This window comes from Gossypium raimondii, chromosome 10, assembly GCF_025698545.1.
Source record: "Gossypium raimondii isolate GPD5lz chromosome 10, ASM2569854v1, whole genome shotgun sequence".
In the NCBI taxonomy this organism is placed as follows: Eukaryota; Viridiplantae; Streptophyta; class Magnoliopsida; order Malvales; family Malvaceae; genus Gossypium; species Gossypium raimondii.
The window spans coordinates 1978300-2121734 of record NC_068574.1 but is presented as its reverse complement, the minus strand read 5'-3'; the positions used below and the strand labels follow the sequence as shown (position 1 = coordinate 2121734).

Below are 143435 nucleotides of genomic sequence, written 5' to 3'. Positions count from 1 at the left end.
GTGAAACCTTTCATTTAAGGTACTAAGCTGTTAAGGTCGTCGTTGTATAACCTTCTCTGTTCTAATTGAAAGGTTAAACTCCCTCCCCTTCTTATACGGTTTAGTTTTTTTTAAGAAACAACTTGTCACAAATCTGCGAACTAAAATCTAACCATTAGATTAGCTTGGATCTGAGATATGTTCTTCTATCGTCAATGGGCGCTGTTCCACCGTACCAACTGTCGACTCGTCGCTCGAAGCTAACAGGCTGGACTTTAAAAGGAAAACTTATCAGTTTAGCGACTTAAATAAAAACATTCGAATAGTTTAGTGACTTTTTGATAAGTTTTTGAAATTGAATAATCGAAATATAAACTTCTTAATAATTTAGTGATCTTAGTGTACTTTACTCAAATAACTATAACAATATAACAAAATAAATAATACTTTTCTATATTAAATTCACTTGAAATGCACATTGTTTATCTATTCCCATATTAAGGGGAACTTGACGATACATCAACCGAAATCACATGTCGTTAATGTGGTTCGAGAATTGTTGAGCTGTGATTAGGATACCAACTTAAAACATGTGCATCGAAAGTGCGATAGGCTAGCTGATTGCTTAGCAAAGATTGGAGAAAGAATGGGCATTGGCATTCATTGTTGGTCTCAACCCTTTGATCTTGCTCTAAATGCCTTGCATGAAGACCTTAATGGTTTTTCTACTACTAGAAGTCTATACTGCTCTTTTTTTTTTTTTATATATTGTCTGCATGTGATAATAACATATGAATAATTTACATGTATAATTTTATATTTCATCCATTTTATAAAAATTAAGAAATTAGTTCATCTAATTTAATTTATTAGAATTTGATTATTGTACTTTATGGAAATTAAAAAATGAGTCTAAATGAATAACATTTTTAGACATTTGTTAATCAATAATTCAACAATTTTATGTAAAAATGAGTAAAAATAACAGTTGGGTAATTTATATGCAATAGATCATAAAAATTAATAATTTAAGTTTATATAATTACCAATAAGTGGACTAACTTCGATTTTTATAAAATATGAAGACTAAATTTTAAGAAATTAAAACAAAAGAATTGACTTCTCAAATTTTATAAGATAAAAAAATGAAATTCATATTTAGATCTAACTCTTGCATTGAAGTTATTGCAATTTTGAGTATATTGAGGCATTGAGAATTTTGAGTGGGTGGGTTCTGCCTAAATTCACTATGGAACATATTTCAATTTATTAGTTTGATCATATTTGGTAATGATTAATCCTAGCGATGGTTATTCGGATATGTATTTTTTAATTTGTAATTGTAATTAAATTTGTACTTGTATCGTATGTCAAATCTTAAGAGAAAAAAAGAGAATCTTTTTTTTGTGATTATAATTACAAGTAATGTCGCAATTACAAATAATATACATTCAAATAAGTATAACTATCATTAGGATTACAAAACACAACGGACCAATAACTAATATCTCCGAACTTAGTCCAAAATAGATGTAATAGCCTGAATTTTTAGTGGTGTCGGAATGGTGATTCGAGATCACTAAATCTGACAAACGAGTAGAAAATATTATAAATTTAGTAAGTATAAGTTAAATGTGAAGTTAGGAAAATTTTTGAAATAGTGAATAGTGTACTAGGAATAAATATTAAAATAATTAAAATAAAAACGAGGTATCGAGACCTCGAAGATTTTAAACCGAGCCATAAATATTTTTAGAAATATTTATAGAGTGTCATTGAGTTGGTATTAAAGTTTCGTTAGAAAATTTTAACGTTTGGATAGTTAATTAACTAAAAAGGACTAAATTGGGAATAGTGTAAAATTTGTTAAATTGTGATTAAATAGCTTAAGTGACTAAAGTGGAGGGATTTAAAGGCTATTAGGCCCAAATTATATGGGCTGGACGGTTGGGTAAGAAAAATCAGCAGAATGTAAGGAGAAACAGGGCAAAATTGGAAACTTAACAAATTAAACATTTAAAACAAAGACAAAAGTGAAAATCTAGAGATCTCTTCACAATTTATCAGCAAAAACGCCATAGGAGGTCTGGAATAAGCTGGTTTTTCATATTTTTGAATCATGTAAGTTTAATTCTTGATTATTTCTTCTAATTTTGTGATTTTGATACTTTTACAATTAGGTCCAACTAATTATTTCATTAGTTTTTGATTCCATGGCTGATTTTGAAAGTTACCATTGATTAGTGTTGGATTTTTATGATGAATAAACATGAAATTGAAGCTTTAATTTTGTTATATGATGATTTTATTAAGTAATTTTGATAGAAATTGATTTTAGGGACCTAATTGTGAAAAAGTTGGGAATTAAGGTTTGGTGTTGCGGTTTTGAGTATGAAAGGCTATGTAGTAGTCTAAAATAGTTGGAAAAGGTGTTAATTGAGAAAATTAGATCAATTGAGGGTTAATTGAGTAGGGATCAAATTGTAAAAACTGTAAAGTTTGGGGTAAAAGTGTAACTTCGAAAAATTAAAGGGCATAAATTGTGAAATGAATTAGAATTGAATTAAATGCTGATGAATGAATAAATTTGCATTTTAGATCGAGAACACAAACAAGTCGAGGAAAAGAAAAAGTAGCCGATTAGTCCCTGAACTTTTACAAATTCTGCAAATCGATCCAGGTAAGTTCATATGGCTGAAATTTAATGATTAAATGTTAATTTCATGAATTATACAATGTGTGGTGAAATGTATTTATTGTTGAAATGAGAATAAAATAAAAATGTGAAAATCGAATAAATGATCAAATTAAGTGGAACGTCGGATTTGAGTACTTCTGATCAAGTGACAAAGTGATAAGTGGTAGTTTTAGCTACACTTATCTGATCAAGAAACAAAGTGATAAGTGGTTACACTTATCTGATCAAGAAACAAAGTGATAAGTGGTTACACTTATCTGATCAAGAAACAAAGTGATAAGTGGCTACACTTATCGATCAAGTGATAAAGTGATAAGTGGTAGCTTCACTACACTTATCTCGATCAAATGGTAAAGTGATAAGTGGTAGCCTAGCTACACTTATCGATCAAGGACAAGTGATAAGAGGTCATATGGCAAAGTGAAAGTGAAGTACTCAAATTTCCATAACTGTTCCTTAATTTTGATCAAGGATGGTAAGTGACAAATGGGCCCAAATGAATTATGGTAAAAGAATAAGTAGTAGTGAGTTTATACCAAGGAACTCACCAAAGATTGTGGTTGACAGTAAATTTAGTAATGGTGTATATTGTATAAGTGTACAAGTGTTTGGTAAGATTTATGTTTTATGCCTATGAACTTACTAAGCTTTTCTATAAGCTTACATGTGTGTGTTTATTGTTTTGTAGATTAACGTATTTATACATTCGGAGGATCGGATCTACATCAAGAATCACACTACCAGATATACTCCGTAGTTTATGTTAAGCAACTTTTGGATTTATATGGCATGTATAGGAATTGAAGTAAAAGTAAATTTGAATGTTATGGTTGCGTTAGATATCGAAATATATACATGTTTTTAGTTTGAAATGGTTGATTGGTTGAACTTCATTAGTATTTAAATGAAGTAGATGAAATACTGGAATTGGTTGTGATTTGAAATTTGCAGGGAAGGTTAGACAATTATAAAGGGTTATATTGAATTTTTTAAAATTGCAATGGAGCAGTTCTTGGACAGCAGCATTGATGTAACTTTTAAAAATCACCAAAATAGTGGAAATAGAATTAGAAGTTGAGTGAGATATGAAATTAAAGCTGAAAGAGTCTACTTTCATAGGAAAGAAGTGGAGTAAGCAAAAGAATTATATACTTTTAGATATTTGAATTTTAGTGAAACAGGGCAAGAATGTTTTGAAGTCCCCTGTTCTGACTTTAGAAATTCATTAAAAATTGTACAGAAGGAATTTTGAGTTATAATTTATATGTATAGACTCCTTAATGAGTATATTTTCAGTAGAAATAAGTTTAATCACCATATGAAGCCTTTAATAAGAGATAATTAAATTTTAGTGATGAGTGGTTAGGATAGTCGATTAGTGAAACAGGGGAGACTTCAACTAATAAACTGTACTAATTGGCTAAAGCAAAAATTCTGAAAAAATTATCGTGAATAGATATATGAGTCTAGTTTTATGGAAAATTTACGGATCTAAATTTTGAGTTTCGTAGCTTGAATTATAATTATTTTAGTGACTGCTGTACAGGAGGACAGCTTTATTATGAATGATGAAATTAAATTTGAAAGTAAATTTTTATGCCCCGAACTTTTAAGTTAAGTCAAGTAACGCCTCATGCTCGACTCCAGCCATGGTCTCGGGTAAGGGGTGTTACAATAGATCTACACAAGATCCATACATATTTAGATTTAAACTAAAATAAATCTAAATAGAGAACCCACACGTGATTTACATAGAGTAAGACTCAAACTTGAGATATCAAAAACTATCCGGAGTGTCATTGGAGCCAAAGGGACGTTCCTCTCCACTCCCCCCTCTAATTTTGAGAAGCTTTTATTATGCATAATTTTGAAATTTTGAATTAGTCCCTTCAAAATTTTTAAAAAGTCTAATTAAGTCATTTAAAAGTTTTAAAATTTTTAATTAGACCCTTCAATATTTTTGAAGACTCTTATTAAACCCTTAAAATTTTGGAAAAATTAAGTAGATCCTAGTTTTTAAAAAAAATAAATTTAAATAGCCCCAAAACTCAAAGGCATGTTCTACCACAACCTTGGTTTTTTTTTCTTTTGTACCCGTTTTACGTTATATGTTAAGGGTTAGTGGCTATCCCTCTTAATTATCATCTTCAAGGTTTTAATTTGCATTCTCTTCTCGAATATATAATATATCTTATCACTGTACGTAACACTTATCGATAATGATCATCAACTTATGAATATGATTCTATCTGTTCTCAAATCTCAAATCTCAAATCTCATATACTCCCCGTTATTTCCGAATTAAAATCCTTAATTAACAACTAATCTCTTCATAATAAAACTAAAAGTAAGTGCTTTTAATTAATAATTTAACAAAAGGGGGGAATCGCAACATCACTCCCTCCTTCTCTAACCAATAACCAAAAAAGAAAAAGGCATAAATTTGTAATAAAATAAAAATGTATGTAGCTGTCCCATCCCTCAACATTCCTAAGACCCCACGAAAACCCATAAATATTGTTTTTTTATATACCCTTAACCTGGCATTTCTGCAAATTTCCCATCTTAATTAGGGACCCAATTCCCAGGTTTGACTGTTAATTGAGACTTTAAGAGTAAGTGGATATTAAATAAGATGAGGTTGTTATATAAGTATTATGATTATTGGTCCATGTGTCTTTATTTTACATATCATGATTTATATCAACTTTAATTTGGCACCAACCATTCAAATTAATAAGGATAAAGTTTCAAAAAAGAAAAAAGATGATTGAGAATTTGTGTAATTTTGGATAGGCCAAAACCATCATTACAATTTGTGGTGTTGATTAAAGTTTTCATGAAATCATGGTCCATTCTGATTTTCCCTCTTTGTTTAATGGGTGTGATTATATGTCTAAAACACTAAGTCGCGGACCCTCTCAAAATTAAATTGTATATTTGTACGATAGTAAAAATATAGTTTTATCATTTTAATAATCTATATCTTTATAATTTTAAATGGTTAAATTAAAATTTTATCATTTTAGAGATAAAGTGTAATTTTATCATAAGGGCTGTAAATTAAAACTTTATCATTTTAGGGGAACATGGCCCCCTTGATCTTCACTACACTCTGCCACTGGAAACAAAAATTAGTAAGATAGAATATCATTTTTGTTATTTGAATAAACAAATAATAATAATAATAATTAACTAAAATTATACTTAATTTGTCAATAATTGTTAATTTAGTGATAACTTGTTCTTGATAGGTGAATCATAAAAATGACATTTTTAAGAGAAAATCACGAATCGGTAACATATATTATATATGATATTAAAAATATATTCTTTATTTTTATTTATTCAAAAGAACTTATTTTTATTTAAATTAAATTAAGATAAAAAGATGATTCTCGAATTATAAGGAAATAAATTATATTAGGATCATCTTAAAATATATAGTTTTGGGCATCTTTTAAAATTGTAGAATAATATTTATATATTTTTAAAATTAATGATGTGATATTATTTTATTGATAGTTAAAACTATATATTTTAATATCATCCTAATATAAATTATTCTCATACGAAAAAAATTAAACTTTTTTAATGCTAAATCTAAAAAAAAACAAAAAAAAAACCTTAACTAATTATGTCATATCATCACCATACTAATTAATGTGCATGTTTGGCTAATTAGGTATCATGAACTGAGGTATCATGCCACATAGGACAAAATTGTTGATTGTTAGTTAACTGACGAATTTTTGCCTTATTTGAACATTTTTGCAACGTTGTTGATGGGATTGAAACCCCAAAAAAATGTTAAGAGCTAAAGTGAGAAAGGTGAATCTTGCAATTATGCCTTTTTTAATTACATTTTCAACAAGGACGATGTTTGAAATTTGTGTTGGGATTGGAATAAATTTTAAAAACTTGAGGGTTAAAATTTAATTTTTTTTGTTAAAATGATTTAAATTGAATAATTAATTTTTTAAAGGAATCGAAAATGAAAAATTTGCATTTGGTGAAAGCTAAACGGATCAATTTGAACTATTAATTTTTAAGATAGATTAAAAGTGCAATTGCACTATTTAATCAAGGGAGTTAAGTTCTCTGCTGGTAAAAGTACTATGGAGGCTTTTATATACTAAAAGTCGGATTGTATTTTGCCCCCTTTACTCAAAAAAATGAGTAAATTAGTCCTTATATGCTAGATCAAAGAGCAAATAAACCATTCTATTTAAAATTTTCATACATTTTTACTATTAAAATATGGTCTTTTGTACATCAACATGTGATACACGTGGCACTGTTTGATTATTTCGTCAACCACGTCAGTTTTTTAACGTACAATGACACTTTTACCCATCTTTTGAGTATAAGAGACAAAATGCATTTTAAGTCTTAATACAGGAGCCTCCGTAATACTTTTATCGATCCCGTCAACCCTCTACCTCTATCCATGCACACTAAATAAATTATACCTGTCAAATAGTTATGATTATATACCAAATTAAGGAATCTCTAAATTTAATTAAATTATTTTCCAATTATCTTAAATGATTCTTATAATTAAATTTAATCCATCTTAATACATATAATGCAACTTGGTCCCTTAAAAAGAATAAAAGAATAATTATATATAAAAGGAAAAAAAAGTAAGCATAATTTAGAGCAGTAACATGGCTTAAACCAGATTATTAATTTAGTTTTAAGATGATCATCATCTACCCTAAACCTAAACACTCCAAATAAATAACACAGTTTCACCCATAATTAGTTGTAAATTTATGTAATTAATTATTAACCCAAACTAAAGTTTTGTTAATAGCAAAATGACCCTATATATCTTACGTAATTACCATACATGAATGCCGATTGAGTCTTTATTCAATTGACATAAGTATTGTTATCAATGCAAAAGAATATGGATTTGAGCGTGCGTTGAAGCACATTATTCTCCTATTTATAAGTCGGGGAAATGTTATGGGTAGTTCTAGGCATTGTGCTAAAAAAAATAGCATATATGATCAGAACCTATAATGAGATTGTTAAAAAAAAATTACCATACATCAAACCCTTTTTTATTGTTTAGGGTAAATTACCAAAATAGTCACTTTTATTTGCCTCAGATTACATTTTAGTCACTTATGTTTAAAATGTTACGTTTTAATCCCTTGCGTTATCGTTTTGTTACGAAATGATCACTCTGTCGTTAAGATCTAGTACCTCCCAAATGACAGTCCAACATGGTAGTTAAAATGGATTTTAAATGCCAACGTGACTGTATAAACAAGTAAATTAATTGAAAATTTTTAATTAATTAAAGTAAGATTTTAATTTTATTTCTCGAAATAATCAAAACCAATGCATTAATAGATTAATCCTTAAACTGGAAAGAACCCTTTGTCTCCTTTTTCTTTTAGTTTTCATTTTTATTTTGACTGAAAAAACCATCTATTTTCATAGTAATATTTGTTGCATCAAAACAATAGAAATTAAATTGAGTGTTCCATCAATCGGTTCAATTTTTTATTCAAAATGGAAGAACAAAGAACTAATTCTGTAACACCCCTAACCCGAATCTGTCGCCGGAACAGGGTTACGGAGCATTACCGGAGTTTATAAATCAAACAGATAGAAAACGAAAACATTTCATATCATATAGCATTCATGTCAAAAATAAAAAAAAATCATACATATTGTCCTTTATACGAGCCCTCGAAGCCCAAAATTCACATTAGAAACAAATCGGGACTAAATCAGAAACTCATAAAAAAATTTAGAAACATTTAATATTTTCAACACTGCAGGGGTTACACGGCCGTGTGACTCACACGGTCAAGGGACACGCTCATGTCTAAGGCCGTGCAACTCACTGACTTGCATTCTTTTAAAAGATACAGGGGAGACACGACCGTGTCTCCTGGCCGTGTGTCACACACGGCTAAGACACACGCCCGTGTCTCTACCCGTGTGGACGAAAATAAGCTATTTTATAAGCCATTTTTCTCACCCAACAAGGCATGTACCTTCAGTTAATATTATGCATATAAATAAGTCATATTATAGCATCCAAAACAAGTGAAATCAATCCCTAAACATGTAGTATATTCACATACAACCAATATGCCCTTATGCACCTTAAATGACAAATACAAATATGTTTAACCATATAATCCATGTAACCAAGTAATCAACCAACTTCTATGTCTAATCGCATTAATACACAACATGTGAATCATTTACTAAAACTTACCATTTGGTACCAATTGTACCACTTATTCAATAGCATCAAATACATATACACTTACTATAGCATAGCACCAAATCACACCAAGTTATAAAATGTACCTCATTTGCACTTTCAACTACTATTTTACCTTTCATCATTCAACCACAAATTATTCCACACATCAACCTTTTAAGACAAATTAAGCACATATCAAAATACCAAAACATAAGCCAAATGAGTGGCTAAACTCAACAAAACACATATAGGCCAACATTTAGCTAAAAATAATCTATACATGCCATTATAACCAAAATCAAAACATTCAAAAGTACCAATAGAACTAATTGATAGTGTGATATAACTCTGACAAGCTTCCAACCCAATCGAGCTTTTGATAATCTGAAATGTAAAGAAAAACAAATACGTAAGCAATGAATGCTTAGTAAGCTCGTATAAAATTTAATCATATCAATTCATTTCAAATATGAAATTTATACATGTCAAGAATGATCCAATATTGATACCATAATATTCATGAAGTTATATTCATTAACTCACAAGGTAAATAAATCCACAACATCACTTATACATATTATTCCTAACATAGTAGGATTTTAAACAACTTTAACTCTTCCAAATTTCTTTATTTTCATTTGCATTTCTTTACTTTCCACACTCATTCCATATGCATAACACACCAGTCATAAGCATATCATTCAACCATAGCCACAAGCTAGTGCATTTAAACATAGCATTTTTTCGAATTAATCACATGATAAGTCATTTCATAAGAAATTGCATAACTTAAACCTTACCACTCTTTCATGAGCACTATCATATTTTCATTTCAGTACTTACCCTTTCAATGCATTTTATAAATAAACATATTACCATTCAACCAAGAGCTTGACACTTGCCTAAGCATCAAACAACAACACTTATTAGTGTACTTGAACATATTTCATATAAATTCAACATTGATAAACTTATTTTCTCAACATGTCACACTTGAGTTTGTTACTCATCTCAACTTACATAATTTCCATGTATTAACATATCAAAGATATTTACATATATACATGTCATGATACATATCATTCTCTTACCGTTTCTTCATAAACATACATCATCCATTTCATTATATCCATATATCATGTACCATCATTTCCTTACATTTCATATATATACCTATATTAGTTCGTATCGAACTCATATCATATTGTACCAGAACATTTCCCGTTGAACCGTTTAGAATATCGTTGGATATTCAGGTAGATACATAGGAAGTGTATAGAATTATAATCTGTCAATTTATATGCATGTATGCTCATACGAGCATGTAAACGACAAGCTCTTTCGAGCTATATAACAGGAAGCTCATGTAAGCTGTATATCGGGAAGCTCATGAGAGCCAAGTATCGGGACAAGAGAGCTGTGGTGTGTCCGCAACACATGCAGGGTCACAACCAAATTCGAAACCCTAATGACATGACATTTGTATCCTCCGAATTTTGAAGGTTCAAACAAGACTCGGTAATCATCGTACGTCGTTTCATAACACGACAACTTGCATACTAACATATATACATTAATTTGATCATTATATAATCACCTATTAAAACTCACTTTAATCAAAATTATACAGAATACAGTTCATACGAACTTACTTGGCTAGATTGTAGAAATACCAAGATTCAAGGGTATTTTGGTAATTATCTATTTTTCTCGATTTTTCACCCAATCCTGATCTAAATTAATAATTTAATTAAAATATTAATTTAGACAATAAAACAATTGATTTCATGTAATTTGATCATTTTGACATTTTTACAAAATTTCCCTAAAGTTTTATTTTTATTCAATTTGGTCCCTAAAACCAAAACATGCAAATTAACCATTTTAATACAAATCCAAGCTAGCCAAATTTTCATGGCATTTAATACAGCCCATTTTTGCAAGAATTTCACAACAAATCCTTGTATTTTTACTATTTCAATAATTTAGTCCCTAATCGTAAAATTCATCAAAATCACTTGATAAAATACTTTTAAATAACAATTAATATCTCAAATTCATAATTTAATATCAAAATCACAAGGTTCATCAATGTCAACTTTCAAAATTTTAATAAAATCAAAATTAAGATATAATTTAGTTGGACCTAATTGTAACAATCTCAAAATATAAATTTACAAGAAACAAATAAGAATTTAACTCAAATGAAGCAAGCAAAAATATGCAAAACCAGCTCAAGGACCTCTCTCTATGTCTATTTGAACCAAAATGGGAGAAGAAATGCCTAGAAAACTTTAAAATCTAATTTGTTTATTTTAATTTCAACTTATTTACCATTTTACCATTGAATGGCCTTTTTTTAAAAATTTTTCTCCTTATGCCTCCTCATCTTTTAATTTAGGCATAATTGTTTCTTAAGTCCTCCCTCATTTACTAATTAAGCCATTTAGTCATTTAATTATTATAATTAGCAAGTTTTGCACATTTTTCAATTTTGTTTTTTTAAATAATTAACTATCGAAATGTTAAAATTTTTCAACAAAACTTTAATACTACCTTAATGACACTCTGTAAATATTTATAAAAATATTTACGGCTTGGTTTATAGAAACGAGATCTCAATATCTCATTTTCTAAAACCACTTGATCTAGGATTCTACCACTCGAACCTAATAAATCATTATAAAACATAAATTACCAATTCAAAAATCTTTTTAAAACCCTATTTGACTCGTAAATATTAAATAATAAAATTTACGAGCTTAATCACCGAATTTAGTGGCCTCAAACTATTATTTTCGACACCATTAAAAATCGAGCTATTACAAATTCAATGGAGGGTCAGGCATGGATTACAATAAGTAATGAGTTTTCTTTTTTGTTCTTTACTAGGGTTTTTGGTTCAAATATTATGAATTTTTTGCAAAAAGGTGATCCATCTTTTCATGTTTTTCTATATATGTGACAGACAAAAAGGATAACCACAATAGCAAGTAGGTATAGAGGTTGGTGCCTCCATTTCTTCTTCTTTTTCTCTGTTGTTCTATTATTCTCTTCTTTACTCTGATGGTAACAAAAAAAAAAAAAACTCAAGTGTTGCTTCTTTTTAAATCGGAGAAGATTGGGTTTTAGGGCAAAATTTGATATTCTATTTTCATAAAAGAATTCGATTTTTCTCATCCCAGTTGGACATTCACGTTGACATTTAAAACTCATTTTAACTTTCACATTAAACTACCATTTGGGAGGTAACAGATTTTAACGGTAGAGTGACTAATTCGTAACAAAACAGTAACATAAGTGACTAAAATATAACCCGAGACAAACAAAAGTGACTATTTTTGTAGTTTATCCTCTTATTTATTATATTTTTTAAAGAAAATAATAAAAGGGTGCACAATAATAATTGGATGGGGTGTGAGGGAGATGAGAAGATCCCTTGAAATACTACAAAATCCATTTGTTCCCTAAGCTGTACTTTGCTTTTTGTTTTTGGCTTTTTTTTATTCGAAATCTTTTCGTATTTGATAATTACATTTAATTTGTAAGATTTAAACTCAAAATTTTACTTATTATACTTCTTCTTTTTAAGTTTATAATTAAGCTGTGCTGCCCACCACATGGCTCTGTATCACTTTCTTGATCCTGACACCATTAACGGTTCCCTTCCTTTATTTCTCTCAAAAAGCAATAAAAAATAAGCATGGAAGCCATGGAAACACACAGCAAAGAATGAACCCTCAACACAAAAATCAACGTGGAAAGAAAAGTTTAGGGACTAAACTAAGAAAAATTACCAAGTTTAGAGACTAAATGTGTGATTTATCCCTTTCCTATATACTCGTATATACATGTGTGTTGTCGCTTTCTCTTGGAATTTTCAAATTCTCTTTAACAGCTCCCCCACCCCACCCCCCTCCCCAGCTATTGATAATCACTAAGTCATAAAATATTATTTTACACCTAAACACATTCTTACTTAGTCGATTGATCATACATTAATTAAGATGTAATGATGGCAAAAACATGCATTGATTAGCGGCATTGTATAAGGGATGCAGACTTCATGTTAATCAATGACCACACTTTACGAACACATTTCCATTAAATTTCTTGGTTAGGTGCATGTAAATATAATTAATTATTTGGGGTTACAAATAATAATAATAAAGTAAAGGGAGTGGGATTTGCTACAGCATTGGGGAATGGGAGAGGCCACACTCACTAGGGATTCCCTCTCACTATATTCAAAGGGGGGAATGTTTTTTACACCCATTGTGATGTGGAATGGAATAGTTTCATATGTTACCATATTATATGTATATTTATTATTTCTTGAAGTTCTCAAGTTTCATCATCTCTTCTGCTGCTTTTACCACTCTGTCTTGTTGTTGGATTTTGAATATTTGTCCTCCATTACATATATTCTTTTCCTATTATTTTATACTTCATTTTAAGATTTGTTTGATTAAGTCGATTGAGTTTTAGGTTGGTTGGTATGACTATTGTTGTCAATATAAGAAGACGTGAGTTTGAATGCGCTGAAGCGCATTATTCTCTTATTTATGGTTTGGGAGGAGTTATGGGTAATTTTAAGCATTGTGCTAAAAAAAACAGATATGACCAAAATCTATAATGAGATTATTCAAAATTGTGGTCCCTATGTTCAGGGGGAGAGCTAGAAAATTAGATTATATTTTTTAACGCAATGCTTAAAACTACCCATGCTGGAAATTTTAAAATAATCGCACCAGCAATAATAATTTCTAATCAATATTCAAGAAATTCAAGATTATATAAGTATAAATCAATCCTAATTTCTTGAAGGATTTCTATTAATCAACCACTAAAATTATTATCCAATCAAAATGCTGGTAATTCCATATAAAATCAATATCCCAAAATCATTCAATAAATAAAAATAATCTTGCAAAGGAATCTTAATATATCATAAGAAAAGTCGAAATCTTAATTTTTTAGAGATCAATCTATAAAACTTGAAAAGAAAAGAAGAATAGTTACGAAATTAGAGAGACCCACCTGAAAGTATTGAAAGATTGATCGTTTATTTTGTAAAAATTCTATAGAAAGTGTGAGAGAATAAGGGAAATTTGAGAAATGAGTTATAAGTGTTGGAAGAAATTAAAAGGGTAAGAAAATTTGGGGGTGGGGGGGTTTAATGAGTTTTTTTTAAAGGTGGGGTTAATACATCATTTGGTGTCTAAGTTTTTTTTTTTTGTCTTTATTTGATACTTGAGTTTGGCTTCAATATTTAATTTGATACCCAGATTAAACGACATTATGTGGCTTAATGAATATTTGATACATGTGCTCTAGTAAAAAATAAATACTTAATTGGGGTAAAACAGAAGAAGCCTAAGTATCAAATTAAATATTGAAGTTAAATTTAAGTACTTAAATGAGACAAAAAGCAACTCAAGTACCTAAAGTGAACAGTGAAGCGAAGCTCATGAATCATATAGCACACCAACTCTATAAATTAATCCAAATAATGAATACGAAAAACTATTCCAATTAAACTGCTAATGTGAGTTTTTTCTTACACCATATTTTTCGGTACAAAAAATACATGTCAACACGATGAGTTTTACAAGATGTATTTTCAAGCTAAAATTTGTGTTACTAGGATTAACTATTTAAACTAAGTAAATACGATCAAATTATGTTAAATAAAATATAAAAATTAACCTCAAATTTGAGCATGATGGAGGGACTAAAACAAAAATTTGACCTTCAATTAAATTCCTAGATAATTTCAATTATAGACCACAGACCCCATCACGTGGAAATTTGATTAACAAATCAAAAGACTAAAACAGGGGGTAAATGTAATGTTCCTTGTAATGCTAAATCACATCTTCACACATATAGAGTCGGTCGAAAAAAAAAAACCCATTAACGAAGTCTCCCGTTGCCAACTGCTCTTTGTCTCTTTACTCTTTTGTTTCAAACGATTCCTTTGAGGGAAGAAGAAGAAGAAGAAGAAGAAGAAATGTTGCGTAACTGCGAGAAGATGGTTGCTGTCATCACTTCTTCAGCTACTAATGAATGGCCACAGGTTTTTTTTTTTTTTCACTTTCTCTCTCTTTTTCAATCAATCAATTATTAGGGAGAAAAAAAAGATGACCCCACTTTTGTTGCTTTGCTTTTGGAAGAGTATCTCTATGTCTTGTGTTGTGTATTTTTACCCTAATAACACCTCTTTCAGTTCTTTCTTTCTTTCTCTTTTTATTTTGGACCCGTCTTTGGTTGCAGAAGCTTATGGAGAAACCAAGCCAAGAACAACAACAGGTGCAGCAGCAACAAGCTTTAAAGTGTCCTCGTTGTGATTCATCGAACACCAAGTTTTGTTACTACAACAACTACAGTTTATCACAGCCGAGACATTTTTGTAAAGCTTGTAAGCGTTATTGGACTAGAGGTGGTACTTTAAGGAACGTTCCCGTCGGTGGTGGATGTAGGAAGAACAAGCGTGTTAAAAGGCCAACTGTTTCAGCCTCAACACCGCCGTCTATCGGTGGAGCTTCACCAACATCTGGTGGTGGTGGTGGTGTAAATCATAATTCAACAACCTCAAGTCACCATATCAACCCTTTGTTTTATGGTTTAACTGCTAATGACCCTTATCATGATGTTATCAATCTTCCATTTTCTCGTTCTAGTACTGTCACTGGTTATGATCTCCAACCTCAAATGAGTGGTCTTGGATTAGGGTTTTCTTCTGGGGATAATACTGATCATTACCCACCATTGCTTTCAAGCTATACCAATATTTTTGGGTCTTCATCTTCTTCTTCTACTACCACTACTACACCCACCATTGCTTCTCTTTTGGCTTCTACTCTTAACCAACACAAATTCATCAATGGTGGTGTTAAAAACACTGAAGCTTTACCACCTTTTCCAGATCTTCAAACAGCAGCCATGAAAGATATCAAAGTACCATGCCAGAATCACCTTGAGCAAATTACTTCACTTGATCCATCACTTTATTGGAGCACAAATATAGGTGCTTGGCATGATCCAACAAACATTGGGTCCTCAGTCACCTCTCTGATCTAGCAAGCAACAACACTAGTACCTTATTGATCTTTCAAATCATCTCCCTCTTTCACTAGAGTCTTTTTTTCCCCCCTTAGGTCCTTAGTTTCTAATAGTCAAAAGTATGGTGTGGGAATAAATTAAAGTTTGAGAGTACTGATCAAAGCATGGGAAGCGAAGATTGGATCGGAGCGATCATGTCAGCTGCAAGAATATTTCAGCCTGTAGTTTTATTCTCAAAAAAAGGCTGAAAAAAACCCCTTAATTTGCGCTGAGAGGAACCTCGGATCCTCTTCATCACCATCTGCAATATGTTGAAGAGACAGGCTTTAACTCCCTTTTGCTGCAACTTTTTTTTGTTTTTGTTTTTTTAAATCCAGTAAGTTTGGCTTCTATTTTGTATGTATATATATAAATATATATTGCATTACAGGTTCTTAGGTTGGGTTTTTAGAAAGGGTGGTATATGTTGCAGCCCTCAGTAAAAGAGGAACTCATTTTTTTCTTCTTTTAATTTCTTTTTTTTTTCCATTTTTGTTGTGTTGGGAAGTTGGGGTATAATTAATAGTATAGAACAGAGGGAGATTTGTACCTGCAAACCGCAATTTAAGCACTTATTTACTGTGACTGGTCTGTTCTTCTTCTTCATTTTTTTTGTTGTTCTTGGTGTGACTGTTAATAACTTTTATGTGTCATCTTTAAACCTTAAAGCTGCATGAGCAATGCATATATAGATTATGTATCAATGGAAGTTCTTTTTATGTAATAAGTTGGTACAGACAATGAATGTACGCAAAGCTATGAATGTGTATGTATAGGTTTATTTTTGTTGTTTATAGGTTTGGAATTTAGTTGGCTGGATATTCTCTGCCGGTTTTACGATCCAGACATTGAGAAACAATACAGTTGAGTTATGGCAGGGATTTTGTGATGAGAAATTTTTATAAAGGTCCACACTTTGGAATTTAGCAGCTTGGCTGCTTGTAATGAAAACACCAATTCCATTACCACTTCCTTTCTTGGAGTTTGTTTTGTTTTTGAGTACTGCATGTGTTTTGTGTATGTGAATTTGTGTTAAAATGAAAGGGAAAGATGAGAATTAATGCATATGGGAGCACCTATATATATATATGTATGTATATGTCTTAAGAATCCAACTAGATGTAATATACGCAGTGAACCTTGCTATTGCATATATATATATATATACACAGGGTGAGCTAATTTGTCGAATTAATTCTTTAGTTATGCATATAAACTTCTCTTTAGAAACCCTAACATTAGCATATATATATACTTGTGTAAAGGAATTTATAATAACATTTTAAATTATATAAAATAATAATATTTAAGGTCAAATTTTACAATTAGTCTCAAGTTTGATTCATAGTGAGAAGAAAAGGCAAAAATTGGAACAAAAATCTCATTTAATTAAATCGATCCTCAAAAAAAGAAATAATCAAAGTTTCGTCGTTGAGTGAGAAATGAAAAATCTCATTTAATTAAATCGATCTTCATCGACGTTGCTTTTTGACCGGAAGACCGGGAGCTAACTATCAAGACTTTGGACTATCCGAACACATACTTCGTGAAATGGCTCACACATGTTTGTTGCCGGGGGCAACAAGATCAAGTTGGTAAGGATTAAAATATCCCTTCCTTTTATTTATTTATTTCTATGATCGATGATCATAGAGGGCCCCTTTACCATTATGTATAAATAAGCTATTCTATTTGTACATATATAGAAGAGGGGGTGTAAGGGGTGGGTTTAGTCCCTTTACTTTGACCATTCAATTTTAATTTTTGTATTTTTCAAATTTTCGAATTTAAGTTTTGACCCAAATAGTAATAGTAAATTTTTTTAGATAAGATTATGTTATTGGTCTCGTAAGTGTTAATGTAATCTTTATTATCTAATTTGATCATTTTAAGTCTCTATACTTTTCAAATTTTAAAATTCTAATCCTAACTCAAATGATAATCGTTAAATCTATTAACTAAAATAACTTGATTATTCTGTAAATATTGTATAGACATAACAAGTTGACATAATATTACATATATGATACTATGGTTACTGCATAACATTTTAAAATAACAAAATTTGTTATTGCATAAAATTTTGGTAAAGCAGAATTTGACTTTTCTAATATATATATATATATATATATATACACTAATTCATATATATTGCATTTATAGATAGGTTGAGGGTATATGTGTTACATTTATATCCCACAAGATCAAGATTTAGTCCACAATTCACTAATGCAAAATTGATTTTAAGCATAAAATCATCACTAAATTCAAAGGTGAAATCCTGGATTAATGCATGATTCAACAATAAAGATTTCGTTTCTTGTGTTTTTTTTTTGTCAAATGAGCTTTGAAAATACCACAAATTTGTTCGAGTGTCAACTTATTCATCCAACAAAATGAATTTAGACTAAATTATCATAGATTATTTTATTTAAATTTAATTATAAAATTATATAAACTTGAATATAAAACTTTTAAATTTATATTTTTTAATAAGAAAACAGGTTAATGGATTTATCCAAAGAAAAAAACAAATCATTTAATTGAATTTAAACGAGATAAGACAACATTTAGTTCCTGAACTTGATAATCTTTCTCAATTTAGTCATTAAACTTTTTTTAGTTCGCATTACTCATGCTATTTGGTAAATTTTCTCAAATTTGGATTTTGTGATGACATGGTACTCTATAACTGTGCCAAGTTTTATGACTAATGTGGACAAAAAAAATTTTATGGACTAAGTTGAGAAAAGATGTCAAGTTCATGGACTAAATATTACTTTATCCCAATTTAAATTTAAACAAAAATAATAATCTATACTATTATTTAAACCCTTGACTGAGTTATTTTCACCAACCGACCGAGCACTAGACCTAATCATGGGTCAAGCCACTCTTCCAAGCCCAAAAGCTTATCTGAAAAGTGGGAGGGTTTGGGTAAAAATATAGGCCTAAAAAATGGGTTTGGACAAAAATTAAGATTCATTTTTTAAATGAGTCGAGCATATAGTAAGATTTTTTTTGCTCAGGCCCATCCCGAATCAGCTTAAACTTTTTTTCTGTTGATATTTTGCTGCCATTTTCCTGTTGTTTTGTTACTATTTTGCTATTATATTGCTACTATTTTGTTGTTATTATTTAGGTATTGTATAACTCTTGTTTTATTGTTAATTTTGCTACTATTTATAGGCATTTGCTTGCTATGTTGCAACTATTTAATGTATTTCCAATTTGTTGGGAAACATTTATTTTGATGTTTTTAGTGTATTTGATATATTATGTTTTAAAATTTATTTTTATATAAAAATAATATAAAAAATTAATGCGGGCCGGGTCGGGCTTATCATTTTTAATATATGTCGGGCTTAAGCAAAATTTTAGGCCCATTTTACCGGGCGGGGCCTAGGCTTAAAAAAGGGCTTAAAATTTTACTCGACTTGACCCGACGCATGATTAGGTCTACCGAGCACCAGCTTGGTTAGAAAAATTACGAAAATGTCATTCCGTATTTAAAATAACTTATATTCTAGGGTACTTTAACATATTTTTAAAGAAACCAATAAATAATTTGCATATGGTTGGATTTAAACTCATGACATTTGCATCGAGTTGATAAAACTTTAACTTTACCGCTCAACCAAAGCTTTAATGTTTTATACATTTTTATTTTATTATGCACACTTTTATAACTTTCGTGAATTGTGCATATATATCGATAATGTTATTGATTGAGTTGGTATCATAAGTTAACTCGACATCAACTTAAGGTTGATAACAACATCGTGATAAATAATTGTAAAGCATTTAATATTATTAATTTGATGCATTTACGTGTTTAAATTTTGTTTTACTTAATTTAATTTAATTTATTTCATTTTAATATCGTACATATCACATGCATTATTATTAATTAAATCATGTGTTTCATTATTTATTATACGTTATGTTTAAAATACGTAATTTTACGCAATAAAATTTCTTCTCAAAAAATAAATGAAGAAATAAAAATTTTGGAACCACAACCCCTTAAGGTAGGCCTATCCAAATTGCTGTAGTGTACAAAATAGGGCGGTCTGTCGTGTAACATTGAATTAAGCCTAAGAAATTTAATCACTCTTTTATCTACTAAATATAGCACTAAATAGGTGGTGGTGCTATTTGCTGCCATTGCTGGTCGACTGAGCTTCCCCACAATTTGTCCCATTGCTTTCATTTCATAACTTGTAGCATACGTGAACTCTAAGTGGGTGTCCCTTCATTGTCTCCGGGGGGACCAATTTTATATATTACACCTTCTGCTACTCTTATATTCAGCTTAAAATTATTTATATATTTATATAAACTCGTGTTGGTCTGATGATTAAATTATTTATTATCTCAAGTATAATTTGGATTCGTGTTGCGCTAATTTACTCATTTTTTATAATTTACAAAAAATAATTATTTATTTTTTAAATTTTTTTCCTAAATTGAATTTTTTATATTTTCAGAAACATCAAACTGACATGACAAAACCAAAAAAAAAAAAAAAAAAACTGATCTTATTATTCATTAAAAGAAGGCAGCTGATTGTTTGTGGTTGAGTTCTCTGCATTAATTTCGTGTTTTCTTTGGTTCCTTATGGGCTTGTAATTGATTACTTAGAAACACGAGGTGGAAATACAGGACGGCTAATATATGGTGTAGTTAAGCTATCGGTTTGTTGGTCTGATTAATTTGAATGATTCGATTAATAAATCATTAAAAGGATTTAATTCGATTCAATTGATCGTATGTATTCGTTACTTAATTAATCTAAACTTTTCCCTGTTGACTTGGTTCAAATAACTCTAGTTAGGAGTCGAGTTTGGAGGAGATTAAATGAGAGGAGTTGGTCGAGTTTGGAATACGAAGTTTTTACAAGACAAATATACGTTTTAGGAGCGTTGGAATTTGTTTCAGGACGTGATTTGATGAAATTTTATAATAACTAATAATGTTAGCGGTTATTTTTCATCAAATAAATCTTAAAACATAAAAAAAAGCATAACCATTGATTGCATTTAATGAATTAAACATAAAATTAAAACTAAATTTATTTTAATAATTATCCGGTACATTGGCGGTGGAAAATTTTGACTCCACAAGTGAGGTTGAGATTTTGTCATGTGTTATTAAGTTGTATTTAAAAAAATAAAAGAACATGTGGCAAAATCTAAACCTTACTTGTGGAATAAAAACTTTCCACCGCTCGTGTACGAAATAATTATCTGTTTATTTTATTAAAAAGATCATGAAAATTCAACTCTAAAATTCGAATTAAACATTAAAAAGTTAACATTGTTACTTTTAAATACCAAAATAGATAACTTTTGTTAAATACAAGTACTACACTACGCTAAAAACTCACAAATATCCAACTTTAATTTGGTGCATTTGTATATATCAAATTTTAATTTTAGTTCAACATTCACATTTCATTGAACCCTGTTCACTATATGGCACAATTTTCCATTAAATCATGTGTAAATTAGTGACATGATATTTTCTTAGGTTAAAAATCAACGAATAAATTTAAATTATTTCCACCTAGATTAATAAAAGAAAATTTATGAGGGAAATAAGAAAGCGCTTTTTCAATGTATTTATTTTTTAATTTAGGTGAAAATAATTTAAATTTATTTGTTTATTTTTTAACCTAATAAACTGTCATGACAACAATTTACAATAACTTAATGAAAAATTGTGTCACATACAGAACGGGGTTAGTGAAATGTGAAAAATAAATCAAAATTAAAGTTTGATGTATATAAATGCACCAAATTAAAGTTGATGTATAATGATACAAAATTCATGTATAATTTTGGTTTTATCTAGACCTATTTATGGGTCGAGCTACCCACCTAGATTCGAAGGCCTGCCCGAAATTCGGAAGGATTTGGACAAAAATATTAGGCTCGAAAAATGAGTTTGGGAAAAAAATAGGCCCATTTAAAATATGGGTCAGGCTCAGTCTTGAACATTCAATGCCCGAAATTGGCCCATTTTAAATTTATAATACTTTATACTATATAATTTAGAACACATTAAAAAAATAAACATATACTAAATATATAATACTACTATTATATAAACATTAAAAAAATGTTAAAATGACTATAAAAATTTTCAATATGTATAAAATTATTCAATATTAAAATAAAACAATATAAATATTTTTTTAAAAAAATTTAAATATAATATGGATGGGCCTAAAATGAGTTTGAATTAATATTTTATAAATATGGACAAGTTTGGACAAAATTTTAAGTCTAGATTCCGAAACGGGCTGAACTTAGACAAATATAAAGTTTATTAATATAATACTTAAAAGCCCAGCCCGACACATAAATACCTCTATATTTATTCCTCGAACTCTGAAGCTTTAGGTTTTCATTTAATTGAAGTATAAATCTGTGTACTTGAGGCCCAGTCCTGAATATACCTTCTACTCTGATCTCAGCTGCTTACATGTTTTTTTGGCCAATCCTAACTCCATTATGTCGATACATACATACATACATTTCTGCAATATCACATTAAAACAACAAGATCTTCATCTTTTTGACCATTGAGCAATTTGGCTGAAGAAAAAGGACAAAAGCAAAGCTAGCTTTTGCTTCAATCATCTTTTCCGTGGCTCAATAGTTTGCAACAAATTAATTAATTTTCCTTTAGTGTTGCAATCACACCCTTCACTATCTATGACATAATTAGCAGAAGACAATTAGACAAAGGATCTCACTCCATTACGCTAATTTTGGCATCGACATTGACATTGAGACTTCACAAATTTTATTATTATTAAAGGAAATAAATAACCCCTCAAAATCAGTCTTAATCAAAAAGTTCTAAATTCCACCAAGTAGTAAAAATTTAATTTATCAAATATTATCTCTCAACCCTCACCATGGATTAATTCCCATTTCTTCACATACATACATACATATATCATTATCAACATCAGTTGATTCAAGCTGTGGGCGGAGAAACTCATACTGGAGAAACTTGATTCGACTCAAAATTTAATCGAATTTCTTAATATACTAGAGGGTTTGAAACCAGAAAATATATCTTTTGAAACACGTAGAAAAAAATTGCATATTTTGGTTGGTAACCCTTCATTTCCAAGCAAGCGCAAAGGATTTACGAAATTTCATTTTGTATTTCAATCTAGCCCCTTTTTTTTTTCTCATCAAAACATTTTGCTAGGAATAGAAATAGATAAGGAGGGACCTATCCAAAGAATTGGCTCATATTTGCAACTTCGTGGTGCAAATATGGTGCATTAATTTAATTTGCCAAACTTATCAAATATCTCTTACCCTCGGTTCATAAAATTAGATTCACCAATTTAACTAAAAAATTTTCATACCCAATTCGACCCACTTCTTCTTTTTTCAATTCAAACCCATATGGTGTCCCAACTTCTAAATTTGGACATGTTTTAATCGCTTCAATTAGTGTGTTTAGATGTTGCTGCTATACCTCCCCACCATATTGAATATGACTGATTAGGTTATGAGCCCCCGAATATCTCTTTCAGATGATGAAATAAAATCATTCAAACAATTTAGATCGTAAAAAAATTATAAATTCAAACGTACTTAAATGTGTACTATATTTCGATTTAAAAGTTTGAGTAATAATAAGAATTGTATCAAAAAATCATGTTGCGGGTAATGAAGATTTCAAGTTCTAACTTAAACTATATATTTAATATCTAAGGAGAAACAAAGTTCTCCCTCAACAAAATTCGAACCCGAAATTTTACTTAAAAAAACATTGAATTTCTTACCATTTAACTCGAGAGACATTTCGTAAACCCTAACTTAACTACAAAATAATGTCAGGATCTTTTTATGCAATAAAGCACAAGTAAAACTATCAAAACAAATGCTCAAACATAAAACATCCCACTTTATAATATTAAAATGTTCAAAATCAATACCAAAACCAAATCCAGCTCAAATCTATATCTATATTCTAGACAGCATTAAAAACAAAGCTCTTCTTTCAGTTACAGCAACACCCAACATTACCTAAGTTAAAACCAGATTAAAACCAGACAGAACAATAGCAGTTAAACAGACAAACAAAATGATTCAATATAAGTGTGGTTTAATGGTCTTCAGTTTATAGACGTCAACATTAAGCTGTTTACCTATGGAGCACCATAAGCTGGAAGATCAGGCCATTGATTTGGGCTCAAAGAAGAAGCAGTTTTGCTGTTACTGGTGTTAGTGACTTTAGCGGTGCTTGTGACCGCTTCATTGATGAAATTTTGATGCCAATTCTGCTGATAATAAGAGTTACCTGCAGCGGGCCATTGGAACTGGGTCTGCTGATGGTGTTGTGACCCCAAAAATGGGACACCATATCCCTGCAGAAGACCCAAATTTGAAGAACTACTGCCCAAGTCACCACCACCAATACGTAGAGCCTGATTTAGAGGTTGCTTTAAACATTGGGGTTGGTTCATTGGTTGAATTGCAGCCAAAGATGACAAGAACCCACTAGCAGGATAATAAGATCCCATAGCAGCAGATGATGAAACCAAACTATCAGACTCTTTGGCTTGTAATTGTACTGGTGGTGATATCAAGTTTCGTTGAGTAGCTTGCCTTGTTGGATTATCATCACCAGAAGAAGAAAGCTTGGGGCGCTTTCCTTTCCTACAACCACCGCCCACAGGCACGTTCCTTAGGATTCCACCTTGAGTCCAGTACCTTCTACATGCCTTGCAGAAGTAACGAGGCTGCGAGAGACTGTAATTATTGTAGTAACAAAACTTTGTATTACGAGACTCACAACGAGGACACTTTTGAGGTGTGTGCTGTTGTTGTTGTTGTTGATGATGATGATGCTCGGCCGCCATTAGTGGCTTCAATCTCCGACCTTGCTGTTGGTTTTGCTTCATGTGTTGTTCAATCCCTTCTGGTTCTGTATGGAGCTGTATCTGTATGTTAAAACTCTACGTATCTGCTTCTGGTTCTTGAGAATCTCAGCTCTACAAACAAAAAGTAAAAACCACGGCTTATATTTCCTTTTTCATCTCTTATATGAAAACCATGGCTCATCCCCAATGGTATTTTAAATGGCAATAAAGAAGCGAAATTATGAAGATATCCACTTAAAAAACCCAACAAAATCTACCCAGATTTTTTATCTTAGACAAAAGGGAGACAAATCCCATGCTATATATGTATATTTATTTCTCTGTACTTATTTAGATAGGCAGATTTTATATATAAATGTAGATGAAGAGAGGGTTGACATGAGCTGCTTTCATGAAAGGTAAAGTAAGAGAAATTGTGTACCGAGTGTTGGAACTTAGGGGAAAGGTCACAATCTTAGTGAAGAAACAGAGATCAATGAGAAAATTCTTGTTGGCTCGAAGTACAGTCACTAAATTATAAAATATTTAATCAAAATGAATTTCACCCCTCTATTTTATACTAAAATAATTTAATTTTTTAAATCTAATAAAATTTAATGAAATTTTACGAGTTAAATTAAAAACTAACTTAAACATGTCAACTCCATATTAGAATTTAAAATTGTCTTAAAACAAAATAAGAAACTTTAATATGAGAAAATTCTTTATATTTTTATAAATTTTTTAAAAATATAAATTTTAAAAAAATTATTTTAAATTTTTAAAAAAAAATTATTGAGAGAATCCAGATTTTCAAAGTTGATTAAACTCGTCCATATGGACTTTGAAAATGGGGTTACGAGCCAAAACCCATGTTTCTTTCTTTTAGGATTGTTAAGAGGATTATGCTTAACTCATTTTTTAAAAATTTATTTTCTTTAAATAAACGTAAAGATCAACCACCATTACACTAAAAACCAAACTTATTTGTAAAATACAACACGTAAACCCCCCATCAAACTCCTCCTTAATACTTGCTCTCATCGCTTTCTCTTCGAGCACGCCTCCTCAATTCCACAACATCATCATCCATCCTCTTCTCTTCCTCACTCTTCCCAACCACAGTTTCCTTTATCTTTTGCGTTGTTCCCTTTGCAGCATCCCAAGCTCCTTGTGCAGTTTGCTTTGCCTTCTCTCCAACATTTTGGATGGTCTCCGACGCCTTATCGGCAACTGAACCGGCTATCTCCTCCGACTTCTCCATCACCCCTTGTGCTCTCTCTTTAGATTTCTCTTTCAACTCGTACGCAGTTTGAGATGCCTTATCAGCCCCTTCTTTGGTCTTATCTTTAGCACTTTGGGCAGTCTCTTTGGTCCCTTGCGCGTACTCTCTAGCTTTCTGTTTTGTTTTCTCGTTGGCGCTTTGTGCGGTCTCCGCCGCTCTGTTCGTTGCATCTTTTGCCCTATCAGCCGCCGTATCAAAGGCTCCTTTCGTTTTCTCCTTAGCGTTATGCGCGTATTCTTTTGCTCTTTCCATAGCTTCTTCGGCGGTGGTGTCTTCATCGGATGAGATATCTTTTTCCCTGTAAGCAAAGCCAGCCTTGGTGTCTCTCCCCTGAAATTTATAATCATCAAGCCATGAAACCATCACTTAAAACTCCACGAAAACGCAAAGAATCGGTGGTTTTATTTACCTCAGAGCGTTTGGAAGCGGTGGTGGTGAAGCAGACTCGTGAGACATTGGCGGAGGAACGAAGAGACACGGTTCGAGGGAACGCTTTTGAGAGCTGGAACATGGCGGTCTTAGCTATTAACGAGGCAGCCATTGTTGAGGATCTTTTAGTTCTTGCTGAGCGGTGTCTTTTTCTTGAGTAATAGCTTTTATTTTCAGTACTTTTTCCTATATCTTAGCCATGAAAATGCAAACTATATGGAGGCAGAGTAGGGGAAGGTGGCAGCGTAATAGAGCGACAGGTTGCAGCATATTTATACCACGTGTTGGACATGCGTGGTTGTTTAGGGTCTTAGTGGGTTCAACAAGTCAACACATGTTGCTTTTCCCTGGCATCTCACTAATTCTAGGATCCAGTTCGGTTGGTTCAATTGGACTTGTTGAATTTTATATATTATTTTGTAAAAAAGAAAAAAAAAAATTTTACACGACACTAAACTATCATTAACTTTTTATTTTAGTCACTAAATTTCAAAAAATAAAATATAATTACTGAATTATTTATCGTCAAATTATTTAATCTTATCATTTTTATTAACAAATTATTCAATTTTATTTTTTTATCACCAAAATTCGATATGGTTAATCGAAACGCATCAAAAGTAGACTAATACACATGTATCTTTTGAGATATAGGTGGATGCAATGCGTCGTGTTGCACTCTGCAACTCACTCTTATAGCCTGCAATGAAAATAATCTAAACAGATATATGATATGAAGAAAACATTTTCCAAGAGCTGTTGCTAATGCTATCATTTTTCTGCATTTCTTTAACAGCTTAATTTAAGCCATATTGGAGTGATTGGTTGTCAGCTTCCAGGGAAGTAGGCAGCCGTTCGCACGTATCCGCATATAATATAGTAAAGTTCCTTTCCGTTTAGACTCAATAGGATGAATTATCTGTTTGTGACTGTTTATTGTTTGTTGACTCATTTTTCTTACTCTGATAAAATGTAGTGTGTTACAGAAAGAGGGAAAGACGATTCTATGTGCAAATCCATCAAGGAAGAGGTTGAAGAGGGTTATGGCATGATAGTTGATTGATGCTGCTATTTTATAGGTTTCTTTGTTTAGGTACCCTACAAACAATGTATTTACACAAGTTCTGCAGGCAGAAAAAAAGAAAAGAAAAGAAAAAAGGACTGCTGCCGTCACTTTCCTGGTCATTTATCCCCGGTATTCTTCCTTCTAAGAACACCAACTACGTACCTCAAACACAACCCATAAACTTGGTAGACTGCAAGTGTAAGGATTTGTGCTTTTGCACCACTATAGAAGGACTTCACACCCTCATTATAGAAAATGCATGTAATTGCATGCAGTGAATGCCTATACTTCACAGCTCCACTGGTCATCATCATCCTCCTGCTCACAGTATCCAGCGGGTGAACCGCCATGCTGCGACAACTAGCATACAAAGTATTTACAACAGCCCTGCCTAAAACACTTCCCTGCGAAAAAAGGAGCCATATCATTTATCAGATTGTTAGATACCAGTAGATTGGTTCTTAAATCTCAACTAATCAACTGACCTGAAAATGGTGCAACAAAAATTGTTGCCAAGGCTTTGAAACAGCAGTTACTGCTCTCAAAAGGGCAATTTTAGGAATCATTATATTAAATCCACGGTACACGCCGGCTATGCCATCTGATTTCAGCGTTTTTCTGTAGACGTCGAATATGCCATTAAACTGCCTTTTCCTCGAGTTACTGCTTGTTATGACATCGTTTGCCATGCGTGTTCCAGCATAATATAATGGATAAACAAGAAACTGGTTCACAACTGCAGAAAGGAAAACTGCCACTTTCCGCCTAGTGTGAGTCCACTCGATATCTTCACGACTGTTACCATAGTGGTGTCTGGCCTTAGCTATGACCTGTTGCACGAAAATGGCACAAAGGTTAAACCAATGTCGAGCCTATAGGGCAACTTGGTGCTAGTTACCTCAGAGGAAAGATATGCAGTGACAAATGCAATGTTGCCTCTCCAAAGGGAAACTATGCCTTCATTTCTGATTGTTGTGGCGAAGCAGTCGAATATTCCGTTATATCGTTTGGGAAGCCGGCCTGAAATGATCATCTCGTTCTGGTTTTGCATCAAGAGCTTCACTCGCTCAAATGGAGCACCTGCTGTCCTCATAACACCAAGTAGAGCCAATCCTTTTATAAAAGAAGAAGCTTTACTGTTCTCCATTGGGGCTCCGACAAAAGCCGGTGGTGAAGATTTTACAACAGATACGGCACTGCCCTGGATCACAGGGTGGACAGGACTTCGCGGGATCCGGGTCAGTGAGGCACCACTGCAGCGAATATTTTCCATTATCGTAATGTAGTTAAAATGCCTGAATGAGAGGCCAGGCTGCCAATGCATCTTTTGTGATATAGGTGGATGCAATGGCTCATGCTCCATTCTGGAACTCACTCTTGTAACCTGCAATGAAACAATCAAACAAATATGACAAAACAATAGCATTAGGCCACGGTTTAAAGCTTGACTAAAATGGACGTGAAGCTCTATATCTTACACAAGAGATGAATGTGACCAAGAACCGGTCAAGAATTTCCAAGAAAAGTTGTAATGCTTGGCCAGAATCTTAGATTAAGCTATCTAAAAAAGCAAGAAATTAATGACCAGAAAAGGATTCTGGCTTTTTTACATACATAGAAAGCGATCAATGTTTGAACAAATTCATCAGAAACAATAGAAAAAGAAGAGAGGCCAATAATTTTTTGTCAAGAATCATGGATTACATGCCACAGCATATTTCTCCTACAAAAGAAGGAAACTTTTACCTGCAAAAAAACTAATGGGCGCCCCTATGAAATTCAAAGAAAATTAAGAAACCAATACAAGAATGAGTTTTCACATGATTCCAAGTTGAAGAATGGAGTAAAGTAATTTAGCAAATACATACTCGGTTTTTTTTCTTGGGGGAAAAGAAAGCTACTAGCAGTAATTAAAGAAGAAGTTGAAGAAGAAAAAAGAAAAAAAAGGAGAGATTACCCAGTTTTTCATATCCAGCAAAAAGCTCTGTTGCAGTTACGGTTGGAAATAGAAGGAGAAAGGAAATGGTGTATATTGCATGTTGAAATGAGTAGATATAACAGTTATTAAGGCCATCCTAGTATCTTTATGTCATGGTAAATTAAAAAAATATTAAAAAAGGAGGAGCCCTATTTTTCCTGCAACAGTGTTGACAGGGCCTAGTTCTTGAACCCAAACCATATCTTGTGGCCGGCAAAGATTATTCATATAAGACCAGTTCCTAGAGTTTCTATAGGATTCTGCCTTGAACATAACATTGCAGCTGCTTGCCAAAACATAAATGCCCTTTTTCTTTTTCTTTTTCATTTGTTCTCTAATGGCAGTCTTGAAACTTACCATTTATCTTGATACTGGCTCACATTCATGGCAAGTTAAAGTCCCTTAAATATAAACTTTATTGATTATAGTCTGCAAATCCTGATTGCAATGAAGATGTGACATTAATATCTAAGCATAAAAGGACTACTGCCAAATGTTCCTTTCATTATTAATATTTTCACTTGTGTAAGTGTCAAGCAAGCTCTGTATCCCTCCAGCACTTGTGATTTTTATTGAATGGAAAGGGATTCTTTACTTAAATGAAATTTAGCAGCTTTGTATCTCTCCAGCACTTGAGATTTTTGTTGAATGGAAAGGGGTTCTTTACTTAAATGAAATTTAGCATCGTGGAAGTTTACAGCAATGCAAATTTAGCATATTGAGAGCAATGGAATCAAATGTTTATTTCAATTCAACAACTTTTGCAGCTTTTTAACCGAAAACAAAAATGAAGGAAATTGTTTCTCAGCTCTGTAAAAGAAGGGAAAATATTGACTGAAATGAAGTGACTACTGCCATCAGTGCCTTGTCATTTGCCTCAGCGATCCTTCCATTGTGGATCTGCTGCAATAGTCGTTTTTCTCCTTTGCAGCTCTAATAACATCTGCTACGTAAATGATTAACAACACAGTACCTTTGTACACAGCACATGAAAGGATCTCTGCCCCTGCACCACTATAAAACGACTTCAAACCCTCAGTTTTCATAATTTGTGCAATTGCTAGCCGCGTACTCTTATACTTAACCGCCCCCGAGGTCATCATCATTCTTTTGTTCACTGTATCCAACGGATAAATAGCCATGTTGGCACATATCCCAAAGCCAAATTTTACCATATGCCTCGAAAAAACATTGTTCTGGGAAAAACCAAACCATATCAGTTCAGCAATAAAAGAAAAAAACCTTCACTGCAGGTTATTAAGGAGGTCTCATGTAATGAACTGACCTGCAAAAGGCTCGAATAATGTTGTTTCCATGGTTTTAAACCAGCAGATACTGCTCCCATCATACCAAATTCAGCAAGTCTGATATTAAATCCACGGTACAGTCCAGCAATGCCATCAGATTTCAGGGTTTTCCTGAAGACATCTACTATACCATTAAACTGCCAATTGCCCGTGCTACCGATAGCCTTGACATCGGTTGCCATGCGTGCTCCAGCATATAAAAACGGATAAAAAAGCAATTGATTTGTGACTATGACAACAGAATCTAACACTAGCAACCGAGGGTAAGTCCACTGGATGTCTTCACGGCTCAAGACATAACGGAAGATAGCGAAACGCATTACCTGTAGTACATAAAGATTTTAAGGTTTAACCAATGTCAAGCAACCTATTGGACAACTTGGTGGAAGTTACCTTAAGGGAAACATCTGCCAAGGTCATTGCAGTATAGCCTCTCCAAAGGGAGAGCACGCCTTCATTTCTGATAGTTCTAGCAAAGCAGTCAAGTATTCCATTATATGGTTTGGGCAACTGGCTTGACTTGATTAAGTGGTTCTGGTTCTGCATCAGGAGCTTCACTCGTTCGAATGGAGCAAGTGCTGTCTTCAAAACACCAAATAGAGCCAGATCTTTTGTAATAAAAGCTTTACTGTTCTCCATTGGGGCTCCTATAAAAGCTGGAGGCACAGGTTTTACAATAGATGAGGTATTGCCATGGGATACCGGAAGGATAGAGCTTTGTGATCTCCATTTCCCTAAGGCACAATTGCCTTGAAGAATTCCCATCAATGTAGTAGTGTAGCTAAAATGCCTGAATGAGAGGTCAGGTTGCAAATGTATCTTTTGAGATATAGGTGGATGTAATGGTTCATGTTTCGTTCTGCAACTCAATCTTGTAGCCTGCAATGAAATAACATTAGGCCATGGTTTAAAGCTTGATTAGAGTGGACATGAAGATCAACTATAGAAGGAAAACAAAAAAGAAAATATTCAAGATTTGGCCGTTAAACTACCGTTCAAGATCAATGTGACTAGACTCAATCAAGAATATACCAAGAAAGCAGCAAAGTAGCAAGTTATTAAAGATTCAGAAAAAGAATTGTGGTTTTTACAAATATAACATAAACCGAGCATGTTTTTCATGCCAAAGAAGGAAACCTTAACGTCCAAAAAGACAATAATAAGTCCTTGACATGATTCCATGTTCAAGAATGGAGTAAAGTAATTTAGCAGCTACATTGTCTGTTTGGTTTCTTGGAAAAATAACACTACCAGTAACTACTACCAGTAATTACAGAATGAGTCGAGAAAAGAAAAGAAAAAATAATATAAGAAAACAAAAAGGAGAGATTAGTTTACCAAGTTTTCCATCTCCATCAAAAAGCTGAGTTGTAATCGCAGTTGGAAATTGAAGGAGAAAGCAAATGGTGTATTTTGCTTGTATTTATTTGACAAGCGGCTGTGGGGAATAAACAATGCAAGTCACTTTGAGCTTGTATTTAACCACAATTTGGATAACTAGAAATGAAATTCTTAAGGAAAATGGGCCCTTTGAACATTGTTTTATAATAGGTTCTAGATCTTGAACCTAAACCATATCCTTGAGGGCTGGCAATGATTGTTCATTAAGTTAAGCCTTCTATGGGATGCAGTGAACCAGTTTCCTAAAATTTCAAAAGAATATATCCTTGAAAAGTTAGTCATCTTCTTATGAATAACAAGTAGGTACTGTAATAGCATCCCAAGGACAAATAGGATTAGAACCTAGTTTGTGCAAACATTTGAACCTATGGTGCTCATGAAACATGAAGCTCTAGCTTCACCTCCCATGGTGGTAATGCTTCTGCTTCACCAACAGCAATAAGAGCTAACATAAAGCAAAGATTCGATTTTGCAGCTTCACATCATGTTTCAAGAAACAGGCCAAATGGTCCAAAACCTTATGCATCCAATTACTTGCTTGGAACCTGCCACTTATCCTCATATCGACTGACATTCTTTGCATTGATTACTTGAAAAATGACAATTTTGAAATTTAAGTCCCTAAAATATCAATTTATTAATTGTATTCTACAAATCCTAATATGCAAGGCAGATGTGACATTTAAAATCTCAGCATGAGCCTGCAGGCTGCCTGCCCCAAAACCTTCATAAAAGGACTGTTCTCAAAGTTCTTTTCAAATTTTATATTAATTTGTGCTGAATGGAAGGGATTCTTTACTAAATGCCCTGAAATACATATATGTGTATATATATATATATTAAAAGTTATAAGTTTTAACCATAAGGGAGAAATTCACTCAGTCAAGGTGTTGCTCAACTCAAGCATTATGAAAGTTTACAGCAACTCAAAATATTTAGCATTGTATGAGCAATGGAACCAAATACCATACAAACAATATATTTATACATGAAACTGAAGCGAAAGTACCAGCAAAATGGTTATTTCAATTCAAGAAGTTTTGCAGTTTCGTTTAACCGAAAACGAAAGGAATTGTTTCTTAGCTCCAACAAGAAGGGAAAAGATGTTATCCACCATGATTCCATGAAATGAAGCAACTACTGCCATTACTGCCTTGTCATTTACCTCAGGGATCCTTCCATCTAATGGTGAAACTGGAACTAGATCCACTGTCATTGTCGGACTTTCGCTTTGCAGCTCTAATAACACCAGCTAGGTAAATGATTAACAATACAGTATCATTATAAGCGCCACATACAAGGATCTCTGCCCTTGCACCACTATAAAATGACTTCACACCCTCAGTTTTCATAATTTGTGCAATTACAAAGCCAGACACCATTGCCTATTGTTTCTTAAGTATCTCATTTGATGTACTGACCTACGAAAGGTGTAAATAATGTTGTTTCCATGGGTTTAAACCGGCAGATACTGCTACCACCATGCCAGATTCAGCAAGTGTGATATTAAATCCATGGTACAGTCTAGCAATGCCATCTGATTTCAAGTTTTTTTCTGAAGACATATAATATAACGTTAAACTGCCTATTGCCCATGTTACTGATAGTCTTGACATCGGTTGCCATGAGTGTTCCAGCGTATAAAAATGGATGAACAAGCAATTGAGTTGCAACTAAAGCAACACTGTTTAACACTAGCACTTGCTTGTAAGTCCACTGGATGTCTTCATGACTCTCGGAATATTTGAAGATATTGAACCGTATTACCTTTAGTTCGTAAACGTAAAGGTTTAATGGCTTGACTCTCGAGCAGATTAAGAAATTTCAGCTTGGTGGAAGTTACCTTAGCGGAAACAAGTCCATTCGTAAATCCAGTGTAGCCTCTCCAAAGTTTAAAGAAGCCTTCATTTCTGATGTAGCAAAGCAGTTAAATATTCCATTATATGGTTTGAGCAGCTGGCCTGACTTGATTATGGCATTCTGATTTTGCATCAAGAGCTTCACTTACTCGAATGGAGCAACTGCTGCCTTCAAAACACTGAGTGTAACCAATTTTTTTTGTAATAGAAGCTTTGTTCTCCATTGGGGCTCCTATAAAAGCTGGTCGCAGAGGTTTTACAACAGATGAGGCACTGCCCTGAGATTTCCAGTTCACCAAGGCACCATTGCCGCAAATATTTTCCATTATCGGAATAGTGTAGTTAAAATGCCTGAATGAGAGTTCAGGTATCAAATGTATCTTTTAAGATATAGGTAGATGCAATGGCTCATGTTCCATTCAACAAGCCACTATTGTACCCTGCAACAAAATAACCCAATCGATATTATAAAAATATCATTATGTTTGAGAAGCATTAGGCCATGATTTAAAGCTTGATCAAAAAGAACGTGAAGCAAGAAACTAAAGATCAGAAAAGGTTGCAGGTTTTACATAAGCGATTGATGCAAATAAATTCATCAGAAAGTATAGAAAAGGAAGGGAAGCCAATAAATTTATGTCAAGAATCATGAATAGCATAAACATAGCATAGTTTTCCTACCAATGAAGGAAACTTTTGCAGTCCAATACACAATGGTGCCCTCCATGAAATCAAGAAACCAAACCAACAATAAGATTTTAACATGATGATTCCAAATTCAAGAATGCAGTAAAGTAATTAAAGAAGAAGTTGAACAAAGAAAAGAGAAGGAATTAAAAGAAAGAAAAAGAGATTACAAGTTTTCTATCTCCAGCTGTAGGAAAATGGAAATAGGAGAAAGCAGATGGTGTGTATTTTTCATGTATTTATTTGATAAGCAGCTGTAGGAAATACCCTTATTAAGCCCATCCCAATATTGGGAGGAATTAATAGTTGGCTATATAGTAAAAAAAAAAAACGAAAAGAAGAACTGAAAAGTGAAAAACATTATGCATGGATAAGTTCACCATTGAAGATATGACACGAATATCTAAGCATAAAAGGACTATTGTCAATGTTCTTTTCATTAGTATATTTTTCACTAGTGTCAGTGTCAAGCAAGCTCTTTATCTCTCTAGCACTTGCAATTTATGCTGAATGGAAAGGGATTCTTTAGTTACTTCCATGAAAAGAAATCTCAAAAGTTATAAGTTTTAACAACAAGGGAGACCAGTCCTCAACTCAAGCATTGTGGAACCAAATGGTTACTTCAATTCAACAAGTTTTGCAGCTTCCTTTTTGCCGAAAACAACAGTGAAAGAAATTGTTTCTCAGCACCGAAAAGATTGAATGAATGGAGGGTTAAGATGTTATCCACCACTGCCGTCACTGCCGGGGACCCTACCATGTAATGGTAAGACTGGAGCCTTCCTTTAACACTTCAGTATACGCTGCGACAACACATCCAAGGATATGTGCCCCTGAACCACTATAAAATGACTTCTCACCCTCGGTTGTCAAATTATGTGCAATTGCATGCAGTGTACCCTTATACTTAACAGCTCCCAACGACATCATCATCCTTCTGCTTACTGTATCCAACGGGTAACCAGCCATTTCGCCACAAATGGAATACCCAGATCCTAGCATTGGCCTTGACAAAATAAGAAAGAAAATAGGCAGTTTAATGGTGTAATCGATGTCTTCAGAAAAACCTTGAAATCAGATGGCCTTGCTGGACTGTAATGTTAATGATTTATGTAGCTGATGTTATTAGAGATGCAACGGAAGATGGCAACGGAGGTAGATCTGCTCTCGGTTATACCATTAGATAGAAGGATCCTCGAGGAAAATGACAATGCAGTGATAGAAGTAGTCATTTCATTCACGGAACCATAGTGGATATATAAACTCTAGGAAACTGGTTCACTTCACCCCAAACACAGGCTTAACTTAATCAACAATTTTCTCATGATAAATTTAACATCTTTTATTAATTTTATCCTTGAGTTAAACTTGATCATCATCTTTTTAAAAAGAATTGAATTGAATTACTGATTTTTTAACGAAAATACTAATTAAATTAATTTTAAACATGCCAAATATACTTTATGTTAATTTTTTTGAATATTTTGATCATTTTAATTCTTTTGATAATTTTAAAATTTTTGTTAATATGGCATATAAGATAAATAATGACATGTCAACCTGAAATATACATGGATTGTTATAATCAACGTCAATAATAGCAGTTTGTCGCAAATCAATAAGAAAATAAAATAAGAACAAACAAATTTTACTTGAAAACCCATATCGGAAAAAATCACAAACAAAGGAAAAGTAATTCACTATGTTGATAAACACACACTACAAGAAGAGTTCGACTATAAGGTTGTTATAATCAATGTCTAATATAAGAAGTATAGTTCTATCCGGATTAAACTTGTGCGGCATGATCCTCACATATCCCCTATTTTGCCTCTCTAAATTTTTTTTTAACAAGTGACGGAATTCGGGTCACCTATCTCTAATATGAACTATCATGTTTTATTTAATATTTTTATTAAAAAATATTTGAATCTTTTTAAAATATTAATAGTCAAATTTAGTAAAAAAAATAAAAGTCAAAAGTAAATGCCAAAATGGTTATTTTCAACTCAACAAGTTTTGCAGGTATTATCCACATTATTCCATGGAATGAAGCCACTAATGGAGGATCCTACCATCTAGTATTGCTTCTCCTTTGCAGCTCTAGTAACATCAGCTACGTAAATCATTAACAATAGAGTAGCCCTGTTAGCTGCACATGCAAGTATCTCAGCTCCTGCACCATTATAAAACGTCTTCACACCCTCAGTTTTCGTAATTTGACCTATTGCATGTACCGTACTCTTATACTTCACAGTCCCCGAGCCCGACGTCATCATCATCCTTCTGCTCACTGTATCCAATGGGTAAGTAGCCATGTTCCCGCTAATCCAGAACCCGAAATCTACCATATGGCTCGACAAAAAATTGTTCTGCAACAAACCAAACCATATCAGTTCAGCCATATGTGCTGCAATAAAAGAAGAATTATAAACCTTAATGTGATAAACTGACCCGCAAAATGTAGGAATAATGTTGTTTCCATGGGTTTAAACCTTTAGATAGTGCTCCCATCATAACAAGTTCACCAAGTGTGATATTAAATCCACGGTACAGTCCAACAATGCCATCTGATTTCAGGGTTTTTCTAAAGACATCGATCATACCGTTAAACTGTCGATCGCCGGTGTTACTACCGATAGTCTTGACATCGGTTGCCATGCGTGTTGCAGCATATAGAAAAGGATAAACAAGGAATTGAGTAGCGGCTGAGGCGACATAACTAGACACTACCACCCGCGTGTAACTCCATTGGGTGTCGTCTAGATTTTTCGTATATTGGAAGATACCGAATCGTATTACCTGTGTATAGTATTAGTACATAGAAGGTTTTAAAAGGTTCGATTCTATAGCAGAGATTAAGAAATTTTCAGGCTTATTGTTAGCTTGGTGTGCAAGTTACCGTAGCGGAAACATGCACCATGGTCATTGCAGTGTAGCCTCTCCAAAGTGAAAAGATGCCTTCATTTCTGATTGTTGTAGCAAAGCAGTGTAATATTCCATTATACGGTTTGTGCAGCCGGCCGGACTTGATTATGTCCTTCTGGTTTTGCAGCAATAGCTTCACTCGCTCGAACGGAGCGGCTACCGCCTTGAGAAGACCAAGTGCAACCAATTCTTTTATTAAAGAAGCTTTACTACTTTTCTCCATTGGTGCTCCTACGAAAGCCGGTGGTGAAGGTTTTACAACGGACGAGGTACCGGCCGTGCTGCCCATGTTTTCAATTATCGGAGCAGCGGTGTAGTTAAAAGGCCTGAAAGAGAGGTCAGGTTGCCAATGTATCTTTTGAGATATAAGTGGATGCAATGGCTCATGTTCCATTCTCCAACTCAATCTTGCAGCCTGCAATGAAAAAACATTTTCCAAGAATCAAGACTTTCCCCAGTAAAGTAGCATTTTCCCAAGAATTTAACAAGCAAGGAATTAAAGATGAGAAAAAAGATGGTTGGTTTTACATGTAATAATACAAAGGGATTGGTGCAAACAAATTCATCAGAAACTAGAGAAAAACAATGGCGCCGCCCATGAGATTATCAAGAAACAAAGCCAAATTCAAGAATGGAGTAAAAGTAAGAGGGGTTACCAAGTTTTCCATCTCCGGCAAAAAAGGCTTTGTTGCAGTTGTAGTTGGAAAATGGAAATATGAGAGGAAGGAAGTTATGTATTTTTCATGTATTTATATTTGCGAAGCAGCTGTGGGAAATACAGTTATTAAGGCCTTCCCAATCTCGTTATGTCCAAGGATATGTGCCCCTGAACCACTATAAAATGACTTCTCACCCTAGGTTGTCAAATTATGTGCAATTGCATGCAGTGTACCCTTATACCTAACAGCTCCCGAGGTCATCATCATCCTTCTGCTCACTGTATCCAACGGGTAACCAGCCATTTCACCACAAATGGAATACCCAGATCCTAGCATTGGCCTTGACAAAATAAGAAAGAAAATAGGCAGTTTAATGGTGTAATCGATGTCTTCAGAAAAACCTTGAAATCAGATGGCATTGCTGGACTGTAATGTTAATGATTTATGTAGCTGATGTTATTAGAGATGCAACGGAGGATGGCAACGGCGGTGGATCTGATCTTGGTTATACCATTAGATAGAAGGATCCTCGAGGTAAATGACACTGCAGTGATAGAAGTAGTCACTTCATTCATGGAACCATGGTGGATATATAAACTCTAGGAAACTGGTCCACTTCACCCCAAACAGAGGCTTAACTTGATCAACAAATTTGTCATGATAGATAAATTTAAGCTTTAATATTTACATCTTTTATTAATTTTATCCTTGAGCTAAACCTGTTCATCATCGTTTTAAAAAGAATTGAATTGAATTATTGTTTTTTTAACTAAAATACTAATTAAATTAATTTTTAAACATGCCAAATATACTTTATGTTAATTTTTGAATTTTTATGATCATTTTAATTCTTTTTTTATAATTTTTATAATTTTTGTTGACATGACATATAAAATAAATAATGACATGTCAACATGAAATATACACGGATTGTTATAATCAACATCGATAATGGCAGCAAAAATGATCGCAAATTAATAAGAACGGAAAATAAGAACAAGCAGATTTTACTTGAAAAATCCATATGGGAAAAAATTACGGGCAGAAAAGAAGAAATTCACCATGTTGATAAACACACACTACAAGAAGAGTTCGACTATAGGTTTGTTATAATCAATGTCTAATATAAGAAGTATAGTTTTATACGGATTCAACTTGTGCGCCATAGTCCTTATATATCCCTATTTTGTCTCTCTAATTTTTTTGGTTTTTTTTTAACAAGTGACTGGAGGTACATAACTCTAACATGAACTGTCATATTTTATTTAATATTTTTATTAAAAATATTTGAATCTTTTTAAAATATTAATAATCAAGTTTAATTAAAAAAATAAAAGTCAAAAGTAAAAGCCAAAATGGTTGTTTTCAACTCAACAAGTTTTGCAGGTATTATCCACCATTATTCCATGAAATGAAGCCACTAATGGAGGATCCTACCATCTAGTATTACTTCTCCTTTGCAGCTCTAATAACATCAGCTACGTAAATCATTAACAATAGAGTAGCCCTGTTAGCTGCACAAGCAAGTATCTCAGCTCCTGCACCATTATAAAACGTCTTCACACCCTCAGTTTTCATAATTTGACCTATTGCATGTACTGTACTCTTATACTTCACAGTCCCCGAGCCCGACGTCATCATCATCCTTCTACTCACTGTATCCAATGGGTAAGTAGCCATGTTCCCGCTAATCCAGAATCCCAATTCTACCATATGCCTCGACAAAAAATTGTTCTGCAACAAACCAAACCATATAAGTTCAGCCATATGTTCTGCAATAAAAGAAGAATTATAAACCTTAATGTGATAAACTGACCCGCAAAATGTAGGAATAATGTTGTTTCCATGGGTTTAAACCTTTAGATAGTACTCCCATCATAACAAGTTCACCAAGTGTGATATTAAATCCACGGTACAGTCCAACAATGCCATCTGATTTCAGGGTTTTTCTAAAGACATCGATCATACCGTTAAACTGTCGATCACCGGTGTTACTACCGGTAGTCTTGACATCGGTTGCCATGCGTGTTGCGGCATATAGAAACGGATAAACAAGGAATTGAGTAGCGGCTGAGGCGACATAACTAGACACTACCACCCGCGTGTAGCTCCATTGGGTGTCGTCTAGAATTTTCGTATATTGGAAGATACCGAAACGTATTACCTGTGTATAGTATTAGTACATAGAAGGTTTTAAAAGGTTCGATTCTATAGCAGAGATTAAGAAATTTTCAGGCTTATTGTTAGCTTGGTGTGCAAGTTACCGTAGCGGAAACATGTCCCGTGGTCATTGCAGTGTAGCCTCTCCAAAGTGAAAAGATGCCTTCATTTCTGATTGTTGTAGCAAAGCAGTGTAATATTCCATTATACGGTTTGTGCAGCCGGCCGGACTTGATTATGTCCTTCTGGTTTTGCAGCAACAGCTTCACTCGCTCGAACGGAGCAGCTACCGCCTTGAGAAGACCAAGTGCAACCAATTCTTTTATTAAAGAAGCTTTACTACTTTTCTCCATTGGTGCTCCTACGAAAGCCGTTGGTGAAGGTTTTACAACGGACGAGGTACCGACCGTGCTGCCCATGTTTTCAATTATCGGAGCAGCGGTGTAGTTAAAAGGCCTGAAAGAGAGGTCAGGTTGCCAACGTATCTTTTGAGATATAAGTGGATGCAACGGCTCATGTTCCGTTCTGCAACTCAATCTTGCAGCCTGCAATGAAAAAACATTTTCCAAGAATCAAGACTTTTCCCACTAAAGTAGCATTTTCCCAAGAATTTAACAAACAAGGAATTAAAGATGAGAAAAAAGATGGTTGGTTTTACGTGTAATAGTACAAAGGGATTGATGCAAACAAATTCATCAGAAACTAGAGAAAAACAATGGCGCCGCCCATGAGATTATCAAGAAACAAAGCCAAATTCAAGAATGGAGTAAAAGTAAGAGGGGTTACCAAGTTTTCCATCTCCGGCAAAAAAGGCTTTGTTGCAGTTGTAGTTGGAAAATGGAAATAGGAGAGGAAGGAAGTGATGTCTTTTTCATGTATTTATATTTGCGAAGCAACCGTGGGAAATACAGTTATTAAGGCCTTCCCAATCTCGTTATGTTCAAGGAATTAACAGTTGGCTCTAGTTTTTTTTTTTTTTTGTTTAAGACACCCTTGGTCCTTCTCAAAATATTAGAGCAATTTAATTCCGACAATTTTGAAAGTGAGTAACTAAGGATAATTAATCACGACGTTAACATTTTTCGTCAATTATACATAAATTTTATTGGTATAAAAACAAATACAACACTCAATGTTTATAAAATTTGTGTAAATGTTAATTGAAAGTGTAAATGCTACGGGCTAAATTTGCTAAATCAAGACTAAGGGTCTGCTTTGCAGTGCTTAAAAAATGCACTTCTGACTCCAAAAATACTTTTAAAAGAAAAGTTGTGCTAAACAAATTGCTTTTGGCTGAAACTTTTAGTTTTTCAAAAATACTTTTCAAAAGCACTTTTAAAAAGAGAAACTAAAATTTTTAACTTTTCCTCTCCTAAAAGCACTTTTAATGCTTAATTACTTTTTCACCCCTCCAATAACATAGCACTTTCCTCTTTTTTTTCTTGATGCTTAATTACAAATATGTTAAAATTATTAATTAAAAATAAAAATATTTTTAAAATACTAATTACAAATATTTAATGGTTATATTTAAATATTTAAAATATAGTTTATAAATTCTAATTAAATTTTATAAATAATTAATATTTATTGCTTAAAATATTTAAAATTTATATTTCATATATTAAAATATTAACAACAATTTATAATAATTTTTTTATATTTTTACTAAAATATAATAATATTAACTAATTTAAATATTATTTAAATGCATATTTGTTGCTTGATAATAATATGTCTAAAATAGACATTTTATTTCTCAAAAGCACTTTTTGACAGCAATGCTAAACACTCAAATTTTAAGCCAAACTTTTTAATTCTTAAAAGCACTTTTCCACCGCACTTTTCAAAAGCATTGCCAAACTAGCCCTAAATCAACAAATGTGTGAAATTTGAGGATTAAATTTGTTATTATACGAATAAAAATATGTTTAATTGATAAGAAAACATTAACTTCATGGTTAGTTGTCCTTAGTTACTCACTTCCAAAGATTAAATTACTATATGATTAATTGTTAAAATCTTGTTGCTTTTTATTCCATTGTTTTTGGCATAATGACAAATTTAGCATTCTTTTCCACCTTTTAATAATTTGGCTTTTGTTCAATTTTTGGGTTAAATTTGATTCTCATAGTTAAATTTGACAATCAACCTTTAAAAATTATATTAAAGTTTTAACTGCATAACAATCCGGATGTATTTAATGCTATTCATTTTTAGTTTTATAAACTTTTTTATAATTTTGAATTTTTAAATATTTTATAATTTTAATTTATTTGTTGAACAAATAGTAGGAGTGACGACAATTTTGTGGAGGGGCCAAATTTGAATCATAAATTTTTTAGAGAGTTAACATTATAATTTCGTCATTGTATTAGCGTAAAGTTTAACAAATTTTCAAGGGATTAAGCTATAAACTTTTAATTTAACCATTGAATTAATTTAAAATTTTGCAAGTTCTAAAGGGACAAAAAGGGTAATTTTTCACTTTTAAGTTCCGAAAAAATAGGAAACATAGGGTTTCAGTTCTTATATGTAGCTCACGAGAATCTCCACAATCACCTTAAGAGAAGGAAAATATCAGCAAGGAATGACGACAGGAAATAAGTAACAACAGTAAATAAGAAAGAAAATGACCAGTATTAAAACAGATAATCATCTGGGTTCCTTCCATTTTTCTGGTTTTTAGTTCATTGTAATCAAGCTTTAAACCATGGCCTAATAATGCTTCTCAAACATGTTTTTTTTTAATGGGTTATTTGGTTGCAGGGTACAGAATGGAACATGAGCCATTGCACCCACCCATATCTCAAAAGATGCATTTCATACCTCACTTCTCATTCAGGCATTTTAACTACACTACCCCCATAATGGAAATTATTCGGGGCAATGGTGGTGGTGGCTTGGTGAACTGGAAATCTCAGGGCAGTGCTTCATCTTCTGTCGTAGAACTTTTGCCACAAGTTTTTGTATGGAGAAAAGCAAAGATTCTCTTACAAAGGAATTGGTTACAACTGGTGCTTTGCTGACAGCATTCGCTCCACTGGAGCGAGTGAAGAACATGATGCAAAACCAGAACGCCATAATCAAGTTAGGCCGGCTATCGAAACCATATAATGGGATATGTGACTGCTTTGCTACAACTATCAGACATGAAGGCTTCTTTTCACTTTGGAGAGGCAACACTGCGTATCTCATTGCACATCTTTCTGTTCAGGTAGTTTCCACCAAGCTGAAGTTTCTTAGTCTGCTCCAGTGTTGAGCCATTAAACCTTTATGAACTACAAGCAATAGTTTCCATTATCTTGGAACATGGCGAGAGTCGTAAAGATATCGAGTGGACTAGGGTGCAGACGATAGGGTTGGGTTTTGTTTCTTTCGCTGCACCTCAATTGCTTTTTTATCCATTTTAATATGCTGGAACACGCTTGTCAACCGATGTCAAGAAGACTAACAGTTACACGGGCGGAAATAGGCAGTTTAATGGTGTAATCGATGTCTTCGGAAAAACCTTGAAATTAGATGGCATTGCTGGATTGTACCGTGGATTAATTATTTCAGTTGCTGAAACTGGTATAAAGGCAGCAGTATATGTCGGTTTATTCCCACATTATTTACACGTTTCGCAGGTCAGCACATTAGATATACTTAAGAACAATAACTAATGGCGTCTGGATTATATATGATATGGTTTGGTTTTTCGCAGAACAATATTTTGTCAAGGCCAATGCTAGAATCCGGGGTTGTCATTTGTTACGAAATGGCTGGTTACCGGTTGAATACAGTGAGCAGAAGGATGATGTTGACCTCGGGAGCTGTTAAGTATAAAGGTACACTGCATGCAATTGCACATATTTTGACAACCGAGGGTGAGAAGTCATTTTATAGTGGTGCAGGGGCACAGATCCTTGGATGTGTTGTTTACGCAGGTACTGAAGTGTTAACGGAAGGGTCCAGTCTTACCATTACATGGTAGGGTCCCCGGTAGTGACGGCAGTGGTGGATAACATCTTAACCCTCCATTCATTCAATCTTTTCGGTGCTGAGAAACAATTTCTTTCATTGTTGTTTTCGGTTAAACACGAAGCTGAAAAACTGTTGAATTGAAGTAATCATTTGGTTCCACAATGTTTGAGTTGAGGACCGATGTCTCCCTTGTTATTAGAACTTGCAACTTTTGAGATTTCTTTTCATGGAAGTAACTAAAGAATCCCTACAACGAATGTAATTACACAACTGAACTTGGAATGCATTAATGGAAGCTTAAGATGATGATATGTATCCACCATGGTTCCATGAATGAAGTGACCACTTCCATCACCGCATTGTCATTTACCTCGAGGATCCTTCCATCTAGCGGTAAAACCGAGAGCAGATCTGCCGTCATCGCTGCCCTTCTCCGTTGCAGCTCTAATAACATCAGCTACATAAATCACTAACATTACAGTACCTGTATAAGCAGCACATAAGAGGATTTCAGCCCCTGCACCATTATAAAATGTCTTCACACCCTCAGTTTTCCAAATTTGTGCAATTGCATGCAGTGTACTCTTGTACTTAACACCTCCCCAGGTCATCATCATCCTTCTACTCACTGTATCCATTGAGTAAGTAGCCATTTTTCCACAAATATCAAACCCGAATTCCACCATAACCCTTGACAAATAATCGTTCTGCCAAAAAATCGAAACCTTATCATTTACATTGAAGAAAAGAAAAAGCCTCACTAAATGTTCTTACCTGCAAAATGTAGGAGTAATACTGTTTCCAAGGGCTTAAACCTCTAGATAGTGCTCCCAACATAACAAGTTCAACAAGTGTGATATTAAATCCACGGTACAGACCAACAATGCCATATGATTTCAGGGTTTTCCTATAGACATCGGTTATACCATTAAACTGTCTTTGCCCTGAGTTACCGGTAATCTTCACATCGGTCGCCATGCGTGTTCCGGCATATAAGAATGGATGAACAAGCAATTGAGTTGCAAGAAAAGCAACACAATTTAACTCTAGCACTCGCATCGAAGTCCACCGGATGTCTTCACGAGTCTTGGCATATTCGAAGATGTTGTAACGTAGTACCTGTAGTATACATAAAGGGTTAGTTTAGCATTGCTGTTAAACAGGGATTAATAAATTTCAGCTGGGTGGGAGTTTACCTTAGAGAAAACATCTCCAATGGCCATTACAGGGTAGCCTCTCCAAAGTGAAAAGATGCCTTCATGTCTGATAGTTGTAGCAAAGCAATGAAATATTCCATTATATGGTTTAGGCAGCCGACCCGACTTGATTATATCGTTCTGGTTTTGCATCAAGAGCTTCACTCGTTCAAATGGGGCAACTGCTGCCTTCGCAGCATCAAGTAGAACCATTTTTGTTATAAAAGAAGCTTTACTGCTCTCCATTGGTGCTCCTACAAAAGCTGCCGGCATAGGCTTTACAACAGATGAGGCACCATTGCCACGAATGCTTTCGATTAATGGAGTAGTGTAGTTAAAATGCCTGAAAGAGAGGTCAAGTTGCCAATGTATCTTTTGAGATATAGGTGGATGCAATGGCTCATGTTCCGTTCTGCAACTCACTCTTATAGTCTGCAATGAAATATAATCGAAACAGACATGATAATAAAGAAAACATTTTCCAAGAATCAAGATTTTCCCATTAATGTAGAATTTTTCCAAGAAAAGGTGCCCCATGAAAACTAAAAGAAAGTTTTACAACAATGAGTTTTCACATGATTCCATGTTCAAGAATTGAGTGAAATAATTTAGCAGGTACATAGTCTGTTTGGTTTCTTGGAAAAAATTTGACACTAAAGAAGATGAGCAAAGAAAAGAAGAAAGAATATACACAAAAATGGAGAGAGTAGATTACCAAGTTGTCCATATCACCAAAAAGCTTCTGTTGCAGTTGTAGTTGGAAATAGGAGGAGAAAGCAAATGGTGTGTGTATTTTGCATTGAGAAGCAGGTGCGGGAAATCCAGTTATTAAGGCCATCCCAATATCGTTTTGTTTCAAGGAATTAATTAAAAATATTTTATACGTTAATCAAACATCCATTGTCGTCCAGTGGTTAGGATATCTGGCTTTCACCCAGGAGACCCGGGTTCAATTCCCGGCAATGGAAAGTTTTCAATTTTTCAAATTTAGTCCTCTTACAGTTTTAATTCGAGGAATTTTTGTCATTAAAGTCTCTAATTTTTTTCAATTCTGTCGTTACAGTCGTTGTTCATTTCAATTTTTGAAATTTAGTCATTCTACTCTTATTTTGAGGAATTTAGCCCCTGTTCTTTTCAATTTTTTAAATTTAATTCAAGGAATTTAACCCTCCACTTGTTTTTCCATTCCAATCCCTGTTCTTTTCAATTTTTTAGAAATTTAACCCTCCACTTGTTTGATTTTAAGAAAAATTAAAATCTATTTCATAAAACAATGAAATGTTCAATTTTCAAATTAAAAAAAATTTGATTCAAATCACTATTAATTTTTTCTTAAAATTGAATATGCAACATTTAAAAATTAAAATATGATTCATAATACCATTAATGAACTTCTATTAAATTTGAGTATTTGGTATTTTAATATTGTGACTTAAAATTAATGGTAACACACATTCATTTTTTTACATAATTTAATTAGCAATGTCATCAATTAAATTTTAACTTTTAAGTTCAAATAAAAATGAAAATACTCTTAAACCAGATGGAGATTAAATCCCTTCAAGGGATTAAATTACAAAAGTTTGAAGAATACGAGAAATTGGAAGCATAGACAGTCGGGAGAAACAACCTTGATGATAACCAAAAAGGCTTAAATCCAAAATTGACACACACATGTATTAGGAAAGAAACGAAGAATGACTAAAGGGGTTTCTCTCAAATTCATTTTTGCCTCAAACTTGATTGCATTTTGGTACATTGTCAAGACTAAACAAGCTATGCAAAAAGAAGTTGAATCATACAATTAGAAACATGGCAAGTGCCAAGTGCTAACATATGAAGTTGGTATTAAACAACATATAATGGATAGATACATATTTAAGAAATGGTTCAAACAACCATTACCATTAATTTTGTGCCTCAATCTCTTTATCTTCAACATCATTTGTAGTGCCATTTGCTTCCCCGTCTTCGGGGTCTTCGGTTGGTGGTTGAACCTGTTCCTCTTCTGGCAATGGTTCCTCCACGTAATCGTTCTCGAAAGCATCAGCAGGAACCTCATAGATCCTAACTTGAGGTTTAGATGGATCCTTCACAAGCACGTATTTCCCTTCATTCAACTTCATACACAAGTCCACAATAGACTTCACAATCCCCCACATATTCGCGGTATTGAGATTGATTTGTGCGGCAAAATCCCTTGGCTTATAACCAACAACGCCCAATATCACGTGGTTGAAATGATCCCTAGGATGTACCCTCGAAACATACCCCAATTTCATCAAATCAGCATTGGCTAAAATCGCTTGAGCAGTCCATTTAGCCAACTTATTCGCATTGTTCTTCAACTCGGTAGCTAAAACCGCACCCCTTTGCGTCTCCAACTTCTGTCTCCAATCGACACCGGAGTATTTAGGATCAAACTCGTTGAGTGCATTCAAAGTAAGGAACGACTTCTGGTTATTAACATCGACAACACTCTGAACCTCACACCGAGCAACTAAATGCATGCCGTTATCGAGTTTCCACCTTCTATACCTATAAGCAACTGAAGCCACTTCATCGCCTTCATTGGCAAACGGATTCGGCTCATCGAAACTAACCTTATTTCCATCCCTAACTAAAACTTGCTGTGAAAAATTCTGATTTATATATGCAGCTTCAACACTCAATGAATAAGCAGAGTTAATATCATCTTTAGCTTCAGGCAATGGTTCTTGAGATGTCTCATGGACAGATAACAAATCTAATTGAGACCCATCTCTTTTATCGAAAAATAATTTGTTCCCAACACGCTGAATCACAATATCCCATGAATAAACTGACCTGGGTGCACACATTAAGGTTGAAAGGATCGTGTCCGTCGCGAAAACCGTCGCCTTATCCTCATTAGCCAATCGGCGTATCACTGGGTCGTCGGTGGTGGTGACTTTAAAGAAGTTACGGTTCTTGAACCGTTCGAGTCTCCTTTCGTTCTTCGGTGTGATTCGATCAAAGGACCGGTCGTAGTACTCTAACGAGCCGCAGATGAGTAAATCTTCTGGTTCGGGAACGGAAAAGGATAATTTGGAGAACGTTGAGAAAGGGATTTGATCGAGCATATTCCATTCCGGTTGAATATCGACAGAGGATTTGAAAATCGCGGCTTCACGTCGTTGCTGGTTCTGGTTAGACCGGTTGAGATTGTAAAGCCGGTCACGGCGGGCACGTTCTTTCTCGGCTTCCCGTTTACGGGCCTCAACTTCTTCGTCTCGCCTTTGAGGGAGTTGAGGTCTGTTTTGATTGAAACGCCACTTAGGACCGAACTTAGGCCGCGGCGGAGGCTTGGCGTCGACTAAACGGAATGAGGAATCGTCTTCGGGGTTAGCCAAGGGGAAAGCGTCGACGTCGAGGGAGAAATCAAAGGGCGAGTCGGCAGGGTTCCCAGCCCCGTGCCTCGACGAAGGGCGGTTGGACGGATTAGCGTTTGAGGAAGGAAAAGAGCGGGTGAAGTCGGCGATTCGGCCGAGCTTGTCGGAGCGGGAGAAAGGAGCGAAGGGAACATGGAGAGGGAGAGTAGTGGTGATCGATGCGGCGGCGGCGGAATCGGGTGGACCCCAGCCGTCAGGGTTAAACGGAACAGCGCCTACTTCGAAAACTCCCACCATTGTCGATTGAAAACTCTAGATTTTGCCTGCAACAGAGTAAGAGAAACAACAAAACCCTAGGGGATTTATACTAATATTAAATAGTTTACTGGAAAGATTTTGGACCTTTTGAGATCCTTTCATAAACCCCAAAAATTTCTTAAAGCTTTTTGGACTTGAGATCTCGGCCTCAGTTGTTGTTAGGGTTCATAGGTTCTTTTGAATTTGGGCTTTCTTCGCCATTGTTGCTTGTCCAAGATTCACTCTAATTAAAACTTGGGCTTCTTTAGTACGAAAATAGATGATGTATTCATGCGCCCGTTGTGTACAACGTTTTGTCATTACAATCGGATGTTTCATTTTATTACGAAAACAGTGTGTATCGATTAGTATGATTAGAATCGGTCTAAAATCGATTATACTATTTTACACTTTAATATTATTTATTTTTATAGTTAAAATATTGATATTAATCATTTCTTAAAACCATCATTACTAATTAGATCTGTTCATGGGTTAGTTTATCCGTCTAGATCCGAAGATTTGCTTGAAATTTGGGAGGATTTAGGTAAAAAATTAGGCACGAAAAATGAGTTTAATCCTATTTAAAATATGGGTCAGGCTCATGCTTGAACATTCAAGGCTCAAGTCCGGCCTGGCCCGCTTTTACGTTTATAATAATTTATATTATGTTATTTTTATATATTATGTAATTTAGAACACATTAAAAAAATAAACCTATACAAAATATATAATATTACTCTAATATAAACATTAAAATAATGTTAAGATGACTATATAAAAAAATTTTCAATAAATAAAAATTGTATAAAATTATTAAATATTAAAACAATATAATATGAATATTAAAAAAAATTAAAAATAAAATGGACGGGCTTGGGTTAATCTTTTGTAAATATTGACGAGTTTGAGCAAAATTTTAAACTCATATTTTGGGTCGGATCGAGTTTGAGTAAACATAAAATATGTCAATATTATGCTTAGATCTGGTCCGACTTGGCCCATAAACACCTCTATTACTAACTCATCATGCTAGTAGAGTATTTTTAAGAAAAATTCATATCAATTTGTAACTAGAATAAATTAAGGAGTTAATTATTTAAATTAATCGATGATATTATTAAAACATAATAATTATATTAATTGGTTAAATATATCATCGATTAATAATAATAATAACGACATATATGCACAACTTAACTTAAGTTTTGGCCCATAATGCCTATTAAATGGAATTGGAATAATAATGCATGATAAAGCAGGAGGGACAAGCTTGACATGTGTTTGGACCCCCAAAATTATTACAATTTATGTAAATATCTTTATCAAAGCTAGGAATGTTTTCAGACATAAAAAAAACATGAAATGATATTAGGGACTCCTTTAGTTTCACATATTCTTTTTATCATCTTACATTGGCCTCTTGTTTCACATGATTTATGTGATTAGTTTAAACATGATTTATTGATAAATGTTGAATTCCAGGAATCCAACACCATTTGGATTAAAGGCCTTTTTGGATGAGCAGTGCATGTATCTACGGTTAGTGTAAAAATAGAGGTGGTGGTGAGATTAAATTCTGTAACGATACTGTAGCATGAGACAAAAAGAAAACTAAACGCACTGCACTGGAGATAAATATTCATCCGAAGGGCCCCTAAATCTAAGTATGATATTAGTGCATTTTTTATTTGTCAAAGTTTATTCATATTTATAGCTAACACATGCATGTTTTAGGTTTACTCATATTTTATTTTTATTTCCTCACAAAAATATACTATTTTAAATTTAATATTTAAAATTCTAAACATATCCAATTTAACATATTTTTTAATATTTACATTATGATATTATATATTATCATAAATTTAAATTTTATGTAATATAAAGTACATAATGCATAAACATAGTAAGGTAAAATTAGTATCATAGAAGCCTTTGTATTAGGAGCTAAATTGTATTTTACCTCCTTTACTTTAAAAAATAGACAAATTGGTCCATATACGTTATATCAAAGAGCAAGCTAACCCTTCTGTTAAAAATTCCATCCATTTTTGCTATTAAAAACTAATCTCTCTACGCCAGTATGAGGTACACGTAGCACACCACGTGTAATTGTCTGATTATTCTGTTAGCCACGTCAGTTTTTAACAGTAGAAATAGGTGAAATTCATAACAAAAAAAAATCAATTTGCTCTCTTATCTAACCTACAGAGACTAATTTATCCATATTTTTAGTAAATACAGTAAAACTCAATCTGATTCTCAATATAGAGGTCTCCATGATACTTTTACCAACATAATAAAAATAATAATAGGTCTAACCAAAATAAGTTTTAATGTTGGAATCCAAACTCAACCCATCTTTTAAACAAATTTTTTTCTAAAATCATATTTTTAAAACCAATATTTTTTTTTACTAATCTCATTATAAGTTCTGATGATATCTGCTCTTTTTGACACAATACCTAGAACTATCCATAACCTCTCTCCAACCTATAAATAGGATGATAATGCGTTTCAACGCACCTGAACCCACGTCCTCCTGCATTAACAATAATGCCCATACCAATCAAGATAAAATTTAATCCGCTAAAACTAATCTTTTTTATTTAAACTCTACATGTGGTTGGAAGAAGTTTAATTAAGAGTTGAGAAGGAAAGTGGGAAGAAGCGGTTAGTGGAGATGTGGGGCAAAAAAATATGCATTCCTTGCCATCCCATTCATCTGTATACGATATATCTTCAAGATTTCGTTGCTCATTTATTTTCATTTCCTTGTTGGTAACTATGATGTAATGAAAAGAAAACTTGCAAACGTCATTCATCTTTCGTCACAAAACTTACCGAAGCATTTCATTTCTCACATTACTGACTACACACATTTTTATAAATATATATATATATATAAATAAATCCCAAGTTTAATTTCAAATAAATAATAAATTAATTACAATATCTAATAGTTAAATTACAATCGAATTTTAACTATTTCATCAACAAAATATTTCATCTTTGTATCAAGAAAAATTCAGATTCAAATCTCAAAATGACTTTATTAGAAAAAAATAACTATAAATTTGAAACAGTTTTCATGAAATATTATTTTATGAGCCATTCTCACCACACCATCCATGATTCCTTTCCAATTGTTTAATGACATTTCAGTAAATTTTTTCCATGTCATTGACACAAATTTAGTAATTTTTTACCCTTCGAGGAATTTCGAACCCAAAACCCTAAATCTTAATCCTGAACCATAAATCTCAAACCTTAAATCAAGGGTTCAAGATTTGAGATCAGATTTTGAGATTTAGGGTTTAGAGTTTAGGATTTAGGGTTTTAGGGTTCAAGGTTAAAAATTGCCAAAAATTGGTGTTAATGGCATGAAAAGAATTACTAAAATATCATTAAATAATTGGAAAGGGATCATGAATAATGTGAGTCCATAAAATAATTTCATCTTTATATCAAACAAAATTTTAAAAAGAAATTCAGATTCAAACCCTAAAAATGATATTATTGAAAAAAATAACTATAAATTTAAAATAATTTCCATATATTAAGAAATTAATTATTCAAGTATATAAAGAAGTTTGACTGGAAAATGTTTGGGGGAAAACCTTTGCTTTATTTGCTCTATATGAACCGTTAATTGATCTATAAAATGCCGTAAATGCTGCCTACATTAGTGATCACATGGTCAATTAATGCGATTCATCAGTTCAAACTAGCCATTGACAGACTTTATGTAGTAATGCAATAATATGAACATTTAATCAATAGAATTCAATAATACCAACTTCGAACATTAATCGTAAAATTGATAGCAAATTGAATGAACATTAATCGTAAAATTGATAGCAAATTGAATGAAAATAAAAGTATACTTCAGCAAAATAGAATTCATATACTCTATTCTAAGACACAATTATATTGTTCTAAGCAGTGGTGAAACTAGGGAAGCTGGCAAGGCCTCGACGCCCCTAAAATAAATTTTTTTCATATGACCCCTTGAAAATTATTAAAATTTTAAATTAGTAAAGGTAAAATTGTACTTGGGCTCCCCTAAAAAATATAAAAAATTTGATTTAATCATTTAAAAATTATAAAGATATAATTTATTAAAATGGTGAAATTGTATTTTTTCTATTGTAAAAATTACAATTTAAACAAAATTTTCTGGTTTCTACCCTGGTTCTAATCTATTTATGAGAATCAATTAACAAGTAAACTAAATCAGTCTAAGCTACCAATAATAGAACAAGTAATTTCAAACATTAATATATGTATAATCCTATATCTAACCAGAATTAGTTAACAATACATAAAGTCTTATATATGTAGCTTAATCCCAGTTTATCTAGTTTTCCATTTGCATATGATCGGCTTATAATATGAAGAAGGGTAGCTTCAAAATGAACATAACTTAACAGATCTGGTTTCCAATTGCAGCATTATTTCAGAGGTTTCTGAACAAACAAATTTCACTAACAATCAAACATACATAATTAATATATATATTTTACTACTTGTCATGCATGAGCATCATAGATGAACTTGTTTAATCTCTCAGCTATCCTGGTGACAGCAACTCCATGATAATCTGGTGTTAACTCCCCAACCTATAGACAAAAAAATTTTAACCAAAAATTAACCATTAATTTCATTGTTCATTCACATCAAAAAGGACCAACAATACCTACGGTGAGATGTATAGTGTGGAAAGCAGTGTTGCCAACTACAGAGAAACTGGCATTAACAATGTCAGCTCCTTCTTCATGAAGGATACGAATGGTGTCATTAAAAATGAACCGGCTGTGAGTGTCGGTCGTTAAACCGATTACCAAAGAAGAACCCATTTCATGAATCTGGATTTGTGGAACTTTTGGGCTAAAACCAGTTCTGCTGCTAGCAATATTCATTGACTGTCCTCCACTTATTAAGCTATCTTTCCTTTGTTTCATCCTCTCCAAGTTTGTTTGTAACCTTTTTATGTAATTTGCAGCTTCACCTAGCTGATCAGGTAGTGATATTGATTCCTACAATGAAAAAAATCAATAATTTATACATATACACACAATATACTAAAAGAAGAAAAAGGAGAGAGAGATGAACCCTAGAGTTGTAATGTGGGACGAGAGAATTGAGCTCTGAATATAGAGCTTTCATTTGATTCCTTCTGTTCCTCTCAATGAGTTTTCTATCAGTTCTTGAGGAAAAATTATTAGGGTTGTTGCTGTTGATCTCCATTGATGATGATGAGTAACAAAAACAGCAGCAAATTACAGTCTGTGTTTTAATGAATCTACCTTTCCTTTTATTTTCAAGTAAGCCCTTAAAAGGTTTTTCCCTTGCCAGTAATGGGAGCCAATAGGACAAAAAAGGAAAGGCAAAATATTTAATGAGAAATTGAGATGCCTATTCAATGAAATTTCATTCAAAAAGGAAAGAAAAGAAAATGAAAGTTTGGGTTATCCGAACAGATAGTGGGGTTTCCTGTAAGGCTAAGTGGACTGTCATTGAGCCTTTTAGTTCTTCAGAGAAACACGTACTTATATAATTACTAAAGCTACTGTATCAATTTCGGCTTTAACCATTCACAGCACATGGGCAATCAAAATGGAATTTGTAACTTTTTATTATTATTATTAAGTTTATCCGTTTTACATTTTATGTTCGGGGTTCATGATTACCTCTCTCAATAATATTGTCTTTAACTAAGATTTGTACTTGCATTTTTCTCTTAATAGTACAATATGTTTTATCATTACACCTAACCACTTGTTGATAAGTTTAAAAGTGTTTAAGCGAGATTATCTTTTGATTTAAAAATTGAAAAAATTACGAATAAAATATATATTATATAAAAAATTAATTAAATTAAGTTTTTTTTATTGGGAGAAAGTATTTTATGCAACTCTTAAACATTAGTATATGTTACATTTATTTGAAAAGCTAATAATCTATTAATTACATATAGCATATGGTAATTAAAAGAATTATTGATTTTTCTTAAAAAAATATAATTACATGATATGTGTAACACCCCTAACCCATATCCGTCGCCAAAACAGGGTTACAGAGCATTACCGGGGTTTATACATCAAATAAAATCAAATCGTATCATTTACTATTCATATCCAAAATCTAACCTAATCAATCATAATGTCCTTTATATGGGCCCTCGAGACCCAATTTATGCATTAGAAACAAGTCAGGACTAGATCGGGAACTCAGAGAATTTTTCACGAAATTTCAAAATTTTTCCTTAGGTGCAGAGGAAACATGCCCGTGTGGCCAGGCCGTGTAGCTCACACGGCCAAGTGACACACCTGTGTCTTAAGTTGTGTGGGCATTCGATGTGAGGCACACAGTCGTGTCCCGGCCCTAGTCCATACCCGTGTAACTCTTTGACTTGGGTCACACGGCTAGCCACACTCCCGTGTACTAGGCCATGTGAACAATTTAATTTTCGAAAATTAGGTGCAGGGGACACACGACCAAACCACACACCCGTGCGCATGGCCGTGTGTCACACACGGATGAGACACACGCCCGTGTCTCTGCTCGTGTGGACGAAAAATGGGTCATTTTCAGGCCACTTTTCTCACCCAATTTGCCTTTCACCTACAATATCAACCAAACACATTCACAAGCCAATTCATAACCCTCAAATCAATGTCAATACCAAGTTTTATGCATGACATATTATCTCGTATGTGCAAGTGTTTAAACTTACCAAAAACACATTAATGCTTATAAGCATACTTTATCAATTATGCTAATTCAAAACCATTCATCAATAGGTTTGTATACTTCCCATCATCTCACCATTTTATCACACATCAAACTTGATAAGGCTTTATATATTTACATCAAAATATGCCTTACACCAGCCATTCCAATGGCTAGTTACAACAAAATATTTCATCATTATACCTAACTTAGCTTATACATGTCATTATATCAAAAGTTAGCTTGCTTTATATACCGAGAAGTCCGACGAATAGTGTGATGTGTTTTTGACCAAGTTCCAACCTTCACGAGCTTTCGAGTACTATAAAACAGAAAAAAATAAAACAAAGTAAGCATTTAATGCTTAGTAAGTTCGTATAACTGAAATTTTAACTTACCATTCATTTCTATTAAAGTAAACATACAAAATGCATCCAAGAAATTTGGCTAATAGCCTAAACAACCAATTCATCAAACATGTTAGTTATTGTAATTCACACAATTGTCAAGAAACATGAATGAGCTCATCATATAATAACTTTTATATTCATATACTTTTCTTATATCATATTTCCATACAACATGTACATTTCCATAACAAAACATCTCAAGTTTAGTTGGCACATGTCAGAACTTTACCCGTTGAATTTATTTGAAATATAGATGGACACACATGTAGTACACTTAAAGTGTACAAAACTGTAATTCGTCAATTCATATTCGGGGGTACTTATTATAGAACATAATCAGGAAATACTCTCTTGAGCCATATAACAGGAAGCTCATGTGAGCAATGTAACAGGAAGTTTATCTAGTCTATAACAGGAAACTCATAAGAGTTTGAAACAGAAAGCTCATGTGAGCTTAACAGGTAACTCCGAAGAGCTATTATCAGGAAGTTTCGGATAGCCATATATCAGGAAGTTCAAGCAAGCCATATCAAGAAGCTCATTAAGAGCCTTATATCGGAACGCTCATAAAGAGCTGCAGTATGTCTGCAATATATGTAGGATCAATACCGATCATATAACAGGACGCTCATAAAGAGCTACGGTATGTCCGCAACATATGCAAGATTAATACCGATCGAGATGCTCGCAGGAACCATGTAACAGGATGTTTGAGAAGGCTTATAACAGGATGCTCTTTCGAGCTATGGTGTGTTCGCAACATATGCAGGACCACAACCAATACGGAAATCCTGCATCAATCGAATTTCATTTATTCAAACGGGATTTATTACTCATCGGGCATTATTGAACAAGTAATCAATTTCATATTTTCATAGCATTTATACAATTCACATATACACAACATTTATACATAACATTTAATTCAAACATATAAATATACACAAATTAGTGACACGAACTTACCTCGACACTTGCTCGTATATAGAAATCTACTAATCCGACATTTTTTCTTTTATTCGATCTAACTCCTTATTTGATCTTTTCGGATCTATATAAATGAATTTAACATCAATTTAATACATTTCATATTCAATTCAATCCAATTTACATCTTAGGCAAAAGTACCATTTTGCCCCCACACTTTTGATAAATTCCAATTTAGTCCCTATGCTCGAAAAATGAAATTCATGCAATTTAATCCTTATTCCAAGCCTAACCTGTAACAGCCCGATTTTGGGTCTAGTCGGAATAGTGGTTTTGGGACCACAAATCTGACGAAGAAAAATGTAACTGCTTGAATTTTCAAGGGTGTCGGAAAGGTGGTTCGAGATCACTAAATCCGATAAATGAGTAGAAAATATTATTAATTTAGTGAGTATAAGTTAAATGTGAAGTTAAGAAAATTTTTGAAATAGTGAATAGTGCACTAGAAATAAATATTAAAATAATTAGAATCAAAAACGAGGTATCGAGACCTCAGAGATTTTAAACTGAGCCATAAATATTTTTATAAATATTTATGAAGTTTTAAAAAGTTAGTAATAAAGTTTCGTTAAGAAATTTTAAAGTTCCGATAATTAATTGAACAAAAAGGACTAAATTGTAACAAATGCAAAATTATGGGAAATGATTAAATAGCTTAAATGATAAAAGGAAGAGGACTTAAAAGGCAAATACACCAAATGTCTATTTGGGCTGGACGGCAAAGGCATGAAATCAACAAGAAAGTAAGGAGAATTAAGGGTAAAATTGGAATATTGCAAAGTGGAATTATCTAGATTTCTCTTTATTTTTCTGCATTCCTATCAGCTAAAACACCATAGAAGGGTTTTCTTAAGCTGGTTTTTCATATTTTTACTGCAAGTAAGTTCAATTCTTGATTATTTCTTGAAATTTTTGTGTTTTTGTGACTTTTACAACTAGGCCCACTTGTTGAATTCATTAGTTTTTAATTCTATGAAAGAAGTTGAAAGTTGCTATGAACATGTGCTGGAAGTATATGATGATTTAGCATGGAGTTAGAGCTTTAAATTGTTTATATGCTGATTTTATTAAAAGAATTGAATAGAAAGTTAATGTTTGAGACTTAATAGTAAAAGAGTTTGAAGTTAGGGTTTTATGAGGAAATTCTGAATTTCAATAGTTATGAATAACTTATAATGTCTAGGTAAAGTATTAATTGAGAAAAATTAGCTTAATTGAGGGGTTAGTTGAGCAAGGACTGAATTGTATGAACTGTGAAATTTAGGGCAAAATGAAAATCAACATTTTGCACTAAAATAGTTTTGGACAGCAGCAGTAGTTTAACTTTGAAAAATCACCAAAAATTGTGGGAATCGAATTAGAGAATTAATAGAATATGAAATTAAATCTTATTGAGTCTAGTTTCTTATAGAAAAAACGGTGTAAGTAACGGAATTGTAAATTATGAGATATAATAAATTTTGTGAGACAAGGTAAGAATGATTTCGGGTTCCCCTATTCTAACTTTGGAAAATCATCAAAAATTTAAGAAAAATAATTAGGGGCTTAAATTTATATATTTAAAATCCTGAATGAGTCTATTTTTAAGAAAAACAAACGGAAACATCATCTGAATCCCGTACGAGAAGACAATTAATTTTTAGTGAAGAAGGGTCGGAACTGTCTAATAGTGAAACAGGGGAGAATTTAAAGAATAAACTGTACTTATTGGCTAAGCCAAAAATTATAAAACTTTTGTGGTAAAAATATATATGAGTGTAGTTTTTGGGAAAATTAACGGATCTTAATTTGGAGTTTCGTAACTCAAGATATAGATAATTTAGTAACTCTGACTCGGATAGACAGCTTTGAATTTACTTATAAGTAAATAGTAAAAATATAGTTAATGTTATTTAAGCGTGTTATATACATTAAGGATGTGGAATGAAGAGGAGGAGGAGGAAAATTGGAAAATATATGAATGACTTGTGTATAAATCGGTCATATATTCGATCATAATCGATAAATGTTGAATTAGAAATGATGTAATGTTTTATTTCAAATAGTTACTATGAGATTGATGATGATCGATTTTAGCTAAATTAAAAGCTAAAACGATGTTTTCATTGCAAAATTAAGAATTTCATAAATGTGTTAATGAATGGCATAATCGATAAACGTTGAGTTAAATGGTAACTACGTATTAGTATTGAACTTAATGATATTGAATTGTATGCGAAGTAAATGGAAATTTCTATTGCTAGTGATATGATTTGAATTAAAAGAATTATTGTGATATTGAAATGTATATTGGATTGAGAAATTGATTTGAATTGTGAACATGAGAAATTATGAATTGAATGAAATGGAAATGAAACATTGAATTGTTAAGATTTGTGAATTGCATGAATATAAATCGGGTCTCGTAGGCCCTATTTATTATGAATATAATATTTAGAGGATATATTGTGAAGAATTATAAAAGCATGTTAAAAATTTGAAAGTTTTAATTTAGATGAAATTTTATAATACGGTTAAATACGTTTACAAGTGTATGTGTTCTGGTAATGCCTCGTACCCTATTCCGGCGACGGATACGGGTAAGGGGTGTTACATAACCAAATTTTTCATATAGCATTTACAGCCCATGTACTTCACAAAATTCAAAAATTTTCCATGAATTTTACATCTTTTCAATTTAGTCCTAAAATCACAATTTCATGAAAATTTCATTTACAAAAGTTGTTTATCTATCAATAACCTTTCATTTTCTACCATGAATTTTAAAATTTCAGCATACTCATCCATGGAAAAAATTTTATATTTTGATAACTTTGTAAATTGATCCCCAAAATAGATAGATTAGGTTATTACGATCTCGAAATATAAAATTACAAAAAGCGGGACATGATTATTTACCCAATTAAGCTTGCTTGAATTTCTCTCTTAGCTAGGGTTTTCATAGAAAAATTTGGGGATATGATGAAATAAGATGATATTTTATCTTTTAATTAATTATCATCTTTTATTTTCCCTTTCCAATTTAGTCCTTTACTTTTCTTAAATTTCCATGGATGAATCATCATAAATATCTACTAACTTCTCTTAATGGTCTATTTTCCTTATAAGGACCTCAAATTTTGAATTCCATAGCTATTTAATCCCTTTAGCTACTAGAATTCAACTTTTACATTTTATGCAATTTGGTCCTTACTAACAATTAAACATGAAATTGGTAAAATTTTCTTATCGAAAATTTCATACGTTTGTCCTATCATAATGCAGACCATGCAATAATATTAAAATAAATTTTCTTTTTGACTCGGATATGTGGTCTCGAAACCACTATTCTGATTTCACTGAAAACGGGATATTACAATATGATTTATTGAAAATGTATATTTTTTAAAAATATTAAATCAAAATTTTATAATTTTGGAGGTAAAATGTAAATTTATCTTATATTAACATGTAAAACTATAACTTTTAAAGGGACCAAAAGCAAAATTTTGTAGTTTAGAGGGACTAAGGTCATTGCTTGCTCCTTGTTGCCACCTCTATGTATAATAACAAATTTATCCCTTGATGTTTATATATTATGTATACATGTTGCATGCTAAATTTATTAAATTATGACCAAATTGACAAAATGTGTAAATATTACGAGCTAAATTTGTTAAATCAATATCAAATTGACATAATGTGCAAACTTTGAGGGCCAAAATTGTTTGTTATATCAATAAAAATATGTACAATTGACGAAAAACATTAATGTTGTAAGGAATTGTCCTTAGTAGCTCACTTTCAAAATTGATAGAAATTTAATTACTCGATTATTTTATAGAGGTCAATTTGCTCAATATCAAAATTGAGAGAGACTAAAAAAATTTTTACTGAAAAATTATAAACTTTACAACTAAGGTTAAAATTGTAATATGTGCCACATTTTTACATACATTTAATTTTTATTTTTACTTTACCATATGCTACACCCACATATAAAAATGAACACCCGATATCATTGCAAATATTATGTTCAGTTAGAGGTATTTATGAGTCGGGTTAGGTTGCATTTAGATCGGGCTTAAGTATGATATTAACATACTTTATATTTGCCTAAGTTCGGCCCAACCTGAAATATGAGCTTAGCTTTTTGCCTAAACTCGTCCATATAATGGCCAACCCAAATTCACCTATATTTATTTTTAATTTTTTTTAAAACTATATATTTAATTTAATTTAATTTAATAATTTTATATATTTTTATTCATTAGTTTCATATATAATCATTTTAATTTTTTTAATGTTTATATTATAGTAGTATTATATATTACTGTAAATTTAATTTTTTGTGTTATAAATTACAAAAAATATATAAAAACAACATAATATAAAACATGACAAACTTGAAAAACAAATCAAGCCGGGCTCAGGCCTTGAATGTTCAAGTTCGAGCCCTGCTCATAGTTTAATCAGATCTAATTTTTTCACTCTAGTCTAATTTTCAGACCTAATATTTTTATTTAAACTCTCTTAAATTTCAGATGAGTCATCGAACCTGGACGAGCAACGCAACCCATTAAAATGATATCTTTTTGGCCGCCTCCCACCTCCTAAAGCCATATAACGTGTGTTGACCAAACAACATAAAACGTGGAATGGTAACTGATGACTTTGAAGATTTTAAGGAATAAAAAGAAATTGTTGTTTATTTAAAAAATATATTAATATTTATCATAATAATCTTTTAGTTAAAGTAATATTTTTTAAAAGAAAAATTGGACTCTTATAAAAGGCATGAAAACTTAATGTCAAAATGATGTTTGCTTAAGGCTGGATTTCAGCTCCTTAATCTTAGCTAATTACTAATTGATTATGGCATGTTTTATTTTATCAACATTTTTCATGCTTATCATCATAATAATCACTAGATTAATGCTTAATCCTTAGCATGCATGCGACACGTTGTTGACGTAGGTTAAGTATATAACATGGAAATTACATCGTAAGTTTCAAATAAATATTTTCTGAAGAAATAAATAATTAATCATAAAATATTTTTTTTTAAAACATTTCAAGAGATACATTTTTTTTATACATTTAAAAAATAAAATATAGGGGAACATGTATAATATTTGTCCAATTATCCAAGAAATGTCAAGATGTATATGTCACATCATCATATGTTGAAAATAACTTACTTATTTTCAACCATTCCATGTTACTTTTTGTTGTTATGATAAGACCCCACTATTTTGTCTTGACTCCACTGCCTCTAGCACTGACATTATTTGTCCCTAATACTGACATTCTCTGCAGACTCCAGATCTGCTGGGCACATGTCTATGGAGCACGTGGTGCTTTTTGTTCCTAGGGCTGACGGCCTAAGCGAGCTTCATACCTGCTGGACACGTGTCCGAGTGACTACGTGCTCCTTGGGTATAGGCGAATTGAGACTGTGGCGAGCTGGATCTGCAAGCTTACATTGCGAGCTAGGCCTGCGAACTTACATCGCGAGCTGGGCCCGTGAACTTACCTCGTCATCCACTCATGGTTCGCCTTGCGTCCAATCTTCTAGCAGGACTTATCCAGGTCATGGATTGGTGATTTGGATCTTGTCTAGGACTCGGGTTGGTGATCACTGACGTATAACAGGTAGTATAACAAAATAGTAGGTAGAATCAGAAGATCAACACATTTGGGTTGTTAACGTAGTTCAAAGAATGATTATTTACTCAACTATTAACTAGATACAATTGTTGATTTGACATAATGCCTAGAACTATCTATAGTCCTTCACCAACCCATAAATAGGAGGATAATGCGTTTCAACGCACTCAAACCCACGTCCTCCTAAATTGACAACAATATCCATACCAATCGAGTTAAACTCAATCAACGAATACAAGATAATTAAATACTCAAAAAAAAACAAAACAGTAGCTATATGAGTCAAAAATTCCAACTCATTAAATAACTTTGATTGTCCCAAAAATGTTGTTTTCTTGACGTTATAATAGAAAATGAAACAACAGGGTATAACATCAAAGCTCTTAACACGTGTTTGAAAAAAGTGACATCAAATTATTTAATGAAACCATGAAAAAGAATGTCTTGAAACTACAACTACACATTTCAAAATGTAAAACAACTAAAATAATCAAAATACATAGAGAAAACTAAATTTACCAAAAATCATAGCATTAATAAAACATTGTTAGTGTTGATATCTAAAATGGATAGTCCAGAGTCTATGAGTCAGTTTCAGCTAATTCATTCAATGAGAACATGTAAAATAAGAGAGATAGATGACCATCAAGATTGACATTAAGATCAAAGCATATAGCAGAACTTTTTGGGAATTTATTGAGGAATCACTCGATCAAATTAGTATTCCTTTTCAGATTACATAAGTGATTATATAATGATGTTGATGTTGATTATACGATTTCTCTACAATGGAGCCACAACCCTTTGTCTCCCTATTTGTTTGTGCTGGGAATGGAGGAAAAGAGCTGGAAACTGATCACTTCGACTAGAAATGGCCTACATGTTTGTTTAGACTAGAAATGATCTACATAATTCTTAGGAACCGCAATAAAACTATTGATCGTAAGACTAAAATTATTTGATGTTAAATAATCCAAGAACTATTTAATGATGATGTTGCTATTATGCCCAATGTCAGCCATTAATATTTTACTGTTTTTTTTTCTTTTTCCTCGGAGCCATTTCATGACTTTACAAAAGGACACAAAACCCAATCCTTGTGGACGAGAATTAAATGGAAAAGTCAAATAAATTTGATGTTTAAAAAGAATGCATCAATGGAGGACCCCTTCCATTTCAATTTGTCTATATATTTTTACACCAAAATCCAATAAACCCCTTCCTATATTTAACATAAAATGCCTCACAACCACAATGTTTTTTAGTACATCCCACAAACCATATGCCACAACAATTTCTCAAGAAGACACTGCCACTTGAATTCACAAGGGGAAATTGAAGAGAAAAAACCTAAAATTAACTGTAGTAACTACTCCAAATTATTAATTGAGTCTTAGCTCAATTGATATCGATATTATTGTAAGTGTATTAAGTTTTGGGTTCGAGTTATTGAAGGGTTGGGGAGGTGCTATAGGTAATTTTAGACATTGTATTAAAAAAAAACAAAAATTAGGAATCGTGATGCTACACTCATATGAAAGAAAGTGAATAAAAAAATTATTTCAGATTAGTCCTTGTATGTTAAAAATATATTCAAATTATAATACTGTTAAAATTTACTATTAAGTTACTAATAATTTAGACAAAATATATCATATCCAATTGATTTATCCATGACTAGAGGTGTTAATGGGTTGGGTCGAGGCCCGATTCTAAAATATTTTTAAGTCCAAGCCCATTTTTGGGCCAGCCCGACTGCCCAAAAAAACCGTTTTTCTATTTAAAAATAATAGAATATTAAAAATACATTTTTAGTTGCTATTTTATATTTTTATAATTAAATTTTAATTTTAAAATACTTTTATTATTATTTAAATTGAATTCAAGTCTAGTTAAGTCGAAGTGCAAAAGTTATTGTCCAATTCCGACTCAAGTTGAGCTCGATAAACTACCCAACCTTTGGACAGCTCTATCCATGACCTTACCAGACTCGTAAAAAATCCAACCACCCCAAATATATATATATATATATATATATATATATGTTTAAATTACCTTACGACTTAAAAAGAAACCAAGAGAAAAAATTGAGCTAAGAAGAGTTATGGCTTAATATGATATAAAGTGAGCCATGGGAGATCCCACTTAGATTGTGGTAATGTAAATCGTAAGGTAGAGTGCAAGGCTTGAGTTGAGACGGTAAACAATTCTCTTTCATTTTGATCAATCATCAAGTTCTTGTACAGAGCAATGGCAAATGACAAATCCATTAAATTTTCATAGGGGAGAGTTCCAGCCGCACAATAATTCAAATGTACTTAGATTTATTTTCAGATGATTGAGTCTTTTATGGACCGAGTAAAGTTATAAGTAAATCAATTGAGTCGATATATTTTATCTAAATTATCAATAACTTAACAATAAAATTTTAATAAATTGAATAAATTTTTAATATATAAAAAGCTAATTTAGAATAAATTTTAATAGAGGGATTAAAATGAATTTTATACACTAGCATATATAATTGCTTCAGCTAGCTGTAAAAATTGCTTGGTTGAGAATAAATTGGGGTATGGAATCTCCTTTAAATTTGACAGTCATACATGCTTTTACCAGCACCAAAAAAGTGATGAGAGACTAGATGCTTCTTCACTACATCTTTCAACCTCTAGACTCTTCCACAATCGTCTTGTAAAATTGAGCAATGACAGATTTTGATATAGGGGAAGAATGCGCTACAAGTGATGGGGAAGGAGAGTGAAGGAAACCACGCTCTTGAAATGCGATGCTACTATTGAGTAATGACAAAGAAATTATATAGTGGGCAACAACATAATGGTTACAGGGAAGTTATATCCATGTAACACATTTGGCAAGGAGAGTGCAAGTGCACCTATTTGTTCAACGAGGCGAGGAATAAGCACTTGTGCTGTAAATAAAGGTTAGGAAGTGAACTTCTTAACAACGTATGTATCTAAACTTTCGAGTCATGCTCTCAAAGATATTTCTACAATGGAGCAAACCCAAGAATCATACTTTCCGAAATAAGAAACTTTGTTTCCAATGTTAGCTCCGTGGTCTTTTCAATATAAAATGTTAAAAGAAAATGCATGTTAATGTTACCCAATGCAAGTAAAGGTGTTCAAGGCCCAGGCCGGGCTAAATTCGGATTGGGTCAAATTTAAACATGATTTAACACGTTTTATGTTTGCTCAAGCTCAAATCCACTCGTATTTGTAGATGGCTAATCCAAGTCTATTTTAAGCATCCATACTTTTTAATTTTTTTAAAAAAATTTGTATTACTTTTAAGTTAATGTTTAATAATTTTATATATATTTTATTTATTAAAATTTATATCTAGGTATTTTAAATTTTTTAATATTTACATTATAATTTAGTTTTAATGTATTATAAATTATATAATATATATATATAAAAACATCATATACACATAAAACCTAGCCTGGCCTTAGAATGTAAAGTTCGGTATAGATATAATTTTTTATTCAAACTTATTTTTTATCTAATATTTTTCTTCAAACATTTTTAAATTTCAGATAAATCTTGAAACGTAGAGAGATAGTCTCGCCCACGAATATATCCATTTGAAGTTTGGACAAGTGTCTACGTATATTTCTATAATCACACATAATATTTGAGATTAATATTTAACTGGTCAATAATTTAAATAAATATCGTGACAGTGATATTTTGAAATATGATACGGTCCAATTATTAAATACAGGCAAATGGAAACAATTTTTATTTATCAATGAGTCAATCTCACAATTGTATTTTTGTTACATTGGGACATCCCACACCTAATCCCAAAGATATTGTTCTTAAATTCATTTTAGTCCAACATTTCATTTTTTTTAAAAATTCTAATCCAATTATTAACATTTCCGACTGGACGCGTTTTCTGGGAATTGGCCATGACTAAATGCAGAATATGACCAAATACATAAAAGAAGAAAAAAATTCAAAATTAAAATATGGGATTTTAAATTTTAATTTTCCAGCCCAAAAGAAAAGAAGGAAAAATAACGATAATTGCCTACAAATGTATTTTCATTCACTCTCGCATGAATGTAGCATAGGGTACACAATAAAGAAAGCATTGAAAACCAACCTTTTCTTTTCTTTTTCTTTTTTAATTACAATTTGGTCACAATTAAGATTCATGTGAACTTAGGTTTAAGCATAGATGAAGCATTACTTTGAAGGTGCACGGGACCGAGCTTTTGAATCCGATGAAGAAGCCCTTTCTTATGGTCTTGGCAAGTTAGGTTCGGTACCGAATTCAGGGTTCCATCTTGATTAAACGATGACTCGAATTGTTCCAACACTTTTACGATCTGCCAGAACTCTGGCCTTTTTTCTGCATGTAATGACCAACATTGCTCAACTAATGCTCGCATGGCAGGCGGACAGTCTCCCGGGACTACCGGTCTCAAATTCTGAGCAGAAAAATGGGTTCTGATATCAGAATTTGCAGATACCAAATGCAACAAAATCATGCATAAAGCCGTTGCATGTGATCGATAAACAATCATGCCATGTCTTATGCAGAATGAGTACAATCTCTGGGTTGAATGAGCATGATTAGGGCAGGTGTTTAGAATCTAAACATGGAGACTTACGTATCTCGATAGTACGAAGGAGAATGAGGTTTAGAAACATACCTTGTTCACAACTGCAAATGCAGCTTGGATAGGATTCATATCCTCGTACGGGATCGTACCGGCTACCATTTCCCACAAGATTAGTCCAAAGCTGTAAACATCCACTTTCCGTCCATACGGTTTCCTTTTGATCATCTCAGGTGCCATCCATCGATAAGTCCCCGGATCATCTGCTAATAGATCACAATGTGCCTCCTCACAAGCTATACCGAAATCAGCAATTTTCAAGTGGAATTCCTCGTCGATAAGGATGTTTTCAGGCTTAAGATCACGATGAATGACTCCTTGAGAATGAATGTATTCCATTCCACGAGCAACTTCGAGAGCAATAGCAATTATCTTTTGCAAAGGAAGGGACTTGTGATCAAGCTTGTGTAAATATGCCCTTAACGAACCCTCCGATAAATATTCCGTTATAACACAATAAACCGGTGGCTTTCTGCATGCTGCTACAAACTAGTTATCGGATCAAAACATAAAGTGAGAACCAAAACCTTACGATAAAAATTTTAAGCTATGGCATGATAAAAATTTCAATTACCTTTATAATGTTCCTATGGTAGAGCCTGGATAAAAGAGTAACCTCTCTATTGAACTGTTTCTCTAATCGAACAGCCAAATCTCCATTGTCGGCATCGTCCAGTACCCTAATAATCTTAACCGCAACAGCTTCCTCTTTATATATCCCATGATAAAGGCGACTATGAGCACCATGTGCAAATCTAAGCCCGAGAAACAACTGTGAAAGATCAACAGTATGTTCATCAGCTGCATCAGCAGAGTTAACCCTTCCACCAGCATAATCAAAATACTTGGTCCAAGAAGCCTCCTTCCTAAACTTCGACTTATCTGAAACTCTCGGTGACCCTGAGTTCCTAAGAGGACTCGAATTCGACCCTTTCTTTTCGTGCAAATGGGATTCCTTATGGAAAAACCTTCTCATCCTCCGCTTATCAGATTCTTTCCTATGAGGATGTGGAGTCGAGAACCTCCTCCTCTCAGACCTTGCTTCTTTAAACGTATCAGACAAAACTGTTTGCGGGACCGGAGAAACAGATCGTTGCTTGTTCGTGACCGGATTCCGCTGAATCAACGGATCGATGTGATCGGATTTTGGATTAGAAGGTTTAGACCCTAAAGTCCTCTCTTGGTTTGTATCTAATTGTAGGTTGAAAGGTAAAGATACCAATCTAGATGAATCCAACCTATGACAAACTGTATGAGAAAAATTTGTTCTTCTAATCCATGAATTAGCCTCTTCTGCCATTTTTTTTCTCCCTTTATATCTAAAAAAGACGTTACCCCCTTTATCTTCCTCCTTAAAAAAGCTGAAATAATATGATGCTAAACAACATAAAATTAGCTTAAAATTTTGGTTTCATTGAAATCAAGAAACCAATCAAAGCTATAAACAACCATCAAGAAGGAAAATCTGGCTGGCCTTAATCTATTCTCCATCAAAAGAAAAAAAAGATGATTAATCACTTGAAATGAAACCCAACAAACCAAAAAAAAAAAAAAACAAGAAAAACCCTTTCTTCAACCTTTGATTTTCAAAGGACCAAACTTTTCTTTTAATTTTTTTTTATATCACTTTAGGCTTCAAATGTCAAAATACCACCTTCCGTGAATGCCTGGAAAATCCCACACAAGCAACCAAATAAACAAGTCATTCATCAAAAAAAAAAAATAGTATACTACACTTTATGAACACCCATTAACCACAGGGGAAAAAAATATCATTTATGTCAAAATCATTACAAAAAAGAAAAAGAAAAAAAACCCAGATTGAAATATTGAAAAAATTCAAAGTACATTACAATACCCAAAAAAAAAAGCATCAAAAGGCAAGAACTTTACCATGAAGCTAAGGAATGCATGGCTAATCAACGGAAGGTGGCAAAAATAAAATTTTCCTCCTTCTGTTTTCTCTCTTCTTTGTTGCTATAAAAGCAAAGATGAGATCTTTTGTGGGTAAAAACTAAAAAAGAACAAAGTAAAAACTAAAAACAAAAACCAAAAAATAGTAAAAGAAAATTAAAAAATCTAAGAATTTCCCTGTAAAAAACAAGTTTGATATTGTATACGTATCGTATACGGGTATGGCTGAAGGACCGTAGATTCCGTGGACCCAATGTTAAGGATTACAACAATAAATATATATATATAATAATAATAGTGGAGTTCTTGGGCCCACGAAAAAGGATAAAAAGTCAATAAAGGACAGCTTTCGATTTTCTTTTAATAAAAAAACTTTGTGTTAATTTATTTTTATAAAATTAATGCTTTATTTAACATTTAATTTTCTATTTTTTTAAATTTTTTAACCAAATTGATACTTAAATTAACAATTTGTTCAAGTTTATCCTAGACCTGTTCATTAGTTGAGCTACCAGTTCAGGCCAGAAGACCCGTCTGAAATTTGAGAGGGTTTAGATAAAATATTAAGCCTGAAAAATGGGTTTGGATGAAAAATTTAGACTAGTTTAAAATATGACTTGGGATCAAGCTTGAACATTCAAGGCTTGGCCCAGCTCATTTTTTAAGTTTATAATACTTTATAGTATGTTATTTTATATATTATGTAATTTAGAACACATTAAAAAATAAACCTATAGTAAATATATAATACAACTTTAATATAAACATTAAAATAATATTAAGATGATTATATAGAAATTTTAAAAAATAATATATATAATTATTAAATATGAATATAATATAAATATTTTTTAAAAATAAAAATAATATGAATGGGCTTAAAATGAGTTTGAGCTAACCTTTTGCAAATAAGGGCGAATTTAGGCAGAATGTTAAGCTCATATTTCGGGCCAGACCGGACTGACAAACTTGAATAAACATAAAATATGTTAATATCATGTTTAGGCTCGACTCAAACCCGACTCGACCTATAAACACCTCTAGTTTATTCCAAAAAGGGATGTAATATCATTTCTTTCTTGTCGCGTTGTTTCTAGTTAATATTAATTTTTTAAGAGAAATTGAGACAAGATAATAATTTAAATACTAAAATAAATAAAATATATTGAAATATTAAAATGAATATTATTCAAAGATAAAATAGTAAATTAAGCTTACAAAATGAATGAAAATTTGTAAAGTGGAGGGATAGAAGTGTCATTTTCATAGAGAATATTATGGGTATTTTTTGTCTCTTTAATTGAAAGGATGGTACGGTTCGCACGGATTTTTTGTTCTCTTTTTGTGGCCAGTGCCCAACGTTATTATTTTTGTATTTTTGTCTGTATATGGATCGTATTTATACGTATATTTTATATTTTAAAGGTGGGTTTTTATTTTTGTCTCTTTTTGTTTTTAATATTTTTGAAAGTTTTATTCATATTCCTACTTGATAAATCAAAGTAAAATCTAGAAGTTAGTTAAAAGTAGAGTTGCCTATGGGTTTGGATGAGTTTAGGGTCTGGCCTTAAGAAAATTTTGGGCTTGATTGATCGGTTTGGCCCAATAAAAATGTTAAAATATAGACATGGTATGGTGGTATTAATTTTTTTTAATTTTTACTTTTTTATGTAAAAGGATTTAAAATATAATACATCAAATATACTATAAATATTAAAATAATTATTTTCTAACAAATTGAGAATAAATTAAAAAAAAGTCTTTATACTTAATTAACAAAGAAATAAGTGTTATACAATATCCAAACATTAATAACAAAATAGTAGGCACCATAATGAACAATTTCATTACAGATTTTGATTATATCTGCTCTTCTTGACCCAATGTTTAGAACTACCCATAGCCCATTCTCAACCCATAGATAGGAGGATAATACGCTTCAGCGCACTCGAACTCACGTTCTCCTACATTAACAATAATACCCATACTAATCGAACTAAGACTTAATCGACAATTTAATAAAAATTTTGGAATAGAAAGTTACTAACATGATAGCAACACACAATTCAAATTATGGTTGCATTTATTAATTGAAAAATAATTTATTTTTAAAAATTCCAAATAAAAGAATCAAACCCACCCAAGCAAAAATAGCAACTCAACTTTGGTTTAGTCAATTTTTTAGAAATTAAAGGCAACTTATTTTTCTTAATAGGAAGTTTTGCTTTTGCCTAATAAAAATAGATTGTAAAGGATAAGAGTGGGAATAAAGCCTATCTGAAATTTATACCTTTATTATTTATTGACTAAATGAGAAATGCACTATCAATAAAAGAAAAGCAAATTGTATGTGGTGAAAATTTTGGACCAAAATGTAAGCTACCTTTTATCTCTTATATTTTTATTTTATATATATTATATATTTATATTGTTATTTAAATTTATAACATAATGAATTATCGAGGGAATTTAAAATATATATATATATATTAGTCGATTGAGTCTTAGCTCAATCGATATGAGTATTGTTGTCAATGCAGGAAGACGTGAGTTCGAGTGTATTTAAGCGCATTATCCTCCTATTTATGGGTTGGGGAGAGGCTAAATATTATATAAAAAAATAAATATAATCAAAATTTATAATAAAATTATTAAAAATATATATTTTATATTTTGAAAGTTTATTTGGTAGGATTTTATTTGGAGGGTTGTTATTTGTATTGCTACCATAAGTCAAAAGATGATAAACCAAAGTAAAAGCTATAGGGTAGTTAAAAGTTTATACTTATTTATTCAAAAATAATAATTAGACTTATCAATAGCATTATTGTTATTTTAGTAATTTAGAAAATCATAGATTTAAACATGTAATTTCTTCCTTGAATTATAATTAGTTTAAAAATATAAAAATTTATGGACTTGAATATAAACTATAAAGAACATATTAAAATATTAAAAATATGTACAAAATATTATATTTACTTTCGAATTAATAATAATTTTTGAATCACAAGTGTGGTGGTTGCTCGTAGTAATAAAGTACATTTTGCGGTTCGCCATTTACCTTTTCGAAGAACACCCATGACGAGTGCATTAATCAATATATATATAGTGTTTTTGAAAGGGAATGATAAATTTTAAAGAGAAAAGTTTTTAAAGGGTGATTCGATTTTTAGAAAAAAAGTTTTAATTTATTTTATTTGAAAATATTATATTAAAAATGTTTGAAATACTATTATTAAAGTCTTTAATTGAGTTGTTTTAACGAGTCAACTAAGTATTAACTTAGTTAAAAATAATTGAAAAACCATAATTTTTATTCAATAAATTATGTTATTACAAGAACATTATTTTTAATTTTATATAAAATAAAAAAATCAAAACACACCGTAAGATTTGAACTTTAGCAAAACACATTTAACAAAATTTGTTCTATAATGTGTAGATTTTCTGTATAAAAATATATAATCATTTTTTAACAATCTCATTATAAGTTATGATCATATCTTATCTTTTTGGCACAACACCTAAATTTACCCATAGCCTCTCCCTAACTCATAAATAGAAGGATAATGCACTTCAACGCACTCGGACTCGCATCCCTGTATTAGCAACAATGCTCATGCCTAGGGATGTCAATTGGGCACCCATCCCCGTCCCCCGTCCCCACCCACAAGACTAAAACCATCCCCACCCTACCACCCACATGGGTCCCCAAACCCACTTCATATAATACATTTATAAGTATTAGTGAAATAAATATAAAACAAATTTTTTACTAAAAAATATGAAATATCTATCATCTGGACTCCCACCACATATGTGACATTATTCTAATTGTTCCCATTTAAAAAAAAAAAGTCGTCGTAATCTTTTAATTGGTAAATAAAATATAACTTCAACCCAAGTTTAAAAATTTCAAAAAATAAAGTTCTTACATAATATCCAAATACAAACAATGTCTCAAATACATCATAAATGTCTTCAAATGCAACACAGGTGCAAAAATTCCAAAAATCAATCAATACATGTCACTCCCGTTGCTTTTGTATCGCATTCATCTTCCAATTATTCTATCAATTGTGAGCATTGTATCTCTTTAACTTCACCTAAACATGCATATGAGAAACTGTGTTGACTACTCTCATTTTTTTCTAAATTGGGTGAGAAACTGTGGAGTACTCTCATTTTTTTTTTTAAAATAGCAATGAACGTGAATTGAGTACTGTTATCATAATTAAATTTTTATAAATGTTTATTTTTAAAATATACTTATTATATTATGCGGGTGGGTTGGTAGAAGGTCATACCCACGCTTGTCCCACCACCCACGACAGACTAATTTTTGTACCCATCCCCGCCCAATTAGGCGCGAGTGGGGCGGGATCCCACAAAACCCGCCACACTGACATCATTACCCATGCCAATCGAGCTAAGACTCAATCGGTAAATATATAATTTTTTTAAAAATTTAAATTACTAACATATATTTTATGGAAATTAGTCAACCTTTTTTAATATAGTATCAATTAATAAATTATAACTTGATGAAAGTTTTGGAATAGGACAATTACAAACATGATAGCAACACAAATCATGCTTGACAATTCAAACTATGGTTGCATTTAGTAATTAAAAAAAAGTATTTTCATGTTAAAAGATTTTCAAAGAAAAGGATCAAAACCCCCAAGTAATAGCCATTTAACTTGTTTTAGTCAATTTTTTAGAATTTAAGGCAACTTATTTTTCTTATTGGAGGTTTTGCTTTTGCCTTTTATATGTACATATAGGTAGATGTATGTATGTTAACAAATATAAGAGTGGGAATAAAACCTATCTAAAATTGGTACCTTCATAATTTATTGACTAAATTTGAAATACATTATCAATAAAAGAAAAGCAAATTGCATAAAATTGGATTTTTTAAGAGTTTATCAATTTAGAAATACGCAATGGAATTGCGAGATATTGTGATTCAATTATAAACCGTTTATTTATCTATATTGTATATATCATTATAATTTGTGTGATTGAGCTCATTGTCATAAATTGATTGAGATAGGCTCAATGAAAATACAACAAAATCTATAAAATTATAAATTCAAAAATAAAATAAGGTAATTAGAATTTTTTTCAAAAATATTATTATTTTTTAAAATTTTTATATGTACCCAATTAATAGTTGAAAGAAAAAAACTACTTAAAGAATAAGGTAATTAACTTTTCATTCTACCAACTAGTGTTGGGTATGGTGGCAAGGCGCATTCCGCTCTCGAGAAAAAAAACGAAGTTCGAACATTGAAGACGACATTGTTAGGAGAGATGGTCACAAAACTCGAACATGAATTATTAAACTTTAGTTAACGTCTTATAAACTCTTTTTAAAAAATAAATATTTAAATAAAAATTTAATGTATGAAATATTATTTTTCACCCTTATATGAGGGCAAGACAAATTCTAATGATATTTATTTGATTTTCTAAAATTATTATTTTTCTTATGCAAATTAAGATTTGGTAAGGAAAGAAAAGACTCATGAGGCTCCAAGTCCAAAATATGGACCCAAACAAGATGGGCCCAGTTATGTGAAACATTTGAAAATTTGGGTCTAAAAGTTATCTAAAAATGCCCAACCCAATCTTCCCAACAATTATCTTGGGCTATAAAAATACCAAGCCCATTAACTCAGTTATTTCATTGGTTTGCCTTCAAAAACCTTTGGAGTAGTTGGGTCTTTTAATTTCTTCATTAATCCTTTGAGAAGGGAAAAAATTATGTCAAATTAAAATTTATGTATCACATTGTATATTTTATTAAAGTTTTTTAAATGTGATTTTGATATTTACGTATTTTTTAGAGTATTATATTCACATGAAATTAATTAAGAATTATGACTTCAATAATAAACATATGTAAAGATAATTATATTACCGTAACTACTTTTTATTTATTATTATGCATAATCCAAGACAATATATTATATAGAATAGTGGTATTAGAGCTATGCATGAAACTACGGAATAGAATAATATAGTTATAATATAATCGAGTTTCAAAATCAAGAAATAATTTAGTCTTACACATTTGTATCTTTTATCAACTCGGCCCTTATTCTTTTATTTTAGTTAAATTTGACCTCAACTTTTTAAAAATAGTCGAATCTCACCATCAACCTTTATAAAAAAGTTGAATTATTTTTTTAATGAAAATACTAACTAAAACGTTAAAATTTTAAACATAACAGCTTGTATGGCAACCCACATATACTTCATGCTTATTCTTTTTAATTTTATGAACTTCATGTCTACATGAAGTACACGTTGACTGACACTTAGATTGTCACGCTAATGTCGTTAAAAAATTAATGTTTTAATTAGCATTTCCGTTAAAAAAAATTCATGTAACGCTTTATGAAAGACTAATGGCCAAATTTAGCTAAAAAAGAGCAATAACTAAATTGACAAAATGTGTAAATGTTGAGGGTCAAATTTAGCATTATACCTACTTAAAAAGTGACAATAAATTAAAAAGAAAAATCTAAGTTTAGACATGTAAAACCCTTGCACTATCTACATATTGCAACCTCTAACATCATTCATGTTTGGCCGCCTATGACCTCAAAAGCGACAAGCCAACAAATTTGCATTGCAATTGGCTTTTTGCTCATAAATATCACCAATTTGGCACCCCTATCTTTAACAACTGTTTGTAATTTCCCCACAAGCTTTAATGAATTAATAATTAATCCTACCTGACACTTGCAAACTGTATGCAACTTTATATATATATATATATATACTTCCATATTCCAAAAAAGCCCGGAGTCGAGATAGATCGAATTCTTAAATATAAGACAAAATTCTTCCAATTAATACTATTTTTTTCATCTCGGTATTTGATTTACTACCTCTCAATCCAATAAGCATTTGTCTCGAAATGGGCTTCATAACCTAGTAGCAACACGACAGCTCAAAACCATAGAAATTGCCCAGGTTTCAGCAATGGTGACTTTGGTCTCATCTGCTTGTATGATCATCCATTGCCACTTTGAATCTTGATTTAAAACGAAGACCAAGTCAATAAAACCTTAGTTTAATGGGATTAGCTCGGAACCTAATCCATTTATTGTAATATAAAAACATTATTATTTTTATAAGATTAATCAATTGTAAAAGAATCCAAAATCCAGATGTGTTTTGTGTATTACTTTGCTTGCAAAAGCCAGAACATGTTCTGTCATCAAATCTGTAACTTAAATCTCTGAACATCAAACATCCAAAAAAAAAAAGAACAAAAATTCTGCCAAAAACCCTCATTTCATAACCCAAAAAAAAAAAAAAATATATATATATATATATATCTCATATACCGTTATTTATCCATAAACAAAACTGCAGATTTAAGTAAGCATATACTATCATCTTCTTCATACAACCTCAAGTGCTGTACAATGCACATTGGACAACTTCCCCAACAAATCTACTGTTAACATTGATGCCCTCGGCTTCGTCAACCGGTCACCGGAACGTCCAACCGGCAACGATTGTGTCGATGTATTCCTTTCGCATGATTTAAGCCACTTGGCCTGCATGTATCTTTGTTTCCTCCATGGCCCCATATGCATTTTCTTTTCCTTCATGCATTTCTTGGCAGCCGAACACAAGATTTTGATCACATTGTTTAATCTTTCTACTTTACCTACGAAAACTTCTGGTAATCTTTGTACTAGCCGATTGTAATCTTCACTAGCTCTTGCGATCTCAAATTCAGCTCTGAAATTCAACTCTATTATTACCCTTACTTCCCCTTTCCTTGTATTTTCTATCACATCCAAGAAACTATGTTCCCCTGCGAGAAAATAAATAAATCCCATTAAAAACAAAACAAAAACCCACCATGACAAAGAAATTCATCTTTTAATTCATATATAGATATGTACCTGATGGGATATCTGGGGAGCTACGCCATTTAGACCGGCAAACGGCACTGTTGAAACCGGCATTTTGGAGACGGCTAGAAACTTCTCTCATGAGACAACTCTTACAATTTTCCGAAGTTGAGGATTTTCCACAAACACATACAGTTCTTCCTTTTTGAATATCATTCAAAGCTTCTTTTGTGGCGGTCCTGATTCTCAATTCCATGGAGCTAGTCCTACACAACGTTTGCTGTAAAACCTGGTGTTGGCTTTCCCAAAAACTCTTACTATTTTCATCGTTGCCCCCATCGTTCTCTTTCTCATCGTCATCATCATCAACACCATCGCCGACAATTCCATCGTTATTATTACCCCTAAATTTATCGCCGTTGCAGTTTCCCAGGACCCCCTGGTCGCTATCTTCAAGAAATTCCAACTCTATATCCGGCGTAACCGGATCGGGTTGCTCCGGGAACTTGAATTCCGGGCATCCGTACGCTAAATTCCGGTGATTCCATGGAATTCTTGTCGCAACGCGAGCCATCTTTTTTTTTTTTTTTAAATTTGGGGTAGTAGCTAAGCGAGGCAAGTTTGTTTTGTGCATTATTATTGTTATTACAGGATTTGGTTTTATAGTAAGGTTTTAGGACAGGAAGTGGGACCCGGTTCGAACCAACGTGGACTAACGGGCCGCCGAGCACATGATGAGAGAGAGGATCGAGTCCGACGTGGCATTAAATAATTGAATAATCTGCACAGTCGAGTATTTTTAGACCAGACAGCGAGGATCCACGTCAACCGGCTGCAATAATTTTGCTCATCTGATCTATTCTAGATATGCTCTCGAATATTCACGTCCCGCAAGTTTTTTCCTACAAAAAAAAGAAGAGAGTTTCGTATGATTTGTAATTTCATCCCTCTACTTTTTAAAAAACTGATAACTTAATCCTCTATTTTAATTTGCGGTAGGGGTGAATTCAGAAAACTTTTTAGTACGGATCGAAATCGAATTATAAGTTTTTAAGCGATCAAAATATAATTTTATCGTTTATTAATTTTTGATTTCATCATTTTCGAAGCAACTAAATAAATTTATTTTCATTTTTAGGAGGTCAAAGCGTAATCTTATCACATATTAACTTAAATTTTCATTATTGATAAAGAGGCTGAATTGCATGATTTTCATTTTTGAGGACCAAAGTCACTGTCTGCCTCTTTAAATTACCCCTTAATTTGCGATAATTTGATCTTTATTCCTCAATTACGAAAGTTGAAAAATTAGTTCAATCCAGAAATATTGTTAAACCACTAACCTAAGAATAAACAATAGAGTGAAATCAAAAGGTCAACAATTTATATGTAATAAATTAGCAAAAAACAGTTGTTCTATTTTTTAAAAGTATGGTAAATTAAAAAAAGAGATTAATTTGTTCATTTTATAAAATTGAGGGACAATTTTAAAAATTAGACCAATTTTTTTAAATGGTAAAATTTTATCTCAATTGACTGATTCCGCGTATTCGGTGTTTAACTATCGTTGAGTCAACCTCTTAATCTACAATGGATTGAAATTATTTAATTATCAACGTGTAAATCATTTTTTTGGTAAAAATAATTTTCAGTTTTAAAATGATTTTTATAATTTTATTCTTAATCATTTAAATTAGAATAACTAATATTGAATTAAAATTATGCAAGCCTAAAATAATATAATCATGAAATTTGAAATAGTCAAAAACGGCTAGTGCTTTTCAAAAAAAGTCAAATTTAACTTTACATTATGATGTTTGGACTAATTAATGATATTATAAAAGTACAGCATAAGGACCCATAATAAATTTAACCAAAATAACAAGTCAGACACCACAAGTACACCAAATTATTTTCTATAATTCGTGACTTAGCCCTCATAATTTTTTTTACTTTTAAATATAAATAATTAATAATTTTAAGGCATAATGACAAATTAAGTTCTTAACGTTAATATTTAATTAATTTGACTCTTATTTTTTAGATTAATTTTATCATTAACTTTTTTAAAAGAGTCGAATTTAACTATTAATATTTTACAAATTATTAGTCAACGCGATATGTATGATAAATAGTGTCATGTCAACATGAAATACACGTGGACTGTCATGCGAGTTACCGAATCAATATTGCTAAAAGAAATTAATATTTTAATAATTTAACTCTTTTTAAAATATTAATAGGATGACATTAAAATATAAATATGTCAACAACTCCATTTCCCTTTCCCTCCAACAGGAAAAAAATTATGGACTAGATCGTAAATTTAAGAATAATAGAGAGATGAATTCAGAATTTCACAAAAAAAAAAAACATGACCCAGATTGCCACAGCTAATTACTCAGAATATTATATTTGATCCCTATCCAGATCCGAAATAGTGGGGGCCACAAACAAGCTGGAAGATGAAAGAGTGATGTGATCTGATTGAGTGTTTGATTAAGATCACACGTGGCAAAATCAAGGGCGTTAGATGTTAAGGTTTATCCGAAAACAGAGTGGCCCCCTTTTTCTCAAATTTTCTGTTTGCTTTCCAAAAAGCAATTATTATTTTTGGTATTGTTTCAATCATTATTATTTTTTAAGATTTAAATTTTTTTTTAAAAAAAGAGAAATTATCGTATAGCAAAAACGCGGCGTCTTGCCAATAGTTTGGCTTTGTTTTATTTATTCATTGGGCATCTAAGACAAGATTGTTTTGTCCTTTTCGATTGCTTTGCAATAATTGGGAAGGCTACTATTTTAACATTGTTTCACTTTTAATTATTTAATTACATTTAAAAGAGTTAATATGTAATTAAAGTGTTTATTTTTTTAATTATTTAATAATAATAAATAATAATTATGTATAGTCACTTTATGTCGACATTGTGTGGAATTATTTCATATTTTAAGCCAATAATTCAAATCTGCTATTGTTGTTGTGGAAAAAGGAATCTGAACTGTGGCCTAAAGAGCAATGGTTCACGTGGGTCAATCATCTTAATTTTTTCCTTTTAGTCGCCTGTTAAAATCTCGATTTAGTTTTTATACTTTAAATCGTAGTATTCAATTTGAGTTTAACATTTGTATCTTTTGAAGAGTCACGTGTTATCTACGTATTGATTTTAGATTTCTTAAAATTTAGTCAATGTTTTGTCGTTGTGAGTTTAACAACTAGGGCTGTTATCTAGTTGAGTTGAGCTTGACTCAAAATCCGGAGCTCAATGCTCGGCTCAAACTCGATCAAACATCTATTTTTAACTTCAAACTCGGCTCAAGATATAACCGAGTTACTCGAGCTCAATTAAGTTTATTTACTATATTTTATACATGAGCTCGAGCTCAACTCAATCATTAAACTTAGGGATAAAAATATATTAAAGACAACAATATAATATAAAATATGAAAAATTATGGATACTAATTTTGCCCAACAATTAATTACCTATTATTTTTTATTTAGAAAAAATGTCAGTGCACCTGCCACCTATTGCTGAGGAAACAAAATTATTCTTTTTGGTAACACTAGGGAAACAAAACTTAGTGCTACTATATATATGGATAGATAAATATCCATTTAAAAATAAAGAAAATCAAAATATTAAACTTATCTAGATTGAATATTAATTTAATCCACAATTTTATTATTGCAAGTACTCTTAAATATGTAATTTTTTAATTGAATGAAATTAATGGTTTATGTATAAAATTACAAAATAGTCATTGAACTATTCGAAAGTTGTTATTTAAATCATCAGACTATTAAGTTTTTTTTTTAAATCCGGTTAGCGAGCTTCAAGCAACAATTCGACGATCAGTGCCCATCAACAGGTAGAGGAATATACCTTCGATCCAAGTCGATCTAACGGTCTGTGTTGTAAAATAGAGAAGAAAACTGTTTGAATTTTGGTTTGTAGATTTATGACGTTAAAAAATGTTTCATAAAAAAACTGAACTGTAGAAAAGAAGGGAAATGAGAGCTTTCGAGTGATGCAAACGGTGCTAACAACAAGGGCCATACAACAATAATTTTAACAATCGAGTAATTTGAATAAAAACTTTCGAGTAGCTCAGTGACCATTGTGTAAAGTAACCAAAACATAAACTTATTAAAAATTTGTTGAGATGAATATAATTTACCTTTTTAAAAATATAAAAATTTGACCATTAAAAAAAATATTAGTAGTCCACGTAACCTTTTAATAATATAAAAGATTTATTTAGTTTTAACATCAACAACAACTTGATTATGGTAGCGTCCTTCAATCTAATCCAGTTCTTAATTATTTGATTTAATTAACCTCAACTTCATTATTTTGCAATATTTTATGATTAATTTAGACACTTAAAACGTAAGATCTTCCCCAGCACATCAAAATGGAAGTTGAAAATTTCTTTTCATTCTTTTTTTTTTGGATAAGCACGTTTTATTAGATTTAATTAACTTGATTTGAGTTAATCAATCTTATCTTGTTTTTTTTTTTTCTGGTCGAGTTTATCATTAAATGAATTAATTATATAATAAGACAGGAGATGAGAGAATGTGTCAATTTGATCAAATAGTTTAGAGGTTATTCAGTCTATTAAAGAAATGTTTTCAATGCCTTCTTATTGAGCACTTGTCACACGTATTCAACACGGTTTTGTGAGAATGGTGCAATAGAAATTTTTATATATTTCTAGGAAAGAGAACATAAAAACAAATTATATTGCGAAGTTAGCTTTCGATTAAAATGAGGGTATATATAATTGTTTGCAAGGAATTCACTATTTTTTAAGTAGTTTAACGTGATAATGATGATCATCATTTTTTTTTTGGTAGTTGGCGTGATAATCATGATCATGATCATGATCAAAGATCATTAGCCACCATCCACAGAAATCGAATGAGACGCCTGTTTGGACCACACCAGCACCGTTTGGACTTGTTGATGGAGAAACTCCTTTGTTTTTATTTATTTATTAAATTATCATTTATGATTTCACGAAGAATTAATGTTTATGAATGGAAAAACAAGCATAGAAGTTATTTTAATTCTAAAAAAAATTATAAATTAAAATAAATTTCGATTAAATTTACGAATAATAAAATTTACATAAAAGTATTCGATTTTAAAATTTATGACTAACTACCATTCAAGTCAAAATCTATCAACTTCTCTACACTAATAGTGTCTCCAGATAAGATATATATATATATATATATATATATATATATATTGATGTGTTTACGGTAAAAGTGATATGGAGTCAGATTGCATTTAAATATATATATCTAAAATTACTACATTTAAAAAGTGAAATAATATTTTTAGAATTTTTTTAAATATTAATATCATTGTTAGTTCTTATCATATCTATTTTTTTATACAATATCTAGAACTATCCATAACTCATCTCCAACTCTTAAACCGGAAGATAATGTGCTTTAACGCACTCAAACTTATGTTTTCTTATACTGGTAATAATACCGATGTCATAATATTTCATAATGATTGGTAAAATCTTATCGTAATAAAAGAATAATACGTTTTAGTGTGCTCGAATCCACCTCCTCTCCTATTTTCAACCACGACAATGCCTTAATGGTTGGTAGAGTTTTGTCGTCGTCACAATGTCAAGTCGGTGGAAACTTCACGATGAATACTTAAGCGTACGTATATTCGAGAGAATTCATACATGAGCCTTAAAATCTTTGATGAATAAAATTGTACACAATAATGTTGTTTTGATTTGACATGCAACATTTGTCATTTTTCTTTTCCACGCGACATTAAAAATGATTAGACATTAACGTTAATTGCATAACAATTTCTATTAATGTTGTTTCCCCTTTTTCTTTTTGGAAGCCTTTTAGGGTTTAAAAATTAAATTATAAATTTGTGAAGGTAAAAATATAATTTTATCCATTTTAAAAATTATAATTAGAATATTACTATTTTGGGTTTTTTTTTTGGTTAACATCCCTGTAATCTAGTCACATTGGTTCAGATAATCGACCTAAAAAGTATAGACTTTGGAGCGTTAACGATGATAGATGAGAAATGAAAAGATTCGGGTTTAGCAATATTTGGTGTATTTTATGGTATTTTAATATACTAGTTTAAAAGATGATCACTCATTCAAGCTTACTAAACTTGGGTAAAAATAATTAAATCAATTTAAAATTTTGGTTGAGTTTAAATTCCAATTTTCAAAGTTGAAACCCTAAAATAATTTCAAGTAAAATATTTTAATTTAAATAAATAATACGGGAGGTGAATTATAAACTGATTTAAATTGTTTAAGTTGTAAAATTAACAATTGACTAGTCTTGACTCATTTTCAAATATTATATTATATTATCTAAGGTAATAAAAATTAAAAATATAATAATTTTAAAAATAAAAATATTTTAGATTAATTATTTATAAATATAAGTAAACTTTGATAAATTTTGAATTTTATATTTTAAATCGAACTAAATTTAAATAAGCTTAAGTTACGCTCATACATAAATTTGAATTGAACCTGATCAATCAATTTACATTAATATATCAAAAAACTTTAAAAAGTAAAACAATAAAACGTGGGCCATAAAGCGTTAATTTACAAGTGTCAAATTGAAAACCTCAAACATGGTTTCGTGTGTTAGCAAAAAATATGCAAATGTTCTTTGCCATCATTGTAACACATTCAGCAAACTCAAACTCACGTCCTTCTATATTGATAGTAATGTCTATATCAATCAAATTAAGACTTAATCGGCTTATATTAAAATTATAATGTGCATATTAAAAACTATTTTATGTTTCTAAGTTTAAAATTGTTAATAAAAAATATTAAATTAAAAATATCATAATTTTTGAAAAAATAGAAAAATATGAGAAAGCTTAAATGAAAACGTTGTAGATACGTTTATTTAATATATCTTTTGTTTAGTTACTATTTTAATAGCTTATAATAATTTTATATTTAATCATATTATATATTAATTTATTAAGGATTAATATTATACAACTAGTTTATATTATTTTTATAAACGTTATAATTATTCAAAATTAAAATTCGAATTTTTTTAGTGCATGCCATGTTTTTATATTATATATATATATTTTTCATAATCATATTATGTGAAGGAATGGGATACCAAATATTCAATGGAAACTTCGATTTTGGACCATAACATGTGAGTAGTGACATTTGAAGAAGAAACAAAAAAACAAAGAAAACATGTTGAGCGTTTTGTATGTTTTTCGTGCACGTGCCGTGCCGATGCTCAACAACATGTACACGCAAAGCAATATTATCCGTATCTTTTTTGAAATGTAAACTAGCTTGAAGAAGAGGAGAAATTACCAGAAGGATCAACATTAGGCTATTTTTAGCCACACGATATGCTCAAATGTTCCATTAAATTTAATGCCACCACAAAACAATTTTCCACTCAATGGTGGAATTATCTATTCAAACTCGAATTTAATATACACATAAATTAACTAATGGTACTCTGCAAGCACAAGTGAAGTATTAAATTGATCAGCTCTATTGAATAGTCTTTCTACTAAACGAGCCGACTACATGGTGTGAATCTTAGCCCTTTTTATGAGAAAAGATAACAGGCAAAGTAGGAATTGATGGAAGAAAATTCAAGCCGGTGTTGATTTAATGGCTAAAGCTAAATATCTTCTTCAAGAAAGAAATTATCAATTCAGAACTGATAGAAGAAGAATATTAGCATATCATTCATATCTTATTGAAGAAAATGATGAATGCATCAATCTGCTAAAAAAGATAGCAGACATGAATATAGAAGATTTTCCATCTAACATTCTGCAACAAATCAGAAGTACGTGGGAAAATTGTCATCAAGATATATCTACCATTCATCACCTTGAGGGATGAATTAAGATGGAAGCAACCATTAATGATAAATCACATCAAGATGAATTGATAATGAAAGCAAGATGGAAACAACCATTAATGCTTGATAAAGACATCCAGATGAAGACAAAAAGTCATACATCAGGAAAAGCTATCATCAAACAATGATGATGTAAGCAATTACGGAAGCTACCATAACACAAGCAAGTGATGGAAGCAGCCATTAATTGAAGCATGCAACGTGGAAACAACCAGGTCCATGCAATTAAAGATACAATAAGACAAATGAGACGTGGAAGCAGTCACATCCATTTGGAAACTGAATACTTATCAGAAACACTGTTCGAGATTCAAAATACAATTGTATAGAATTTTTAGAATTCCTCTGTAAATAGGGAGGAAAGCTCAATTGTATAGGATCTTGTAAATTCCGCATTATCTTTCTTTTAGAATACGATCTTGTAAATTCCGCATTATCTTTCTTTTAGAATACGATCTTGTAAATTCCGCATAAACTTTCTTTTAGAATAGTCTTCTCTTTTGTAACATTTTCCTTTTGTTAATAAAGAGTCTATATTCCCTTCCGCTCATACTCTCAACCCTTCTCCCCCCAGTGATTGGTATCAAATGGTTCATGATCAAGTTTGTATTTTAAAGTAGGAAATTCATTATCTAAATAATCGTTAAAAACATATGCCTGTAGAAAATATTCTGAAAAAGCTTTTTGAAATTGAATTTGCTGTCTGCAAATTACTTTATTTATTTTTGTGAATATTTCTACCGGAAATAATTTCCTAGCTTTATTATACATGCATATTCTAAATACTTTATTCATAATAGAATTGTTTTTCCTTTATGAATAAAATATTGAATAATATCAAGAAGATTGTTTATCTCCTTATATCCATGAATTCTAACTAGAATTCATCCCATTCTCTATATAAAATAGATTTTAATAGTAAATCTTGACTTTATTTTCTTTAGTTGTTTTTCAACTAAGAATAATGAAAATTTGGTAAGAGCTCTTCGGAAATTGGCTCTTTGATTTGAAATATGAGTTTTCCATATCTCATTTATAAAATCATAATTTTCTGGTGATAAACCAGGATTATAAAAATCTTTAATTTTTGAAAGATCTTTTAATTCTTGAATTTGTTGTTGGTTCAACAAATTCTCAGCTCCCTTAATGACTTCAGCATAACTTGTTTGTGACACTGAATTCGGATTTTGGGACCATTGTAATTGACTTACCGTATTTGGGGTCAATGAAAAAGTATTTCCCATTGGTTGGTTTACCATCGGGTAATTTAAAACATTTGATCCAAGTGGTTGGTTTACCATTGGATAGGACACATAATATCATTGGTTAGGATAAAATGGTATTTGTGCAGGTACAAATCCTTTTTTGGAGTTTGATTCTGCTTTCCCTTTGTTGGGCTTTTTGTGAACGGTCAATTCACCTACTATTTCTTTTAGAGGCTGTTTACCTCTATCCATGAGGCCTGCTCAAAAAATCAGCAAATATTAGTAATAAACTACTAATTAATTTTAATAGGTGTAAATTTTTTATTACACACAATTTTATTATTTTCTTCAATTGGAATTTCTATAAAATCATCTTTTACTGATAACCAAATAGAATTTTTATCTATAGTAAAAGGTAAATATTTACATATAAAATTATTTCCTAATAATATACCTCCTTTCATGTTAGGAAAACATACAATTTTAGGAATCACAAATCTAACATTGTTTATGTAGATTGGTAAATTTTTAACTTTATAATGTATAATAGTTTTACTACCGTCTATTCCTATTATTTTTATAGGTTTTTCATTAATTCCCATTTTTCTACAGAATTGCATTTCTTACGCAACTACAAATTGTAGCTCAGTATCAATAAAAGCATTTAAAGAATAATTTTTATATTTTTAAATTGAAATGTGATTTTGATATTTATTCCAACTTTTGACTTTTTATCAATTGTTGAAGTTTGAATTTCTTCCATTCTAGTTTTCTAGAATTATTACTAGGATCGATGAGGAAATATAGGAATTTGAAGCAGTTTTAATTCCTATTGGTGTACTATTTGTACTAATATTATCCTCTTCTTCATCTGGTTGAGAATTAGAGGTAAAACTAAATTTTCATTTGTATTTGTTATACAATTATTTTTAAAATACAATTTATTTCTCGATGACATATATTCTATAGTACTAACTGGTTTAGAAGTACTAGAACTATTAATTTTTTCCATCATCCAATCTCTTGGAATTGACAGATCTCTTAAATCTAATAATTTTGGCTGAATTTCAGCAGTTAATCTGTTTGGTTCAAAGAGTTCAATAATTTTATTATTAATCTCTTTTATTTCTACTTCAGCAGTATTAGTATATTCATTAATAGCTTTAGCTATTGCATATTGAAACATATCCAAAGGTTTTAATTTGTAAAGAGATGAAAGTGGCGGTGATTGGGTTTGGATTTCAAAGCTAAGCTAAAGCTAGGCTCACAGCCTTAGCAAAGTTCCATTGCCTTGTGGTAATCGTCGATGGAGGAATACATCATACACCAGACTTACCGTTTCAAGAAACTCAAAGCATTCTTGATCTTCTTTGAGAAAGCTTTCAACTCTGCGAGGGTTCATTCACATTCACACTCATTTCCTGATTCAAACCCGATCAATGAAAACAGAAATATAGTGTTATAAGTTTTTGATGAAGAGAAAGAAATTAAACATTCGCCATTTTTTTTAGAGAAATGATTATATCAAACTGTGATTCTACGTCATTCTCCTATTCGAAAGAGATAGGGATGGCATGAAATCTTATCGTGTTTTTTAAAGTTAAGCCAAAAAATAGGCTTGGGCAAAAAATTAGGCCTATTTAAAAATATGGGTTGAGCTTGAACATTCAAAGCTCGAGCTCGGCCCAACCCCAACTAGTTTTTAAGTTAATAATGTTTTGCATTATGTTATTTTTATATATTATGTGATTTATAACACATAAAAATTAAATCTATAGTAGTATATAGTATTACTATTATAATGTAAACATTAAAAATTGTTAAGGTGACTACATATAAAATTTCAACAAATAAAAATATATAAAATTATTAAATATTAAATTAAGATAATATAAATATAAATTTTAAATTTTTTATAAAATAACATGGGCAGGTCTAAAATGGGTTTGAGTTAATCATTTACAAATATGAACTAAATTTGGTAAAATTTTAGGCTCATATTTTAGACCAGGCTGGGATCAAGCAAGCATAAAGTATGATAATATCATGCACAGGCTTAATCCGAATTCTTCTTGGCTCGGCCCATGAACACCTAGCTTCAGTCCTAAGCTAAAAGGGTATAACAACGCTTTTGGTCCCTCTTAGTTATGAAGTGCTCAATTAAGATTATGATAGCAACAAATTGCTGCTGCAAATGTTTCTTCCATACTTTTATTACAAGCTAGACATATTCTTTTTGGTTTATAATAAAATGGAGGGCGCCCAAAGTGCCAGCCAAGTTGCTGTATATAGTTAGACAAATGGGTGGACATGAATAGCTGTTAATGCCCATGTGGGTTTTGCTTATAGTTTTCACTTTCTTCATTGGATCACTAAACAAATATTCAATAATAAAAATACAAATAAATTGAAAAGAATTGGTCCATTGCCTTTTAATTTATACGAGTAAATTAAATTCAAAGTTAGTAAGCGGTGACTTAATTTAAAAAAAATTGTAAAATCATTGAAATATTCAGAAGTTTTAATTTAAGTTACTGGTTATTGAGTTTTTTTTTTTAAATTTTGTTAGTGAGCTCCAAGCGATAATTTGATGATCGATATGGTAGATCAATACCCATCGACAAATAGAAACATACCTTAGATCCAAGTTGATCTAACAATCAATGTCTGAGAAGAAAGTTGTTTGGATTTTGGTTCATAGATTCATCACTTTCAAAGTTGTTTTATGAAAAAAAAAACTAAAATGTACAAGAAAAGAGGAATGAAAGCTTTTGATTGGTGTAAGTGGTGCAAATAGAGAAGGCCCTGCAACAACGATTTTAACAACCCAGTGACTTAAATGAAAACTTTCAAACGATTCAGTGATCATTTTGTAACTTTTTAAAGTCAAATGACTAAAACATAAACTTACTAATAATTTAGTGAACTTAGTATAATTACCCTTACCCTTAATTATATATATAATTGAACGAAATTAGCTAAAAAAAATAAAATTGAATTTCTTAAGAATTGAAAATTCGACCTACCGGATTTGAACCAGTGACCTAAGGATTACACAATCAGGGAAACCCCACTACAGTCCTCCGCTCTAGCAACTGAACTAAGGAAGGCTTATTTTATAAAATGACAAAAATATTAAATATCTTTTGAATAGAGAATTCATGTCAACCTCACAAGAAAAATATAAGTTCACTGCCTGAAGAGCAATGAAAACTGAACTGAGATCTGAGGCTACTATATCTGGCAGTAGCATTATAACATTCAATGGCAGGCATAAATTAAAAGGATTTTTAGAAGGTATTTGGCAAAACTTCTAAATATCTTTCTAGTGGACTTTTCCCCTACTGTAGTTAGCTTTGTGTATTTGGCAAACAATGGGGTTAATGTGGAGCCATTGCTTTTAGTTTCTGCTGCAACTGATCAAAAATACAGGATGCAACAGTGCACCTGCTGGTTTAGCAGAGCTACAAGCTTTAATCATGAGTTCACCCATCCTAAACCCTAAAGATTGGTGTCATTAAAAGAACTCAATACATTATGGGATAGCCAAGAGAACACCCACCAAAAGATCAGCCACCATGAAGAACAATGCTGCTTCAGTGCTTGTGCCTATAACAGTAAACCGCAGGAAACTAAAAGGTTAAATTCTGCTTTTAGTTCCTGTACTTTATGGAAGCTGTGGATTTCATCCTTGTACTTTAATTTGGTCATTTTTAGTTCCTCTACTTTTCAAATTTTAAATTTTTAGTCCTCACAAAACAAATAATTGTTAAATTCATTCAGTTAAGTTCTGTCATTTCTAAAATCTGACGCAGCAAACATATTATCATATGTGTAATTCCATATCAACTTGTTATTTCCACATATTGCTAAAAGTCTCGTTAATGAATTAACGATTGTGTTTTGAGTCAGGATTAAAATTACAAATTTTGAAAAGTCTAGAGACTTAAAATGATTCAATTGAAGAATATGAGCTAAATCTATAATTATACACATAGTACATGATGACAAGTAATTGAATTTAACCAAACGAATTTAACTAATATTGTTTGGGTCATGACTAAAATTCGAAAAATACAGGGACTAAAATTCAAAAAGTATAGGGACTAAAATGATCAAATTAAAGGATAGATATAAAATCTACAACTTTTGCAAAGTGAAGGGACTAATAGCAGAATTTAACCAGACTAAAAAATATGTAATGCACCAGCCGGGAATCGAACCCGGGTCTGTACCGTGGCAGGGTACTATTCTACCACTAGACCACTGGTGCTAATTAGATATTTCAATTCATTAAAAGTATTACATCTAAATATAGATTATTTTCAAAAGAAATACCAAAATGGTGGCCATGGTCTGTAGTTTCTAGGCATAGTCGATATTTACTAAGACAAACGGCATACGATCACCAATTTCATGGATGACATTCATAATCCAAAAAAATAAACTCATCTTTTAATCATCACAATAATGTGTGTTCAAAACTTTTAACATACATGTATACAATGACATGCCTAAATATCACAAAAGAAAAAGCCCATCCCCAATCCCCCACCTAATGATTCATCTTTGCAGAGTCCTTCCAAGGCATGCTTGTGCTTCAAATGATTAAAAAACCAACAAATGATTAAAAAATTATCTACCTTCCACAATGCTGTTGGTCCAAGACAGTGACATAAAAGACGAATGTGGCCGTCGAATATTATCGATCGTGGGGTGTAACGCATACCCAAAATTCCGAGAGTAATTAATCCACATATCTCTAGTCTTCACCTTGTGCAACAAGTATGCTTCCATATCCTCCGTTTCTGCTTCACAACGCTCATTCTTCCCCTCCAACACTTTAACTACTTGTCTCATTGTTGGTCTTGAATTTGGGTCAGGATATGAGCACAACAAGCCTAAATGCAGCACCTTCTCCACCTCTTCATCATTGGTTCTTAACCGTGGATCGACCGCGGCGAGTAATTGGTTTTGCATCATCAATTCCCATACCCAATTCACCAAACCCGGCTTCCCTTCTTCTACAGGTCTCCTCCCACACATGACCTCTAAGATTAAGATCCCAAAACTGAACACATCGGTTCGTGTCGATGCTCGTTGGCATCTAAACACTTCAGGTGCCAAGTAACCCACGGTTCCAACCACACGTGTTGTGCTAGCTACTTGACCATGCCCGTGCATTCGGGCTAACCCAAAATCACCTAACCTTCCATTCATGTACTTATCAAGCAATACATTGCTTGCTTTAATATCCCTATGTAAGACCTTAGCTTCCCATCCTTCATGCAAATACAATATTGCTGAAGCAACATCTTTTATGATTCTAATTCTATCATTATAATTCAACATTTTGGTCTCATCACAATCATAGTATATCCTCTTGTCTAAGCTCCCATTTTCCATATAATCATAAACCAACATGAATGTACCTTTTTCTTTCTTACACCAACCTTTTAAACTGACCAAACTCCTGTGCTTTAACCGACCGAGACTCGAAACCTCGGCCAAAAACTCTCTCATGCCATCATTTTCGTGCGAAATTCGTTTCACAGCTATCTCTGTTCCTCCTTGTAAAACACCCTTGTGAACCTTTCCGTTTCCCCCGAAACCAATCACGTTTTCATCAGAGAAACCATCGGTAGCTGCATCGATCTCTCTGTATGTCATCTTATGCGGCCAATACTCGAATTCCCAATCTTCCATTGCCGCTCTTTCCCTTGCTTTCTTCTTAACCAAAAACAGAGAAAACAGGGCAATCAAAACAAGAACAAGGAAGCTCCCCATTGTGACACCAACAATAAACGATCTGTGCTTATAAACTGGTGTTTTGGGGATAATAAATGAAGGTAAACCAGTAGTGATCAACCTTTCACTTAATCGAAAATTCGAGTTACTGAAACTCCAAGCTAAAATCCTATGACTTTGAACCAATCTACCAGTTGATGAAGTAAATCCAACATACATTTCATCTTCAAAAACATCAGATAAATCCAAAGAAACATTCAATAATGGACGTTTAGGCCTTTTGGTTCCTATAGGTGCCATAGTTACATTAACAACCGAATCAGCATATTCAATCCAAACCTGATAGTTCTCACCACTGTTAAGCTTAAGTTCCTCAAAACCCTGATCTCCATTGTCGGGCCAGTAACCTGCCGTATGGGAGCTTGTTGATTTAAGTGAATTAACATCGATTCCGACATGGTTATCATCCATGTCTTCAAATTCTTGGTTTAAAAACACATCGAACTCAACACCAAAGACATGGTTATCACTGTCTCCATCGTTAGTAAGGTTGAAAAGACCAAGATGTTGTGACGAGGTAGTCCCATCGATGCCTGGACTTGGTGTAAAAATGAAGACAATCCCATGTCCAGGTAGGGTTTCTTTGTTACTCGAAGGAGTCATGGAGAAGATAAAAGAGGTTGAAAAAGGAAGAACGTGAGATGAATTAGGGGATTTTGTTGGGATTTTTGAGCTGTAAAGACCTCGACCGACAACGAAATCAGTTTCGTTCGTGAGTGTAAGGATGTTGGAAGAATCTATGTCGGCTATGCCGTAGAGTAAAACATCAGTTGAGTTGTTGAAGCCATTGAAGACGAAATCAAGTGATGAAATAGGTTGAGATATGGTGATTATAAAGAACATAAGAACAAACAAGACAAGCTTTGGGTGTTTCTTCTCCATTGCTGCAGCCTGCAGCAGGCTGCAAACACAAAAAAGAACCTGGAGAGCTACTTTGTTCGTGGGAGAATTCAAGTTTGATAAGTTCGTAGTACTATTTGAGGTTTTTAAAAGTCCATGGTCTTTTTTTTTCTTTTTTCTTTTTTTTTTTATGGTTTTGCCCCTCAAATGATTAAGATATTGCAAAGCTAGGATTTAGGGTTTGAATATTGGAAATTTTTAGATTGATTGCATGTAGATATTATACAAATTTGTTTGACATTCTTATGGAAGCTGACAACGTGATCTTCTTGAAAACGTCAAGCTGGAAAATAAATTGCCCTAGTTAACTTTGGTCTAATTTTCAACACTTAACTTTTCATATCAAACAACACTTTAATCTGATTTTTTGAATCTTACTCGATTGGCATGTGCATTGTTACCAATGCAGAAGGATGTAAGTTCGAGTGCGCTGAAGCGCATTATCCTCCTATTTATGGGTTAGGAAGGAATTTTTGGTAGTTCTAACCATTGTGTCAAAAAAAGAAAATATAATGAGAATCTATAATGAGATTGTTCAAAAAAATTAAAATTCAATTGATAACACTATTAATTCACTCCTGTTAAATTCGAATATGTGTTATCAGTTGGATTTAAATTTTAATTTTAAATCAAAATTTTAAATAACAAAATATTATATATTTAAATTTAATGAAACCTATTGGCGATACCATTAGGTGGATTTTAATTTTCAAATCAAACAAGTAGAAATATTAAATTCTTCAAAATAAAAGAAGTGGGGCTAAATTTAAAAGTTCAAAATTATAGGGATTGAGACATATTTAAACATTTAAATTTTCACATTTTGGGGCTTAAATTAATAACTTGCAATTTATAGCAAACAGTATATGAAATTGAGATGTGAATTACATATCTTAATTATGAAAAGATACCTAGCTTTGAAGTTGAAAAGTCAAGGACGACATTGATAAAGATAATATTAAATATATATAATTAATAAATTTATTTTTATTTCATAAATAATTTTAAATATAAATCTTTTAAGTTTATAATTGCCCCATATGAATTACTAATTTTTCTATATAGAAAAGGATTTTATCTGTTTAAGATGCTTTTGCTTTTAAGTTATTATATTAAATACATTTATAAAATTCACTTGTAACCTTTAATTAAAAATATTTATTTTTAATAATAATTTCATAAATCTCAATGTATTTTTCCGAAATTCATGAAAAGATGATGTTGAAGTTGGATAAAAATATGGTGAAGGTAATTATATTAAAAGCTAAATTGCTTTTTATCTCCTTCTTTTTACTTAAAAATCGATAAATTAGTTCTTTCGCATTAGATCAAAGAGTAAATTGATAATTTTTGTTAAAAATTTCATTTATTTCTATTGTTGAAAATTGATGTGGTTAATGGAATAACTAAACAGTTACACGTGATCTGCCACGTATATCTCATGTTGATGTACAAGGATCGATTTTTTAACAGTAAAAATGGATTGAATTTTTAACAGAATGACAAGTTCACTCATTGATCTAATGAATATGGACTAATTTGCCTATTCTATTAATTAAAGAGAGCAAAATAAATCTAACTCTTAATACAAAAGCTCTCATAATATTTTTACCGCTAAAATCAATAACAGGGTTAGGGGCTTGACAAGTGTCTTATACGGGTATAGTAAAATATTAAAAAAATACATGAAAAAAATTTAAAACTAATTATGGAATAAAAAAAGTACACTACCACTAATCAAATACTAATCATATATTCATATATTAACAACTAAATTCGTTAAAAAATAATATTTTGTTCACGGCCACTCTACCAGTAGAATTTTTAAACCCCACAAGCAAGATAAAGGGGTTGACAGATGCCCCATAGGAGCAAAATTCATTATCAATGTATCAAATATTAACTCTTTATTAATATAATTATGTTTATAATATAGTATAATTTTTTAAATTTATACTATATTTTATTATATTAATTCAAAATAAAATATTTATTAATATATTTTTCACGTAAAATAATAGTATTATTATATTTTAATTTATTCAAAATTAAACATAGATTATCTACATAAATTGTTGACCAAATATGACGGTAAAATAGTACCCTCCCCTAAGTCCTAACATGTTTAAAAATTTTAAAATTTTAAACTAATAAAGGTAAATTTGCACTTTAGAAACTTAAAAATAATAAAATTTGATTTAATCCTTTAGAATTTATAAAGATATAGACTATTAAAATTATGAAATTACATTTTACTATCGTAAAAATTACAATTTAATGTCGACTCTTAAAAAAGTTTTCTGACTTCACCTTTGAATTTAAATAAAAAAAATTAACATCGATATGATCATCTAACCAAATTCAAATACATGTGAATATTTAAATATATGTATTCATAATTAATAGGTGAGAAATAATGAACCACATATGCTTTGGAAAGGACTTCGGAACACGACCATGATATGTCTGCGAATGGTAGGAAATTTTCAAGGCTGTTTTTAGAGACTTTTTAACCAAATTCTTTAAGAAAGCATTTGTCAACTTAGCTAGCTTGATTGGATGTGTTGGGAGTGTTATCATGCGCAAACTCTTTTGTCTTTAATATGATCGAGTGCTTAATTGGATGTGCATCCAAAGATTTTCCATTTCCTTCCCAACATGCAATTAATGCACCTTTCCTACTTGTATAGAGAGTTATGGGGTGACATTCTTCCCCTCTTGATCTCATGATGCTACTGTCGCGAGCTCCTTCGTAGTAGTCAAATTTCGTTCAAATTTGTTTATGTGGAAAGTCAAATCCATAAATATGAAAGAGATAATTATATCTTTAGATTTGCAGCTTTTTTCTTCATTGGTGTTAGAGTTATTGACTCAACAATAATGGAGGTTACAATAGGGCAAATGTCTTAGCGTAAAAATATCACGAAAGTCCTTGTATTAGGAGGAGTTAAATTATATTTTATTTATTTTATTTAAAAAAGAGTAAAATAATCACTACAGGTTAGATCAAACGTTAAACTGGCCCTTTATTAAAAATTTAATCTATTTCTATTGCTAAAATTCATAATTAGTATGGAGTTGGATCTTTGTTGAGGGATTGCCCTTCGTTTATCTACGACGAGTTATCAAATCAAGCTGAGTTACATTGAGTGAAAAAAAATCAAGTTACTTAAGTTGAATTGTAGTTTGACAAACTGAACTTGATTTGAAATTTTGATGACTCGAGTTGAATGAAACAGAAACTGAGTCAAGCTGAATCTAATAAATCAATTCAATTTGAATTGAAATAAATATTTAATTATCTAGTGTGATATTACAATTATTTAAGCTATCATAATAAGTACATGACTTTATGATTTTTAGATTTTAACCAATGTTTAAAAAACCTCATCGATGGTCAAACTTAGGCCCGCCCAAAATATGGGAGGGTTCGGGTAAAAATATAGGCCCGAAATATGAGCTTGGGCAAAAAAACGAGGCCCGTTTAAAAAACGGGCCGAGCCTCGGCACCATTTTTTGGCCCGGGCCCGGCCCGAATATAATAAATATATATTTTTTATTTTTATTTTTATTTTTAAATTTTAAAATACTTTTAAAATAATTTTTTTTATTTTTTTATTTTTAAAATAATTTTTTAATGTTTATTTTAAAAATGGGCCGGGCCAGGCCGGGTCGGGCTCGGGCTTATGATGTTTTTCCCGAGCCGGGCCTGGGCAAAATTTTAGTCCCATATTTCAGGTTGGGCCGGGCCGGGCCCGGGCCTAGGAGGCAGGCCGAAAATTTTTTCCAGGCCCGACCCAGCCCATGGACAGGTCTAGTCAAACCAATCAGACTATCACTTCTTGGTTTAATTGGCTTGATCCTCGATTCAATGATAATTAACTAAATAATTAAAAAATAAAAAATATAAATCGATTCAACTGTCAGTTTTTATCTTAATTTTTTATTTTTATCGACCCTAAATCATTTGCTCAAAAGCAAATTCAAACCCTTTATCCAAACCGATATATCCACCAATTCGATCTGATTTCAATAACATTACTTTTAACAAATGATTTTGGAAGAGAAGAAAAAAAATTGTAAACTGAAAGGTTATGCTAATTAGAAAACTATTAATATTAGAAGCTTAAATCCTAAACCCTAATTTTTTAGCATATTTTGCATGACAAAGCTATATAATTAATATGCGACAATTATAGCGAGAATTTTAATCTTAACCATTAGATCAAAATAAATGGTTTTAAACCTTAGATTTGTATTTATCTTGCCATATTAAAATAAAATCAACAACACTCAAATTTTCTCTTTTTTTTCATCGTGTAATTGAAGTTTTAGGGTGAAAATTTTTGGATAATTTTTACTTTTAGAATTTTTTTGAGAAAAAAATGCAATAGAAAGCAAGAGTTTAGGATTATTAAGATTAATCAATTTGGATATTATGTGTTTGCTTTTCTTGATTGAAAAATTTATCGGTCATTTCATTCCAAAAAATTAGAGTTTTTTTTGATTAATTTGAAATACTCACTTTTTATTTAACCAATTTAAAATTTCAATTTTTTAAAATGAAATCATCGACCAATTTTTCAATCAACAAAAGAAAATCTTAATACACAAATTAATTAATCTTAATAACATTTTACTTTCAATCCCAATTTTGAGACCGAAAGTAAAACTTATTCAACAAAAATTTTCACCTTCATATTTTAATACCACGGTGAAAAAGAATTTATTAATTTTATTTTAATAAAATAAAAAATCTAAAATTTAGAATTTAGAATCAAAATTTTTTGGTTGAAATTTTAGGATTTTATTTTCACAGTCATACGGAAACGTACCTGTCGGCACTAATTAGATTCCGGCACGTGGTTGTAGCAAAAGACAAGAGGATTATTTAATGTCCCAGAAATTGGGTCCCACCAGATCCTTATCTTCCTTTAAACCCAACTCGGCAGAATCTTTCACAAAATTAGTAAAATAAATTGTCTAATTCAGTTTTAGTCCCTCTATTATATTTAAAATTTAAAATTTAATCATTTAAATTTTAATTTAGTAGAATTTGATCCCTCTATTTTTATAATATCACTAGCATATCCGTATTCATAAAAATGTTAGTTGAATGTTTAAGGTCCATAAAAATATAACTAAATTGGTCACAGAGTTAAGATTACATGAAAATATAAATAATATTCTATTAATGATAAATTTACATGTTAGTTGAATGTTTTGAGTTTTTTTTTAATATGTTATTAATTTAATGGTAACAGCTAAATATATTATTAATTTAAGGAAATATATAAAATATGTTATTAATTTAGGTTTACTAATAACATTATAAAAATACAGATATCAAATTACATAAATTAAAGTAGAATGGATAAATCTAAAATTTTAATATAGTATAGGGACTAAAACAACAATTAATCCTAAAAGAAATCACCGATAAAACTAGCGAAAATCCTTTTTTCTCTACCTCTTCTTCGTTTAGTCTTTGCTTCCTGAAATAAACTCGAAGAGTCAGTGTCCTATTCCACTACAACCATGCCTATTTTAAGAAATCCTTAACAAAATTACAACCGTCCATCCGGTCGAATTCAGGAAAAAAACCCACGAAAATGGCAACGAGAACATCGTCACCATCGCCTTCGTCATCACCGCCGTCGTCGTGCTTCATGCTGATCTGTCTCCTCCACTCGGCCATCGCCATATCAAGCGGCGCCTTCATGATGTTCCGTATGAAAGAAATCTACACCTTCACGCACGGGATCGAAACTGCCACCAAGCTCCTCGGCTCCACCCCACACGACCAACTCCTGATCCGGACCTCCGATTCGTTCTCCGGCCTGCTCTTGTTCACCATCGGCTTCTTGCTCTTCATGGTCTCCTTCGTTGAAGACACCGATTTCCAGTCCTTCTTCGCCGCCGGCTGCACCTTCTTGCACGTTTTCATGGCCGTGTGGAGGTTTTGGTTCGAGACCAGAGTGGAGGATTTGGCTTGGGATTGTATTAGGCAAACGATTGGCGATATTTTATTGGCTCTTTCTTGGGTTTCCTTTTTGGTTTACTCTTGGAGAGAAAAGTATGATTAGATATTTTCATTTTTCTTGTTAAAATTTTGCTCTGTTTTTTTTTTTTGGTAATATGGAAATGTATATTTTGTGAAGTTAATAATTTGGGTCTTTTTGAAATGAATGTAAAATTATTGGGTATGGGTCAGAATTTAAGAAAAATTCATCCTGTGTGTTTTATTTGCCCTTTGAAATTAGATTGTAAATACTTAAAATTTTCCTTTAATAAATTTATTATGAATTTTGATCATATCTGTTTTTTTTATATAACGTCTAAAAATACTCATAGTCCCTCCCCAACTTAAAAATAGAATGACAATACGGTTCAGCACACTGAAACCTATATCCTCGTACTAGCAATATAGATGATCATGGGTCGGGTTCGAGCCGGACCTAGACAAAATTTTAGGCCCACTTTCTAGGCTCGGGCTTGGCTCGGCCCGAAATATGAGCCTAAAAATTTGTCTAAGCCCAATCCGAAAGAAAATTACTAAGCCCGAGACTGGCCCGGCCCAACCCATATTAAATATATATTTAATATATAATATATCTTTTTAATATATTTGATTAAATATATATTTGATAATTCCTTAAATATAGCTCAACCTATCTATGCCAGACAGGATTAAAAATAAAAATATATATTTAATATATAATTCAGGTCGGGTCGGGCCCGAGCCAAAAAGCTTTTATCAATGTCTGGCCCGTTTAGAAAATGGACCTCATTTTTTTCAAAACGGGCTTTATTTTTTTGCCCAAACTCATATTTAGGGCTTATATTTTTACCAGAACCCTCTCATTTTTCGGACAGGCTATTGGGCCGGGTAAGGTAGCCCAACCCATGATCACCTCTAACAGGCAACAATGCCCATATCAATCGAACTATGACTCAATCGGTAAAAATTGTGACTTTTTAAATATACAATTTAAGCTAAATCTTTTGTATTGAATTCCAATTAAACTTGAAATTAAGTTAAATTTGATTATTATTTTCTCCGTGAGTTACAGTAAGTCATAAGTTTCAGCACTCTCGGTAAATTTAAAATTTAGTTTCTATACTTTTATTTCTATAAGTTTAATTATCTATTTTTCAGATTTTAAAATTTAAATCTAATTGTTAATACTATTAAAATTACTTTATTTAATTCAGCTTTATTATAGTGTCATTATTTTAGTTATATTTCCACTAAGTGAATATTTTTTTAATCACAAAATGTCACACTAATAAATTTAACAGTATTAAAAATTAAACCAGAATTTTAGAATTTTAAAACAGATAAACTAATTTCTTGAAAATAAAAGTAAAGAGACTAAATTTGAAATTTGTGAAGAGCACGGGGACCTATAGCATATTTTAACCAAATACATGCTACTTAAACTTGAGTATTAATGCTGTTGTTGCTGTGGTTGGACTGGTATTACTGTTCATCTTCCGTTAAAAGTTGAGCTTGTGATATGCTATTTGATCTCAACAGTTGTTTGTTAGCAATTGCCCAATGGTTCCTTCTTAGCAGATTGAAAATTGAAAAGCTTAGTTAGGCACTGGGCAGCAGCCGTACTGGACCCCAAGTAACCAGCTTGCAAAAGCCCATTGTGTCAAGCCTAGTGTTGGGTCTTAATAGTATTACCAGGTAAAGTTAATTAATGGCTCGTATGATTATTGTGGCAAAGAAGTGATTTTTTTTTAAAAAATAAAATATTTATTTTAGACGTGATGTAATTAGACTTGATTATGAACCGGATCAACCATCCAGGTCCGAAAGTTCACCTAAAAATGGGAGCGTTTGCGCAAAAATATATAAGATTGAAAATGAGTTTGGATAAAAAGTAAGACCCATTTTCAAGCCAAGAGTATGATTTTTTGGCTCGGGCCTGGCCAGATCCGAATCACCTATTTTGCTGGCATTTTGCTATTATATTGATACCATTTTGTTGTTATTGTTTAGATATTGTACAACTCTTATTTTATTGTTGATTTTGCTACTGTTGGGAAATATTTATTTTAATATTTTTAGTGTATTTGATGTATTATATTTTTTATAAAAATAATCTAAAAAAATTAATACGAGCTAGTTGAGTTAGGCTCAAGTTTACCATTTTTAATCTGGACTGAGTTGAGTAGAATTTTAGACTTATTTTTTAGGCCGAACTCGGGCCTAGAGAATTGACCTAAAATTTTACATATCTATAATTAGATCTAGATGTATTCTAAGGACGATAAAAATAATAAATTCAAACAAAAGTTAAAATTTTTATTTGGATTAAAATCTCAAATTATTTACTAAATATTTCTTCTTATTTGAAAGTGTTGAAAAACACGAGTTAGTGGAATGAGTTCAAGTACTACTTCTAATCTTACACGATATTAGCTTGGGATAGGCCTAAACTTTTGCTTATTACTACATTTGACCCCTTCCTTCTCCATCTTTTATCTTATATACCCCTTCCCTCTTTGAAAACTGGCTTGTCAACAATTAATATTATAAAAATAAGGATGAAGGAAAAGCAGCAAAAGATAAGAACAAGAACCGAAGGGCCCCAAAAAAAGTGTTTTAGTTCGTTATTGATGTTTCACAATTACCCCCCCAATTCATCATTGCATGTTTCTTGGTTTGTCGAAAATCTTTTGATATAACCAAGTTATGCTTGCTTAACAGTTCTCTGGGTAAAGCTTGGATAAGCTCTGTAGAGCGGGGAAGGGCGAAAAAGGAAGAAAAAAGAAGAAGTGGGGCTTATAGTTTATACAAATAAATATATTTAAATTTTAGAATATTTCGATTTGGGTTTTTAAAGCATAACTGTTGTATTAATTAGGTTTTTTTTCTAGACTTAACATTAATTTGGATGTTGAATAATAAATTTAGATTTAAAGTGGAGTATACGTGAATCGAATTTTAAATATATTTATACTTATTACATTCATCGTTTGAATTATGGGTTTGAATGGGCGGTGCATTTATCTGCGGTTACTGTAAAAATAACGGTGACGGTGAGATTAGATACTTAAGTGATACTGTAGCATGAGACAAAAAATATGCTACACACATCGCACCGTCCATCCAAACTCACACTCAGAATGGCTATCCAAGCTATAGATATAAACTTGTTCAAATTTTGAAATACATATTTTAAATACTTTACGTCAAATCCGAGCTAACATTTAATTTTTAAGCCAAAATTATTATTTATAAAAAAAATTAACAAACATTTAGAGATTAATTTAAAATTTAATTCTCAAAAACTTTTAAGGTAATTAACTAAAAATAATAATCGATTTGATTCGGATAACTGTAATTTTTAAATCATTTTCATAAACCAACCCAACTATTACCGTTGTACTAGAATCTAAATAAAGTCAAGTACCCTAACTATTAAGGGTTCACAGATAATTTCCTCTCGAAAGGGTTCAATTTTCTTTTCTTTGTTTTTTATTTTATTTTATTTTATTTAAAATATAAATTCCAAAGCCTTTCAAATTCACAGTCATCTTATAAAAATCTAAAATCATCTAAACCCATATTTAACTTCCTCTAAATATACCTTCAAATCCGATCCATAACAAATAAAACTGTATAAACGATAAATTTAAAGTATCACTTTCTAGTGAGGGATTGGAACCGGATACGAAAAGGAACCTACATGCATGGTTGGAACTTGATGTTTGGCAAATGTTAGTTTGACAATGTTTTTGAAAAGTGCCGTGGAAAAGTACTTTTGAAAATTTTGGTTTAAATTTTGAGTGTTTAATATTACTGTCAAAAAGTACTTTTGAGAAATAAAATGTTCATTTTAGACATGTTATTATCAAGTAACAAATATGTATTTAAATTAGTTAATATTATTATATTTTAGTAAGAATATAAAAAATTTTATTATAACTTGTTGTTAATATTTTAATATATGAAATATAAATTTTAAATATTTTAAGCAATAAATATTAATTATTTATAAAATTTAATTAGAATATATAAATTATATTTTAAATATTTAAATACAACCAGTAAATATTTGTAATTAGTATTTTAAAAAAATATTTTTTTATTTTTAATTAATGATTTTAACACATTTATAATTAAGTACCAAGAAAAAAAAGTACTATGTTATTGGAGGGGTGAAAAAGTAATTAAGTACCAAAAGTGTTTTTGTGAAAGGAAAAGATAAAATTTGTAGCTTCTCATTTTCAGTAGTACTTTTGAAAAGTACTTCTGAAAAACTAAAAATTTCAACTAAAAACAGCTTGTTCTGCACAGCTTTTCTTCTAAAAATATTTTTAAAATCAAAAGTACTTTTTTTAAGTAATGAATAACAGATGTTTTTCTTTTGAAAGATATGGATAGAGACAATGACGAGGGCAGTCTGTCTCTATCACCCACAGTTACCTCCATTGATTTGGATTGAGTGGAGCAAGTTTAATGGAACTAACCCAACAATTTCATGCATATCCCCTTTTATGGTTGACTCCATTTTCGGCAATGTGCTACACTCCTAGCTCATTTTCCCTTTTTGCTATTTACTCATGTCTTTGATTGATAGAAACATATATATATATATACCAAAGTAATCGAAATTGATTTGGAGGCCTGAATCACTTTTTTTTCAAAGATAAAATAAAGTTTTAAAATGTTTAAAATAAAATCATAAAAATTATGTGTACTGATTTGATGGTTAGGGTGTTTACTGCTCCAGTTGTGACATGAGTTTGAATCGCGCTAATCGCATTATTATTACTCTTAACATTATTGTTATGTCTTTACGTAACACAGTTAACAATTATTGGCACAAATTATGTTTTAAAGGAACATTATTTTCTATTGAATGTTATGTCTTTGCATAACAAAATTTAAGGTGAATTCAAAAAGAAATTAGAGGGCGAGTTGAATTATAAAATTTTGATAGATCAAATTTTAATTTTATCATTTATTGATTTTATGTTTTCATAATTTTGAAGAGGTTAAATATTTTTTCTATTTTTGAAGTGAAAGTGTAATTTTACTATATATTAATTTATAATTTAATCGTTTATGAAAATACAAAATTACAAATTTTTTCTTTTTGAGACAAAGGCCCAATTGCTCGATACAAAAAATATATTTAAAAACATATGTACAATATAATATTAATTTAGTCTTTAAAATATTTTAATTAAGTCCTTAAAGTATTAGTATCGTGTCGATTAATTACTTCCGTTGATCTTCTTGTCTAATGTGGAACACATTTAAAACACAAAATTAAATGTTAAACACTGTCATGTTAAAAAAATCATCCTAAATTTTAATGACATTATCTATTCTTTTAGCACATTAGACCCAAATCGCTTATATCTTAACTCAATTGGTATTGATCTTTGTTGCAAAAATAAAAAGATATGAGTTCGAGCATACTTAAGCTCAAATTATCTTTTGTTTTAAAATTTTAAGATCATAAAAAATACACTAAATTTAAATTGTCCATACAATATATATACGTATTTAAATTTTAATCTACCTATTTTAAGTATATTACAAGTCATACCCTTATTAAAATTAATCCATACATGTGAAATGATTAACTCTTTTATGGACCCAACATTTCCATATCCCTTTGTTATATATTTATGCTCCAATTGAAAAGTAATCTAATGTATATTATTAGTGGCTGCAGTGCATGTGGACATGAAATATATATATAAAACTTGTAAACATATTTTCCTTCAAAGTGGAAAGGGCATTCTTTGCCATTTGCCACTTATTAAGTATATGTATAAACAAAATAAAACAAAGAATTGGCATTGTCTAACAAAAGCACTTTTGGTGTGTGCTCCCACTACTTCCACTTTGGTCTTAAAATATGATTTGCTTTTAATGGAATTCATTGTCACAATAGTTAACTCCACTTCTTCACATTCTTCACCAGTTCTTGACCCCATCTTAATACTCTTCATTTCCTCCTCCCTTCATTATTATTATTGGTTGATATAACTTGAGTGGAGAAAGAAAACAATAAAGTCATAAAGGAGAAGAATGAGATTTTACGAGTCATCTCGAAAGATTCATACAAGGAAGTGTTGAAAGGTTAATGGTAAAGAGGAGCTATAATCTGATGCTTATGAGATAAGTCATCAAATTTTGTTGACATGCGTGCTGATGTGTATCTTTTGAGCTATGTGTCAAGTCCTTATAGTTTGTATAGTGACAGGTCGATGAATTTTATAAATAATGAATGAGACATTACGGGATTTTTATTATTGATAAGACTATAACAAAAATAGAGCAGGGCAAGATGTAAATGTATAAGATTATTATTTATTTTTTGGGGCTAGTTAGATCTAATGAAATTGTGTTCATTTCCTAACAATAGTGACACCAATGTGCCACAGTTGTATGTATGTACACTTCCTTAAAATTTCAACCTGTTGTATGAGTTTCCTTGTAAGTTCCAAAGCACTATAATCAAATTAGTGGTCCATGATGCAATGGGAAAATATAGTTGATTAGCTAAGCTTCCACCGCATTGGCCAACTTTTTTCCCAAACTTTTTTCTCAAACATTCAATTTTTGTAATGTGAAATTAGAAATTCATATTGAGAGGTTGAGATAAATTTATAAAATTTTGATAAAATTAAATTTTGAATTTTTACAAGTGGTCAAAAACGTAATTTTCTTATTTAATCAAAATTGGTTAAAAAGACTTAAATCAAATTATTGGTTTTGTGGAGGGACTAAATATAACATTATTCCATTTGACAACTAACAGTAAAGCTTCACAGTCAAAAGACATCAAAAACAGTGAATCTAAATTAATATATATATAGGAAGTATGAACAATCATTTCAACAACCACTTTTTTTCTTCATAGAAGTTGCTTGAAGGGGTAAATCAAATTCCTCATATTATTAACCTAATTTTAAGGTTAAATTAGTTGAATGTGCGGAAAAAAAATTAATTGGTAAAATAGGGTTTTTTTTTTAAATTTAAGAATTAATTGGAGAAAGAGCGTGAAAGCGGTTTAGCTTGGCGTACTTTCACACACTCTCATAAAAAACACGACTTATTTTTTAAATTAAAAATATATTTTACCAATTATTTTTTACAACATATTTAACTAATTTAACCTTATTTTGAAGCTAAAACAGTGATTATATATAATTATAAAAAGGAAAAAAAAAAGTAATTAGCCACTTACTTGAAAAGCTGAAACATAGAAGGGAAATATGTAGTGTAAGAAGGAATGATCTTGTGAATATTCTGGCATTCTGCTTGCTGTTCTCACCAGTGGAGTCCTTGTGCTCTAATACTTAAGCTTTTAAATTGTCTTAAAAAGTGAACATTTTTAAAAAAAGAAATATAAAACTTTGATGACAGTTAAAATGAGACAATTTAGATTTGTGTTTTATTTGGTATTTGTCACTTTTTTAATTATGTTATTACGATTTTTATTTTTGAAATGTGATTAAAATTCATATTCGAATATGTATTAGTTAATACGAGATATGGTGATGGAGGTTGGAAGTGGTTTACACGAAACACCGAGAGTTGTTATTGGTGGTTTAGAAGTGCTGGGAAGGTCAAAAATGTAATTTTACCATTATTCTAACTTGTGATTTCATTAAATTTGAAAGGATTAGAAAGCCGATTTACCCTTTTCTTTGTTTGGATTGAGTATAGAGAAAGAGCTTGGCAGGATCTTTATAATGTGAGACCGATAATAAAATCATAGAATGCTCTACTAAAACATGATAAGATGTGATTCGGTTACCTTATAAGCTTAACGATGAAATTATGATACATTTCATTAGATATGATAAGATGAATTTCTCGATTATCCTTAATCAAAATAGTTGAACCAGTGAAATATTCAAACCAAATAATTATATATACCACAATATCAAATATAAATATCCAAATATTCTATGAGATGATGGTACTTATGAATATTAGAGGGACCCAACTCAAAAAACAAAATTTAGGTCGCATTTAAGGCCCCCCTACAAAGTGCATAAACTAGACCCAACAATTTGTTGTCCACCTAAAAAGAGAAAATTAAAAAAAATTAAAAAGAATGTATAAAATATATTTAAAATGGAAAACTACGAAACCTTGCAGTGGAAAATTAGTAGTTAGGAACTAGTCATTTTCAATGAGCATTTTTTATTTCCTTTCCAACTAAACAATAATATTTATAGACTAGTCACTAAAGTATTACGAAGTTTATATTTTGGTTACTCAACTTTAAAAAAATTACAAAATGGTCATTAAACTATTCGAAAGTATTTATTTAAATCACCAGATTGTTGTTTTTTTAAGTCTTACAATGAGCTCTAAATGACAATTCGACAATTAATATAGTGGATTAATACTTAGTTGAAAACTTTCAAATAGTTCAATGATCATTTTATAACTTTTTAAAGTTAAGTGACCAAAACGCGTAATTTACTAATAATTTAGTGGCCTTAGATGTAATTTATCCTAATAATATTATATACATATACCTACAAAAGAACAAAGATATCATTTCCTTTCATTTTGATTTTATAGTTAGTTAAAAGAAAACCCAATTAATTTGGCATTAGCTATTGGCTGTATGCCAGTTTTGTCAATTTATTATACCTATTAATCTATATCTATCAAGAAATGGCTTTGTTTATGGCTAGATTTCGTCATAAAATTATTTCCTCTAAATAAACCACATAGATATATAAAAAGTGTATATATATAGCAAATATATATACACTTTAGTGAAGTACATGTTGACTCGAACAACATAGTTATATTTTTTTAAAATAGGATCAATATATGATTTGATATCTGAATTTCGTTTCGATTCTCAATTTAGTACTTGAATTTTTCATATGAATTTGGTACTTGAGTTTGACTTTAATGTTTAATTTGACACCTAGACCAAATAGCATCATATGATCAGATGAATGTTTAACATGTATGCTCTAGTAAAAAAAATATATAAGTACTTAATTGGAATAAAAAAAGGACCTTGGTATCAGGGGTGAAGCTAGAAAATTTTTGAGGGTTCAAAATTAAATTGTATTTTTTACGATAGTAGAAATATAATTTTATCATTTTAATAGCCTATATCTTTATAATTTTTAAAGAATTAAATTAAATTAAATTATTATTTTTAAGGGGCTAAAATATAATTTTACCATTACAATCTAGAATTTTAATGGCCCTAAAGGGGCCGGGGCCCTGCCAGCCCCTCCTGTATTCGCCACTGCCTAGTATAACCCACATATATAACAACATTTTAACTCAAAGAACATCGTAAATTTAACTTTTTTTACGATTAATATATTAATTGGTACATCATGATCCAACAACATCATGATCCAACAAATGTTTGATACGTGTGTTCTAATAAAAAATATAGGCACTTAATTGGGACACAAAACATAAGTATCAATTTGAAAAACTCAGGTACTAAAATGAATATTAAAACCAAACTTAAGTATCAAATTGAATACTGAAAGTAAACTCAAGTACTAAATAATATATTATCCTTTTTTTAAATACTTGAATATGAAATCTGGCAATATAGTTAATTAGAAAAGTCTGACATTGATCTTTCATTACCAGAAGCAGCATTGAAATTGTTTTTCTTGCAACATTTCTGACATGAATTTTCTGTCTATATATATATATATATTAGTACAGAATCTAGTTAGTGACATTATATACCCAGCATATTCTTAATGATTTATTTTTGTTTTTATGTGTAAAAAAATTAGTATTAAACATGTCTCCTGGTTAAGCAATGAAGCATTTAGGTTTGGAAGAAGAATTTCAAATGTCAATTAAATCTATCATTATATATTAGGGCTAATTTCAGGACGAATCCAAAAATTATTTTTGGGATTAGAATTGAGTTATATTCTTTTACGAGAGTTACAATATAAATTTATTGTATTAATTTGTATCTTTATAATTTTGAAAGATTAAATTAAGATTTTATCATTTTGAGGAGGTAAAGCGTAATTTTACCACTTACTAATATATAAAATTATAAAATTTAAAGGGCTAAAATGATTTTTTTTTTCATTTTAGGAAGCCTTTTGCCCTGCCAACCCCTAGATGTCGTCTAGGGTAAAATATGTATTTACAGATATACACAATTTAAATTTGACGTGTTAAAAAATATTATCATTAAAATTTGTTATAGATTAGGTTTAAATAATTAATTTTTTTAACTTGTCAAATTCAAGCCATTCACTTGATAAGTATATAGTATTGACAATTTAATCCTCGTATTTTAAATATAGTCCACATTAAATTTAGGCTGATATTTAGCACTTAAGTTAAAATCAAAGTTAATGAATCTAATTAATATGATGTTAATATTTTAAAACTTATTTAAAATCTAAATCTTGAAGTTAACTCTAAATATCAATATTTTTTCTATAGTTGCAAATTTTTTAATGTTGTTTAATTAATAATAAAATTGGAAAAGCTGGATGGGGTTTGGAGTTTCAATTAATTAAACTAAAACTTAGAGGAAAGTATTATTAAAAAGATTACAAGTAAATTAAGTATTTTTAAATTTAGTCCATTTACTTCACTAAAATTTTAAAAATTAATCTCATTATTTTAGTTTACCAGAATTTGACAAATTAAAAGGGCTATCTTCTCAATTTTTGCAAAGAGAGGATTAAATTTAGAATTAGAACTAAAATTAAATTTAAGCTTGATTAAAAAAATTCTAGATTGGCACTTTGGGTTGATTGTGACAAAAGAAAAAATAACAGGGACAATAATGTCATTACGACAAAGAACGTACAGTATAATTAAGATACCGTGTATATTCTTCGTTCTCTCTCTCTCTCTCTCTCTCTCTTTGTATGCAATTATGCATTGCATTAATATATACACAATTCAATATTTTTCCTTTTGATGAAAAAAAAAAAAGAATACCATCACGATTACAGCTCTGCTTCTTCAACGTTCAAACAAGCAAGAAAAAACCCAAAACCCGAAGTTTATTTTCTTTTGTTTACTCTACTCTGCAATGTTTTCAATCTTCATTAATGGCGTCTTAGCTGTGGGGATTCAGAGAGGAACACTACCTCTCTGAAATTTCCCGGTCTTTGTATTTTTGGTTTTTTTTTTTGTTTATGTTGTTTGGACCGGTGGAAAAGGGGAAAAAGCAGCGAGAAAAGGAAGCTGGAAGTGAAATTTGAAAGGAAAAAAGACTAATTCTTGTTCTCGCTGTAAATGGAGTTTAAGTCTATTTTTCTGGGTTGAGTTGGTTTAATTAGTACAGTTTGTGATTGATAAATTTTCTTTCATTTGGATTTATGGCTCTACTCGTTTTCAGATGCGGCAAATGGTAAGCTTTTTTTGTTTTTTTTTCATTCATTTTTTTCCATGAAAATCTCATATAATTTCTTTTTCTCTTTGCTCATAGGTTATACCATGCTTTAGAATTTAAACTTTTCGTTAATATATGTTAACTTTTTATATAACTGTAATTTTATTTGTAGAATTCAAAGTTGTACTACATATGGCCCGCATGCTGAAAAAATGAAAAAAAGGGTATTTTTTATTTGAATTTTGGATTTTGAAATGTTGATGCAAAGAAAATTTGTTCAAATCTGCAAATTTTGTAAAGAAATGGGGTTTTTCATTGAGTTTGAGTAATCTAATTGAGGGTATCTGAAAACTTATTTCTTTGAATATTATATGTAGGTATAGATGCTATGCTTTTTGTTATAAAGTGGATTCTTAAATTTTACATTCTTTTTGTTGTTCTTAATCCATTTGTGCATCATCTATTAAGCACCATTAGCTTTTTCTTCTTTTTTTAATAAAAAATGTGAATATTGGAATCACATTTTAATGCTTTTTTTAGAAAAAAAAATAGGGCGGGATATAACTTATGGTGGTTGTTGTTTTGAAGGTTTCGTGGGAATGTTAAATGTCTTAAAGAAGCACTCATGAGTTTCAGCAAGGAAAAGCCACTGTTGGAATAAATTTTCTTCACAAACATTATTTGATAAGCGGCACTGATCCCTTGTCTGATTTAGTCGAAATCTTCGTGAAGCAGATCCGCTTTGTTTGAGGGAAAAAAGGCGGTCATTTCAGCTTTACTTCGGAGCATACCTCCTTTGGCATCATAGTTTATATATATATATGTGTGTGTGTGTGTGTGCGCGCGCGAGTGTGTGTGAAGTTGCTGAATTGGAAAATCTTGTTTGGCAGTAGTTACTAAAAGTTCCTTCGGTCAGGTGAATTTCCAAAGAAAGGAGTGTTTATTGATCATCATTTGCAGTTATTTATATCGGGATCTCTCCTTTCATGCTAGGAACTTCACACTGACCTTCGAAGAAAAACACCTCGAAAGTTTACTCCCTTCGGAAGTTTCCTCCGGTGTAAACTTTTGGACCCGTTTGGGCAAATCTCCTTTGGCATTTGGAGTTCATAGTTAACTCCCTTCGTCCGTTTTAGGGCAAATCTCCTTTGGCATTAGAGTCAACATATCCTCTTCAGGACATTTGACTCACTATCTGTTACGAACAATTGAACCAACTAGAAGATACATTCCGTGATTCGTAACAGAAGAATATAATCATATCCTTGGCTGCGCCTTCTTTCGGGATTGACTATTAACTCACTATCCTTATTACCATTTAACTTGGACCCATCATATCTTCGGTGCTTCAGTTTGTTCAAGCAGGAGTGAAGTACTGGTACGTCTTTCTACCCGGACTTTTTATTGTTTTGTTATAGAATTTGAAAAATAATAATAATAGGTTAACAACTAACAGTTTAGTTTCTGTAATTAAGTGAAACACTTAATGAATGGTTTCATATTAGCATATCTGTTTTAAACTAAAGCTTCCATGCGTTCACAGGTGCTTGCGCCATCTTTTATGGTCGTTTCTGTCTAGCATAGGTCGTGCTCTTAAAGATAGCAAAGCTTTGAAAGTAAAAATCGTGCCCGAAGATTGTTTTATTTCTAAGGTCAGAGTCTTGCCCAAAAGTGGCACTAAAATCTAAATCCTCCATATGCCGTTCATGTTGAACTAAATTTGACATACATCTTCTCGTAGGTGGTGAAAAATGGATATGCTACTCACCGATTCTGATTGGGAAACATTTAGTGAAAGTGGCAGTAGTGAGGAACAAGAAGACACAGAGTTTCTGTATGGTGGCCGGGCTTGTACCATTCTATCAAGTCTAGAAGAAAGTATTGGGAAAATTGATGACCTTCTCTCGTTTGAGAGGGGGTTCTTTCATGGAGACATTGTACGCTCCGTAACAGATCCATGTGGACAGATGGGCAGAGTTGTTGATATTGATATGTTTGTGGATCTTGAGACTGTTAATGGGAAAGTCATAAAAGATATAAATTCAAACCAACTTTTGAAGATCCGCTCCATTTCTGTTGGGGATTATGTTGTTAATTCGACTTGGATTGGTAAAGTGGATAAAGTTGTTGACCGTGTTACTATTGTCTTTGATGACGGTTCAAAATGTGAAGTCACTGCCATGGGTCAAGACAAGCTTGTGCCTGTTTCTCCCAACTTAATTGACGACTTGCAATATCCGTATTATCCAGGACAGAGAGTACGGGTTGTGCCTTCGGATTATTCTAGTTCAACTGGATGGTTATGTGGTACCTGGAGGGAAAATCGGGATGAAGGAACTGTTTCTAGTGTGGAAGCAGGTTTTGTTTATGTTGATTGGATTTCCTCTGCTCACCTAGATCATGATATGAGTGCCTCTCCTCCCTCGCATTTGCAGGAGGCAAAAGACTTAACTTTGTTGGTGTCTTTTCCCCATGCAAATTGGCAGCTCGGTGATTGGTGTATGCTTTCTTTTGCTGATGGCAAGGGAACTTCTCGAAAGTTTCTCCACCCATCAACTCGTGACTTGATTAACGATAACTGGAAACTAGAAAAAGGATTTAAAATAGGAAACCCGGGATCAAGACTGGAGGAACTCTTTGTTATCATCAAGACAAGGACCAAAGTTAATGTTATGTGGCAAGATGGTACTTGCAGTATGGGACTAGATTCACATACTTTACTTCCTGTTAGTGTTACAAACGCTCACGAATTTTGGCCTCATCAGTTTGTCTTTGAAAAGGGAACCAATGGCGATACTCAAAGATGGGGTGTGGTTCGCGGTGTGGATGCAAAAGAACGAACGGTTAAGGTACTGTGGAGAAATAAGGCCGTGACTCAAGCAAATGATTTTGACAGAGAGCAGATGGAGGAAACTGTTAGTGCTTATGAACTTGTTGAGCACCCAAATTACTGCTACTGTTTCGGTGACATTGTGGTTAAGGCAATTCGGAACCATTTTGGCGATCAGGCTGAAAAAGGTACCGAAGCTGCTTCGGAAGGCAAAAACATGAAAAGGGATGAGAACAACCGTCCCTGTGCATATTGTCCATCCTGTATTGGCGTTGTCATTGGGTTTGAAGATGGAAACTTGGAGGTGAAATGGGCTTCTGGTATTCCAACAAAGGTTTGAATCTTATTCATCCTTATTCCGTGATTCGAATCATATGCATAGCATATAAATTCAGAATCCCAGAACTTGTTGAACTCATTTTTGGCTGAATATATTCTGTCTCTTAGCTCATCAATTAGCAGTCAAATATCCTTCGAATTTATCGTTAAACTTTGTCACACAGGTTGCACCATATGAAATTTCCCGTATTGATAAGTGTGAAGGTTCAGCTACAACTCCCGGTCTCTATGAAGAAAATACCGAGGATTTTAACGAAGAGATGTTCGTGCATGAGGCACAGTCTAATAGCCACAAAGGAAAGGTAAATCCAACTTTCGGTTTTCATGATATTTTAGTTTGATTGCTCATAACGTGCATGGAACTTGAATAATCAATACCAGCCTTGTAAACCCAAACTCTTAATGAGGGCCAGCAAATCGTGTCTTAAAACAAAACTATTTTTATACTTAGAATTTGACAACATGAAAAAATCTTGTATTATGTCTATTTTCAGGAGTTGCTGAGTTTCGATAGTGCTCATGGAAGTGGCGAGAAATTCTCATGGGCACCTGCTTCCTTCTTCCGTCCTCAAGCTGCTATTGAATTATTCTCTAGCATTGCTTCTAGCTTCCTTGGATCCCTTGCTTCCGTAACACTTTTAAGCCAAGAGTCATCTAGTTTTATTTCTCATGGTGCTAAAGAAGATGACATTCTTCTCGAGAAAGAAGTCTCGGAAACTTGCAATGACTCTGCCGAGCTAGATCCGAGTGAGATGCAGATATTCGAAACAACAAACATAAAGCAGGAAGTAGAAGAGATCGAAGAAAACAATATGATGCCAAGACTTGACGAGACTTCCAGTCGATACAGGCAGTTTGATATGGTTAGTGATTGCTCCGATCACCATTTCCTTGGTGAAAGCAAGGTGTTGGCCATGTCTCAGGTTAGTAACATTATCCGACTCCTTAAACATACAATTTGAGCTGTTAAAACAGTCTGAATCATTTTCAATTTCGTACTTGTCCGCACTTTTAGGTGAAACGAAGTTGGGTGAAAAAGGTTCAACAAGAATGGAGTATCCTAGAGAAAAATCTTCCTGGTTAGCTCTTTATCTTACTCTTTGTAATGATTTTATGTTTTACATTTATCGGTTCACTTGACAATTTTGTCACGAGACTATTTTTGACCTTAGCAGAAATTATCTATGTTCGTGTATATGAGGAAAGGATGGATCTACTACGAGCGGTCCTTGTTGGTGCCCCTGGCACGCCCTACCATGACGGGCTGTTCTTTTTCGACATTTTTCTCCCTTCTAACTATCCGTACGAACCACCTGTAAGTTCTACTTGGTCTCTGCATAAAGTGAATACAAGCATTCACGTAAATCATGAACGTGTATATATATGTAAACAAAACTCATGAAAGTCGAATTTTTGCAGTCGGTGCACTACCATTCATGGGGGCTACGCCTCAATCCGAACCTGTATGAATCAGGGAAGGTTTGCTTAAGCCTTCTAAATACGTGGACAGGTTCCGACACTGAGGTCTGGAATCCAGGAAGCTCCACTATTCTACAAGTTCTTCTGTCCCTCCAGGCTCTTGTGCTTAATGAGAAACCTTATTTCAACGAAGCTGGATACGATAGACAGTTAGGAAGACCCGAGGGGGAGACAAATTCGGTGAGCTACAATGAAAACGCGTTCCTCGTCACCTGCCAGTCTATGCTTTATGTACTCCGCAAGCCACCCAAGGTAACACTAGAATCCCATTCTGTAAAATGAGAAAAATTCATGGCATTGTCCATTTTCGAGTCACTTATTCTTATTGCAATACCATTGCAGCATTTCGAGGCACTAGTCAAGGAGCATTTTAGTAAACATGCTGAAACCATCATCTCAGCTTGCAATGCATACATGGAAGGTGCACCAGTAGGATATGCTCTCGAATGTGGCAAAAAAGACCATGATGAAAACTTCAAAGGAAGTTCAACTGGATTCAAAATCATGCTCTCGAAGCTTCTCCCGAAGCTTGTGGAGGCATTTTCGGATCAGGGAATTGATTGCAGCCAATTCCGAGGGCTGAATAAGTGAATGTCCTGTTATCATATCATGAATACCTTTGTATAATATTCTTCACCAGAACTTTCGAAAAAATGAAAATCGAATAAAGATTCCTGCAAGGAAAGCTCTGTATCATATATCTCCAGGTGTGGTTTGGTGAAAAGATTGCAATGTTTTCTTAGTGCATCACAGTCTAAAGCCATGCTTAACAGGCTTTTACTATGACTGTATAGAACTGTTATTGTTTGCAAAAACAAATAAGATTTGTGAAATAAGAAGTGAATGATGATTGGATTGGTGTGCTTTTGATAATATTTTTTCTTAGATTATGCCTTTCCTATATCCTGTCTTGTTAAATTGGACTAGGATGATTCATATTAGAGAGGACTTCAAGCTAAAATGATGATAAAGTAATATGGAGAATTTTGTAGTAAGAGTCAAACTGTATTTATTCATTATTGTAAATTTTATCTCTTTCTATTGTTAAAAGTTGGTTTTGTATGTAAGCACAAGATGTATGTGTAACTGTTTGGTTATTCTATTAACCATGTCAATTTTAACAATAGAATTGAATAAAATTTTAATAGAAATTACTAGTTTGCTCTTCGATCTAACGTATAAGGATTAATTTGTAATTCTTTTAGTAAAAATAAAATACAATCTTACTCTTAGTACAGGGATTATAATAGTATTTTTACCCTAAAATAAACCTAATTGGTAAACTTTGAATAACCCGAGCTAAAATAACTTGAACTCGAAACAATTCAAAATCATCCGAAAATTTTAAAATGCAAATTAACTCCATCAATTTATATATATTCGAATAAATAATTCAAAATGAAATTGACTTTATTTGAAATAATCCGAAAATTTTAAACGCAAAGTAACACCATCACAAATCAATTCAACCATCTATTTTCATGTATTTGTTTGGTCAAATTTTGCTATTAGTCTTTATATTATACATACGTCTTGAATTTAATCTTTGTATCTTGATTAAGTTTTGTTAAGTCAAATTTTACTATTAATCATTGCTCAATAATTTAGAAAATTTTAGTTTGTATATTTTTCAAAATTTGAAATTTTAGCTTTTACTTAAACAATATCTATTAAATTCAATAACTAAAGTAAGACGAATTTTTTGTAAGTTTTATGTTAAAATAGCAAGTTGTATGAGATTATATTTATATATATGATAATATATTTACCCTATAAAATTTTGGAAATAGAAAATTTTAACTTAAATGAGTTTAACTGATACCATTTGAATCAATTCGAAAAATATAAACACTAAAAGTGAAAAAATTAGAGGATGATATAAAGATTAAATCCGTAGTTTACACATAGTAGAGGTATTAATAGCTGAATTTTACCTTTCTTTTTCCACAAAGAATTTGGCTTGTGGACGCGTTTTTTGTTTGCAGAGCCAACAGACCATCAATGGAGTTCAAGAGTCAACATCATGTTCTAATAATCTAATTTTAATGGTGAACCCCAATTTTCTACAATTTCGTCATTAAAAACCCTCATAAAATCAAATAAAAAAACACCCAACGCTCCCAAACGTGCCCCTTCAATGGAAATCGCTTTAAATCAAAATACCCCACCGATCTGACTCAGTTTCTTCACCGCTCTAAGGCTTCTTCTTCGCCATTGCCCAAAAACCAGTCCCGACAATGGAGCCGCCAAAATTTCTTCGTTTATTTTACCCAAAAAACCATTCGAAAACCCAATTTTTACATCTAAGTCCCTTCCTCTTCTTCACCTTCTTTATCCTCCTTCAAGCCTCCTTAATCCATGCTGAAATCCCATTAGAGTACATCAAACACTGTAACGACGTCGTTCCGGTATCTCCGGCCGAGCCTACCACTCTTTTTCCCAGCCCCACCACCGTTTCTAACAACCTCGACTTTAAAATTGGGTATTTCAGTGGCGGAGACTCCATTTTTTTCCAATCAAATACCACCGTCGATGTGCCCAAAGCAGCTACGTTTAGTGCTCAGTTTTCTCACGACATCTTTGGTAGTAATAAAACCCGAATTTATAAAGTTCAAGGAAAGCTCGTTTTACAAATTCCTAAATCATTTTCCCTTCCTTCTCCAAATGGCGGTATCGTAAACCCCGGCCGAGGCTTACGGCGGCAGTTCCGGATCAGGGGACCGAAAATCCCAGTCATCGGAAGGGGAGCGCCAAGTTTTTCGCTTGGTGGGTTTTGGTCGGAATCGACTTGGAGGCTTTGTATGATTGGATCAGGGATAAGCAATGGCAATGCAGGTAAATTCAGGACTTTTAGTGTTGCTCTTAAGCTTAATTACTCGAATAATTTCAATGTTTCTGGTACTTTAATCTCTGGGGTTCTTCAAAGTTTGGATTCTGAACATAGTTCGAGTTACTTTGAGCCTGTTCCCATATTGGGCATTAGAAACTCCGAGAATTATGAGTTTAGTTTGGTTGATAATGGAAAGGATGGTTCTTGTTTAAGTGAGGGAGAAAATTTGGATGTTAATAAAGCAAATGGGGGATTTTGTTCAGTGATTGTTCAACATAAGATTAGGTTTGAATTGGATTATGGAAATTGTGATCAAGTTAATTGCAGTTTTGTCATTAAAGATGTTAAATTTGTTCCTAGTTTCATGTTCTTTAAGCATATTAAGTGTGTGGATAAAGGGAAAATGCAGGTTTTGTTGGGTTTTCGGAACTCGAGTTGGACCCATAATTATTTCCCTTTCGATCCTAACACGACATTGATCGGTGAGGGAGCATGGGATGAGAAGAAGAATAGTTTTTGCGGTGTTGCTTGTCGAATTTTGAAATTCGGGAATTCTTTGAATGGAACATCGATTGGGGATTGTTCGATTAAGTTCAGCTTGAGATACCCCAAGGTCTTGTCATTGAGAAATAGGGATTCGATTGTGGGGAAAATTTGGAGTGATAAAAACAAGGAGGATCCGAGTTACTTTGATATGATTCGGTTCAGGAGTGTTTGGGAAGTATCACCTGGGTTAAAGAATGTTCCGGGTTTAAGATACGAGTATACTGAGGTTGACAGTGCTAGAAGAGTTTATGCAAGTAAGCATGTTGCCGAACACAAGGGAAAGACATACCCTAATGCTGATTCGATAGATATGAGATTTGATATGTCGGTGATAGATAGTAAAGGAGAACCAGCATGGGGTATTGCGAACCCGATGTTTGTGGGTGCTCAGCCTTACAAGTATCAGTCTTACAGTCTTTTACCGTTATCTTTTGAGTCAGCAATTCCAAGCAATAATGATAGCAGGCTATTGAATATCAGCTATCAGATTAGCTACACGTATTATTTGAGTAACAGACCTGTTTTGGCCCAAGGATTTGAAATTTCTGCTGAGGGTGTATATGATAGACATACCGGTGTTCTATGCATGGTTGGATGTAAACACGTAAGATACAAGAATCATAGTTCGATAAAAACTGATTCATTGGACTGTGACATTTTGGTTACTATCCATTTTTCTCCTATAAATGTTGCAGAAAAGTATCGTGTTAAGGGGACAATTGAAAGCACACGGATCAAGTCGGACCCTCTTTATTTTGGACCAATTAATTTTTCCACGAGATCGTTCTATGCTGGACAGGCTAAAGAATCCATTTGGCGAATGGATCTGGAGATTACCATGGTTCTAATTTCCAATACACTCGCTTGTCTTTTTGTTGGAATGCAGCTTTTTCATGTGAAGAAACACCCGGAAGTGCTTCCGTTTATCTCTGTCTTGATGCTCGTTGTTCTTACTTTGGGGCACATGATTCCTCTATTGTTGAACTTCGAGGCCTTGTTTGTAAAAAACAGTAATCAACAAAATGCTTTTCTCGAAAGTGGTGGATGGCTCGAAGTAAACGAGATAATAGTCAGGGCAGTAACAATGGTAGCTTTCCTTTTGCAGTTTCGTCTTCTCCAACTCACTTGGTCCGTACGGCAAGGTGATGATAGCCGAAAGGGCTTTTGGAACGCAGAGAAAAAAGCATTATACATATCCTTACCTTTATACCTAACTGGTGGGTTGATAGCTTGGTTCGTGCACCGATGGAAAAACTCCCACCAGACCCCGTTTCTACAACCCCATCACAAACGGCTCCGAATGGTTCCATACCAAAACCGTTTCTACCATCAAACTTCTTTCTGGACCGACTTTAAATCTTACGGCGGTTTGATTCTCGATGGGTTTTTGCTTCCACAGATTTTGTTCAACATCTTCTCCAAGTCAAACGAAACAGCTCTTGCTGCTTCGTTTTACATCGGAACAACCCTGGTCCGTCTATTGCCTCACGCATATGATCTTTACAGAGCTCACAGTTCCTCAGGATATCTCGACTTATCATACATATACGCAAACCACAAAATGGATTTTTATTCTACCACCTGGGATATTATCATACCTTGTGGTGGTCTGCTCTTCGCCATCTTTGTTTTCTTGCAGCAGCGATACGGAGGTCAGTATTTACTACCTAAACGGTTTCGAAAAGATGCTGTATACGAAAAAGTATCTGTCGATAACAGTGAGGAATTACAAGGGGAAACTGTTCAGAAAAACTTTTATAGTTTGTGATGCAAGTAATGGTGGAAACATTTTTTTTCCAGATCAAATATAGTAAATGCTTTTCGATCATCCTGTTCTATAGCTATGGGCTTTATGTTCTTTGTTCTTTTTTCCCTATGGATTCTTTTGCTTCTCAGTTCTGGTATGTTTATCATAGGGTGATACTGAAATAAATGTTGAAATCAATATGTTTTTGCATGGTAGCCAAATTTTGCAAAGCCAACTTATGTATCCTCTAGTTTTATATGAATGCAAAGCTAGAGTCTAGATTGAATCCATTCTGGCTTTAGAAGCTCAGTTACATTTCAGTTTGGGTAATTCTCAAGTTCAGTCATTTTCGGTATTTAGTTCTTCAGATTTGGGTCATTTTTAAATTTGGATTGTTAAGTTCAGCCTTCCTAGGGTTCAAGACTCGGGTTTTTGGAGTTTGGATTTTATAAGTTCTAGTCATTTCAGTTTCGAGTAATTTGGGATTTAGGTCATTTTCGCGTTTTAGTCACAATTTGGGATGGTAAAAATGTTTTCAAGTTCAAACAAGTTAATTACTTGAACAAAAAGCAAGCAGTAGGAAACAAATCATAAACCCAAATTAAAAGTTAAAGAAGACGTTGATTTAGTAAAATAAGTAATCTCAAATCAATGGTCAGGATTCAGGAATCTGTGTAATGTTTTTATGCAAGGTAAAGAATCCTATGTTCATATGAACTACACAAAAACAAACATATTGATTATGTCTGGTTTCTCACATTATTAACAGCTATGGCTTCAAAAACAGATTCAAGAAAGATACACATGATCGCTATACATATGAGCAGTCATATTCAATGACTTAAGCATTGCTTCCCCTCTTTTGTTGAACACAAATGTGGACATACCACCATTGTTCACATCGATTGACCGAAACCTGAAGCATGAATCAAAAACAACTGTTAGAGAAAGCTGCTGAAAGTCGAGCAGCAATGCAACGGTATTTGGTTCAATTATGATTTTAGTCCGGCAACTATGTTAAAATTAGGGTTTTAATCCCTCTAAGCTGATATAACATCATCACTATAATTGCAGACACCATAGATGTTATCAATTTGAACCTACTAATTATAAAGTTAGAAGGACCATTAGGCCGAATTGAAGTAAAATGATTAAATCTCAAATTTTAACGTAATAGAGGGGTAGAAACCATAATTAGACCTTTATGAACCACAACGATATGTGAATCCTAGATGCATGTTCTTTATTCTATTGTTACAATTGCAGCAAATAGTTAAGAGTTAAACAAGATCTCTAAAAGCTCATTGGCAAGAAATGGAAATTATAAGTACGTGAAGAACATACAGTTTTCATTGGCAAGAACATACAGTTCACCAATGGTAACATTTATAATTATATGTTAAGAAAATGACATACCTCTCAGGGGGTAGCCCTAAAGCTGTGCAGATAAGTGCCCTTACAATTGATTTGTGAGTGACAACTAAAAAACTTTCACCCTGATAAATGATGAACACCATTACTCATCGATCAAATTTATTTGGGATGCAAAAGATATAGCAATTACAGAAAAAGAAGTTAATGGAAAAGAGAGTATACCGGCGTGAACAAGATTTCCCTCCAAGCATCTCTAGCTGTTGCCCATAGTCTCCGAAGAGGGTAAACACCGTTGACGTAGAAATTCGCCGGATCCTCTCTCCATGTTATGTACTCCTTTGGATATATCACCTTAGCATCCACTGCCTCCAAATTCTGAATATCATTTAGTCTAATACTTGCAGAATGTTTTTGCATTATTCTAAAGCAGAAATTAGCTACTTAAGTTAACCGAGTTCAAAACCGGCTAGATGATAACTTCTACATAGACCAAGCTAGTAAAGTACTTAAGACAAGTTCTACATACATACTTATATGTGTATATATATGAATGAAACAGACCATTTTTCATGCCTTCAAGGAAAAAGAGATGGGCTTCCTTCAGTGAATCGAGGAAAACCAATGGCTCTTCCCTCCCTTGCCATAACACTTCAGCAGTGGTCTGCATTAAAGAAAGACGATTCAAAAATACAAAAAGAATCCTATACATCTAACCTTAACAAATAAGGTCGGTAGTCATACCTTAGCACGGGATATCGGACTCGAAAAACACTTATCAAAGTGCATTTTTGCAAGGGCATGCCTACACCTTTCAGCTTGTTTCACTCCGGCTTCTGTTAGCACAGATAAGTTTGAGCTGCCCTGCAACACAAAGATAGCAAAGTCAGCAGTTCATAATTTCGGGGATTTGGAGACAAATGGAAGAACCAACTTCTATGTCGCTCCGTTCTTCATTATGCTTAAACCCTGCACCAGTATCTGAAATATATTCAAACATGGGTACGAGAATACGACTTTTTAAGAAAAATATCCTTTGAACACACAACCATATCAAACACTTACACACAAATCCAAGCAACATGGTCTAATTTCATATATGTTCACAAATCACAATGAAAGCCAACTCAAAACTCCTTAAAATTTGATGTTTTTCATCATTCATATATTCAAACATAGGTACGAAAATACGACTCTTTAAGAAATATACCCTTTGAACAAACAACCATATCAAACACTTCGAATCCAAGCAACATAGTCTAGCTTCATATATGTTCACAATGATGGCAAACTCAAAAAAAAAAAAAAAACCTCCTTAAAATTAGATGTATATCTTGTAATAGAAACTAATTAACGAGAACCAGAGGCAACAAACCTGAACTCTACCCTCTTCATTCCAAGTGCTAAGGCCATGCCTTACAAGAATTACCTTCTTTGGAGAAGATAAGGACTCACGAGTAATCGATATGGTACCTCTTTCAAAATCATAAGCAGTACCAGTCAAGGCATAATCATTTTCAAGTATATCTGTATCAGAAACACCATAAAAATCAATTTTTAAGTAGCAAAAAGAAAAAAAAAAGTAAATGAAAACTGGAGAAAGCATGGGAACTTACCAGCAGTTACAGGCCCTTCTGCACTGGAACTTGAGCATCGAATTCTTGGAGTTGAACGACATAGATTATAGCGGTTAGTAGCTAGTTTAGCATCTTTGGAGGCTAAATTTGTAAAGAAAGGGATGGTTAAGGACAGAGCTTCACAAACCATGTTCTTCTTCAAAGATGGGGCGACAAATGATTACGGTTTCTATGATTGTTTGATATACATTAGAGCATATGAACAATTGCTGGTGGATTTTCAGGAATTTTCTATTATCGAATCTTTGATCATTAGGAACTTGGGGCACTGTATCTAGCTTTGAATGGTGGGGGTTTGATTTCATGTGATACGGTGAGGTTTCGGGTAAGCGATTCTTATCCTTGTGTTTTTTTGTTTCTTTGGTTAATTACATTTTACATCCCTAAAGTATGCTCATATTTTAAACTGAGCCCTTAATTTTAAAATATTCCTATTGAATTTTGAAAGTATAAATCAATTCATCCGTTAGATTGTGACAAGAAACATTCAAAATACATAAATTAAATTTTAAATACATATAGATCGATCTCATAAATTATTTCTAGTCCATATGTTTTCAAAATACACCACGATTTTTTATACAATTTTAGGGTAAGGGATAGAAGTAAACACAATTTGAACTGTGCCAAACGAGTAATTGAGAAAAACTTTAACCACCACTCTATATAAGTCAAGACACACCATGTTGGTTTTGAACTATCATTTAACACCTAAACTAACAATTAGACTAACAAAAAATCTAATTAATATAATATTAATACTTTGAAATTTTAATTAAAATATTTTAAAATTTAGGACTAAATTAAAATTTTGATGATAAGTTAGAGATATTTAACGTAATTTTCTTTTTTTACAAAATATCAGTATTTATTCATAAGCTCGGAATGAGAGATTCGGTTATGCCATTTGCTGATGCTGATGTAATGTAAGTTTATGTTGCCTTACCAATTACCACCAAATTTTGAGTTTGGCAACTCAAGCTGATAACGTTTACAAAACAGTGCATTCCGAAACGACCCCTCCAATGCTTTGCATTATGATATCTAAATTTTATGATTCGAATCAAAACTCCAATCAATTTAATTTAATCATAAAATATTAAATTTTTTAAAATATTTAAATATAATAAAATTAAGATCTAAAATAATCTAAATTTAAAATGATAAAATAAATAATTTAAAATAATTAAACTCAAATAACTCGAATTTAAAATTTTAAATAATATGGAGCGTTTAAAATAACACAAATTTTAAAACACACATTAACCCTATTTAAAATCAACTCAATCCACGCAATTGATTATAGGTGTACTAATATCGGTCTAATCTGTCCATCATTTGACTGCATATGTGCTTCTTCAAAAACCCACTCTTCAATGCTAAGAGTGGATAGGTTCTAAAGAAATTAATGCTGATAATGTTTAGCAGATAACAATAAGACCCTACCTCATCAACTCTAGCAGTTTTCACTAGCAAAATAATCAAGGCAAAGAATTTTCATCCCAAAACTGGCATTTGCAACTCTAACCGCTGTTTTTAACTTTGTTCTTTTGATGCTGTATCAATGTAGAAATGCATGGAATTTTTAATTGCTGTAAAAGCATAAACTAAGATTTTACCGACGGACGAAAAGGATTATATATCTCAGTAAGATGTCTCCCATCTTTTTCATTGTAAACAAATCTTCAATCTTCAGGTGGGAAGTCTTCATCCGAACCATTGTCGAGGAAAGACCCAAGAGTTTTCCTCAAAATGCTGAAAGTTCTGTCATCCTGCATTTGCATAACGTATAAAAATGGATGTTTAAAGCTTTTTCAAGTCAACAAATTTTCCAGTTTCATTGTTTAATAACCTGTTTCTTTTTCTTCAATGACTCCTCCAACTGAGCAATTTTATCAGCATAGAATTTCTCTTGCTCGGATATCAAGCTCTTCTCTTTCTTCCCTAACGTACCAACCAATACCAAATTAGTATAAATTATGCTTCATTAAAATCGAGGAACAGCAATTTTTTATTTGTAGCTTACTTAATTGTTCATATCGCACAAACAGCCTTTCTTTGTCTTCCTCAAATCTGGAAATAGTATCTGTGGGATAGCATTGATAAATCAGAATACAATCAAAAGTCTAAATTCGTATAGAAATAAAGTCTTTTAGTTTATCGTTTTAAAATCATGGTTTTCTGAATCATAAACTTCAAATTCTGAGAAGTTTAGTTTATGTTAATTATGACTTCTTTTTTTTTTTTGCTAAAGCTGTTTTTTTTTATCCAAAAGATTTGATCCAATACCTTGTTTAAAGGACAAAACATAAAATTCTTTATCGCTCGACCCAAGCGTAGATAATTATTGAGTTCTCACTTAAGGAAAGAAATGAATAGCAAAAAGAGCTTTAATTATCAGAAAAAGTTCCATTTGAGTATTCAATGCTGGTGACATACATACATGTTTAAGAGTAAACCTATATCAGTACTACGAAGCCAAGGCATGAATTTAAAAATTGAAGAACTTCATTTATTATACTAAATTTTAGAACATATCAATCATAAAGACTACTAATCAAGTTTCCAAAGAAATAAGCCAAAAACTAGTTTCAGAATGTTTATTATCATATCAGCAGCAGTTTAAAGTTTAAATAAACAACTTTCCTATCCTAGGATACTGACAGATGTATTACTACAAATATTCTAATAGATCTTCAAAAACTACCTTTCAAAGACTGCAGGTGGATAGTTTTTTCTTTACAGAATTTCTCGTAAACCTCTTGAAACTTCGCAGTCTCACTCTTCAAGCAATTTTCACACTGCAAAACAAATCAATTACATTACCATCTCAAGCTTTTAAGCCATTTGTTAAACCAGTTAACAAATTCACTTTCATTGACCGGTTTCATGGATGAGCCCTGAGATCTTTATTAAGTAAATACCTCTTTTGAGCTCTTTGTAAGTGCCTTGGCAAATGTTTGTCTAGAGTAAAAAGAAACAAACAACAATAAATTACTATATCTAGATCAGAAAAAATATGCTTAAATTTTGGTTCAAGGTTGGATTATAAGTAGGCTAATATAGTTTACCTTTCCTTCTCAAATTTTGACTTCAGATCATCAAGCTTAGACCTTATCTCAGCAGCCACACTGTCAACGCAATATGCAAGAGGCTAAATAATGGCAGAATTTGATAAGAATTAAAAAAAAAAAGTTAAACAAACAAATATAACAGTTTTGTTACTTCATTTGCTCAAATTAAAGTTAGCCAAGCATCAGTTTGTGAAACCATTAGCATAGACGTAATGATCTTCACGAATCAGCGAAGGAATTGATAGGAAAATAGAATAATAACGCATGCATCATTCATTCAAATCTGAATACGGTAAAAGTTCAATGATGGAGTTCAAATTAAGAAATTACTACTTGTTAACTCGTACAAAATTCCTTGAACCGACCAACCAAAATCATGCATCAAATCGCATAAAAGTAAAAGAACACCTGCAATCAATATGAAAATTGAAAAAAAAAAAAAACAGCTTCATCTTTGAAATTGAGGAGGAGGTGGTGAGGAAACCGCAAAGAAATCACAGCTCTAATGTAAAATTCTCATTGACTATAAAATTCAAACAAATATCGTTTTTAAAAGAAAAAAAAAAGTGAAATCAAATTTTAATTTTACCTGGAAATTGTCTCTTCGTTCTTCTTTTTCCCGTCCTTTTGTGCTTTTTCTTTGATCAGTTGCAGAGCCGACATGATCCCTTTGAGATCACTGAAATTTCATCAACAAACAAAATGCTTATCAAATTAAAGCACATACACACATACAAAGAAAACATAGAAGAACAGTAGTCGTGAAGAATGACTTAGAAAGATCAGGATCAGGATCGAAATCATCAATAAGTCGGGTTTTCGGATCCGATTTTCCGAGCAAGGACTCCGATCCACGCTTTTTGTTTCTTGCTTTGCTCGTTGACATTGTTTTGATTTCCTTTCTTTTTTACAAAAATTTGGAGTTCAAAATGGAGAAAAAGGAGAGCGAGAGACGTTTCTTTTCTCTGTGTGAGTTAGAGGGTGTTCTTTTTTCTAATTTTCCGAAGCTTTGGAGAAGGAAGAGGATTGGCCGCTTTTGGATATAAGAAATGCCGTTTTTTGTTACGCGCTCAATTGGCGCTCTTTTTCTTTCAATTCAAATAGCTTATTATCGTTTGATCAAAATTTACAAATTTTATTTCCAATTGAAATTTTTCTATGAAAATGAATTAGAGGGTGGATGATATATAATTCGTTTGATCAAATAGCTCATATCATCCTATATTGATAATAATATCAATATCAATCATGTTAATACTCAATCAATAAAATTGTTAAAAACTCAGTCAATAATATTTTTTTCATCCTCTCTTTTCATGGGAGGGGATTGATGAAATTGAAGAATTTCTAACAGTCTCACCTAACAAATAAGTATAAAAAAAGCATATTAACCATAGCATATCTTACAAACAGATTTGATGAAAAGAAAAAAGGTGGCAATAGCCCCACCATAGCACCATCCTTTTGCTGTCTTCTAGTGGGCATAAATCGTCTCTTTTTATTACATAAAATAAAATCAATATCTGAGTCGTTCGATTCATTTAGCAGCATCATTGATTATTGATCAACGGTGATCCCATTCGTAAGCTTAGACAATCATATACTTGGTGAAACAGGTGAAAAGCACCGGTTTTTCTATTCACTTATCCGTTTTCCAGAAATCGGATTTAATTTAAAAAATTAATCGATTTTTAATGCGGCTGAGGGTTGAGGGAACAAAATAATGCAACGTTCCTAATAATTTCAGAAACTATTTGATGATAATGTTCCCAAAAGCGGTGGATTATTATCATTCGGTCACTAAAATAAATAAAAATTTGAAAATTAAATATATTTTAGTAAAGTTTTAAGAATAGATCGAATTAGTTAGATCATCGGTTCTTATAGTTCGATTAAACGAATCATTAAAAAATATCAAAATATTATTATTTAAAAAATTCAATCGATTTTTAACCTAATTATATGGACCCGTATTGGTTCACGGGACAATTAATCTGATGTCTCTCTCCGGATTGGTATCCTGGTCAGTTTGACTGGTTCAAATAAATATGGCTCTAAGTCTCTACATTTCGTATATCTTTTAACTTTTATTTTCAATAATTTAATCTTTCAACTTTATGAATTTAAAATATGCTTTCAGATTATATATAACCACCTAATATTGTAATTGAAAAGTGACAATATTAATTATTTAAACTAATTATTAAATTTATAAAAATATAAAAATTATATTATATTAGAAATTAAAATATAAAATTTAAATTTAAGTATATTAAAAATTAAAATCGAAAATTAAACATTTTTCAAAAAATGGAAAATAAAGTGGTGGGTGCATGCTACGTGTCTTGGAAGATGACCTTCTTTTAATATATAAGTATATAGATATAAATGGAACCATGTTTTAATTTTCTAAAATTGAAAGAACCGCTTCAATGTTTTTATTTTGTTTTGTTTTTATTTTTATTAAAAATAGTAATATTTAAATTAATGTGTGTTTGGCATTATTGGTAAATGTTAAAATTTTAATTTTAAGTATTCAACTTCGAGTCTTATTTTGGTTAAAATTCATATGTATATAGTTGTTATATATCGATCTTCAATTTTATCATACATAATTGTCATGTGTGAATTCTAGTAAACTATTCTCTAAATTTGTATCCGTATTTATTTTATATTGATTTAATTCTATTATATAATTAATTGGATATATACTTATAATATACTATATTTGTATTTCTCTAACTCTCATAAATAATAAAATTCAAGATAAACCAAAATAAAATGACTGATATCATTTTCAAAGATGGAAAATTATTAAATTTATTCCCACTAAATCTTGCATTAGTTTAAAATTGGAATAAGGAATGATAAATCTCACTAAAAATTTAAATTCATTTTTACTATATATTATTCAAATATTATTATTTAAATCCATATTAAATACTATTATCTATCACATATCTTAATAAAACACAATTTCAAATTTTCAATATTTTTTATTTTTTGAATATTCGAATATATAAAAACTGGATTCGAATATATTAAAATTCTTTATATATATATAAAAGATTATAAGCATTTTGTCATTAATGAATTCATATATCTAGTCTGCATCTATTATTCGAATAAACAACATAGATTCAAATAATTAATGTCCAAGGCATCTATCCATATCCACTCTGAAACTACGACAATAATGATTTTAAAATCCAATCTAAATAGGCTTAACGGACACTTTAGTACTTGAAGCATATTGTTTTTCCTATTTTGGTCTTTGAAGTATTTTTTTTACCCACTCTGATCTCTAATGTTAAAAGATGTTTCCAATTCAATCATTTTGGATATTAAAAGAATTGACTGGAATATTCAGCGAATCATATGCTGCTATAAGAAAAAATACTAACAATTTTAAAATAGACTAAAAATTCTAATATTTTTATAATTTTATAACTAATTTCAAAACAAGATGCCTAGAACTTTAATATAAAGTTTATTAAAGACAAATTTTGAACAATTTTATTATAATTTTTAATCACATCTATTTTTTATATAATATCTAAAACTATTTATAATTCATCCTCAACTCATAAATTATATATAATACATGTTAACATACTCGAACTCACATTTTTCTTGGACAATAATATTTATATAAATGAAGCTGAGGCTCGTAAGATAGTTTTCTCTTGGAATATATCCCAATTTCAATCAAATCAAAACGGAAAGAGTTAAATAAAACACTGACGGCGTCCTTCCACGTGGCAAATTCACATAGGATGGCTTCACTTCATCTGATGGTGAAGCAAATTGTAGAAAAAGGAGACAATAAAGAAAGGGAAATGCAGAATTAGAAACGTCAAAAAATCAGAGAAAAAAAAAAGATTTGCTACACTATATTCCATTCCAGATCTCTTTATCCTTTATCATTATTATTTCTTTTTTTCCTTTTTCTTTTTCATATAAAAACTGCCATTGAATCGAGGCCCAGTGGATCCTTTATTCTATAAATCGCCTTCTTTGTTTTCTTTGTAAGCGAGACGAAAAATACAAACTCAAGAAATTGTCGGTTTTTTGGCTCTTGTTATAGGTACGTAATTGTTTTACTTGTCGTATTTATTTTTAATTTTGATTAATACTAAGATCGCTCCATTTGTATCTTTTGATCGAATAAAGTTTGGGTCTTTTTGGAGGGTTTTGATTTTGGAACTAGAATTGAAATGTAGAAAAATATTGAAATTAATCTTTCTCGGGAATTTTTTTTTTGTATTTTGAGAATTTAAAGAAGTTAGAGAAATAAATTAATTGTTCCCAAACCCTAATTTGTGATTGGTAACTTTGATTAAAAAACAATTATGAACAAATAGGAAATTAAGAACTCAGTGATATACTTTCCAAAACATCGATTCGATTTTGTAACGAGAGAATTTTGTTCTTGGATCTACTTTTGACCGGCCATGTAATGTACTGTCGTTGGTGGATTCTTGGAAGCTTCGTTTTAATAATTATATGGCTTTCAATGTTTTCATGTTTCACCTAATTTTAACATAACAATGTAAAAACATAGAAAGTTGCAGTTTGTTCTTTGTCCTTCAGTTCTTCTAATGTGATAGGGAAACCCTAAGTTAGAAAACTAGGTGTTGTAATCTATCAGCTTTTACTAAGACCCAAAGTTACCATGAGGGCAATGTTTTCGTTATCGGGACCTCGAGGGTGATTGATGGATATACGTACGCGTCTTACATTTTCTTGTAATATAATTGAAATACATGAATGTAAGTTGTGGTCCCTTGAATTTGCTGATCTTTTACTTCTTATCCATTTGGTAGAACGGTGGTCAGACTTCTGGCTTCATCCATCTGTAGTGTTAAAAACTAGCATAGCTAGCAAAATTACAAGACAGTGACATGTGGCGTGACTCGTGTACCTCAGATCGATATACAATGATCAGTTTTTAACAGTAGAAATAGATTTAATTTTTAACGAAAGGACCAGTTTGCTCTTTTGATCTAATTTACAGGGACTAATTTGTCTTTTTATTTAAGTAGAAGGGGCAAAATCCCCCCTACTCCTAATATAAGGGCCTCCATGATACTTTTACCTAATCTATCAGCTTTTACTAGGACCTAAAGTTACTGTGAGGGCAATATTTTGTTTTCGGAACCTCTAGGGTGAATGATAGATATATGTATGCGACTGATATCTATACTCTGTGTTGAATGGTTGTACATTTTCTTATAAAAATTGAAATACATGAGTGTAAGTTGTGGTCCCTTTAATTTGCTGTTCTCTTTATCCATTTGGTAGAAGGGTAGTAAGACTTTTGGCCCTTTTCATGAGAAAAATGTGAATAAAGCTATATGAGTTGGGACCTTATCTTTTGGTGTTTTTTCCTTATTTCTTTCTGCATAAATAGCTGCTACTTTAGTGCTAGTATTTTATGTCTTTTTTTTTCCTGGTCTTTATCTTTCTTAGGGTCTAGTTGCTGGATTGTTGCTCCTTTATTCAATATCTGGCATTTTCATGTGTTGATCCTCTTTCATTTTCTTTTTTTTCAGAGATCAAGAGTGTCCTAGTGGTTAAATCTGAGTTTGTTCGAACTGATCCATGGATTTTGAGCAATATTATGCTCGGGAATGGAGGACAGTCCCAGGTGCTTCAACACCCGAGACTTTGAATGGTAACTTCAACTGCAATATCTGCTTAGATTTTGCACATGAGCCGATTGTTACACTCTGCGGTCACCTTTACTGCTGGCCTTGCATCTATAAATGGCTTCATGTCCAGAGTGCCTCCCTTGCTTCAGACGAGCATCCGCAGTGCCCGGTTTGCAAAGCAGATATATCTCACACCACCATGGTTCCCCTTTACGGTCGTGGCCAATCTGAATCTGAACTTCAAGGCAAGGCACTTTATAGGGGTATGGTGATACCCCCAAGACCACCGGCGAGCAGTTCACATCCTCTCTTATCACCTACATCCCCGAACAGTCAGCAGCTTCCTTATCGCAACCCTTACCAAAACCAAAACTACAACCCCCATGCTTACTACGAACACGATTCATCCTCCCCGTTGCTAAACCTCGGAGGTTCCAGAGTGACCGGATTCCATCATCCGCTTGTTGGGATGTTTGGAGAGATGGTATATGCAAGGGTGTTCGGAAATTCGGAAAGCATATACGCATATCCGAACCCAAACTACCTAACGGGAAATGGTAATAACCCGAGGTTGAGAAGACATGAGATGCAGGCTGATAGGTCACTGAATAGAATTTCTATCTTCCTCTTCTGTTGTTTCCTTTTGTGCTTGATTGTATTTTGAGCTTCTTATTTTACTTGCCATTTTGTATAAATTGTAAAGAATTAAGATGTAAACTTGTGGTATAGCCCCCATAAGCTGATGAGATTATATTGTATGATTAATATAATATTAGATTTTATTTGAAAATTCTACCATTTCTTTTCCAATTGGCTGTACTAATTCCCTTTTAATTTGCAACTTGTATGTTAGGTTGTCGGTATCTAAGGCATTTGTCTCACTTGCTAATAGCAACTTGTACAAAATAAAATAATTTCAAAGAAATCATAAATTCAAATTCAAATTAATCAGATTGAACAAGTGACATGAACTCGAAACTGTGCCTCAAAATTAAAACAATCTAAATTTGAAATGACCCAAATTTTAAATTTATCAATATTTTAAATGACTCTAATCTATAATTATCTAAAATAAAACAATCCAAAAATTTTAATCAAAATTAAAGTAATCACTTAAAAACCTATAGGAATCATATATGTTAAAAGAAAATTTAGCAATCATTTTCATCAAAGGTGGATATTTATTTCTTTTTGACAAATTACGGTAATGTGGGGAACATGAAGTCACAATCACCAATTCAACTAGACCCCTAAAGGGCGGTTCACAAGGATTTTATGATAAAGAGGGTAGGTAAGTGATGGGATATACATATATAGGGTTCACAGTGGGAGTGGAGCATTTAAAATAAAGGTGGATATTTATATTTTTTTTCGACGAATGGTTTTCTGCTTGACGCGTAGCGATTGGTTATTATGAAACTTGAGGAATTCTACAAATTGGAGTGCGGTGAATTTTGAGTGGCATTCTGTATTTTTTTCTTTTGTTGGTTGTTACGGAAGAGTCGCAATTATTATATTTTTGCTAATAGTAATAATTGTGTGTTCAATATCTTGTGGATATAGGTATTATTTGGGTAAAGAGTTGCATGTGGAATGATTCACAGGGACCTCAATCGAATATCTCGGTATTGGTGAAGTATTCATCACTTCCGGAGTCAGGATGGATTAAGATTAACACAGATGGTATAATGTCGTTTAATGATGATAACGTTTTGATTGGTAGAGTATTTATAGACGCAGATGGGAAATGGTTATGTGAATACTCAATAAAAGTGGACAAGGACACGGTAAATTCGTATTGAAGTTCGAGCTATTTTTGAAGGTTTGTGCATCATATGGGAAAAATGTTATAGACAATTGGAGGTCAAATGCGATAATACACTTCTTGTGGAGACCTTACTAGCAAGTAGCGTTGCCAATAGTAATCTGGCGAAGTTATGATTAATAAATTATTTACTCAAACGAAATTGGAAGATAAGAATTCGATACATTCCTAAATATCATAATATGATTGCTGATAGAATGACAAAATGCGTATATTATAATCCATTGGGTCTGACGCTTTTCAAGGATCCCTCAATTTTTATTCAATAAATTTTGTAGTCTGAAAGTGATATCCTTAACTGAATTGTTTGATTTTATTGTATTCACTTAATGTTATTATTTTCCTACCGAAAAAAAAAAGAAACAGAACCAAAGCTCCCCTCCCCTTCCATCAACTTCATTGATCACATCGATGGCAAGCTCAAGCAATAAGAAAAGGGTCAATGTGCATGGACCACCGGTTAAGTGTCATAGCTCAAAGCCCACATGTTGTTATTAAATATTGGTTTACCTACCAAATTTATGGGCTTGAGCCTAGCAAAAGAGTCTATGGGAATGGATTTATCTTAGGCAAAGCTTAGCATGAACAAAACCCAATTGTAGCGTATAAGGACCTATTGGATATGTACATATATGCTCTCCAATTTGTTCACTTTATCACATTTCATTCTCGTTTACCTACAAGTGTTAGGTTGAATGGTGAAATATATTATATTTTCAAAGAAAATGCATGTTTGAGTCTTGAAGATGACATATTTAAGATGAGCAGTCATAAATCTCGAACATGAATCATAAAATGGGTATGAAAGATGATAAAAAAATTTCATCATCGTTTATGTTTATTTTAGATTTACGTAGTACGAGATATAACACATCGGTAAAAAATCTGTATTTTTAAGTTTATGTAAAATTATATGAAAAGTCTAAAATTCAATGTTTTAGATTCAAATGTTTTTATTAATATAAAAGATAAAATATCCTAATAATAATATAACATACTATATAAAATAATGGTTTTTAATCATTTCTCAACTAAATTTGTGTCGATTGACCCGTAACACCAACTTAATCATAAGTTTTAAGTATAAGAAAATAAGTCAATAACAATATAGAACATAAACAGAGATGGTGTTAGGAAGTGCACACGCACACACACATATATAACACAACTAACAATGATAAAATTACATTTTTATGGTCCCTTTACAAATTGTAAAATTATAAGTTAATATAATGGTAAAATTATATTTTAACCTTGTTAAAAATCATAATTCAATTTTGGCCTCCGAAAAATTTCTTACCTTCGTCCCTGAATACAAATATCTAAAATAAATAAATAAAGACTTGGATAATCAAAATGTTGTTAGATAAATCAAAAAATTAATACCAAGTTTGATAAGTATTAAATTTATATTATAAAATTATAAATTAACCATAAATTTATTATTTAATTTAAATATATTAGACTTTCATACTTAAGCAAGCAATGCTAGGTGCAGTTCACTTAGACACCCACTTCACCAACAAAAAAAACAATGATTATTGATTAAGTATCAAGCAAAGCATGTGCTTAGTGAATGATTATTATCATGTCTTTCTTTTCTTGTAACTAATCCATATTATAAATATATATTTTAGATTATACTAGACTCACCATATGTTTATTAAAAATTAATATAATAAATAAATTTAATATTTAAAATTCAATGTATTAGTTTTTTCTTTTTTTCTCTAAGCTGTTTGCTTTTTATTTTTTGTTTTGCTTAGCGGCGATGTTAGTCTCCAGGCTGGCTAAATCCCGCCTTTTTCCTCTCCCATCAACCCTTTCTTTCTTTCTTCTTCTCATTCACTACACACGTCTTTTCTCTTATTCAGTTTACAGATATCTTTTGTGGGTATCTTTGTTGTCTTCACAAGTTGTGATGGACAGATGACAGTCCTTGTTGTTCTCTAAAACTCCGCCAACCACCAGTAGTTTTTCTTGAAAAGTGGGTGGCTCTTCGTCAATTTCTTAATTTATTTTTTGGTTTGAGTGTATTTCAGAATAATAAATGATTCCACGTGTTGATTTGGACCATTGTTGTCTTAAGTTTTATATTTTTTTATTTGTTTTTCTATTGTTTAATAAGTCTTCAGTTTTAGAAGTTTTTGTTTGCTCTTGTAGCACATTTTTTAGTCTTGCTTATGCATGTAATTTTAATTTTACAAGTGATTTTAAGGATGATTTTATTGTCGTTCTCTCTAGTTTGGTGAATGCTCAATTCTTTTATTGATTTTTGCTCGCCACTTTGGACCATCCAAGGTTGATTTCATTATCGTATCAAGTACTTGCAATCACTCCACATATGTTGTGCTTGAGTTGTGACAAAACCAATTGTCAACGTGTCATAATGTTCTATTGATGCTGAGGCTAAAGCCTTTGTTGTGTTGATGAAGCTTGTCCTTCACCATCTACGACGAGTGTTTGCTATTTTTTTCTCTCTAAAATGTATGATTCCATCCATTGAATGAATAATGAAATTACCTTTAAAAAAAAATTCAATGTATTAGTTTAAAATTTAGGCTTAATGACAAATTTGACCATTAATGTTTACATGTTTTGTCAAAATAGCCCTAATTTTATTTTTGAGCATTTTTTTGCCATCAACCTTTATTCTTTTCTTCAAATTGCTCTTTTTTTTATTATTTGATGAAAGTACGGTTAAAAAAGTTAACGGGATGATGTGGTGTAACACCCCTAACCCATATCCGTCGTCGGAATAGGGTTATAGAGTCTTACCGGAGTTTACAGAACAAATACAATTAATTCATGTTATTTGCTATTCATGTCTGAAACCAATCATATTCAATCATATTGTCCCTTAAGTGAACCCTCAAGGTCCAATTTATGCATTTGAAACAAGTCAGGACTAAATCGATAACTCAGGAAATTTTTCGCAAAATTTCAAAATTTTTTCCAAGGCACAGGGGACATACGGCCAAGTGACACACTTGTGTCTCAGGTCTTGTGGGCATTCGATGTGAGGCACACGGCCGTGTCCCAGCCCGTGTCTATACCAGTGTAACTCTCTAGCTTGGGTCACACGGCCAGCCATACACCCGTGTGCTAGGTCGTATGGACAATTTAATTCTCAAAAATTTAGCACAAGGGTGACATGGCCAAGTCACACGCCCATGTCTCTACCCGTGTGGACAAAATAAGGTCATTTCCAAGCCTTATTTCTCACCCAACCTGGCATCAACCTATCCAACAAATTTTTGTACCATTACAAGTCACAATAATACCTTCAATTCAAGCTAATTTCAAGTTCAATACATGTCATAACATCCCATTTATCTAAGTATTTAATCTTACCTAACTGGACAAATAAACATATAAGCATATTTATGTAACTTCCATCATTCAACCATTTCAATACACACATCAAGCATGATAAGGCCTTATATAACTACATCAAAATATAATTAACACTAGCCATTCCAATGGTTAGTTACAACCAAAACATTTCATCATTATGCCTACTTAGCTTATACATGCCATTATACCAAAAGTTAGCTTGCTTTATATATCGGGAAGTCTAAGGGATAGTGTGATGTGTCTCCGACCAAGTTCCAACCTTCACGAGCACTATAAAATAGAGGAAATAAAACAGAGTAAGCATATTATGCTTAGTAAGTTCGTATAACAGTAAATTTACTTACCACTCATTTACATTTAAAATAAGCATACACAATTCATCCAAAGAAATTTAGCAATTTGCCTAAACACATACTCTCAAGAAACTTGTTAGTCAAATATTACATATAAACATCAAGAATCAAGGATGAGCTCATCATGTAATAACTTTCATATACTTATGCTTTTCATATCATATTTTCGTTTAACATGTGTATTTCTATGACAGGTCATCTTAAGCTCAGTTTAACCATGTCAGAATTTTGCTCGTTGAATTTATTTGAAATATTGATGGATACACATGTAGTACACTCGAAGTGTACAAAACTGTAATCCATCAACTCATAATCAGGGGCACCCATTAGGGCATATAATTAGGAAGCACTCTCTTAAGCCATTAAACATGATGCTCATGTGAGCCCATGTAACGAGAAGTTTATCCAGGCTATAACAGGAAATTCATAAGAGTTTAAAACAAGAAGTTCGTTGAGCTTAACGGGTAACTCCGAAAAGTTATTATTTAGGAGATCCGGATAGCCATATAACAGGAAGTTCAAGCGAGCCATATCAGGAAGCTCACAAAGAGCCTATATTAGGACGCTCATAAAGAGCTGCGTTTGTGTCTGCAATATATGCAAGATCACAACCGATCATATAACAGGACGCTCACAAAGAGCTGTTGTAGCCCGTAACACATACAGGATCACTATCGATTAGGATGCTCGCAGGAACCATATAATGGGAAGCTCGAGAGGGCTTATAACAGGATGCTCGTAAGAGCTATGGTGTGTCCGTAACATATGTTAAACCACAACCAATACGGGAAATCTTGTATCCATTGAATTTCAATATTTCAAACAGGACTTAACATTTATCAGGCACTTTCACATATATAATCAATTTCATATACATAATAATTGCACAATTTATATATATACAACATTCAATTTAAACATATAAATATACACAATTTAGTTACACGAACTTACCTCGTCATTTGCTCGTATATGGAAATCTACTAATCCGACACTTTTTCTTTTCCTCGATCTAACTCCTTATTTGATCTTTCCAAATCTATATAAATGAATTTAACATCAATTTGATACAATTTATATACAATTCAATTCAATTCTCATCCTAGGAAAAGTTACCATTTTGCCCTTATACTTTTCATTAATGACAATTTCGTCCTTAGGCTCAGAAAATGAAATTCATGCAATTTAATCCTTAATCCAAGCCTAGCCAATTTTTACATATAACATTTACAGCCCATGCATTTCATAAATTTCAGAATTTTTTTATGAATTTTACAACTTTACAATTTAGTCCCTAAATCACAATTTCATCAAAATTCACTTTACAAAAGTTGTTTATCTATCAACAACCTTTCATTTTCTACTATAAATTTCATAATTCATGCTTATTAATCCATGGAAAAACCCTAGTACCTTGATAACTTTGCAAATTAATCTCCGAGATAACTAAATTAAGCTATTATGATCTCAGAAATATAAAAATTACTAAAAACGAGACTTGAATACTCACCTAATTTGGCCAAATAAGTTTTCTCTTTCTTCAAGTCTCCATGGCTAGGGTTTCCATAGATTTTATTTAGGAAATATGATATAAAAGATGACATTTTCTTATTTTATGTATTTATCATCTTTTCATATTTTACTTTCCAATTTCATCATTTTATTTTCTTATTTTTCCATGGATGAATCATAAAAATATCTACTAATTTCTTTTAATGGTCTAATTTCCATATAAGGATCTCAAGTTTTAAATTCCATAGCTATTTAATACCTATAGCTACTAGAACTCAACTTTTGCATTTTATGCAATTTGATCCTCTCTATAATTAAACATTTAATCTGAAAAATTTTCGTAACGAAATTTTCATATGAACTCTCTACCATAATGCAGACCATGCAATAATATTAAAATAAATTTTCTTTTTGATTCGAATTTGTGGTTCCGAAACCACTATTTCGACTTAACTGAAAACGGGCTGCTAAATATGGAATTTCATATGTAGAATATTTTTAATGAGATGTAATTTATTACTTAGATAACCTAATAAAAAAATTACATGTGAAAAATAATAAGATAAATAAATAATTCATGAAGTTAAAAAAATAACTTTTGATTTAAAGAAAATAAACGTAATTATCTAAAAAAGTTTCAAAATGAATGCACACATTCAATATTTTCGGTTTGATTTATTAATTATTTTTTGAAACCTCTCAATAAATAAACATATGTATTCATTTTGAAATTTTTTTAGATAATTACATTTATTTTCTTTAAATTAAGAATTATTTTTTTAATTTCATGTATGATTTATTTTTTTAATTCCAATATTATTTTATATAGTAGAAATTAGAATTGAAAAGGGGGATAAATAAAATCCAAAGTCTAAAGAAAAGGGGGGGGGGAATTAGACCAAAAAAAGTGGGTTTTATTGGTTTAATTGTGGATTCACGGGCATGCAATCTTGTTTGAATTCTATAGGTAAACACCTAACCCTATATTTTAACAGTCAAATCATGTGTGCCCACCTTTCAAACTCCACTCCATTTTGTGTTCTTTTCATTTGAGATTTGGATAACGTGGCATTGAATTTTAAAAAGTTGAATTAAAATTTTCAAAAAATTCGAAGGATATAATTAAAGTTTTAATTATTTTTTCCAAAACTTTTCAACTCTCAATTAGAACAAAATTAAAAAAAATTAATAAGCTTAGTGATAAATTTTAACTTTTTGAGGGGTGGAGAGAGGAGCTTTTTGGCTTCAGGGTCTCACTCCTTAAAATAATTTTTTTCATTTAGAGTCATTTATAATTTAAAAATTTTAAATTAGTAATAATAAATTTATACTTTAATCTTTAAAATTATAAAAATATAAAATATTAAAATAATAAAATTATATTTTTACTATAGTAAAATACAACGTAAAAAAATAACGATTTAATTAAGCTCCAACTCAAACCAAACAAATTATCTGGCGCTTAACAGATTTATCATCAAATAATAATTTTCAAGACCTTTAGTCACATCTGTCACTTCTCTTACTCTAATTGAAAATGATGGTTGATGTTATTTAATTTCAAACTATTTTTAAAGAAAGAATAATTAAGACAGTAAAACGAGTCAAATCAAACATCTACTCTCCACAATTTTATAATTTATTCAATATATTTTTATTTTAAAAATATAACCAATCTATTTTTAAATTTTAAAATTCAAGTTTAATTATTAACATTGTTAAATTTTTTATTAAATTTGTTGGTATAACATCTTTGAATAAAAAACACATTTTGTAGAAATGTAACTAAAAAATGACATTGTAATGAATCAATTTAACAAAATAATTTTAATAGTATTAATAATTGAACTTTAATTTTAAAATTTAAAAAATAGAGAGACTAAATTCCCGGAAGTAAAAGCAGAGGAACTAAATTTTAAAATTGGTAAAAGTATAATAGAGGTCCCTGTATCAAGAGTCGGATTGCATTTTGCCTCATTTACTAAAAAAATAAAAAAAAACTTATTCTGTAAGCGATGCCAATTTTTAACAGTAGAAATAAATAAAAAACCAACTAGTCCTTTTCGGTTGAGTTTTTTTTATTTATTTCTACTGTTAAAAATTGGCGTGGCTAACGGAATAACCAAACAATTATACCTGGCATGCCACGTGTATCTCATGTCAATGTACAGTGATACATTTTTAATAGTAGAAATGAGTGAAAATTTTAATAACAGGACCGTTTTTTTATCTGACGTATATGACTAATTTACTTATTTTTATTAAGAAAAACAAAATACAATCCGACTCTTAGTACAATAATTTTCACAATATTTTTACCTTCTAAATTTATAGAGAGTTATAACAGAATTTTAATAAAAACAAACTAACAAATCCATCAATGAAATATCGAGGTGCACATCACTTGTGTTGTTTGAGTTACCAATTAAGAGATTGATCTGAAAAATAACTTTAAACTGATTAGATTGAAAATCGATTTAAATAGATGGAAATCGAATTTTTAAGAAAATTTTAATGGAAACAGTAGCATGATGGATGGATTCAACCATCGGTCGTTTTAAAAAAGTATTAATTCTTTAAAAATCATACGACAAAAATAAAATTTATTGGTAATAAAACAGCTGGAAAATCGAAAGTTCTAGCAAAACCTTCTTGAAATAGTCAGACATCGCGGCCATTATTAATTCTTTATTTTTTTTCTCAGTTTTTTATATTGTCAGAAATATATAATATATAAAATTCTAGTATTATAGATGAAGAAAATTGTATTAATAATTTTTTAAATGTGAAAGCTATATATATTAGTACGTTTTGAACTCGAGTATTATATATAGAAAAATATTATTTTAATCCGATTTAATTTTATATTTATTCGGGATTTTATGTGATTATTAAATATTGAAAATATTAAAATTAATTTTAAATAAGGAATTGAAGTGGCATGCATTAAGTTGAAATTTCACTGAAATCAAGCGATCAATATTCAATAGTCAAAGTTCCTTATACTATAAGGTTTGATTTTGGACATACCTTATCTTATAAGGTTAAAACTCTAAAAGTGAGCAAAATAAATTTATGTATTATTGAAGATGACATTATGCATTTTATTAATAAAATTATATATTCACGTGAATTATATAACGATACAAAATAAAAATATAAATATATAAAAAAGTATATTACTTCATTTATTTTCAGATGATTTAAACTTTATGATTCGAAATCTTAGTTTCTGCATGTATACTAATACTAGGGGCGTAACTAGGGGCTGGTAGGGGCGGTCTTCTTAAAATAAAAAATTTTCATTTAGGTCATTTAGATTTTTTAAAATTTTAAATTAGTAAAGGTAAAATTATACTTTGTCTCCCTAAAATGATAAAATTTTAATTTAATTTTTAAAATTATAAATATATAGACTACTAAAATAGTGAAATTACATTTTCACTATACAATTTAATTTCGACCTCCATTAAAAAAACTTTCTAACTTTACCCTGACTAATACATATTTATAATGAAAAACCATAAATTTCATGAAAATCAAACAAATCAACAGTTTTTTTTCACTAGCTGTTTTGTTTTCGGATAAAATATCACATAGTTAATTGTATTCTTTGTAAATTTAAAATTAATTTTTATATTTTTATTTTAAAATTTTAGTCTATTAACAAGGTTAAAGTTATTTTTTAAATTCATATCCATTGCAATGTATTTTTTCTTACATTATTAGAAAGCGAGTTTTATTTATTTATTTCAAAACGTATCATCAACAAATTTAATAATATTAACAATTGAATTTAAATTTTAAAATCTGAAAAAATTAATTTATAAATTTGTGAAAAGTAGCATTTTTAATTTACTTTTCTCATCATCAATTTTTCTCTCGAAATAATTGGATTAAATTTAATATTGAACTAGATAAAAGACAAATAATTCCGAC

The 143435-nt window shown here is 31.6% G+C and overlaps 18 protein-coding genes and 2 non-coding genes across 23 annotated transcripts; 7 read left to right on the top strand and 13 right to left on the bottom strand.

The window, feature by feature from the left end:
* Positions 1-14825: 14825 nt before the first annotated feature.
* Positions 14826-16625, top strand: LOC105777919 (dof zinc finger protein DOF1.4). Its single transcript, XM_012601438.2, has 2 exons — positions 14826-14994; positions 15192-16625. The coding sequence occupies exons 1-2, from the start codon at positions 14929-14931 to the stop codon at positions 15996-15998; spliced, it is 873 nt and encodes a 290-aa protein (XP_012456892.1). The 5' UTR covers positions 14826-14928; the 3' UTR covers positions 15999-16625.
* Positions 16626-23937: 7312 nt separating this feature from the next.
* Positions 23938-25531, bottom strand: LOC105778612 (dof zinc finger protein DOF4.4). The gene has a single exon (XM_012602342.2). It carries the CDS (start codon positions 24955-24957, stop codon positions 24202-24204), a length of 756 nt encoding a protein of 251 aa, XP_012457796.1. The 5' UTR covers positions 24958-25531; the 3' UTR covers positions 23938-24201.
* Positions 25532-25818: 287 nt separating this feature from the next.
* Positions 25819-26843, bottom strand: LOC105778216 (uncharacterized protein ECU03_1610). The gene is made up of 2 exons (XM_012601876.2): positions 26610-26843; positions 25819-26530 (listed from the first exon to the last, which is right to left on the bottom strand). The coding sequence occupies exons 1-2, from the start codon at positions 26739-26741 to the stop codon at positions 25943-25945; spliced, it is 720 nt and encodes a 239-aa protein (XP_012457330.1). The 5' UTR covers positions 26742-26843; the 3' UTR covers positions 25819-25942.
* A 968-nt stretch (positions 26844-27811) lies between these two features.
* On the bottom strand, positions 27812-30033 carry LOC105775089 (ADP,ATP carrier protein). The gene is made up of 4 exons (XM_052622012.1): positions 29872-30033; positions 28594-29079; positions 28181-28525; positions 27812-28099 (listed from the first exon to the last, which is right to left on the bottom strand). Exons 1-4 carry the CDS (start codon positions 30031-30033, stop codon positions 27812-27814), a joined length of 1281 nt encoding a protein of 426 aa, XP_052477972.1.
* Positions 30034-30530: 497 nt separating this feature from the next.
* LOC105775123 (ADP,ATP carrier protein) lies at positions 30531-32943 on the bottom strand. Its single transcript, XM_012597654.2, has 5 exons — positions 32916-32943; positions 32765-32826; positions 31374-31859; positions 30959-31303; positions 30531-30869 (listed from the first exon to the last, which is right to left on the bottom strand). The coding sequence occupies exons 1-5, from the start codon at positions 32941-32943 to the stop codon at positions 30531-30533; spliced, it is 1260 nt and encodes a 419-aa protein (XP_012453108.1).
* A 10702-nt stretch (positions 32944-43645) lies between these two features.
* Positions 43646-44650, top strand: LOC128033815 (ADP,ATP carrier protein 3, mitochondrial-like). The gene is made up of 3 exons (XM_052622011.1): positions 43646-43891; positions 44121-44303; positions 44381-44650. Exons 1-3 carry the CDS (start codon positions 43646-43648, stop codon positions 44648-44650), a joined length of 699 nt encoding a protein of 232 aa, XP_052477971.1.
* Positions 44651-45002: 352 nt separating this feature from the next.
* LOC105775122 (ADP,ATP carrier protein) lies at positions 45003-46674 on the bottom strand. Its single transcript, XM_052622009.1, has 4 exons — positions 46552-46674; positions 45837-46268; positions 45415-45759; positions 45003-45347 (listed from the first exon to the last, which is right to left on the bottom strand). Exons 1-4 carry the CDS (start codon positions 46672-46674, stop codon positions 45003-45005), a joined length of 1245 nt encoding a protein of 414 aa, XP_052477969.1.
* A 58-nt stretch (positions 46675-46732) lies between these two features.
* Positions 46733-46804, top strand: TRNAE-UUC (transfer RNA glutamic acid (anticodon UUC)). The gene has a single exon. It is a non-coding gene; the product is annotated as a tRNA-Glu (tRNA).
* Positions 46805-47534: 730 nt separating this feature from the next.
* Positions 47535-49552, bottom strand: LOC105777597 (eukaryotic translation initiation factor 3 subunit D). Its single transcript, XM_012600940.2, has one exon. The coding sequence runs from the start codon at positions 49481-49483 to the stop codon at positions 47744-47746; it is 1740 nt and encodes a 579-aa protein (XP_012456394.1). The 5' UTR covers positions 49484-49552; the 3' UTR covers positions 47535-47743.
* Positions 49553-53754: 4202 nt separating this feature from the next.
* LOC105777317 (transcription factor bHLH162) lies at positions 53755-55000 on the bottom strand. 2 transcript variants are annotated; one of them, XM_012600523.2, is made up of 3 exons: positions 54602-55000; positions 54186-54525; positions 53755-54108 (listed from the first exon to the last, which is right to left on the bottom strand). In XM_012600523.2, the coding sequence occupies exons 1-3, from the start codon at positions 54734-54736 to the stop codon at positions 54056-54058; spliced, it is 528 nt and encodes a 175-aa protein (XP_012455977.1). In that variant the 5' UTR covers positions 54737-55000; the 3' UTR covers positions 53755-54055. The 2 variants fall into 2 exon arrangements, with proteins under 2 accessions (XP_012455977.1, XP_012455976.1); XM_012600522.2 differs by having other exon boundaries at positions 54190-54525.
* A 12322-nt stretch (positions 55001-67322) lies between these two features.
* LOC105777316 (serine/threonine/tyrosine-protein kinase HT1) lies at positions 67323-69966 on the bottom strand. Its single transcript, XM_012600521.2, has 4 exons — positions 69815-69966; positions 68496-69588; positions 67955-68410; positions 67323-67729 (listed from the first exon to the last, which is right to left on the bottom strand). Exons 2-4 carry the CDS (start codon positions 69219-69221, stop codon positions 67451-67453), a joined length of 1461 nt encoding a protein of 486 aa, XP_012455975.1. The 5' UTR covers positions 69222-69588; positions 69815-69966; the 3' UTR covers positions 67323-67450.
* Positions 69967-77168: 7202 nt separating this feature from the next.
* LOC105777975 (uncharacterized) lies at positions 77169-78354 on the bottom strand. Its single transcript, XM_012601514.2, has 2 exons — positions 77776-78354; positions 77169-77684 (listed from the first exon to the last, which is right to left on the bottom strand). The coding sequence occupies exons 1-2, from the start codon at positions 78296-78298 to the stop codon at positions 77263-77265; spliced, it is 945 nt and encodes a 314-aa protein (XP_012456968.2). The 5' UTR covers positions 78299-78354; the 3' UTR covers positions 77169-77262.
* Positions 78355-91076: 12722 nt separating this feature from the next.
* On the bottom strand, positions 91077-91147 carry TRNAG-GCC (transfer RNA glycine (anticodon GCC)). Its single transcript has one exon. It is a non-coding gene; the product is annotated as a tRNA-Gly (tRNA).
* Positions 91148-91304: 157 nt separating this feature from the next.
* On the bottom strand, positions 91305-93703 carry LOC105778661 (L-type lectin-domain containing receptor kinase VII.1). The gene has a single exon (XM_012602410.2). The coding sequence runs from the start codon at positions 93562-93564 to the stop codon at positions 91510-91512; it is 2055 nt and encodes a 684-aa protein (XP_012457864.1). The 5' UTR covers positions 93565-93703; the 3' UTR covers positions 91305-91509.
* Positions 93704-99026: 5323 nt separating this feature from the next.
* On the top strand, positions 99027-99897 carry LOC105778236 (uncharacterized). Its single transcript, XM_012601894.2, has one exon. The coding sequence runs from the start codon at positions 99195-99197 to the stop codon at positions 99666-99668; it is 474 nt and encodes a 157-aa protein (XP_012457348.1). The 5' UTR covers positions 99027-99194; the 3' UTR covers positions 99669-99897.
* A 10622-nt stretch (positions 99898-110519) lies between these two features.
* LOC105776971 (probable ubiquitin-conjugating enzyme E2 24) lies at positions 110520-116463 on the top strand. Of its 3 annotated transcripts, XM_012599961.2 has the most exons (11): positions 110520-110960; positions 111531-111858; positions 111936-112320; positions 112486-112594; positions 112684-114106; positions 114276-114413; positions 114606-115034; positions 115127-115190; positions 115284-115426; positions 115531-115842; positions 115933-116463. In XM_012599961.2, the coding sequence occupies exons 5-11, from the start codon at positions 112694-112696 to the stop codon at positions 116179-116181; spliced, it is 2748 nt and encodes a 915-aa protein (XP_012455415.1). In that variant the 5' UTR covers positions 110520-110960; positions 111531-111858; positions 111936-112320; positions 112486-112594; positions 112684-112693; the 3' UTR covers positions 116182-116463. The 3 variants fall into 3 exon arrangements, with proteins under 3 accessions (XP_012455415.1, XP_052477806.1, XP_012455416.1); XM_012599962.2 differs by having other exon boundaries at positions 110521-110960; positions 111531-112320; positions 115287-115426; XM_052621846.1 differs by lacking the exon at positions 112486-112594 and having other exon boundaries at positions 111531-112320.
* A 1090-nt stretch (positions 116464-117553) lies between these two features.
* On the top strand, positions 117554-120928 carry LOC105776887 (uncharacterized). The gene has a single exon (XM_012599831.2). The coding sequence runs from the start codon at positions 117828-117830 to the stop codon at positions 120732-120734; it is 2907 nt and encodes a 968-aa protein (XP_012455285.1). The 5' UTR covers positions 117554-117827; the 3' UTR covers positions 120735-120928.
* A 386-nt stretch (positions 120929-121314) lies between these two features.
* LOC105776888 (probable 2-carboxy-D-arabinitol-1-phosphatase) lies at positions 121315-124040 on the bottom strand. Its single transcript, XM_012599832.2, has 7 exons — positions 123701-124040; positions 123460-123611; positions 122829-122948; positions 122649-122748; positions 122310-122449; positions 122130-122209; positions 121315-121629 (listed from the first exon to the last, which is right to left on the bottom strand). The coding sequence occupies exons 1-7, from the start codon at positions 123849-123851 to the stop codon at positions 121503-121505; spliced, it is 870 nt and encodes a 289-aa protein (XP_012455286.1). The 5' UTR covers positions 123852-124040; the 3' UTR covers positions 121315-121502.
* A 998-nt stretch (positions 124041-125038) lies between these two features.
* Positions 125039-127972, bottom strand: LOC105777544 (uncharacterized). Its single transcript, XM_012600881.2, has 8 exons — positions 127569-127972; positions 127385-127474; positions 126793-126852; positions 126646-126685; positions 126429-126522; positions 125748-125807; positions 125574-125665; positions 125039-125493 (listed from the first exon to the last, which is right to left on the bottom strand). The coding sequence occupies exons 1-8, from the start codon at positions 127679-127681 to the stop codon at positions 125407-125409; spliced, it is 636 nt and encodes a 211-aa protein (XP_012456335.1). The 5' UTR covers positions 127682-127972; the 3' UTR covers positions 125039-125406.
* A 2748-nt stretch (positions 127973-130720) lies between these two features.
* Positions 130721-133239, top strand: LOC105777543 (E3 ubiquitin-protein ligase RMA1H1). The gene is made up of 2 exons (XM_012600880.2): positions 130721-130882; positions 132351-133239. The coding sequence occupies exon 2, from the start codon at positions 132400-132402 to the stop codon at positions 133111-133113; it is 714 nt and encodes a 237-aa protein (XP_012456334.1). The 5' UTR covers positions 130721-130882; positions 132351-132399; the 3' UTR covers positions 133114-133239.
* Positions 133240-143435: the final 10196 nt, after the last annotated feature.

Coding starts and splice junctions, on each gene's coding strand:
- LOC105777919 (XM_012601438.2), top strand. CDS start 14,929: ATGTTGCGTAACTGCGAGAAGATGGTTGCTGTCATCACTTCTTCAGCT. Junction 14,995..15,191: donor CTACTAATGAATGGCCACAG/GTTTTTTTTTTT, acceptor CTTTGGTTGCAG/AAGCTTATGGAGAAACCAAG.
- LOC105778612 (XM_012602342.2), bottom strand. CDS start 24,957: ATGAAGCAAAACCAACAGCAAGGTCGGAGATTGAAGCCACTAATGGCG.
- LOC105778216 (XM_012601876.2), bottom strand. CDS start 26,741: ATGGCTGCCTCGTTAATAGCTAAGACCGCCATGTTCCAGCTCTCAAAA. Junction 26,531..26,609: donor CCGCTTCCAAACGCTCTGAG/GTAAATAAAACC, acceptor TATAAATTTCAG/GGGAGAGACACCAAGGCTGG.
- LOC105775089 (XM_052622012.1), bottom strand. CDS start 30,033: ATGGTAAGTTTCAAGACTGCCATTAGAGAACAAATGAAAAAGAAAAAG. Junction 28,526..28,593: donor CTGCATATCTTTCCTCTGAG/GTAACTAGCACC, acceptor TTCGTGCAACAG/GTCATAGCTAAGGCCAGACA. Junction 28,100..28,180: donor TTTTGTTGCACCATTTTCAG/GTCAGTTGATTA, acceptor CTTTTTTCGCAG/GGAAGTGTTTTAGGCAGGGC.
- LOC105775123 (XM_012597654.2), bottom strand. CDS start 32,943: ATGAGGATAAGTGGCAGGTTCCAAGCAA. Junction 31,860..32,764: donor AGGTGAAGCTAGAGCTTCAT/GTTTCATGAGCA, acceptor ATTTCATTGCAG/GCTACAAGATTGAGTTGCAG. Junction 30,870..30,958: donor ATTATTCGAGCCTTTTGCAG/GTCAGTTCATTA, acceptor GGTTTTTCCCAG/AACAATGTTTTTTCGAGGCA.
- LOC128033815 (XM_052622011.1), top strand. CDS start 43,646: ATGGAGAAAAGCAAAGATTCTCTTACAAAGGAATTGGTTACAACTGGT. Junction 43,892..44,120: donor TTGCACATCTTTCTGTTCAG/GTAGTTTCCACC, acceptor ACCGATGTCAAG/AAGACTAACAGTTACACGGG. Junction 44,304..44,380: donor ATTATTTACACGTTTCGCAG/GTCAGCACATTA, acceptor GGTTTTTCGCAG/AACAATATTTTGTCAAGGCC.
- LOC105775122 (XM_052622009.1), bottom strand. CDS start 46,674: ATGGCCTTAATAACTGGATTTCCCGCACCTGCTTCTCAATGCAAAATA. Junction 45,760..45,836: donor TTGGAGATGTTTTCTCTAAG/GTAAACTCCCAC, acceptor TGTATACTACAG/GTACTACGTTACAACATCTT. Junction 45,348..45,414: donor ATTACTCCTACATTTTGCAG/GTAAGAACATTT, acceptor ATTTTTTGGCAG/AACGATTATTTGTCAAGGGT.
- LOC105777597 (XM_012600940.2), bottom strand. CDS start 49,483: ATGGTGGGAGTTTTCGAAGTAGGCGCTGTTCCGTTTAACCCTGACGGC.
- LOC105777317 (XM_012600522.2), bottom strand. CDS start 54,736: ATGGAGATCAACAGCAACAACCCTAATAATTTTTCCTCAAGAACTGAT. Junction 54,526..54,601: donor TCCCACATTACAACTCTAGG/GTTCATCTCTCT, acceptor TTTTCATTGTAG/GAATCAATATCACTACCTGA. Junction 54,109..54,189: donor TCCACACTATACATCTCACC/GTAGGTATTGTT, acceptor TTTTGTCTATAG/GTTGGGGAGTTAACACCAGA.
- LOC105777316 (XM_012600521.2), bottom strand. CDS start 69,221: ATGGCAGAAGAGGCTAATTCATGGATTAGAAGAACAAATTTTTCTCAT. Junction 68,411..68,495: donor ACCATAGGAACATTATAAAG/GTAATTGAAATT, acceptor TCCGATAACTAG/TTTGTAGCAGCATGCAGAAA. Junction 67,730..67,954: donor CATTTGCAGTTGTGAACAAG/GTATGTTTCTAA, acceptor TTTTCTGCTCAG/AATTTGAGACCGGTAGTCCC.
- LOC105777975 (XM_012601514.2), bottom strand. CDS start 78,298: ATGGCTCGCGTTGCGACAAGAATTCCATGGAATCACCGGAATTTAGCG. Junction 77,685..77,775: donor CTCCCCAGATATCCCATCAG/GTACATATCTAT, acceptor ATTTTCTCGCAG/GGGAACATAGTTTCTTGGAT.
- LOC105778661 (XM_012602410.2), bottom strand. CDS start 93,564: ATGGAGAAGAAACACCCAAAGCTTGTCTTGTTTGTTCTTATGTTCTTT.
- LOC105778236 (XM_012601894.2), top strand. CDS start 99,195: ATGGCAACGAGAACATCGTCACCATCGCCTTCGTCATCACCGCCGTCG.
- LOC105776971 (XM_012599961.2), top strand. CDS start 112,694: ATGGATATGCTACTCACCGATTCTGATTGGGAAACATTTAGTGAAAGT. Junction 115,035..115,126: donor AGGTGTTGGCCATGTCTCAG/GTTAGTAACATT, acceptor CCGCACTTTTAG/GTGAAACGAAGTTGGGTGAA. Junction 115,427..115,530: donor ACTATCCGTACGAACCACCT/GTAAGTTCTACT, acceptor GAATTTTTGCAG/TCGGTGCACTACCATTCATG.
- LOC105776887 (XM_012599831.2), top strand. CDS start 117,828: ATGGAGCCGCCAAAATTTCTTCGTTTATTTTACCCAAAAAACCATTCG.
- LOC105776888 (XM_012599832.2), bottom strand. CDS start 123,851: ATGGTTTGTGAAGCTCTGTCCTTAACCATCCCTTTCTTTACAAATTTA. Junction 122,450..122,648: donor CCTTGAAGGCATGAAAAATG/GTCTGTTTCATT, acceptor ATTTGGAGGCAG/TGGATGCTAAGGTGATATAT. Junction 121,630..122,129: donor TTAGGGCTACCCCCTGAGAG/GTATGTCATTTT, acceptor TTCATGCTTCAG/GTTTCGGTCAATCGATGTGA.
- LOC105777544 (XM_012600881.2), bottom strand. CDS start 127,681: ATGTCAACGAGCAAAGCAAGAAACAAAAAGCGTGGATCGGAGTCCTTG. Junction 127,475..127,568: donor CCTGATCCTGATCTTTCTAA/GTCATTCTTCAC, acceptor ATGAAATTTCAG/TGATCTCAAAGGGATCATGT. Junction 125,666..125,747: donor TGTGCGATATGAACAATTAA/GTAAGCTACAAA, acceptor TTGGTACGTTAG/GGAAGAAAGAGAAGAGCTTG.
- LOC105777543 (XM_012600880.2), top strand. CDS start 132,400: ATGGATTTTGAGCAATATTATGCTCGGGAATGGAGGACAGTCCCAGGT.